Below are 144,179 nucleotides of genomic sequence, written 5' to 3' on the forward strand. Positions count from 1 at the left end.
ACACTTCTGCAAGATAGATACAATCTTCATCGTGAAGATGAGATAATTGAGGATCAGAGAATTGAAGCAAAGTACTCCAAGTCACAAATCTAATATGCTGGAGAAGAGATTCCAACCCAGATCTGTCTCACCTGTGAAGCCATAGTCTTTGATGCCACCCTGCTGCATTAACAAGGATGATACTCAGTGCCTTCCACCCTCTGTACTTCTGTTCCATGTCCTGAAACCTTGTCTGTAGCGTTTTCTTTGGACTCAGGATAAAAGCTCTCATTAGACTAAGTGGCATTTTTAGGGTTTTTTAATTATTCTGTGGGCTGTTTGTCTAAGGACACTAGTCTAATTGTACACTTTCCGATTCTAAATGTAACAATTATTTTGTATCTTTAATACTGAGATATCTTCAATGAATTGTTAAATTATTATTGTGCTCATAGTTCAGTTATAGAATAAATTAAGAATATATTTGTTTATGGTTAGTCTCAAATTTTCTATTTCAATTGATAGTTCTAAAGTGTAAGCTAATGACTAAAATAATCCAGTTCCAATTTTAGAGGCCAGATCTAGTACATACAATAAGTTATCTAGAACTTAACGCCTTTTTGCACACATTGTAAACTTAGATTATTTATTCTTCTAATAGCGAAAAACCTGATGTGTTATCCCAGGAGTTGGGGATGGAAGGGGAGAAATCAGCTGCTGAAGACCAGATGAGAATGAAATGGGAAAGCCTACATCAAGAATTTAGTACCAAGCAGAAGCTACTACAGAATGTTCTGGAACAGGAACAAGAGCAAGTGGTATCCAAACATTTTGATTTTATATATTAACTAATATAAAAGTTGTATGATTTATGCTAATGGAATATAACTGTGCAGTAATCTATAATTTCATTATCAATTCTAAAATAAGACATAAAAGAAGTTATTCGTCTTACATGTTTCTTAACAAGAACATTTCATGTCTCCCTTAATATTTATATATTTATATGTGCAAATTTATTTGATTTCTAGATACTCTTTTCCTCAGAGATGATTAATAACTGATGACTCATTAGCATAAACCATTAAATTAGTGGCCCCCTTTTTTTTCACAATCTCGAAAATTAAGGTTACAAGTAAAGAATATACACATCTAGGACAAGAGAAATGCAACAGATTTGGTTACTTTCTGGAAGTAAATTGTCAAGTTATCTTATTTTCCATTGCTATTTCCAGTATTTAATAGTTTCAGAAGATCTTAATGAGAAACATGTTGGGACCTCAGTGGATCTAAAAGAAGGAGAAGCCAATGGTCAGCTAGAATGGTTACTGGCCCATCTATAGGCTTGTTCCCTAGATGGGCAAGTACTGTGTGAGAATGGACCTGTTTCCACAAAGCAAGCCAAATCCAGTGGAATTGAATATAGCAACAGAAGGTTCCAGGTAGATAATAACTATGAGTTCACTGTAAGCAGAAGCCAGAGAACATTAGCGAGTCAGAGGAATTGACCCCGTAGAGTGCTAGTGCATGAGGTGGGAGCCCAAGCAGGCCTGCGATATTTACCACACCTGTGGCCCAGCTGGATTTTGAAGATAGAAGCCTAGTCCTGGGAACTGGGCCCACAGTGCTCATCTGGGCCATTCTGTGACAGTCATATTATCAGATTAAAGTCTAGGTCCTTTACTGTGGATCTGAGGAAGCTGCTGTTCTCACTGATCTGACTAGGACTAGTTTCAGGGCTGGGAGAGGCTGAACCCAGAAGTGAAAGACTATCAGTAACTGGAGTGCATATGAGGAGGGAAAGGTAGGAACTGACAAAGCAGGCACTATAAGCAGATACAGCTTGCCAGGACTACCTGAAAAGGAGACAGTCTGAAGGTCACAATGTGTCCCCTTATCTGTGGGGGAACCACGCATCAGTGCTCCGGAGTCATGCCTGTCTGTCTCTTTTTACAGACTCTTGTGTCACGCCACCCTATCTCACTCCTCTCCTGCTCTGACCAGAGCCTTCTTTGTCACTGTCCACATGAATAGTCACCAGCAGTGGCCCTGGGCAGCATAGAGCACTCCATTCTTGGAGGTCATTATCCCAGAATCCTCTTCCACCCTGGCAAGTGGTGCCTTAAAGCTTTCTCATGGACCTTCTGTCTGTTTGAATTAATCCTTCTTCACATCCCTGATCAAACATTTCTCAGACTCCTAGCCTGAATGCTTGATTTCTGATGCAGATCTCCTGGACTTGACCACTAGCTTACCTTCATGTTCTAATATTCCCCATTCCTTTGACTATAAGGGATATTTACAGTCCTAAAAAAGGGACTGCAGTCTTATCTATCTTAAGTCAGATAATCCAAAGCATTTCTAGTAATATTCATGTTTACTTACTATTCTTTATTCGTTAACTGCCCATCCCTGGATTCTACCTGTTGTCCATCCAGCCTAAAGCATCTGCATGGTTCATCCAGCATTGAGACTTCCTGGGTGTCTCATCCATGACCCACTCTTGTCTCAGAGAGCTATGTTTTCTGTCAGCGCTGTGCTATCATCCTGACATCCTCTATGTGAGCCTACCACAAGAGCCCTGCCTGCTGCCACTGACGTTCCCCCATGACCCCTGGACTGTTGTTAAAGTTTAGGTTCAGGTCCATATCTCATTGCCCTTTGGAACTGGAAATGGAAAGCATTGAATGTTCTTTATTTCATGGCCTTTTTTTGCATTTGAGTGCTTTCTTTCCATAATCACTGGTCATCTGTACAAAGTGCCTCCAAGGTGGTTTTCTTCTCTTTGGTGTGAAGAGGTGAGAGAAAAGGTGAGGAAGAAGCAATTTGGCCATGAGAGCTTCCGAGAAGAAAGGGGATGATCATTTAGTGAACATATTTTGTGTTCTAGGTGTTATTTCTAACAACACTGTGGTGAGAGTGACATTTCTCTACTTTGTAGATCTATAAACTAAGGCTTGGAGAGATCAGATGATTTCTCAGGGTCTTGTGACTAAGAAGAGGCAGAGCTGGGATTTGGACGCAGGTCTGTCCAACTCCAGAGTCCCTCCTTTTTCATACTACCTTACTGACAGTTTTATATACTGGATCCATTAACTATCTCAAGTATAAAAACAGGCACTTTTTTTGGCCTAAAGTTCACTAGGTCATCTAGCCTGAGGATGAGGAGCCATGTGAATGGCTCCTACTCCTAGGAACCTGTAACCCAACCAAGGAAATATTTTATACATTACTAAGAAATTAGGCAACCATGGTAGGCTCTATAAGCAGGAATTTAAAAAGCAGCAGAAATAAAAAAAAGTAGAAAGCCATTGTAGTAGGTGTGGAATTTAAGGAAGTGGATTTTAAAGGGGTGCTGTGTGGTGGGTGTTCTAGCTATGGTGGGAAATGAGTCGGGCATGTTTAGAGGATAATAAATAATCAGCCTGAAAGGCAAGGTGAGAATGAGACATTCTATAAATTATAGGAACTGAGTTTGATTGGAAACATCATTCAAAAGTTTAAGGGCTAAGCAATATCATGGGCCTTATCAGGCACTGTATGTGCCTACAAGAGTGTAGGGGAGGTTGAGTAAATGAAGAAAGCATAGGGATCAGTCTAGATCCGGTATCTAAGATGGATGATTTCATCATGGGTAGCCTAAAACCAAGAAGACAAGTTGAGAGGAAGGCTGTGATAGATTTCAGGCATTTTTCCCACCATTTTTTTTTTAAGTCCATCAGTGAAAACATTACCATTGCTGAATTTGGTCATCATGTTTAGCAGATATGGTATGTCAAAGAGGTCATATTTCTCCAAAAGAGGTTTTATAAGGATAGTTTTTCCAGCATCTGCTTCAGGGTGCAATTCTAAATGATGAAACCTGAACATAGTACATATGCTCTTAAATAAGTGCCCCTGTTTGCCTACAGCTCTACAGCAGGCCGAATCGTCTCCTGTCTGGTGTACCACTATACAAAGGGGATGGGCAGACCCAAGACAAATCTGCAGTGACATCTTTGCTAGATGGATTGAACCAGGCCTTTGAGGAGGTTTCATCCCAGGTAGGGCTGCACTTTTGGCTTGCTCATGGATCTTGGTCTGCATGCAGTTGTTCTACCTCTGGGCATGAAGGGTCGAGACCCAACACTAGTGATTAGTCCTGAAAGGCAGAGCCACTGGACCCTGACATCTCATCCTGGTATTTTTCTTTGATTCCTCAAAGTGCTATAATTAATTCTACGTCCCCCCCCTTTTTTCTTAGGGTGGTGGTACAAAGAGGCAGAACATTCACTTGGAACAGAAGTTATATGATGGGGTCTCAGCTACCTCTACATGGTTGGATGATGTTGAAGAACGTTTATTTGTTGCCACAGCACTTTTACCAGAAGAAACAGAAGCTTGCCTCTTCAACCAGGAGGTAAGTTTGGCAGATGGTGGCTGTGAGTATGTGATATTACAAAGCACTTGAAATTTTGGTGTTGGATAATTAATATATAAGGAAGGTCAAATATAAAACAGTTCTGATAAAGAACAAATTAGGTATATTTCTAAGCTGCATTAATACAAAAGAGAGTTGTCTAAAATAAAAAGCTCCCAGAGATACTCATGCTTTGCATTTTTATTCTCTATCTTGTGTATGTAGGAGGAAGAAAAAAATGGAGGAATCTTTGTAGAAGCTTGTGTGTTGCAAATTTTCTACCTATGAAACACAGGCTAAAAATTAGTGTATGAGTTTCTAGATAGCCCTTTACAAATCTTACCTTTCACCAGATACATATTATAATTAGCTAATGATGTAAAATGTCTGAGAAAAATCTCTCCAGCAGCAACTTGCCTAATATTTATAGAAGTGGAAGTGGGTCACCTTGCCTTAGATATAGTTAACACTGAATACGAAGAGAGATATGGTGGACTTTCTCTGAGGAAATGACTTGACGTGTATATAGATTCAAAGATCTAAGCATTGAAATGTGCTTTCCCTTTTATCAACCCTAGACTCTTGCCAAAGATATTAAGGAAATGTCTGAAGAAATGGATAAGAACAGGAACTTATTTTCCCAAGCATTTCCAGAGAATGGTGATAACCGAGATGTCATTGAAGACACTTTGGGTTGTCTTTTGGGCAGGTTGTCCTTGCTAGACTCAGTAGTAAATCAACGCTGTCATCAGATGAAGGAAAAACTTCAGCAAATACTAAATTTCCAGGTAAGACATCATCAAGAGATGGTTGACCATTCTCTAGCTATATTCAGTAATAAGCAGGATGTCTGATTGAGGTATGACATAGACCTATTTTTTTTTTCAAATGTACAATGAAGAGCAAGAACATTACAGAAAAAGAAGGGAATAGAACCCTAGGATGAGGAAACTAAGAGGTTTATGGTCTAGAAATGGAGGGTTGAGAAAACCAACCAAGCAAACAAAGGGCTGAATAGAACTTTAAATTCAACCAATAAATCATATGACTATAATTATAATTTTCAGTTGACAATTGGAATTTAAAACATATGACCAAAGAAATATGCAGGAAGTGCCACAGTACAGAACCCTAGACTCCAATGCCCAGGGGCCACTGAAAGTAACTATGGCCTACTTCTGCCTGCATTAAAAATGTACATGATTGGGGTGCCTGGGTGGCTCAATTGGTTAAGCGTCTGGCTCTTGATTTCAGCTCAGGTCATGATCTCAGGGTCATGAGATCAAGCCCCACTTCAGGCTCCATATTCAGCACAGAGTCTACTTGGGATTCTCTCTCTCCCCCTGCCCCCCCCATTCACTCTCTCTCTATAAATAAATAAAAAAATAAAATAAATAAATAAAATCTTTTAAAAAAATTTACGGCATTACTTCTCAATCTTAACTCCTCGGATTTATTGCATTTAAGCCCTAGACTAGAGTTCTGTTGCCAGCTGAATAATTGTCTGCTTATGAAACTTTTCCCTTGACTATAAACTTCATCAAATGCAAAAGCCACTGATAAACTTTGAGTTGATTTCCATTCCTAATAAAAAGCATCTTTTGGGAATACTTAAGTTTTAATTGAGATTTATTTATTTATTTATTTATTTATTTATTTATTTGATTTAGAGAGAGGAGAGAGAGAGAGATGGGGGGAGGGGTAGAGGGGGAGGGAGAGAGAGAATCTTAAGCAGGCTCCATGCCCAGCACAGAGCCTGATGGGGGTCTCAATCTCATGACCTGAGATCCTGACCTGAGCTGAAATCAAGAGTCAGACACTTAACCAACTGAGCCATCCAGAACTCCTAATTGAGTTTTATTTTTAACAAGCGTATAAGATTTATAAAATAGATGTAATTAGGGCCAAGAGTTTGATATAAAATTTTGATTTGTAAAAAATACTGTTAAAATGTCAAATGTAGCATCAGCCAAGAAACATGGAATTTTCTAGGTATTCATCTAGAGGGACAAATCATCATTGCCTTTCAGTAATTTGTACTCTTAAAACTACAAAGTAAAATTATGAGAACAATTTGTGTATCATTTTTTTATTCACAAAGGATTTTCACCTATATTATTGTCTTTAATCTTCACGACATACCTCTGATACTCATTTTGCAAAGTCGGAAGAGCAAAAATTAAGAGCAGTCTCTAAAACCAACCCTCCTGGGTTCAAATTCTGGCTTTGTCCCCTACTGCTATATACTCTTAGCTGCTTCTCTAAGGCTTAGTGTCCTCAACCATTAAGTGACACCCATCCTATGGTCTCCTGGGGTTTTGTGAGGATAAAATTAGTTAAAATGTGTAAAATAGTTTGAACAGTGTCTGAAACATAGTAAGTTTTGTTATTGTTGTTACTATTAATAGCAGTATTCATTATAACACATATAGAATCTGAAACCAATATAAAGGTTAAACTACTCTTCTAAGATTAGTCAACCATCAAGAACTAGAGCCAGGATTTGACTCAAAGAATATTTTTATATTTTATACCATTAGGGTGCTAACAGGGGAGATGGAGAATAGTAGACCTCTTCAAGATGTATTTTGAAAGCAGAATCAACAGGAGCACATTTGGGTGTGGTTTAGATATGGGGAATGAGAGAAAAGGGCACTGCTGAGGAAGTCCAGGGACTCAGGCTGACAGGACTGGCGCAGAGCGGTGCCATTGACCAATGGGCATGGCTGAGTCACTGGCTGGACAAAGATATGCTGTAGAATTAAGATACTCAGGTGAATAGTCACAGTAGACATTTGGGTATGCAAGACTATGGCTTCAAGGAATGACCTGGACCAGATATTTGCATTTGTGTAGGTTATGTTGTATAGTTCATAGAGAGGAAAGCACATTTCACTTGGAATCAGAAAAACTGGGGCTGCTTATTTGGGTATATTGTTTTGGATGCAAGATTTGATTGCATGTCCATAGATACAGTATCTGTCTAAAATCAGCAAAACTGTTGTGCAATTTATGGAAACTTCTTTCATTACTCTAAAATGCACCCTGCATAAAATAATGCACTGAGTTTTAACAGCATTCTGGTCGGTCTATCAGCCATGAATGAGGGGGGTTAAAAGTACAAATGTGTGTATCACTTGCAAGCCTGTTTCCCTTTACACGTTGCATTTACCATGCTAGTGTCTTGGTACTTCAAAATTTTTATTAGTAATTATAGCCAGTCAGAGTAAAATATGAACTAAGCATGAAGACTCTGGAACTGATTTTCTGTAGAGGCCAAGAGAAGAACATACAATCATGAAATTCTCTTTAAATCATCTTCTCTATTTTTCTTCTGCCAACAAGTTTCTACTTGTTGGCCAGCTCACGAACAACAACTGACATTTCAAAATGTTTGTGTTCCAATTTAATTGAAAGAAATAGTTCCAATGTTCATATAATTGAAGGTCAAGTCACAAACCATTTTATTTTACTTTGCACCAAGCACCTGGTATGCTCTCAGTGCTCAGTAGTTAATGGGATGGCATGCCTTTGTTTTCCATTTAACTTTTGAGTATTAGCTTTTGCCAGACTGTTAACATTACCCTATACCCAATGGACAATGTGGAAGAACGTGTTGATGTTATGTAAGTGTATATTATCTCCATGGAATCACAACAAGTTAACCATCGATTATTCTATTAAAAAGGCTTTTACCTATAGACTTAACCCCAAATACATTTACTGGACATTTTTATAATTGAGTATTTTAAGTTCTTTAAAAACTGGAAAAAATGAAAGAATTCTTTATTAAATGAGTGAGCCAGCACAGATGATTTGAAAACTTGAAACCTTTTATGTACCTGTTTCTCAGAAAGCAAGAATCCTGCCTCGTTATGTCCTATAAGCAATGCCAGTGACCCTACGATAAAACTTGCAATTTCTGATATGTGTGTAATATAGAGACGCCTTAATTATCCTGCTGTGTCACATGTGTAGTAACAAAAAACAGTTATAGCCTTTGGATTTTTGTTTTTAAGAAAATACCAATATTCATGGGGTGCCTGGGTGGCTCAGTCCGTTAAATGTCTGACTTCAGCTCGGGTCATTATCTCAGGATCCTGGAATCAAGACCCACTTCAGGCTCCCTGCTCAGTGGGGAATCTGCTTGTCCCTCTCCCTCTGCCCCTCCCCCATTCGTGCTTGCGCACATGAGTGTCCTCTCTCTTACTCTGTCTCTCAAATAAATATATAAAATCTTTTTTAAAAAGTTTTAAAAAAGTACCAACTTCCATATGGTTAATAACACCTCTTAAGGTCTCTTACTAATTTTTAAATCAATCGTATTCTTGGTTTTAGTGTCTTCTTGGCTGGATCCTTCCAATAATTAGTGAGGCCTCCAGAAATGTGAACTCTATTTTCTATTACCTTGAGTAAAAGATAATTAAGAAAGAAAATGTTATTAAAAATATAAAGATGATGAACAGGAAATATATCTGTAATCTTCATTTCTTTTTTCTTTCTTTCTTTTTTTAGTTTATTTAAGTAATCTCTATACCCAACGTGGGGCTCAAACTCATGACCCTGAGATCAGGACTCACATGCTTTTCCAACTGAGCCAGCCAGGTGTCCCCATAATCTTCATTTCTAACCCATGATGTATTATTTAGACTTATCTACTCATTTAGAATAACTGAATTAATGTTGTTCTAAATATATGTCCCTAATAGAGACTTTTTCTTTTGAATCTGTTCAAATGAATGGGAAACATCTTTTTCTAGGCATTCAAACAGATAAATATGTCATCGTTCTAATGGCCCACGTGGCCTCACTCTGAGCACAGTTGAATAATACAAACATTGCTATAATTCATAAGCAAAAACCTTGCTTCTGGCATCGTTTTTCCAGGACTGTTAGAACAATTTCCTAGTGAATCCACAACGAGGCTTGCAGACTGGTTTGGATTTTGGTTAGTGACAGTTATTGCCTCTTTGGATCGTATGCTTTTCTCTAATGTTCATGTGCGATTTTTTTTCTTTTTCCTATTTTTTATTTTACTGCATGATCCACTCACTGTTTTGTTTTCTAACCTTGCATTTTGTGTTATAAGGCTGGCACACATCCTGAAGATGTTTTTTTATTCCTTGGTGTGATTATTCTTCTCCTTGTAGACAGATTTTTGCATCTTGAAGAAGTGTCCTTGTATATATATCATCAGTCCCTAACAAAGAGGATGTGATGAGTCAAACTTCAGCCTCTGCTGAACAACCAGCCCATCATATATGTTTGCTGACATTTTAGAAGGAAAAACTAGGAATTATATCATTCAAATTTTGCTCCAGTTAATTATTTCCTGTAGAACTGAGGACCAAAATTCTGATAGTTGACTTCTTTTTGGATGAATATAACTTAATATAAATATATTTGGACTTTTAAGTGAGTAATCTTTCTGAACAAAGGTTTTGCTAAGGTCTTTTTGTGTTGTCTCTTCATATGTCTTTCGTCATGATGGATAAAATTTATTTTCTACACTTCTGCGTGGCTTTTTATAAGCTTGGGCAAATTCTCTGAAAATAGGAGAAGAAGAAGTGTGAGAGAGAGGGAATGAGGGGAGAGAGGAAAAAAGGAATTATATTCTTCTTATGAATCACATTTTTTCATTAAATTTAAGATGTAGTTTTAAATAAAGTTTGGACTTATCTGTAAAGTAAAAAATATAAAATAACTTGAAATAAAATAAACGAATCATATTTTTCCCCAAATAAGGGTAGCAGCTATAGGTTGTTTCACTAATTAGAAGTCATTAGTGTAATATTTCCACTGCAATGTTTAAATGTGCACATGTATTTCAAACATATCCAGAAGATTAGGGTGACTAGTATTTGCATGCTTCGTAACCATTTGTATTGTGTTGGAAATGCTTCGTGTAACAAATTCTTCAAAAGTCAATTTTAACACTTAAATTGTCACCACTTCCTTTCTCCTTCCCCCAGGACAGTATTGTTTCTTCTGGACATTAAATTCCTACACCAATGTATTATTTCTAAGAATGTGTGTTATATTTACAACCATTTTGAATTCCCTGTTACACGTATTAAGTCATCCTATTGCTTTCCTCTTTAGAATGATCTGAGGGTGCTGTGTACATCACTGGCTGACAACAAATACATCATTCTGCAGAAACTGGCAAATGCGTTTGAACAGCCTGTGGCAGAGCAAATGGAGGTATTTATGGCCACCTTTTTCCAGAAGAGCAAAGGCATACATAGAGTAGATCTGATTTGGTAGGAGATTTCAGATATTCTATAGAAGATTAATGGCTTACTGTGTAGCATTTTTGCTTGTCATACATTTTGTCTTTATGTGCCAGGTGTGAGTGATGGGCCAGGTGACACGGAATCTGTCACTTCCTACTGTACGGAACTAGGAAATAGGAGATAGGTAACGGTGTCAGTGGCAGATGATGACCTGAAAAAGTTTGCCACCTAACACTGAGGTTAGACAGGAGCCTCAGTGACATAGGACAGTCAGACTGTCCTGGGCAATACAGATAAAGCACTATGGACGTTCAGAAGAGGGGCCGACTGCCTCCAGCAGAGGTAGGATCCGGGGAAATTTTGTAAAGGAAAATTGGAACCGGACTGAGAAGTTTGGACACATAGAGACTGGGAAGAAAGATATCCAAGTCAAGAGGACTACATGAACAAAGGCATAAATGGTAGACAGTTCAGAGCACTTCCGGAGAAAAGCAAGTTATCCTTAGATAATACAGGAAATATATCTGCAAATATATCTTAGAAAAGCAAGTTATCCTAATTCAGCTAAATGCTGAATTTATGATGAATGAAAACAACGGAGGGGAAGTAAGTTTGGATGAGTACATTTGAGGCAACTTGTAGGCCCTTTTGAATGTCAGAAAAATTTGGACTTTATTTTACAAACCAGTGGTCTCTAAACTTTATTGATGGCATACCTCATTAGTTTAAAAATAAGCACACACCACAAGTATGTGAATCATAAACACGTGCTGTGTTATAAAGCATATACACAAATGAAAATTCAGAAGAATTTGGTTGAACATAAAGGAAAGATGTAGTGTTTCATCCTCACAAATCATCTCATATACTCGGGTCCTTGCACTCACCTTGGAGACCACTGGCCGTGCAGAGTCACTGGGGAGGTTTGAAGGTGAGAATGAGTATCAGTGCCAGGCCCTCTTTCCAGATAGTGGACATGACCGTGCCAGGTCAGGAAGTAGGAGGCTTCACGTAGCTGCACTGAGGAGAAGGAATGAGAATTCTAACTCAAGTGATGTCACTGAAAACAGGAGAGAAGAAATGAGAAGAATGTTACACATAATATCTCCTGTCGCCCAAGCTAAGTAATTATGAAAAGTATGTGTTTTAATAGGATTTCCTAACCTAATTTTAGTAGACCTCTAAGGGTTCTATGAGTAGACTATAGAAAATGACCTGTGATAGAAATCCCCTGAAATATTTCTCTAGATAGAAATCTAGATCTATCTGTCTATCCATCCATCTGTGAGATCACCTAAAATAATCTGCAAACTTATGTGTTTATTTTTCTTGACCATAATTTCATCTGCTTTTTAAAACCAATCCCTCATTTCCCCCAAATTAAAAAGCTGTCTTCTATTTCTTATCTTCTACTTGAAAGGAATTTTTCTTTATTTTTACTTTTTTATTTTTGGCTTTTAACATACCTGATTCCAAAAGAGATTTCAGCAGCTGTAGTGGTGGTTTGCCTTGAATTTCTAATGTGACATATAGGATGTGTATGATCACAAGTAACATTTTTACTAATTATTGACCAGTATCACTAAAGTGCATCCCCCAGATAAAAATAGACTATTTCTTTGTATAAATGGAAAGCACCAAAAAAAAAAAAAAAAAAAAAAAAAAAAAGTGCTAATTCCAACCTTACCCTCCTTGGGTTAAAAAGGTAATAATAGCAGGAGGCACGAGGATGATACCTCTCAATATATTCATCTTTTGAGCGATGTCATTCTGATCTAGAACAGACTTGTCCCCACAAGCCTGGTGCACAGCTGACTTCCAGGGATCTCCCTTTACCACTATTCTGAGAATTTTCATCACTTCTCTCTCTGTTGGGTCTTCTCTTTTCTGAGTCTCAAGTCTGTCTTTATTATATTGCTTCCTTGTTTTGTTAGTACATATCCTTACTAAGAAAGGATGCATGCTAGATGTATTTTTTAATATTTTGCCCATCTGAAAAAGTTCTTATACTGTGTTCACATTTTATTGATAACTTGGCTCACTATAAAATTCTTGGCTGAAAATCAGTTTTCTATAGAGTTTTGACGCACTTCGTTGTTTTCTGGCTTCTGGTGTTGGCTTGAGGAATCTAAAATCATTCTAATTCCCACAGATGTCCCAGTGGTCTGAAATTTCACAGTGACACACCTGGGGAAGGGTCAGTTTTATCCACTGGGCTGGAAGTTCAGTAGGCTGTTTTTTTGATTTGGCAGCTCTCCTCTTTCCATTTTGAAAAATTGTCTAATGATTTAAAATTTTTCATTCCTCCATTTTATCTCTCTCTCTTTTTGGAACTCTTTTTAGGCAGATGTTGGATATTCTGATCCAGTCTTCTAATTCTTTTATTAAGAGACAGTCTGCTTTATTTTTTGGAAGACTTCCTTGATTTCAACTCTCCACTTTCCTACTGAGTTTTGTATTTCTGCTCTCATGTGTTTCATTTTCTCTGAGCTCATTTTGGTTCTCTGAATGATCCTTTTTTTGTAGTATTCTGTTCTTTTTAATCTCTCTGGATGTGTTAATGATTTTTTGGCCAGTTTTATTTTTCTCATATAGTCTGTTTCTCTTCAGCCTGCTTTTAGTTGTTTGTTTCAGTCTCCATCTTTCGTGTTAGTGGCTTTTCTGACATTATGGAAATTCTTTTGTTGTCTGTTCACATTTAGGACGGAGAACTAAACAGCTGAGTGGGAACTTTGTGTATGGATGTGACTTGATGATTTTGAGATTTACTGAGTGATGGGCTGTGTGGGCTATTTGTTGGAGAATCCTTGTGTCCAGTTTTTAGATTTTTCTATTGGTCTTTCTACATTTTCTCTCCTCTCCTGTCTGGAGACTAGAGGTCAGGCTGCAATACCTTAGAAGATGTGGGGGCTCCCCATTTAGCATTCTGTGGGCATTCAGTCACATATCCCCTGTTTCTAGTCAAGTACTCAAACCTGCAACTATTTCTGGTGCCCGTCAGTCCAGAGACTATCTGTTTTACCTTCTCTAGAAAATAAACTCCCCATCTTTCCTAGAGAAGGAAAAGGGCAACGTGGAGTGGTAAAGAGGCTCTGGAAATTTCACTGCTCTTTAAGCCGCTTTTTACCAACTGTCCTTATTTGGAGCCCCATCCCACTCACCCAGAAAGCCAGAGACTCCTGTTGCTGTAAGTTTGGTGATACAGATCTCCTGTGAGCATAGGATTCAGCTTTCTCAGATTTCTTAAGTCAGTTATTCCGTATCCTTCTGAATTCCAGCTTTCAAAATCATGTTGGTATTGCCTTCTTTCCTGTTTCTTTGTCCTTATAGATTTATGGTGTGGGGGGGCACCAAAAAACAAGCAAACAGAATATTTCCTGTGGTTGTAGCGGTGATTCAGGAAGGAGAAAATAAGACACATGTGTTTCATCCGCCATCTGGAGCCCATGTTCTTTTCATCCTTCAAGGCAACTGAGGTTGTGTTTCTTCCAAAAGTCTACTTAGACTACTCCAGAATCCACTGCTGTCTCTCTTCTCCAGTCTTCTCTAATGGGGATGGATTGCATCAAGTTGAGAACCTGATTGGATTCACCCTTGTTTTGTTTTGCTCTGTTTACTCTGGCTTCCTAACCAGACTTCAGGTTCCTTGAAGGCCAGGGTGAGAGCTTGTTTTACTTCTACAGAACTCACACTGGGAAGATGAGACTTAGGGCCAGCAGCCCCTTTAATAGTTGTTGATCGCTTGCTTTTCTACTCAACAAAGTGTGAGCTTTCTCTGACCATGCTGTGACATATTTGCCTCTTGTCTCGCTGAATCTCTCTCCAAGGATGCTTGAAATGCAGCTCAGGAAACCAGAACATGTTCCCCTAGAAAATCTTAGGTCAGTACCTTTTCTAACCATGTCCTAAGTCATGCTTCTTTTTCAAGTGTTGCTATTTATGAATTCCCATATTTGGTTAAGGAAGCCATTGTTCTCCCAACCCTCCACGTGAAGTCCCTCCTACTTCCTTACCTGTGAGGTAGCTGACTGTGGTATAATAAAGGGCCTCCTTCTCTTTTCTATATACTAGATGGTCATGGTTTTTATGCTGTATTAAAATGACTCCTTTTGTAGGTATTGAAAATGTTTAATGTGGAGAGAAGACCAAATAGACACAATAATCACATTTTGGGTGGGAAATTGTTTATGGAAGTTTTAATAAAATACTGTAAATCTTACATAGGCAATACAAGAGGCTGAAGATGGGCTAAAGGAATTGGATGCAGGAATCATTGAATTAAAAAAGCGTGGAGACAAGTTGCAGATTGAGCAGCCTTCCATGCAGGAACTGTCCAAACTTCAGGTACGGTTTTCTACCAACAGCATTTAGCTTCAATGATACATCCTAACTAGAAGTCAAGAAAAAATTATTTTCTCTATTTTCTTGGTTTTTCTCTATACAGTTCACGCCATTTAGGTCCTAATCTTTAACCCAAGCAGCACCTAGAAAATTTTCTGAAACTTTTACCAGCTTTAATGTGATAAAATAAATTGTATTCTCAAACATCTAAGATTTTTTTTTCTGACATTTACTTTATTATTATTCCAGTGGTTAGGCATTGTGGTATATATGCCTTTAGTTGAGGCATGTTATTTTCTACTCTAGAAAATATAATAATTATCACTCCTCCCTAGAGAAGTTAAAAGATGGCTATCTACCCTGCATTGTAGTGTACCTCAAAAAACTATTTTAAAGAAAAAATGCTCAAGCTAATACTTTTTAGAAAGTATTTTTCTCCAGTGTTCAAAACTATAGTTAATCTTTCATACATGTCTGAATGGAAGAGAGACAGTTTCAATACCAGGTCAACAGAAAAAAATAAACTAAAAGGTAGGTGAAATCTAAACAGATTTCCCAGCATCCTTCAGGAGTAGGAAATAATTTGGGGTTAATTTGCTTTCTTAGATCAGGCTGCTGGGCAAAAATCCAATATGGGGGTGGTAGGAAGGAACTGGGATATTAGACCAGCAAAATTTAGCAGTTGATAAGCAACACAGTTAAGTTACATTAATAAAGAATTGTGTACATTGACACACACATTAAGTTTTCTCTGCATTACAGAGAACCATTGAGGGATTAATAGCATAACTCCAGCATGGGGTCACAAGTTCTTCCTTTTGAGAAAATAAAATAGCTCTTATTTTAAAAAGAACATTTTTATTTTAACTGTCTCATTCCATTATCTAACATTTCACAATGTCATGAGCCCAATGCCCCCAGTTTGCACTTAGACAGTTTTCCAACAGTGCTTAAATGTCAGGTGGAAGAGTCAAACATCATAGTTGTAAATGGGCATTAAAGTTGAACTTTTCCAGATTGAGCCATTTTGGCTCGCTCAACCTTAATATGATACATTAATCAGGTCCATATGGTTTAAATAAATTTTGTGTTTGGTGTATCATCATCTCCTAAAATGTCTTTCCAGTTTAAATAGTTATTTATTTACTCCACCACATTTGGCAAAAACATTGCCTTTTTAAGTCTTAAAGCATTCCACTCACATTAAACTCCTCTGTTTCTCTAGGTCTTTATTTAGGGAATAGTCCAAAATCTGATCATTATTTAGCAGATAAAATGTGAACGATACTTTATTCAATTACTCTAAAATTATATAAATGTTAAGAACATTATAAAAATTAGAATTACATTAGAAAATTAGAATTTATACTTACACTTCCCTCAGCCACACGAAAACTTTTCAACATTTTAACCCCACATCCTACCATAAACTGTTGCTACCCTGAGAAGAGAGGTGTCAAACCTACCTCACGTCATCTCTAGCCAATATTTTTGCATATCCTTTGGAATCTGTAAATATTTAGCTTATCTTTTTTTGAAGGAAGTTTTCAAAGCGACTCATGAGAAAGACAGGCAGTGCTCTGCATAGAGAGTATCACCACTGGTCAGATACCTGAAGGAGTGTTCTTGGTTGGGTCATGGACTTGGTAGGTAATTTGCTTTTCAGAGAAGAGTCAACACATGAATTGAGAGTGAGTATCACCATCTCTGTTTTGTAGGACATGTACGATGAACTGATGATGACCATTGGCTCCCGGCGGAGTGGGCTGAACCAGAATCTTGCACTCAAGGGTCAGTATGAAAGGGCCCTACACGATCTGGCTGACCTGCTAGAGACTGGACAGGACAAGATGGCAGGCGACCAGAAAATCATCGTGTCCTCCAAAGAGGACATTCAACAACTACTTGACAAACATAAGGTACAGAGAGTGAGAGAGAGAGAGAATGTAGTTGCGAAAGCATATTCTCACTCACTGATATTTATCTACCTAGTAAAACCTATTATTAATCTTTTATGAGTTCCTCCTTAAATAAATTACTCTTTAAAATGGTCAACAAATGTATATTCAAACCCATGGACATTAAATAGCACAGAAAAATTACAGAGGATACGTTCCTATAATTTTGTGAGTTAAAAAAGAATACAGAGGCACCTGGGTGGCTCAGTCAGTTAAGTGTCCGACTCTTGATCTTGGCTCAGTTCTTGATCTCAGAGTCATGAGTTCAAGCCCTGTGTTGGGCTCCATGCTGTGCGTGGAGCTTACTTAATTAAAAAAAAAAAATACCATCATTCCCAATAATTTTAATTATCACTTCCTCATTAGTATTAGCCAGGATTTTCCCCTTCTTTTACTGCAACCAATGGGAAACTTGACTTTTTTCAAAGTGCCCAGTTTCCTTCTTAACTCTCTTTCGATTTGTCCTTGTGTCTTTTATGCCCATTTATTCATGTATCCCTAAGTATTCTCTCTGCCTTCCCTTGTCCTGGCCAAATGCTCCTCACTGTGCCCTGGGAAAGCAGAGCTACCTACTCAGCTGTGGGATTGGGTATCTGTCTCTTACATGCACCTCTCAGCTCTTCTGGCCTACACTCCTCTGGTTGCTGTGGGCCTCAAGAGTTTGTTCCTGGGGACAGTGAGTCCTTTTACTACGTTATCAAACTTGGTAGGCCTGAGACTGCCCTATCAGCATGTGCCATAGCCAAGCTCAAGTTAGACACTACTCCTTAGTAAAGGAACACCTGTTTAATGTGTACACACAAATAACTCTTGCATTTTTGGAATGACTACAGAAAGAATAGTTTTGCCAGTCCAGAAATCCAAATTCTCAGACTGTAGGAATGTAATACATGGAAACTTTGAAAATCCCACTGGATTATAGATAGTTAACATTCTACCATTATGTAGTTCTGTGGTGGCTTATAAAGGCAAATTTTTTTTTTTTTTTTTGGAATTGTACTTCTTGCTATTTTTCCCAGAGATTTTTGTCCAAAACTTTGTGATTTATTAAAGCCTTATCATTTGGCTTTGAAAACATTGCTTTAGAGTTCACAGCTGGTTTTCTTCAAATCTTTGACAACAGCAATAAAATATCATCCTGAGTTATTCCAGAGAGGAAGGTAGGATCAATGAGTATAAATAACAGAGACGTAGGCCCAATAGGTAAAGAACTCTAAAAGGAATACTGCCATTGAGCAGACAACTCTCCTGGCCATGGGAAGACTGTCCAAGGCCATTAGGGGGAGATAGGGTTGTAAAAGGAGTATCAGTTTTTGGTGAGTGTTGGGCTAAATGACCTCCAAATCTCCAAATTCTCTTCCAACTTTAAGATTCTCTGATATAATAATTGTCAGTTAAAAATGAAGATTCTGGCTTCTATTGACCAGACTATTTTCTGAGGGAGACCTCTGCAGTGACCTTGAGCATTGCATGTTCTGTAGACTGGGCAGTTCAGTGTCCTCATCCACCAAATGGGAAATAAAACTACCCTATCTCATAGAGGTGTTATAAGGATTAACCAAGTTGGTCAGTAGAGTGTTGGTAGAGTTTCAGCATATAGTATGCACTAAATACTGTTATCAGTTTGCAGGTCTTCAGCTCTACCCACAGTGGAGGGAACAGGAAGTGGGATAAGCCCTGTCTCCCCTCTCTGGGTCCTTTTACACATAAAATGTAACATTTCAAAACACATTTGTAGGACTGCCCAAGGCCTATCATTCTGTTGTATGTAGGTATAATACAAGGGAAATTTAAAACTATATAATACCAATTGGTACATGTCAAGCTATGCTTGGCAATGAGTATTGGAGCACAACGAATGCTCTGGGAATTTGGAAAAGTAGAGCTCAAGCCCAAACATAGAGGAAGGAAAGTTGTTAATGTGTAGAGTGAGGACATCTTGGGAAGTATAGAGTAAAGGCAGAGACGGAAGACAGGGGCTGGGAGCTAATGTGTCCCGGGATGAGGAAGACCAGTCTGTGTGGTGGAGTTGGTGAGAGTCTCTCAGATTGTCAGGGATTTAATTTGCAGCTGGTCTCATCTGAAGGGCTCTGTTTGGGGGGACGGAGTATCTGCAGCACAGCATGTGTAGGTGCACTTGAGTGGAGGGTCAAGAGGAGCCCCCATCTCTACAGGAAGCTGTGAGTGTCTACATGAGGTGGGGGTCAGCAGGGACAGAAAGATGTTGCTCGTATACTGAGTTCCCTCAGCTTTCACGTCTGAAGCAGCTTTTGTTGTAAGGTGGTATATGTATGAATTGCTGACCTCTCTCTACCTGAAAACTTGCAGGAATACTTTCAGGGCCTGGAATCTCATATGATCTTGACTGAAACACTCTTCAGAAAGATAATCAGCTTTGCAGTCCTACAGGAAACGCAATTCCACACAGAACTGATGGCGCAGGCTTCCGCTGTACTAAAACGGGCTCACAAGAGGGGCGTGGAGTTGGAGTACATTCTAGAGGTGAGACTGTTGATGTAATCCCTTCCCTACAGCAAACTCAACTGCAGAACACAGCGTTAAGGCAAGACGTATTTACCCTTGCCATTCACCTCGTGGAACTTTGGAACTCCCTCCGACTCAGCATCGTGTTCTGCCTTGTCCCCCTTGTATTAAAGGCCCTGCCATACCTTGAGTCAGCTAGATTCCCTACATGCTGACTTTAGTTGGGGCAACAATATTTGGGATCTTAACAGTCAGACTAAAAAACTGCTGACCCTTGCTTTACATGATTGAAAAAGACTTCAAATGATTTTTAAAAAGATTTTCCAGTTTCAACTAAAGTAAAGATCAGAATTTAGGAGTGACTGGTGTGGGATTTCTCCTTAGTAGAATGTCTGCACTGTATATTTATATTTCTAAAATGTCTGTGGTAGCTTTTCTTTATTTGTGAATGTAATATATTCACTTCACTTTACTACACGAAGTAAACATGCTCTTCCCTTTTGCTTAAATCATACATGCATCATCACTGTGGTAACCAATGAAACCATGCATATCAGATGCCTACTGTGTTCCAGGTGCCCTGGGTACAATCATTCCATGATGGGCAAGAGAGTTATTATTATCCCTGTTTTTTTAATATTATAAATGAGGTTCAGAGAAGTTTAGTTAACTTGCCCATGTTCATACAGCGGGTTGGTTGAAGATGCCAAAGCCCATTCACAATGCTTTTCAGGGTGACCATCTGATTACTTTCTTCAAAGCCATCTTTTGCTTCCTAGAGCAAACCCCCAACACAAACATCTCCAACATAACTTTAAGAGAATCTGTTGAATGTATATTTTGCACACAAAAAAGGATCGCTATTCCTGAATGAGGATTCATTAGCTCACAGATTGATACTGTGTTTCTAGACGTGGTCTCATCTGGACGAAGACCACCAGGAGCTCAGCAGACAGCTGGAGGCGGTGGAAAGTAGCATCCCGAGTGTGGGGCTGGTGGAGGAGAGTGAGGATAGGCTCATCGACCGGATAACACTCTACCAGGTCAGTGTCCAATGGCATCTTGGTGTGAAAAGTTGCCACATTTTCTTTTGAAACTTTCCCATGGTTTTAACGGAATCTAAACAAACTTGCAATCAAATATTTTATTAAATATTTTTATTTTTATTTCAAGCTATTGATATTGTTGAAAGCAGATAGATTTTAAGTGTTTGCTTTATAATAGAACATAAGAAAGATCTTTTTTCTTTTTTTTTTTAACAAGAGAGCCCTTTGAAAATTCAACCTCTACCAAACATTTTCTGTGGTGTTATTATGCTGGTGTCATGCTATTCTTATAGCTTGGTAGTTTTAAATGTACCTGAAGTTATTACAAAAAAAAAAAAAGAAAGAAAAAAGAAGAAGAACATCTATACTCAGATATGGATGAGCCATCTCAAATTTTCACATCTTACTTGGGTGCAAATAGTTGAAGTCTGACTAACAGGGAGTGGGAACATTATGGGCACCAGAGAAACTATAATTCTTAAAGAGAAAAATTGCATCATCCAAACTTTTAACGCAGTATTTCCAATCAATTTTAGCACTTGAAATCCAGCCTTAATGAATACCAGCCCAAATTATATCAGGTATTAGATGATGGGAAACGACTGCTCATATCCATTAGCTGCTCAGATCTAGAAAGCCAGCTAAATCAACTTGGAGAACACTGGTTAAATAATACCAACAAAGTGTCTAAGGAGCTTCACAGATTGGAAACAGTACTGAAGCACTGGACCAGGTAATACAATGACTATTATACATCATTTTAGATTAGTGCTAAAGAGTCTTTATAAGGCTAGTGGGTATGGGACTTGAAAGAGATGATCCCTCTAGGCACTTAGTGCATATTTTGGAAAATAAAGGCAAAAACAAAACCCCCAATTGGATTCTTTTTTTTTTTTAAGATTTTATTTATTTATTTGACAGAGAGAGACACAGCGAGAGAGGGAACACAAGCAGGGGGAGTGGGAGAGGGAGAAGCAGGCTTCCCGCTGAGCAGGGAGCCTGATGCGATGCGGGGCTTGATCCCAGGACGCTGGGATCATGACCTGAGCCGAAGGCAGACGCTTAATGACTGAGCCACCCAGACGCCCCCCCCAATTGGATTCTTATATAATGGTATAAACATGTATTTAGAAGTGGGCAGGGTAGCAAGTGCCTAATGCACTTTATCTTGGACCTTTGATCCTCTCTTGCCTATTGACTGTAACTGGATGGTCAAAGTAAAACCTTAGAAGGAGAGATAGAACGAAAGTATGTCTGAGAAAGTAAAGTTTCTCAAGGGCAATAGGAAGTATTCAAGAAAAGTGGAAGTTGATTTTTACATGATGAAATACTCTATTTCTATGCCACCTTTATTTCTAAGAACTTTAATATTTTCTAAATAGCCTCAATGTGAAGGAGTAGGGGAAAGGTGTGTTTGTGTGTGTGTGTGTGTGTGTGTGTGTGTGTATATACATTCAGCTTATATATAATATATATATTTTATATATATATATACACAAATGTGTATATACATACATTTAATATATATATATATTTACATTCAGCTTAGAAATGGGAAAGCTGAAACCTGCTTACAGTATAAATTTGAAGGGAAATTGAGAGTGTGAATGCAAGACATTATTCTCCCAAACCTGTTGTGTCTCTTGTTTTAAAATTGGCATTGCTAAATAACATGGGTTAGCAGAAGAGACGTATTGGATGTTTACTTAATAGGCTCATTAATATGATTACAGATATCAAAGCGAATCTGCAGAACTTATTCACTGGTTACAGTCTGCAAAAGACAGGCTAGAATTTTGGACTCAACAATCTGTGACAGTCCCACAAGAACTGGAAATGGTCCGTGATCATCTAAATGCTTTCCTGGTGAGCCTAAGAATCTAAAGCATTTGATTTAATTTTCTATACTTAATAAGCCAAGCTATAGAGAATTTGTCAATGTTAACTATGTGTGGTCAATAATTATGCAAAATAATAGGCTTCAACATTGCCTCATTAAAGCAATTTTCAAGGAATGGCTACGTTGTTGGCTTTCATTCAAGGCAATGGTGTGCTTTTGTTTTCCTCTGGAGTGCTTACCATAACTCCCCTTCAAGATGTAAAGAAAATTTGTTTATGTAGTAAATGGTTCTCTTTCCTTAAATTAAAGGTTGAACTATTTAATCCCAGTTTGAACATTGCTACTTCTTTTAGGAGTTTTCCAAAGAAGTGGATGCAAAATCTTCCCTGAAATCATCTGTTCTGAGCACTGGAAATCAGCTTCTTCGATTAAAGAAAGTGGACACAGCTGCCCTACGTTCAGAGCTGTCACACATTGATAGCCAGTGGACTGACCTGCTGACAAATATTCCAACTGTACAGGAGAAGCTCCACCAGGTATAGAAATAATCAGAGGCTTAAATCATAATAGTTGATTTAAGCAGTATTAAATGGAAAGAGTGCTAATCTGCTTTTACTTACAAATTTAAATCAGTTTTGTCATGGACATCTTGCCTTTTCTCTCTTTCATACTGAAAGTGAACTGTCTACAAAGCCATACCTACAAATGTCATAGCTTCCAAGGACTTCTTTACTCTGTGTGTGTGTTGTGTGTGTGTGTAGTAGAACATTCATCTGGCCTTGTTTAAACTCTTTGTTTTCTCATGAGTAAAATGTGGGTCACTACACTTCCCTCATAAAGTGAGTAGTTCTGAGGATTCAATCACAATATGTATAAAAGACCTATAATCTCACCTACAATAGAACAGCTGGCATTCAATAAACGTAAGTACTTCCCTTATCTAGAAATATACCTCCCTTCCCTGGATCTCAGACAGTATATGTTTATCTCTCTTTGGTATTCATTACTCTACCAGGTATGATAGCTGTGTTGAATGTCTCTTACCCTCCTAATCAGCAGCTACACATTTCTAGGTGGCAGGAAACATCTCACATTCATCTCTGTATCTTCCTGCACCACATAGAAGTCCATAAATATTTTAAATGATTGCTTTTGTTTCTCCAAGTCATTGTAATAAATACCTACAAAAATGTATGCTAGATCAAGCAAGATTCAGAATTCTAAGTATATTTTAGTTAAAGAGTAAGGAAATTGGCCATGCTCTTAGGAATAAATATTAGAGTGCCAAAAATCTAGAAAATGATAGTTTGTAGTGTGGTATTTTTCTCTCTTCCTTTAACATTCTTCAGTCATAATACACAGAAATTTTTACAAGATAATTAATAAAATACATCTGTTGAATGTTTTGTAGTTAAGTTTTTTTAACTCATAAATCTAGCTATAAAATAAGAATAATATTTTATTCTTACTGGTATTTTGATTAATTAGTTAATGTTTATACAATGTTTATAGTATTGGATGTCAAGTGAACATAAGATGACTATTATTGTTCAGTGTTTGCCTGATGTTTAATTTCAAGCTTCTAATGAGGTTAAGATCCAAAGATGTCATTAAGAATTGTTATCTCTGTTTGTACACTAATAAGTATTAATGTAGGGTTTTTAGGTTTAGGTTGGCAGAATTTTAGTTTGAATTTTAACACTTGTGTCTTGCTCTTTCTCTTATTGGGCAGCTCCAAATGGATAAGCTGCCTTCCCGCCATGCCATTTCTGAAGTTATGACTTGGATTTCTCTCATGGAAAATGTTATTCAAAAGGATGAAGAGAATATAAAAAATTCAATAGGTTACAAGGCAATTCATGAATACCTTCAGAAATATAAGGTAATGGAACATTTTTTTTCTTCTAACTTTTCATATTTTAGGACTGTTTTATTCAAAAGAACTCAGAAACTCAAATTATGCACGTCAGATTTTAGAGTGTGTGTTTCATACATGGTGACCAGATAGGGGTACAAGGGTAAGAAGACTGCCTCCCTAGTTGTAGACATAGTAAAGTTGTCTGGTATTAGGAATAATTTTGAATATGATTTTGTGTCATTTAAAAAATCATAAAAACAAACCACGAGAGACTCTTAACTCTAGGAAACAAACTGAGGGTTGCTGAAGGGGAGGTGGGTGGGGAATGGGGTAACTGGGTGATGGGCATTAAGGAGGGCACATGATATGATGAGCACTGGGTGTTATACACAACTGATGAATTATTGAACACTACATCTGAAACTAAAAAAATATATATAATTCTAAAGAAAAAATGCTATAATTTATAAATATAGTGAGATTATATAATTTATCCGATTCTACATCCTCTACCTTAGATATATACCTATATTTCTGTTCAACATATTAATAAATTCAAAATTTTAAAATTCTTATAAATTCAAATTCAATATTTTTATAAATTCAAAATTTATAAATTCAGGATGGTCATATATATATTCCACTTCTGATAATAATGCATTATATAAATATGCACAGATTGTGCCATTTGGACTAAATCATAGAAATGATAAAATTAATCTTAAGCCTACTTGAGGCTTTCCAATTCCTGATAAAATATAAGATATTTATATGCATAACCTTGTTTTCTTATTTTCTCCCTTCACTTTTCAGGGTTTTAAGATAGATATTAACTGTAAACAGTTGACAGTTGATTTTGTGAATCAGTCTGTGCTACAAATCAGTAGTCAGGATGTGGAAAGTAAACGCAGTGATAAGACTGATTTTGCTGAGCAACTTGGAGCCATGAATAAAAGTTGGCAAATCCTGCAGGGTCTAGTGACTGAGAAGGTAAGCCAAGTGGCCTCTGCTGTCCATATTTACACGAAAATGCCAAGAACAGGCACACTCTATAAAGAAAACTCATTTCACAAGTAATATAGCTACACACAGCACGCAAATGTTTCTGCAGGGGACACCACTGAATTCCATTGCTCTAAACATTCTTTATTCTTGTTCATTATTTTCTCTTATACATCCTCTACTTTTCACCTATTATGTGTTGTTTTACTTTTTTAAAAGATGCCTCTTAACTTCTTTCGCCTTTCTTTTAAGTTGACTTCTTTACTTTCTTATCAATACTAGCCACTGATTCACACTTGGTAAGATTCATTTTTTAATCATATATATAATAAACTGTATTTGAAGAATTCTTAATTTAGAGGGAATAGTGGCTTGAGTAATTGGAGGAAATAGGGTCTTGAGTTTAAAATAAAATTGCACATTTCATTTCATTATGTTTTTTCAGATCCAGCTGTTGGAAGGCTTATTGGAATCTTGGTCAGAATATGAAAATAATGTACAAAGTCTGAAAACTTGGTATGAAACCCAGGAAAACAGACTAAAGCAACAACATCGCATTGGAGATCAGGCTTCAGTTCAGAACGCAATGAAAGACTGTCAGGTAACTTGTCCAGGTGGCTGGCAGGCATATGTCATAGTTTCGTGGCATAATTCTCAGGCCCTGGGAGTTGAGAGTTAAATACCGAAAACAGTTTTGTTCGGTAATGAATTTCTCAGATTATGTGAGCTTACAGAGATTTTTTTTTAACTATTATGTTCTTTCACCTATTTAAAATAATTTGAAATTATGAGAATTTTGAGACATACTTGTAAGTAGAGAGAATGCTGCTAACCCCTTTATACGGATCATCAGATTTAATAATTATTAAGATTTTGACGTATTTGCCTGAATTATTTCTTTTCTTAAATATTTTCTAGTGAACCCCAGACATCATGTCATTTTATTCCTGCCCACTACAATACACATCTCTAAGAAATTGACATTTTCTTATATAACCATAACATCATTATCACCACAAAAATTTTAACAATAATCCCTTAATATTATTCCATGCTAAACTCATAATACTGTTTCCTCAATTTTCTTTAAAATGTCTTTTTTTTTTTCAGTTAATCTGTTCACATAAGGGTACAACAATGTCCACATGCTACATTTGTTATCAGATCTCTTAAGCTTCTTTAATATTTTTTTTAATACAATTAACTTGTCACAGAACCTGTAGATTGGCCCCCAGGTTCAGGATTAGCCTGTGGACTTCCTTTAAGATGTGACTGACCTTGCTCTTCTCTCCTCTGTATCTCCTGCAAAGGGAAATTAGCACTAGAGACTTGATTGATTTCTGTTTTCAGCTCTAAGGAGCAGAGTGCTTCCCACGTCCCACGGGAAGCATTCAACAGCATCTGCTTGTTCTACTGTTAGTGATAAGAATCTCTGGTTCAAGTGGAGTGAGCACACTCTCCATGTCTTCCAGTGACTTCAGAACACTTAACATTTGCTCAGGTGTTCTTGTTCATACAAAAGAAATGTGAGTTATTACAGGTAGTGCTGTAATAAAATTTTAAAATAATTCAGTAATTTTTAATGTACAGATTAGCTGTGATGGTTCTCTGTAGTGTTTCCAAAGACCAGTTGAAGACTCAACTGTGAAATAGTTCTACAGAAACACTCCCTTCCCCAAATCTTGCTTTCATATTGTAGACACAATATGAAAAACAAAGGCCTTTCATAATGATCTTCCTTCCAACTAGCATTTTTTTCTGGGGACACATATAAAGAGAAATATATTTAAGCTCTCAGTTAAAGCTTTTCCATTCAGAAAAGGAAGAGCAGATGCCCTTGTGCTGGGCTGACAAGCTAATGGATTGTAATTTCCAGAGTGCATAGAAGTGGCAAAGAAAACCATCATATAGAGAGATACTTTGAAATTAAAAAAAAATGCTTCACATCAGAAGATGGGTGTATAAAAGACTAAAGACCAAAATTATGCATCAACTAGTCTCACTGCATTTCCAGTTTTCCAGGGGCCAGTAGTATTTCTAATTTTGGCCGTCAATTTTGTATATCAAAGTGTGCAAAAAAAATCCAGAATTTCACAATTTTACTTTGAAGGATGAGAAGTCAGACCTCTTAAACTCTTAAATTAAAATGTTTCCATTAAAGTTAAAAGATCATTTAAGTGTTAGGGTTAGTAAGATTAGTGCTTCTTTGTGATGTCCTTGTGATAAACTTTACTATTAAAACTGAAATAATACATTAACTTTTCCTTTTTTCTACTTTCTCTCCTATTTTTTATCACTATTTTTTTCTTCCCTTTCATGTACATTTTTTCTGCCATTTTCCATTTTGTTTCTTTTCATGACCATGTCTTCTATTTAACAGAGATTTACTATCAGAAAATGTAGTGGAAGGTTGGCCAAGTTTTACTCTCTTCCAGACCCAAATTTTAGTCTTGCAGAAGGTCACACCAGGCAGTGTCAGGAGGAAAAGCCTGAAATGTGGTTTAAAGAACTTCACACACAGTCCCAACTAGTGATTTCAAATGTAGTCATTTTTTTTTAACAAAGAACAGAATGAAAGTAACCCACACAGTTATTTTGGGGCATCACATAAAAAATCACAACAGCTTAATGGCAGGTTCTGTTTGGCAGTAACACAAACCTTGATAAAAATTTATTGTCATTTTTGAGAAATTGTTCCTCTGGACCAAAGTGTGAAATTCAAGCCAGCAGACTTAAATCGGTGACTGGATTTAAGCTTTATTTTGTTTAAAACATCTTGAATATTTTCCCACACTTTCAGAGGTGATTTATTAATTTAAACCAACATAAAAAATAATATTTATGAATTAATTCAAGTTAAGAATGATTTATTGTAGCAAAAAAAATGTTAGGTTTGGCTTTTTCCTTCATTGATCAGTAACAGAATCATCTTTTAATTATTATTGAAAGGAAAGGAAAACACACTTTCATTTTGTACAAAATACATAATTCAGTCTTGTTTCCTTCCTGGGTTTTGCTCTTATGCCAACATAAGCATGCAGGCCATTTTAGAGATGTGTTTTTAAGCAGTGGATCATTCATTTAATATTGTTCCTTAAAAAAGTTAACATCTGTGAATAAATAGGATAAATTTAATTCCAATGGCTGGATTTTAGAATCATATTAAAGGCATATGGGAAGGATTGTTTATGGTTGCCCTTTTAAAGAAGTAGAGAGAGAAACCCTTAAATAGTAAAATTAATGATGTTTTCCATACTGTATAAAGGACCTATAACCCTAGTAATCACTATATTCATTCTCTGGTTAATTATCAAAGCTGTCAAAATATTGACAGAATTATGAAATGGAAATGAAAGCACAATATTAAAAACAAAAATGATTTCCTCAGGCTACTAAGTGTATGAATTTCTAATTAATACATCAAGAAGAAAATAGCTTCATGATAATTGAGAGAAAAATAAATCAGTACTGACTCATGGCTGATTACTAAATAACTGAATAGACTAATACTATCCTACATTTGCCAGGTTTTTAACAGCTTAAAAGACATTTCATATATATTATTTTGGAATTTCCTTCACTTTAACCTCCAAGGCCTACATATCTACATCTCTAGTTCTGGAGATATACTTCTGAATATAAGCCTGTACCCATGCCTTAATATATGGCTTCTCACATCACCTGAACCTGGGATTTATGTCCTCTCCACAAGTCACATCTGGAGACTCGCCTCCCAACACTGTGCTGGGAGTCAGTAGGCTCAGAAGGCTTGGGCTCTAATCCCATCTCCCAGCCTCACCAGCTCTGTGATCCAAGACAGGTTGTATGACTTGATCCCCCACTTATCCATAAAATGTTGATAGCAGTCTCAGCCTGCCATACTGAGCTTTCTAAAGTTTTCAATGGCATTAAAATATAAACTAGGATTATAATGTATGGTTAAGAATGATCTCCAGAATGTTGCGTCATTGTGTTTTCTTTTTTGAAGATTTCATACTGACCGTTATAAATGCATATCCCAAAGAAAATAAGGATTTGATTCATGGGAAAAAAAAAAGCCTATAACCTTTCAGAATCACATAGAATCAGGGAGAAAGGCTAAAGGAGATTCTGATTTCTGTCTGAAGAAACAGACCCAGTAGAAGTTTCTAACTTAAAGTGGCATAGCTTAATAGTAGCAGAAATGTACCTAAACTCAGATACCGAGAATACCATCCTATTGCATTTCATCCTATGGCCTAGGACTATGTAACTTTTCCAACATAAGTATATAAATCATGTTACCATTTCCCACATATATTCCTTTTCTTCTAACTTCTTGAAAAAAATTACATGTTGCCATGTCTTTAACTTTTAGGTAATCAAATTTTACTTAAACTTGGGGAATATGAGGCTGTAATGGCTCAGTGACCACAGACTTCCATAATGGAACAATTTAAAATGACTGCTTTTAATCTTTTAGGATCTAGAAGATTTGATTAGAGCAAAAGAAAAAGAGGTAGAGAAAATTGAGCAGAATGGACTTGCTTTGATTCAGAACAAGAACGAAGAAGTCTCTGGTGTTGTCATGAGCACACTGCGGGAGCTCAACCAAACCTGGGCAAATTTAGACCACATGGTAAGATTGCTTGTGGAGACCTGACTCCAAACATGTCATAGCATTTTGGTTTTCCTAAAATAACTGAGTAAATAGTTACAGAATCTCTACGTTATCTCTTTGTATTAAGTCTACTTTGTTAACCTCTTTATTTTATTTTATTTAAGATTTTTATTTATTTGTGTGTGTGAGAGAGAGAGAGCACATGCGTGCACAGGGAGAGAAGCAAATGGGAAGCAGACTCCCCACTGAGTGTGGAGCCCAACACAGGTCTCCATCTCCCAACCTGGAAGATCATGACCTGAGCCAAAACCGAGTCAGATGCTTAACCAACTGAGCCACCGAGGCGCACCTATTAATCTCTTTTTTAATAAAATCTAGCTTTGGATATTTCCTATAATAAACGTTATTATGAACATTACTCTTTTAATAATCCCATCCATTCCCATGTCCGTAAATACTATCTAGGTACAGACAATTCTCAAATGTATATCCCTAGCCTGGATTTCTCTCCTAAACTGTAGACACAGACAGAGACAGAGAGAGAAATCCAATTTATAGACATCTCCTCTTGCATGACCAGTAGACATCTCAAACTTCCATGCCCAAACCAACCCCTGTTCTTCCCCCACGAACCCACACTTTCTGCCATCTGAGTTAATGACTGCTCTGCCCGGTTGCATAGGTAGAAGATGTGGAGTCCTTTCTTTTATCCCCCATGTCTGGTCCATCAGCAATCATGTCAGCCTTCTTTTCAGCACAAATCTAGCATGCAACCCTTCCCCCCATCTCCCTAGCCTACACCTAGGTCTAAGTCAATATCATTGCTGGCCTTGATTATTTCAGTGGCCTCCATACTAGACAGGTCCTGTTAAATGGAAGCCAGATCACACCAGTCATCTGCACAAAACCTCCCAATAGCTTCTTGTCAAATTCAAAATGAGGCCAAAACCTGGTGAGGGCCCCAAGACCCCCAGGACCTGGCCTCCCATGGTCTCTCTGACCTGTCTTCTGCTGCTGTCCCACAGGTTCATTTTGCTTCTGGTCTCTCCTTACTCTTGAACTCCACTGGCATGTTCCACACTCAGGGGCTTCGCATTGGCTCCTCCCTCCACCTGGAACACCCTCCTGGACGTATCCGCATGGGTTATTCCCTTTCCCCAAACTCGTTGTTCAAGTGCACCATCTCAGTGAGGGCTTTCCTGTTCACTTTGTTTTAAATGATAGCTTCCACCTCCCTACCCCCCATTCCCTGAATCTCTCCTCTGCTTTGCTTTTATCAAGATTATTTATCAACTTCTAGCAGAGGATACAGCCTACTTGTTTGTTTAAATTTCTCTCACTAAAATGTAAGGTCTATGAAGACATTTGATAAATCTGTGCCTAATGGAGTGCTGAATTCTCCAATAATAAATATGTGTAACAACAAATACTGCCCTGCACACACCTGTGCGAGTAGTTATCATCCACACTTTGCAGAGGTGGGAGCTAAAGCACAAACAGGTTAAGTGACTGGGACCCATGGTGTATAACAAACAGCTTCTTACAGTCTATGTACCTCTCCTGGCAGCCTTCTAGTCTGTCCCTACCTTATCTTTAACCCAGTTTTAAATGTCTTTTATTTAATTTTATGTGTTTTTATAAAATCATCACAAATCTTGGAAATAATTTACTATATAATTAAATTAAGTGGTTCATTCACAGAAACACCTTCTCATGAAAAGCAAGCAAAAATTATACAAGGAAGAAATAGGCTATTTATTGTTTTAAATGCATTAACTCCTTTAATCCTTATAACAACCTTATGAGGTGGTTATAATTATTATCCCCATCTTATAGATAAAAAAAAAAAAACTGAGGCACAAAGAGGTTATGAAAATCACCTGAGATCATACTCATGGAACACTACATCAAAAACTAATGATGTATGGTGATTAACATAATAAAATAAAATAAACATTTTTTTAAAAGTTGCGTTGCATAATGTAACTATATCCTTTCTTCTAAATTATTTATCAAACCTTACATTAACCATATTAGAGGGGAGGTAGGTGGAGGGATGGGTTAAATGGGTGATAGGTATTTAAGGAGGGCACTTGTAATGGGCACTGGGTGTTTGTATGTAAGTAATGAATCACTAAATACTACATCTAAAACTAATATTACACTATGTTAACTAGCTGGAATTTAAATAAAAATCTGAAAATTATGAAAAAAAAACACATACATTTCAATGTTGCTATGTCTTTCTTTTCAAATCTTTTATTTCTAGTTTATTTATAATGCCTGAAACCCTGATGAAGTTCTTAAATCTTAATGTTGTTTCCATCAATTCAATATGTATTCAATCATTTTAAATATTTAACATTTTAAATATTATGCAGTTATAAGAAGCATCTGTCTCTTTCAAAGGTTGGGCAATTAAAGATACTGTTGAAGTCCGTGTTTGACCAGTGGAACAATCACAAGGTGGCCTTTGATGAGATAAACAGCTACCTTATGGAGGCCAGATACTCTCTGTCCCGCTTCCGTCTGCTGACTGGCTCTTTAGAAGCTGTACAAGTTCAGGTAGACAATCTTCAGGTAAGGGATGCATATAACCCATCTTTAATATTTTAATTTGAGAAAATAAAAAAAAGCAAACATGAACAGCATCCTGGAATATTGCTGTATATTGTTTGCATTTAATTATTTTTAAATATTTGAAATCAATCCTACCTGCTTTATTTGTAACTTAAACTTGCCTGTGGATACCAAATGTCTGGATTAGTTGGTATATAACTTACTGATTTTAAAAATTCTATTATATAAATACCCATATGAATGCATTTTATAAAATGATTTTACATCCAAACCGACCTCCTTGATCCATTGTTGCTGCCTTTATGTCTTCCCTTTCTCTCTTTATTCTGCTTCTCCAAACATATTCTCAGGGAGTAAAAAGAAAACAAAGAGAAAGATAGACAAAATGGTAAACTTGTAAACTATCAAGTTGTTTTCTTTTCGTTCAGCATAGTATCAGTAGTCTGTCCGATGCATACACATAAGCCTCTTTTTCTAGCGCTTACTGCTTGGTGTCCTGAGTGCCCGTCATCACTGTAGTCATGTAGGATGACCTCACTGCTGTTTGAATCCGCAGAGCACCGTCTCCTACCTCAGGCCCCCACCTTCAAGTCAGCTGCTGCCCTCACTCCCCTGCGCATCACGCACCAATTGGCACTCTTACCTGTGGCCGCTGTTTCTCCCTGGCTGACTCATGCAAACTGGGATACGAGATGGGCAGGATAGGCCCTCAAGGGATGGGATGCCAGCAAGAGCCCAGCATGTACCCTCCTGACACAAGTCCATTTCCCTGGCTTGGCAATGAAAGTTTATATGTTGCTGACTTCAGACACAGACTCTCTGATCAGGGAATGCCTTTTCTTGGGGGTGGGGTGGGGGGGGGAGGAAGGATAAAATGTATATATACATAATTTCTTTAAACTTTAAATAGTTGTTGCAGATACTGAGAATCATTAAAACTTGCTTTGAGAATAGGAAGTTTGAAAACAGATTTTATACCTTTGAGGCAATTAGAAGTACTTTTTAACTTAGCCCATTCTGTGTTTAACACCAGCACATGCTGTCTTAAGATATGAAAGGATTTTGATTTGATGGCAATCAGATATTGGTGTTAAACAGAACTGGGTTTTTGTAGCCTGCATCCCCTATAGAGTTGTACTAAGAACTGAGTCTAGCACTCCAGCAGTATTTGCAGGGAAGTGTCTTTCTTCAGGATCCTTCGCTTATCTTTGGTAGAAGACTGTGCCCTGTCTGTAGCCTGTCTAATAAGTATTCTTTGCAAGGAAGAACATCCAGAGATAGAACTTATAAGTGGTACTCAGAAAAGCCACGACTTCTTAAGGTCTGATCATCCGGAGTTTCTGTTAGAACAACTCTAGATATGTAATAAAACGGAGACCTGGGTTTTGACTTTGAATAGCGAAGAGAACCAGTGTGACAGATTGCACGCAAATCACTGCCGTAGCTTCCTACTAGGTGACGGACAAGGACAGTCACGTGAGCTTTCCCAGCAGAATTCCAGATGCCACTGGAAGAACGTCTAGTTGTTAGGAATCCCTTTTCACACCCATAAGAACAAAATTATAAAAGAAGAAATGATTACCTAAAGAAAATCTGCAAAGCATCAGAACAAAGTCATGGTTTACATATTTTTATGTACATATTTGTGGAAACAGCTATAAATTACTTTTAAACTTGATTATTAGAATTTACATCCCATCATGTCATCTGTGGTGCTGTTTTGTTTTGTTTTGTTTTAATTTGGGGGCAGAATCTTCAAGATGATCTGGAAAAACAGGAAAAGAACTTACAGAGGTTTGGCTCTGTCACCAACCAACTGTTAAAAGAGTGTCACCCACCTGTGACAGAAACTCTTACCAACACGTTAAAAGATGTCAATATGAGGTATGTTGCATGCTAATTTTACACTGTTACTCATTATTTATATCACAGCCTTATTACAAATAATAATGCAATTAAAACTTGCTGGCATTTTGAATTTGAGCTCTACAGGTTCTATTCTACTAATGTTTCAATTTTCACAAATGAATTTAAGGTAACTAAATGTAGTGAAGAGACTTAGAGATTAAAATTGCTATATACCCCAAAATTGACCTCATTTCTACTCTGTGCCCTTGAACTCCAAGTGGGGAATATTACCTGGTAAAATTAGGTCAAATAGAAATGAGGCATCTCTGAATTATTCCCATATTCACATGAAGCAGGATCCTGAAAACTAAAAGAGCAAATAACAGCATTTGCTAAGAGGTGTTAATCTGCCCATGAGTGTTTGCTATTGTTTCCAGATGGAATAACTTGTTGGAAGAGATTGCTGAGCAGCTGTACTCCAGCAAAGCCCTGCTTCAACTTTGGCAGAGATACAAGGACTACTCCAAACAGTGTGCTTCTACAGTGCAGCAGCAGGGGGATCGAACCAACGAGCTCCTGAAGGCAGCCACTAACAAGGACATTGCTGATGACGAAGTTGCTACATGGATTCAAGATTGCAGTGTATGTTTGGGAACGCTGGTGTTTTCCCACCGTGCCAGTCTTAGCCATCTCAAGTTTAGCAAGGCTAGTGCTGATATGTGTAAGCTTTTGGTAGGTCTCGGTATGTGGGACAGCTATCCAAAAACTGTTTTAAGTATCAAAGAGCCTGTTAGGTTTTCAGAACACAGTTGCACATGTATTAGATTTAAGAGGTCCCTCCCACTGTTTCTTTTTTATAAATGAGTTGTTTTCCCATTTTTTCCTAATGGAGTACCATCCTTGTGAAGATTTAGGTTGTTTTTACACATTTGTCACTATTAAGAAATAAGAGGGTATGGAGAATAATGTTTTATCTTTTAAAAATCCACCGTGAAAGGTATTATCTAGTTAGGTCCATTATTTCTTATGTAAGCATCAACATAATTATTTCTTCTAAGAATTTAATAGTAGAAAGAAGTCTTTCTCTCCTGATTTACTGGTATACCTCTTTTTTAATAGCTTTTTAATATTTCTTTTTTTCACTGAAGTTGCCAGTAACCTACTTTAGGTTTTCAGAAACAGTTCTCTTGTTTCACCCATTACATGCTTCTTACTATTTGTCCTTATTTGTCTTTATTTTAATGAACTTGTTTCAAAGATCTTCTTGTAAACTTTCCCAAATCAGTTTATTAGAATTAGGCAAGTTATAAAAAAGCACATAAATTTCAACCTATTCTAATGCCTTCACATGAATATTGAATAATCACTTTGGAGCTAAAGTTTAATACTTGGGATAAAGATAACATAATGCTTTTCTCTCCTCCTTCCACATAGTTTATCCTTACAGAATTTGTCATTTTTAATTTTCAATCCTCCTGAGTTAATACATACACACCTATTTTAGGGGGTAATGCTCCAAATTATTTCTCTGAATTTGTCTAAGGTCTATGTCAAGGTCAAAGCTGCCTTTTGTTTTTCTCCCTCTCCTAGGAGTCACTGTCTAGGTATAGCGGGCTCTGTTCTTTTTTTTTTTTTTTTTTTGAAAGACAGCAAAACCAAATTAGTTAAGTTTATTAAATGGTGAATTTATACATATGTCAAGATGAATATCTTGGCTGATCCCAACACAGAAGAATAAGTAACAAATTTTCACAGCTATCTCCCATTTTTGTATTATTGTAAACTTTTTAATCCTACATATAATGATTAAAATATCATACACTCTTCATTTATATTGGGATGAAACCTTTACTAAACATAATTAGGCCTTGAAAATGGAAGTGTAAACAGAAATGAAGAAAAGGAATAGAATTGCTAATTTTTGCTAGCAGGCTCTATGCTTTCCACCATCTCTGGTGGAGCACCAGCAACAAGTAGAAGAACCAGTCATTTATCATCTCTTAGTGGTAGATGGAAACCAGAAACAGGGAATTTCCATTGGCTTAATTTGGAGCATTTAAGAGTGTCCCACAAAATGTGAAGGGCAGAGAAGCCATGGAAAAGAATGGAGATACAGTCTGCTTCAGTCCCTGCTCACCAGGGCCATTGCTGGAGTTCTAGGCTCCACTGAGATAGGAGGATCTGCTGTAATCACTCTAATGCAACCATGTGAATGAAAGATGCTGTTGACAAACTCATCCCTTGTGTATAATATTAAGCAAGAAAAGGTAAAATGTAGCATTATGTTTTTGATTTGATATGAACTACATGAAAGGATAGGAAAAACCTGCCCAAATATTTCCGGTTATTGGCTCTGCTTGTAGATAATGTTTCTTCTTATGTATGTTTCTCTGCATTTCCCCCAATGTCCTACAATGAACCTATGTGGCTTTTATTATAAGAATAGTACATGTATCTCTAAAAATGTTAACACACATCCATTTTTGAAAATCAGATTTAATTCATGATTTTTCTGCAGGTGAAGGTTATTTAGCATAATAATTTGATAAGTAAGAATTGAGTGTTCCCAGATGTGTGGTCCTTTGCTGATTATCAGTTTAAGGAGTACACTTACCATGGTGTTTCATAATAGGCATATTTTCATCATCTATAGGATCTCCTCAAAGGACTGGGGACAGTGAAGGATTCCCTTTTTGTTCTCCATGAGCTGGGAGAGCAGCTCAAGCAACAAGTGGATGCTTCGGCAGCATCAGCCATTCAATCTGATCAGCTGTCTTTGAGTCAGCACCTATGTGCCCTAGAGCAGGCTCTCTGCAAGCAGCAGACTATGTTACAGGTATGTTACAGAGCTCATATTTGGTAGGTGTTATAAATTGGCTTTCTATAACATCTGAGCCTAAACACAGGAAAAGAAAATTTTTTCATCATTGAGACAACACCTCTTTCAAGACCAAGGAATTAAAAAGTAAATGAACTTGGAAGTTCCAATGAGGACAAGGGAAGGTGGGAGTCTTACACTATTCTTTGCAATGTGATTTTGCCCCTAAAGCAATGCTTCCTTCTGTGGTACTGAGTAAAATACATTCGACTAATAAGTACCAAATGGCTTTAGTATTGACATTCATGTTTATAGAACAAGTTTTTGCCAAGAATCAGAATCTTTTTCTGTTTGGTAGTATATTTTAAAAATGACTTTAATTGGTCAATTAATACATGGTATCTAGGAGTAATTCTAAGTTTTCAAAAAATTACATGAATAAAGAGAAGAAAGGTTAAATCATGTAGCCTTGTTTCTTTAGTTATGGCATCTTGAGGATGGCAATTTGACACAAGAATATGAAAAATAATTTCAATATCCAATTGCCCTTTCATTAGATATCTAAATACCTATTTTCTTTTGTGGGGGGAAAAAAAAAAGGCTGGAGTTCTTGACTATGAAACCTTTACCAAGACCTTGGAAGCGTTGGAAGCCTGGGTAGTAGAAGCTGAAGAAATATTACAAGGGCAGGACCCTAGCCACTCGTCTGACCTTTCAATCATCCAGGAAAGGATGGAAGAACTTAAGGTAAGTACATTCCAGTCCTAGGCCTAAATCTGGTAGCATTTGTCCTCAGAATCTTAAGGAATACTCACAACTCCTGACACAAGCCTGCTTTTTTTTTTGAGCTTCCAAAGAAACCCTTGCCAGCTCTGTTTTGCTGCAATGTGCACACACTGATTTCATACCCCGGATGGGAGCCGTCCAGGGGCAGTCCTAGGATTCCAGCTCGCTCCTTCTTCCCACCTCTTGTCCCTTCCCCTGCCCAGTGGGTCACCTCCTCCTTCGGAGCCCTTGAGCCTCCCGTCTCCCTCTCTACCCTCATCCACTCCTAGGCAAGCCGCCTATGTCTGACCCCAGCAACAGCCTCCATGGCCCTCTGTGCATCCACCCCAACCCCTCCAACCCACAGCTGCCAGAATGATCTTTTGCTTTTAAAGGGTTTTACTTATGGGGTGCCTGGCTCAGTCAGTTAAGCGGCTGCCTTCGGCTCAGGTCATGATCCTGGAGTCCTGGGATCAAGCCCTGCGTCGGGCTCCCTGCTCAGTGGGGAGTCTGCTTCTCCCTCTCCCTCTGCCTGCCTCTCTGCCTACTTGTGCTCTCTGTCTGTCAAATAAATAAATAAATAAATCTTTAAAAAAAAAAAAGGGTTTTACTTATTAACTATTTTAAACATTCAGTAAATAAAATGATAGCAATAGACATGCCAGTTTCATCATATTATTCCTGTGCTTCAGACCCTTCACAGGTTCCTCAGGGTGCTGTCAGGGTGAAGCCCAGTGTGGATTCTCATGCCCAGTGGACCTGGCTTCCATCTTCCTAAGGGTCTTGTCTTCACCACTGTTCATCTCAGTGTCCATCACAGTGCTTTCCTAGCATCTGTTCGTATAATGTCACCTCTTTCTGGAATTCATTTTTTGTCCCCACCAACTCCCTTGCTACCAAAAGGAATGAACTTTTGTTCATTTTATTCAGTGTCACTCTCTTTTTTTTTTTTTAATTTTTTATTTATTTGCGAGAGAGAGAATGAGAGACAGAGAGCATGAGAGGGAGGAGAGTCAGAGGGAGAAGCAGACTCCCCGCTGAGCAGGGAGCCCGATGCAGGACTCGATCCCGGGACTCCAGGATCATGACCCGAGCCGAAGGCAGTCGCTTAACCAACTGAGCCACCCAGGCGCCCTTCAGTGTCACTCTCTTAAGAAAGCTTCCCCTTTTGTTCATGGTCAGGCTGCCCATGGCACACTTTCATAGCATGCTATTTTTTTTTCTTCAGAATTTTTTACATACCATTTAATTACGTTCATGTGATTAGGTAACTGCTATTGTGGATTGGTACTGCTGGAATGGTATCTCACTGTCCGGAAGCCCCATGAGAAAGACCACTGCCTGTCAGTTTTGCTCACGGCTGGTATCTATCCATGAAAATTCTGCCATCCGCCAAGGCTGTTGTTATGCTTTTGACTTCAACAGTTGGAAAGATTTATTCTGTCTTTATGGTAATGAGCCTATTTCAGAGCATGCAGAGAGGAAACACACACAGCCAAAGGTGTCCTGCCATTTTTCTCTTCCTATAGCCAGTTTCCCAGATGGAGTTACAATACCCACAGGAAAACCAGAAGAGACAGCTTTGTCCTGTGTTTAAAGGGAAGGAGGAACTCTGAAAGCTTTGTCAGCTGAGTCTCACCACTTTGGGATTGGGGCCAAGGACCTAAAACTGAAGCTGCTAGGATAATATGTGGTGACATCAAAGCTCAAAAGGGATCACATTCATCTAGCAAGCACTCAATGGCCCTTGTTTACCCAGCTCTACCACTTACTAGCTGGGTGGCCATAAACAATTCACTTACCATTTCTGAGCCTCTTTTTTCTCTTCATAAAGTCGGAATAGTCATGGTACTTACCTTAGGGGATTGTTTTGCAAATAAAATGAGTTATTACCTGTAAAGCTCTTATACTACTATTTGGTTCATTATAAGTGCTCAAGAAACGTTAGCTATTACTATTACAATGGTTACCATTATAAATATTCTTACTGGTATTAGATAATAAAGGAGCAGATTAGCATAGACAAATGGAATATAAAGGGTAGGAAATAAGCCTTTTCAGTCATCAGCATAATTTTCATCCATCAGCAAGTAAGTAATTCACGGAAACTGCTAAACATTCAGTGGAAGCCAGTGAGGAGCTGTGGCAGTGGGAGTAACAGCAGGGGAATGGGTTAGGAGACACAGCTCTTCTTTATTTGCAGCTCTGGAGATGACAAGTCAGTGGCCTAGAAATGCAGGGGAGACCAAAGACCTACTTCTTCCTGAAATCAGAAGGTCCCTGTGCAGTTTGAAAGAACTCTGCCTTTTCTGACCATAGTGCTAACTGGCTTTTAAATCTTGCTTCCAGGGGCAGATGCTAAAATTCAGCAGCATGGCGCCTGACCTAGACCGTCTGAATGAGCTTGGATATAGGCTACCGCTGAATGATAAAGAAATCAAAAGGATGCAGAACCTGAACCGACACTGGTCTCTGATCTCCTCTCAGACCACAGAAAGATTCAGGTAGAGTAACCAAGAGATGTTTGGGTGATATAAGTGCATGGTTTGTGCATATTTATAAATTCCAAGTCTTTCCAGTGATACTCAAAAAATTTGAACTAGAAGTGGCGAACTCAGATTGTGAAATGGTTTCCCATGCTTGATGTACGAAATACTGTTTTAACAAAAAAGAAAAAAAAAACTCTTTTTCATAAGAATATATTAAAGGTACATACATAATTTTATCATTTTGAAAACCTACCATTTTAAACTTTTATTCTTTTTTTAAAAGTACTACCTAACATTGAAAGCTTTGTGGTGGTCAAATTAGAACTGGAGGGAGAAAATATTTATTTAATCTGGTTTTATATGCTGACAATATAAGAACTAACAAACAACAACATAATCATTATTCTTTTTCCTTTGTTTTGTCAGTAAGTTGCAGTCATTTTTGCTGCAACACCAGACTTTCTTGGAAAAATGTGAAACATGGATGGAATTCCTGGTTCAAACGGAACAAAAGTTAGCAGTCGAGATTTCAGGCAACTATCAGCATCTTTTGGAGCAGCAGAGAGCCCATGAGGTAAGTTATGCTGGTAGGTTTTTGGGTAGTAAAACAGTTTTCAGTCTTTGGAAAAGGCTGTACAATGCCATGTGGAGGAGTTCAGGCACTGTATCTTGGGCTGAGTCTGCTCACATGGAGGCATTGTTCTGCCTTCTTTCTTAAGCTTGAATGTGGTCCAGTTCTTTGCTTCCATAGTTGGTTTTAAAAATGTGGCAGGCTTCAATATCCTGCAATGTATACTGCCAGAACTGTGCTAAAAGTCTCCTTATGGAGGGTGTGGGGGGGGAATCAGGGGTGTGTGTGGAAGGCATGCAGAAAGTTAGACAATTTTCAAATTGAGTTACATACTACGTTAATATTGCCAAGGCTAGTTGCTTGAGAGATTATGCTTTGATCACAAGTCTTTGATAATGAAAATTGAGTGTTCTATAAAAAAATACCCATATTTTATACTTGGAAATCAAGTTATCAAATATCTCCAAGAGTACCTCTTGATCAAATGGCATTATAATTATTTCTTAAGAAACAGCAAAGAGAGAACTAGATACAAAAAGCAAATTATTTAATTTGCTGTTTGTCTCAATTTTGCTGTTCGTTGTTATAACCACATTGGCCCACATGTTTCTGAAATATACACAAATGGAGAAATAGGATTTACCTAAAAGCAGAGAAAAGCTTAAAGGAACGTAGAATGAAACTAATTTTAAAGCATTTTGCTTAAATTTTAAAAATGGAGGCTTTATGTATAAGGTATTTTTAAGTCCAGTTTTATCAAGGTGACTGAAGATGGAATTAAAGACAGTGAATCAAAACTACATTGAGATACCACTTTATACCTACTATGATGGCTATAGTGAAAAAGACAGCAAGTATTGATGAGGGTATATAGGAATTGAAATCCTCATACATTGCTGGTGGAAATGTAAAATGGTGAAGCTGCTTTGGAAAACAGCTGGGCAGTTCTCAAAATACTAAACAGAGTTACCATATGACCTGGTAGTTCCACTCTTAGCTTTATACACAAGAGAAATTAAAATATTTGTCCACAGAAACTTGTGCAAGAATATTGTTCATAGCAGTGTTATTTATAATAGCCCAAAATGGGAACAACCCTAAATATCCATCAGCTGATGAACGAATAAATAAAATTGGTGTATCTGTACAGTGGAATACTACTCAGCAGTAAAAAGGAATGTGGAGATGATGCATCCTGCACATGGATCAACGCTGGAAACATTATGCTAAGTGGAAAGAAACCAGTCACAAAAGACAGTACATTGCATGATTCCATTTACATGAAATGTCCAGAGTAGGCAAATCTGTAGAGACAGAAAATAGGTTAGTGGTTATCTGGTGCTCATGGATTGGGAAGAAATGGAGAGGGATTGCTGAGTGTGGAGTTCTTTTTGGTCTAAAATCGATTGTGGTGATGGTTGCACATGTCTATAACTATACTAAAAGTCAATAAATTATACACCCTATATAGGTGAATTGTAAGGTATCTGAATTATATCTCAATAAAACTGTTTAAAACGTAGCAGAAATAATTTGAAAAACTTTTTGTTGAATTTGTTTGTAATGAAATAATTTTATCAACCAAATTAGATTAAAAAACAGTAAGTTCGGATAAAAAAAGAAAAGAAAAATGTGGGGTTTCTTAAATCTTTTTCAACTTTCTGAAAGGTCTTAAGCTATTCTCTACCTGAAAATAAACAAGAATACAAATTATATGTTAACCAGTGTTATTAGGTGATTTTGAAAGAAGAGAAACATAATTCTACTTTTAGTCACTTAGTTTTTGTAAGCAAAAACTAAACGTTATCTTTAAGTATATCTTAATTGATTGTTGAAAAATACATTCTGGATATACTTCAGGATTTCACACATATCCTGATACGACTGGAAATATTTTTCAAAGCCTTGCTAAAACCAGAATTTGGGGGAAGTTACTAGAAAACTGGTCACTAAAATTGGGAACTCTGAAAGTATGTTTTTATGTTTTTTCAAATAATAGTTGTTTCAAGCAGAGATGTTCAGTCGCCAGCAGATTTTGCACTCGATCATTATTGATGGGCAGCGTCTTCTAGAACAAGGTCAAGTTGATGACAGGTAGGATCTTTGATATATTATTATGAAGAAAGGTTTCAGTAAATTAATCATTTTCTTTTTAATGAGCAGATTAGAGGGCATATGTCTAATCTTCCTCAGGCAATTGTACTGCAATGGAGCCTCAGTAATTGGAGGAAAGGCTTGTCTGAATCTCTGAAACTGCTGAGTATTGAATCTTTTTAAAGAACTGTTATTATATTACATGAAGGACATAGAGTAATTGGAAATCACCTAGCCAACCTTCTCCAGACCTCTGCAGGAGACTGGAATTAATGAATAGATCAGAACAACCTGTATTAATGATGTATCAATGGTTTGTAAACAGATGCTTCTACTCCTCTCATACAGTTACAGAAATGCTATTCCTCAAAGGAGCACAGAGATCACTAGATCATCTCTCTTACTTATAGATGAAAACTTGAGGCCCAGAAATGCCAACTGATGTGACCAAGGTCACTCAACTAGCCACAGAATTGTGTATCTGGTTTTTAGTGAGGACCAGCCAGCCAGCTTTCCCACACCATGGTAATTCCAGGCTTGAAAATGGTTTGCCACCTTAAGTCAGATGACACTCTGACACATTGAAATCCTGCTTCCTCTTCATTTACTTAGCAGATTACCTCTTTATTAAAAACGAAGAGGTAAAATCTAGCTCCTCTTTTGACTTCCTGTATGTGAATTGCCGATTTCGTGCTATATTTACATTTCCTAGAAACAATATCTAGTCTATCCCATCTACCTTATGTAGCGATATTTGGAGTATAAACCTCATTGATACTTACACATTTACATAAGAACATCTTTCCCATATTAAGGATCAGTAATTGTGATTATAACTAACTTAGTATTTTTTTTCCAAAAAAAAAAAAAGAACATAAATCACTGTTTTCGTTAAGAGGTTTTTTTTAACGTTTTGAAGCAATTTCAGTTTTAAGAGGATATTTCTTTGGAGGTAACATGAAAGATTTTCATGGTTAAGCTTGGAACGACAAAATGTGATACCGTATTTATTCTATTCCAAAGTAAGCCAAACTTAAACGTGAGCTTTACTGAGAATTTAAGGCCCTCAAAATAAAACAAATTCAAATGCAATTAACTTTTTCTTTGCTTTATCCTCCCCCAGTCAACTCTATAAAAGTATTATAAAAGTTTAAGCCAGTATGTAAAACAAAATTTAAAATTCCCGTACAAGCTAACATCTATTAAATTGTAAATGTTAACAGTTAAGGAGAAACACTGAAGAGAGGAAAATGGGAGGTTTGGACTGAGGATGCTTCTGAAAATTGCAAGAGAAGAAAAATATTCAGATTAGAGCATGAAGGCCCCAGATTACAAATGCATTGTGTTTTAAAAGTTTGTTTATAAGTTTTGTGTTTTAGGGTTCAAGTTCAGCCATGAGAACCGTGTCATGTGTTAAGTACTTCCGCGAGCTGGCAGGTGGCTCAGGACAGTTGGGCTCTACAGAAAGTGAGGGCGAGGGCTCCAAAGAGACCTTGGATAGTGGCCTGATGGAAAAGCAGTGTGCGGGGCACTTTCCCTGTTGTAGGACATTCCCAAGTCCTGGAGTGAAATGTCTTCAGAGGTGATAGATGCTTGTAACTTCTAGGGGAGCTTCATGAGCCTAATTCATCACATTTAATTCTACTGCAATTAGATTATTAACATCAGAATTTCCTTTCAAAAACAGAAGCACCAGTAACACATTTGGTTACAAAACCAAGGTTTAGAGTAGGCCTAGATGATAGGACATGTCAACAATATAGGAGTCCACAAGAATAAGTTCAGCTCAGATTTGAAGCCACCCTCAAGAGGAGAGAATAGTGTATCTAAGGAAGAAAAGCAAAACTAACACAATAGAGAAAAAACAATTAATGTTACACTTTAATATTAAAATGTGAATAACACCCTAATTTACAAAGAAACTCATTCTGTTTGATACTGGACAAACCAGTTCTAGAGCTACAGATTGAATGTTAAGGAAAACTTCCTAAAAAACTACCAACATTTTTTTTTTAAAGTAGAAAACACAGATGTAGAAAGGACAAACTAAAAGACCTGAGATTATTTAGCCTGAAACTGAGAACACTTAAGTAAAATTTACTATCTCTAAGTATGTGGACAACCTTCAAACAGACAGTGATGACTACATAGTTTTCATTTTTCTAAGAACAAAATGAAGTGGGTTTAAAATGTAAAAGGAACGATTTAGATTAATATGTGGAATAATTCACTAAAGATTAGGGCTGTTTATTGTGAGGGAATATGGAGCTTCTCCGTCTCCCTCTGCTCCTCCATGCCACCCCCCCACACACACTCGTGATCTCTCTCTCTCAAATAAGTAAATAAAAATCTTAAAAAAAATTTTTTTAAATAAATTTTTAAAATAAATAAATAAATAAATAAATAAATAAATAAATAAATAAATAACATGGTTTTATTTAAGTGGCTTATGATTCTAGCTGAAATAACCCAGTGTTGTTCATCCAAAGTGGCTTATAATTCTGGCTGAAGACGGAGGTTTATAAAAAAGTTTGGTTCTCGGGTGCCTGGGTGGGTCAGTTGGTTAAGCGACTGCCTTCGGCTCAGGTCATGATCCTGGAGTCCCAGGATCGAGTCCCGCACCGGGCTCCCTGCTCGGCAGGGAGTCTGCTTCTCTCTCTGAACCTCCCTCCTCTCATGCTCTCTATCTCTTTCTCTCTCTCAAATAAATAAATAAAAAAAAAATCTTTAAAAAAAAAAAAAGTTTGGTTCTCATTTTCTTTTTTTAAAAATATTTTATTTATTTTTTTAAATTTTATTTATTTATTTGACACAGAGAGAGCACAGGCAGGGGGAGAGGGCAGAGGGAGAAGCAGACTCCCCACTGAGCAGGGAACCCAACACAGGGCTTAATCCCAGAACCCTGGGATCCTGACTTGAGCTGAAGGCAGACACTTAACTGACTGAGCCATCCAGGCTCCCTGGTCCTCATTTTCTCCCTCTCACTGTAGCACTCACAAGATGCTGTCACCTGCTGCATACACTGTTTGGGCCCCTTCCCACTGCATCTGCTACCCTATGCTCTCTCCCCACTTGTGCATTCAGGTAGGGAATAATTAGTGACCTTACAGATTGGCCTTTAACCTGTGCTGAGACGTGAAAATACTCACTGTTGGCAGAAACCAATAGGTATTAATTTTAAAAATTACTTGAAATAGACCTGATAAAAGATCATGGCATGATATTTGAGAACCTCTGCCCTAAATCACTTCTCAGGGCTCTTGAGGGTCATCGAGTGTATATACATTGTGTGTATACATGACTTACATGTAAATGCATCCAGGGTAACAGTGTTTCCTCCCTGTGTAATTATTTCTGCACCAGAGATGAATTCAACCTGAAATTGACACTTCTCAGCAATCAGTGGCAGGGAGTAATTCGCAGGGCCCAGCAGAGGAGGGGCATCATCGACAGCCAGATTCGCCAGTGGCAGCGATACAGGGAGATGGCAGAGAAGCTTCGTAAATGGTTGGTTGAAGTGTCCTATCTTCCCGTGAGTGCTCTCGGAAGCGTCCCAATACCACTGCAACAGGCAAGGACCCTCTTTGATGAAGTGCAGGTAAGGTGCAAAACATGGGCTTTTTAAACCTCTTCTACATTTCCGCTATACACCTTACCCTCGCCTCAGTTCTTCACCAGGTTCCTGAGTGACACTGGAATGAGGACAAATACTGTTCCAAAGTATCAACAGGAACTTACAATCTGATTGCATTACAAAGTCCGTATTCAATGATAGTCTGGTCGGGCCCAGCCGCTCACAGACCCCGTCCACAGCCCACACCAGTGCCTCCCAGCAGCTCACTAACCTTCAGCATGGAGGGAAAGGCAATGGCCAGGAATGGAGCACTTTGCATTGATTATAACCATGAGCAATTTAAACGTGTAACTTGAGTATTCCAGAAAAGATAAATGTCTTAGTCCTGTCTGAGCTCTTGGTCCATTCCTGGTTTGGCCCCTTCCTTCCATCTGCCTGGGAACCTGGGCCTCCAGCCCCTTAGGTGGCTCCCTCCTAGTACTCTGATCAGTCGTCCCCAGTATTTCATGTCTCCTCTTGCTTTAGAGGTCATTGTTTGCTGCTTCCTTTCTCCTGGGAGACCTCATCCCCCCATGGCTTCGTCTGCCTCCTCCTAGTACAGAAGGGCCAACGTGTTATCTTCCAGTTACATCTACCTCCTGAGCTTTCAACTTATGTATTCAACTGCCTTTATATTTATTTATATATATATATATACATATATATATATATATATATATGCATCATAGACATAGTATACTCCATGGGTTCCCACGGAGCCTGTAATATCTGGATGAGCCATTCTCTGGCAGTCCCTTGTCCCATGTCCCCTATTCAACGAAATGTCATTACCAGCTATCTGGTCTGTCAGTTAGGAATTTTAGAGTAACTCTAGAGCTATATTCTTGTTCTCTCCACCCCCCCATTTCTAACACACTCCCAGTTTCCATCCCCACTGCCACTACCTTAGATGAGGAGCTCTTGATTTCTTACCTACAGAGACACTAGCTTTCTAACCTATTTCAGTGTATCCAATATATGCCCTTTTCCATTCCATTTTCTACCCTGCTGCAGAGTGTTTTAATCCAAACACATCACTTCCCTGCTTAATATTCTCCTGTGAATCTCAGTCACTTTCACTATTAAAAAAATACCTGTGCAAGGTGTGATCTTGTATCATCTTCTGCCACTCTTTCACCTGTCTACTGTATTTCAGTCCCTGAAAACTACACCGAGGTCCTGAATTCATCCTACTGATCTCGTATAGTAAATTTGCCCATCTTCATTTGTCTGCGTGGAAGGATTCTTCTCCCTGACTCCTGGCCTTCATCACACTAGGTCGTTCTTCATCTGACTGTATTCGTATGTCTTCCAAGACTCATGAAGCCTTTTCCCTTTGAGGAAGCCTGTCTTGCATCCATGTGGGTTAGATATCTGAGCACGGGTCTTTCTTGGAAGTGGGTTATCTGTATGAACCGAGCATCACAAACCTTTTTTTGTGGAAGAAATTAAAAGATCCTAATAAAACTTAAGACAAATGAGACATGTAACAGTGTGTTCCCTGTGCATCAATCTCCTCGAGCAGTTTCTGTATTGCACTGTGATTGTATTTAACTTGGGGACAGAAATTAAGCCTCCCCTGTTGAACTCTCATTCATTTTTACAGTGCTTCATTCACGCCCAAGTACTAGCTCCATAAATGTTGGATAAAGAGGGCATGCAATGTATGAAAGACTGTAGGGTCGCTTAAACACACTTGCAATAGGGACCTGGTGAAGAAAAGAATGAGAAAGTAAAAAGCTATGGTTCCTTTCAGTTCAAAGAAAAAGTGTGCCTGCGTCAACAAGGCAGCTACATCCTCACGGTGGAGGCGGGCAAACAGCTCCTCCTCTCAGCCGACAGTGGGGCTGAGGCCGCCCTGCAGGCCGAGCTCGCGGAAATCCAGGACAAGTGGAAATCAGCCAGCGTGCGTCTGGAGGAGCAGAAGACAAAGCTGGCCTTCTTGCTGAAAGTAAGTTCAGCTCTTTGCTCCTGTAGATGTAATGCAATTTCAGAAGCCACGTAAGTGGTCCTGCTGCGCCCTCCTGTTGTTAGCTTTCCAGACAAAGCAAAGATCGTTAAGTCATACCCTGCAGTATTTTGATCCCCTGCCCTGTGTCTCATTTAAGACTTTGTCCTGTCTTGCATGACCTGGAGAAGTTTCCCAATTTTCAGCAGTTTGTCTTTCAGAAAAATCCCCCAGCTGAGTAGTTTTAAGTCTAATAAGACTGTCCAAGTGACGAATTCTGATTAATGGTCGGTGCTGAGCCAAGAGCCCTGTGATGATTTTATAAATCCAAACAGGAATGCAAAGAGTAGATTCCACTCCCTGATCTAAGACTCTAAAGTGGTTTTTAAGATTGATATCTCTTATTTTACAGCAGGGAAAAACCTATCCAAGAGGACACTCTTGATTTCATCTTAGTTTATCCAAGCACATTGCTATGAGATAAAATTCAGGAGGTATATTAAGCCTTTTGTTGGATACAGAGAGCATACTAATCATACCGCAAGTTTAGGGAGAGGTAGATTTATCCAGACCCCCCACAAGATACTTTCTCCCTCACTTTCTGTAACCATACGCAATACATAATCGGAAGGCATTGGGTACAGGGCATGGTTTCTGGAGCCAGATATAGCCAAGTTAAAACCATAATAAACCAATTTAACCTGATTAACTCAACCTGTCTGAGGCTCAGTTTCCTCCTCTCTGGAGTAGGCATGATTACCCCTCCTTCAGACGGTATTGTGAGGATTTAATGAAATAATGAAAGTAAACATGTGGCACACATTGAGCATGCAATAAGTGATGGTCATTATCACTGTTGATATTATTTTCATATTCAAGAGTGAACAGAGCTAAATAGGAAAGTTTTATATATGTTGATAATCACCAACACTTCAACAAAGTTATCTATTAAACTTGGCTTGCCACGTTTGTGGATCACAGATAGTAACTAAAGGTAATGGAACACGTTTTGCTTTTATAATGCTTCAAGTATGCACACCCTTTGGGTTTATTCTGTTGAATTTTATTTAATAATATATTACCTTCTGTGTGGGAAACAATCAATCAAAAATGCCACTGAACATTTGTTAAAGAACTATTATTTGCACACAGCACAATTCATCAGTAATACAATATGTCTGATTCTTTTTTTCTTCTTTTTTTGCTTTCAGGAAAGGATTAAAAATGTTGTAACTCATTCTGTAGAGATCATTTTAATCATATATTTTTCTTTATTTGTGATGTGATTTTTGGACTCATTCCCAAGACTTTAATTAGGCGAAATGGCTGAGTCACTGCATTTGCTTTTCTTGCCAGTCTGTTTGTTGGTGTGTAAAACATCCACTTTGATAGATGTTTGCAGACCATGACATTTTGTTATTTCCTTGTAATTCATGTAATAAAAAGACTGGATTATAGCTTTGGAATCTAAGCCACCCTTGGAAAGGGGAATCCTTATTCTTCTCTTGTTAAAGTTTATTTTATTTTAAATCATACACTAGGACCCATTTGCCTAAGAAGGAATTCATGAAGCTAAATTCTAATGTTAATGTCATTTTTCTTTATTTTAGTGTATCTTCACATCACTGCTATAATGCTTATCTAATTTTAGCCCTTGATTTAATGCTCTGAGTAAATATGTCAAAATACAGTGATTCTAATTCTGTGGCCTTCATGTTCACCTGCTTCACTATGGCCTCTTAATTTTGTTATGGAAAATAAGAAACCGGCCTTTTCTCTTTTAGATCAATGAACATTCACTGATGGCTTGTTGATAGGTTTCAGAGTGTGTGATGATTTCATTGAGAATGCTGTTCAGTTTAGTAAGAGGATCTCACTTTGCTTAGCACTGATGAACTACTTGTAGCCTGGGAACACAGAGATACTTTAACAAAGGGGAATGGGTACAAATCTGACCAAGACAGACAGTTTGTGTTTTTTCTGGTAAATGGAAAGAGGGAATGTGGTTATGCACCCTAGGAAGTTCCCTGAAGGAATTTAAAAGAGAAATGACAATCTTGGGCCAAATTCTCAGTTCAGTTAGAAACCAAAAGACCTTTTGAGTAGGGAGGCACTTTAGTCAGCACTTCTAACAGAAGACAGTTTTGGTCATAGCACCTGTGGGTTGCTGTGCTAAAAATAAAGCATCAGGAAAGAACACAGAAAGAGCCCAGACAAGAAAAAACTGGTGACAATGGAAGAGATAATGTGAAGGGAAAGGCGGCATGATTTGGCACCAGGTTTATTACTAAAAGCAATTCTAGTTGTCTTTCTTTGGAACCCAGTAATTTTAGTTGTGGGGAGTGGCCACTGAGAAGGGTCACCAGGAAGGTGGGGCGGGGGGGGGGAAGGAATGGGAGGTCATAGGCAAAATTAAGGAGATTTGTTTAGGTGAATTTAATTTGAATTGTCTCTGAGACACTAGACAGGAATTAATTTGTAGCTCTAATGCTATAAAGAATCAAGTCTCCATTATGGATCCTATCATTTTTTTTCTTTTAATTAAAAAAAAATACATGCATCTGATAAAAAAAATTCAGGTAATAATTAAAGTATGTAGAGTGAAAAATGAAATTTCCCCTATACCACCACCAAATCCTGTAATCTTCCCCAGGGGTAACCACTGCTACGAGTTTGGTGTATAATCGTCCAAAACAACCACATAATGTATGTTTTCTCTGTCACTCTGTAGAGATCTGCTGGTCTCTACCACCACACTCTCTACCACTTAACTTGCTGTATTCTTCTCCAGAGCACTCATTGTATGTGACATACTGGATGTATATTTTTAAAATTTTGCCTCATCTCTCTGCTTCCATTTATTGATTGTTTCAGCTTTTATGTGTTATATACTCAACCCTTTGTGATACACATTTCAGCACTTTCAAGATGAAGCCCACCCAGTGCCAACCTTTGGTATTTGTGGTTCTACTTCTGTAACAAATCAAATGTATGTACCACATACTGTTCATATAATGAATTGAATCAGAGTCAGGGTTATATTATTTTTACGCTTCAGCCTGAAAGAGATTCCATATCCTCTTTTTTATCTCTTATAAAGCATTTGGGGTCATGTAGACACCTTATGGGTGGAGTTAGGAAAGAGGCAGAATAGTGCGATTACCTCTTACCTCTGCAGATTGATCCAGATGCAGATAACATTTTTGAGTACCCATAATATTCTGGGCCTTGTATTTGATGTGTTCACACCATTGCTTCCTCCAGCCCTCCAACAGTTATAGAGTTTGTGTTATGCCCATTTTCATAGGGAAAACTGAGGCATAGCATATTACCTGCTTAATGTCACATACGTAAGTGTAGAACTCAATCAACTCTTCTGATGCTGCCTACAAATGGATGTGGACTCCCCAGTGAATCTTTAATTGTTTCTCTTGGATTAAGAAGAGTGTTTTTCTTTTGTTCCAGTTTCCTACAAAAAAAAAAAAAAAGCCATGAAATTTCTTTCTTCTCCCATTATAGGACTGGGAAAAATGTGAGAATGGAATAGCTGATTCTCTGGAGAAACTACGAACGTTCAAAAAGAAGCTTTCTCAACCTCTCCCAGATCACCACGAAGAGCTGCATGCAGAACAAATGCGTTGCAAGGTAAATGACTGGATTGAGCTTTTAGCCATCACTTACCTCTGTGCTTCTGCTGTCATATTGCCTCTGAAAGCATAATTCAGTCAATCTGCTCCATCTGTGAACATGTAGATGCAAGTTCCTGGATATTGCATTAGGGCAGACAACTTTGGTGAGACTTGGTTGTTGATTTACTGCAGTTGATGAAATTATAGACTAGTTTATGGATTATCTTGAGAAATACAAACACAGCATTAAAAGATATTTAAAAGCTGGGTCAAAAGCAATAAACACAATCTTTTTAAAGCATCTACACTGGAGAGTTGTTCTAGCAGAATAGTCTAGTTCACAGAAAGGAGAGCGAGCCTCGGCAGCCTGGAAATTCTGCAGACAGTGGCCCTTAGGGGAACACCCTGTCCTCCACACTCTTCTGTAAGGAAAACAGGAACTGTAAATGGCTGATCTCAGTTACTGCATGGAGACACACAGTCATTCAGGTACTCAGGGCCCTGACTGCTTAAAGATCACGATCAACACCTCAAGTTGCAGTTGGAAGCAAATCAGGAGCTAATACAGACCGCTCCCTGCATTATGAGCTTGCTGAGACCAGTGTGATTTGGTGGCTGTAGGGTATGTTCCATTCATACCTATGTAGTCAAGTGAAGTATTTGGATAACAATTCTCTGCTGAGCAAGATGCAGATCTAGTCAAAACTACCTTTACAAATGCTTTTCCTCCCCCAAATAATACATGCCCTTGTGTTTCCCAGCCATTTGCAAATCACTGCCCTGGAGTAATGCTGTAAAACTTCACAGATACTGGGGCGCCTGGGTGGCTTAGTCAGTGAAGCCTCTGACTCTTGGCTTTCTGCCCACGTCATGATCTCGTAAGTTGCGAGGTCAGGCGCCACGCTCGATGCTCAGCCGAGAGTCTGCTTGAAGATTCTCTCCCTCTGCCCCTCCTCCACTCTCTCTCTTTCTTTCTAAAATAAATAAATAAATCTTTTTAAAAAAAAACTTCACACATACTTAAAATGATTTGGATTTTAATCAGAAGTTCTCTGCTTCACACTGGCTAAGAAGTCATAAGCATTAAAGAAAAAATCATTTTTTAAAGAGGTCTTGAAATCACAAAAAGCCTGGATTTAAGAGTTTTTCTTCAGAATCAAAATTTAAGGATATCCTTTGAAACTCGAAAGAGACAGATTTATGGGGCACCTGGGTGGCTCAGTCAAGTTAAGCGTCTGCCTTCAGCTCAGGTCATGATCCCAGGGTCCTGGGGTTGAGTCCCGCATCAGGCTTCCTGCTCAGTGGGGAGTCTGCTTCTCCCCCTCCACTCCCCCTGCTTGTGCTCGCGCTCTCTCTCTGTCAAATAAATAAATAAAATCTTTAAAAAAAAAGAGGCAGATTTAGGAAAAATAAAAGGTAATATACATTACATCATGGATGGCAAATGAGGAAAATATTATCTTGAGATGTAAATTCAGAAGCATGCAAAGATTAAAAAGTTTGTTTTAAATCTGTGATGTTAAATTTCTAACAAGTGATTAAAGAAAACTGTGATAAACAGAAATGGGCATTTATTGGGCCACTCTTATGTGGCAGTGACTACACAGCGTTATCTCGGTTGACATAAACACAAGCTCACGAGGACAGTCTATTATTTCCCTTTTACAGATGTGAAAACTGAGGCTTCTAGAAGTTTAATAACATTTCCGAGTTTGTAAATATCAAGGCTGCCTGAATCCAGAGGCTGTATTTTTACAACAGGGACTCATCTAATGGAGCCTGTGAGTCTGAAACAGTTAGTTTTTGTGGTGGTGGTGTTTCTTTTATAATCCTTACACCATGGATTATATCTGATATTTGAGTTAGGGGCTAGAAATGGGCATTAAAAGGGGGAAATATTTACATTGATATGACAGCTTAATATGTCTACGAATATAAGCAGAAATACTGCGTATTTACTCCACCTGGATGGTTTGGTCTTTCAGCCAAATGCTGTTACCATGGGACCTCATCTCCCAAAATACAACAGTTACAAACATACCCAGCTATTAAGTTTGGAGATTAAAAGGATGCATTTTGGTCCAGCTCTCTGCTCTTCTAACCCAAACCACCCTTAGCAGCAAAACAAAGCAATTACCTGGAAAATTCAGACTAAAACCTTGTTTGCCTAAATTGCCTGAGAAGTTAGCCTCAGACAGTACCGTTAATTGCCTTTGCCTTCAGAAACTTGTCTCCTGTGTGAAGAGACAAAAAGAGAGGAAAAAAGCCATGTGAAATACTCTATTTATACACAAAATTAGCTGGAATCTAAAAGCATCAACAGCTGGCAAAAAGCAAGACTCATACAAATTGCAAAACTGGTCATCGGTTCAAAGCATTGCAAAAACCAATGTCAACCCATCCAAATATTGTTTTATGGGTTTTTTTCTTAAATCATTTCCCAAAAGGACAGAGTACATAATATTTTCTTCAGTAACCTGAAGAAATCTGTGTTCCTACAGGAAATGAATTCAATCCATTATTTTCAACTGAGTAATAACAGCAATGGATCTTTTCAGTGATTACATTATTAAGTCTATATCATAGAATGTAAACTCATAGTGTTTGAGGATGAACGTGACCCCAGGAGTTTGGTTTTTTGAAAATGTTTTATTAACGTGATCATTAACTCAGGACAAAAGTAAAGGCTGGATTAGCAGTTTATGAAATCAGTTTAAAAGTAAAGAAGATCAGGCAGTGATGAAATTTCAACTTAGAAAAGATGAGCCAAGAGGCGCCTGGGTGGTTCAGTCAGATAAGCATCTGCCTTCGGCTCAGGTCATGATCCCAGGGTCCTGGGATTGCCCAGCATCCGGCTGCCTGCTCAGCGGGGGACCTGCTTCTCCCTCTGTCCCTCTCCCTGCTTTGTGCATGCTCTCTCTATCTCAAATAAATAAATAAAATCTTAAAAAAAAAAAAAGAAAGATAAGGTGAGCCAAAATGATCAGTTAAATGGTAAATAGATCATAGGAAGATACGTCAAGCAACCTGGGTTGTTTTATTTTTTTTAATTTATTTATTTGAGAGAGAGAGCACACATGCAAGGAGAGCGAGCACAGTGGGTCAGGGGGAGTGGCAGAGGGAGAGGGAGAAGCAGGCTCCCCGCTGAGCAGGGAGCCTGATGCGGGTCTTCATCTCAGGACCCTGAGATCATGACCTGAGCCCAAGACAGACCCTTAACCGACTGAGCCACCCAGGTGCCCCACAACCTGGGGTTTTATCAGAAGAACTTGGCAAATGACCAGACAACACCAGAGCAAATAAAGTAGACCAAGTGAGATGTTCAAATAGAATGGATGGAAAAATAATTGTATCAAGAGGGGATTCCTAGCACACTTCAGAAATTGTTGATGGTAGATATTCATGGGGGTATTCACGTTTTTGTTTTTTTAATCTAGGAACTGGAAAATGCAGCTGGGAGCTGGACAGATGACTTGGCTCAGCTGACACTCTTGAAGGACACCCTCTGTGCCTACATTAGTGCTGATGATATTTCCATCCTGAATGAACGCATGGAGCTTCTGCAGAGGCAGTGGGAAGAACTGTGCCACCAGGTAAGACAAACTCTGCATGGAGCATTAGCTCAGAAAGGTGGAAAACTGGAAGATGACTTGGAATGTCAAATGGCTTGACCCATGTTTGGACCTAGCCTGTAACTCAGAGTATACACAGAGGAAGAACTCTGGGTTTTGTGAGACTATTTCAGATTAAGAAAATTATATCTTAACATTATATTTGAGATGCATCTCAGCTGGATTCTCTTGCTGTCCCTTTCACTGACTGGCATAATATTGTAAGAGGAAAAACAGTTTTTTGGTTCATGGATGTGATCTTCGTAGGTACAGGTGGTCTTTTTCTTACTTTAAACATGTGAAAAACCTTTGTTTTATTTGCATTTTTAGCTAATACTGTGGAAATGGCTTTGTATTTGGAAATGTTGTGGCTGTTGATTTACCATCGTAGTTTCCTAGTAATTCATGGTTTGGCATTTTTAGTCATATGTGATTCATTTATTAAGTACCTTCTTTGTGCATTATACTATAAAATTGAGATCCCAGATTGGATTTTGATTTTGAAATGAAAGGAAGAGATTGGTAGAAAACAATGAGAAGGCATCAAAGGCAAAGAAGAACAACATAGATTAAAGGCCCACAAGAGAAGAACAGGTTCTGACTGAGGGCCTGGAGACCATCCCCTCCAGGAAGCTGGGAGTGCGTCAGCAGTGCCCCATGCTGAAACCTGTGGTCCATATTTGTTCAATGAATCAGTCAATTAATTGTGAATTTCACAAGCTATAGTAGAAGTTCCTACCATCGAGTTTACAACAGAGCTGAGACTAAAATCAGTCCAGAAGAACCTGTACAGTGAAGAAGGCAACTGGTATAAACAAGTTAAAACAATGTATAGCAGTGTGCATTGCAGGAAATAAAGGACACACTTGTTGCAGTGGATAAATCTTGAGCTGAGCGCTGAGAAGGGGAGCTGAAGAGACAGATTGGTGTGGAGGGAGTAAGCGGGCGGGTTGGACGAGGTTGCAGCTTGAGTAAAGGCACAGGAGTGGAGTAGACAGAGGACCGACCCAGGTGGGGAGAAGCAAGTGTTACAAGAACGAGGAAGGGGCTTCTGAGAAGGGGTCTCTTCGTGCCTCCCCAGTTTCAGGCCAGCTGTGCCATCCTAGAGATCTCTTTTCTTCCATCCTCCCCACTTTCTCTGACTTTAGAGATGCTTATTTTCATGCTTCAGGAAACATTAACCAGAGTTTAAGAGGCTCATAGCCTCCTGATTCATTTGACATCAACAAGAAGTTTGTCGTTAGGTGAATTTCTCTCTATGTTTAGATTAAAACCAAGATATTTCTCAGACCATGAGCCAAAGGGAAACTCTGGAGCACACTTCCTAAATGTGTGAACAATTTTCTATGAATCTATACTTTTAAAAGGGAGGGTTGTAAGAGATGATTTTTATAAACAGTTTATGCTAGTGATTTGAGTTCAAAATTAATTTAGCCATTTTTCACGGAGCTTCATATTCTTAGTGAACACAATGAGAAACTCACATTGAGCGTGATAGTGCTAAGCACAATACTTTATTCTTCTCTGAAGTATTCAACCCCAAATCAATACATAACTATCCAGTAAATTATCATATAATTTTCTAATGCAAGGACTTTATCATGGCATATCATATAAGTGCAAGATAACTTGGTGTGTACAAATAATGGAAAATGATCACAGCAATCTTCAGTTACTTTTATGAGCCTTATTCATTTGTCTTTCTTAAAATTGAGAAAAATCTGGCACTACTTGCTGACTCAATACTTTTCAGCATATTCTGTGAAATTAATTATACTATACCTATTTCTCTGGCTAATTGATGTCTTCAAAGCTCTCAGAGAGATAACACTTTAGATAATGGCTTCCATTCCCTTCCCAAACCTGCCAGGAACTGCCCTACCCCAAAACCTTGCTCAGACCACCCTTCCTGCCTAGACTGACTATTCCGTCTGATTTTAACCCATCTTTTTCAAATGCCACAACCCCTGTGATGCCATTGTTTGAGATGCTCAGACCTCAGTATTTTCCTATTCCTTTGAACACCCATTTCCCTTTTGGCTTGTGCCATCATTTGACAGTACATTTTTTTCTCTCTTCTTCTTCTTCTTCTTTTTTTTTTTTTTTTTAATATTTTGACTTTATTTCAAGACTGTGAGGCCCTTGAGAATGAAGACCATTTCTTTTTATCTCCAGTGCCTGTTAATAATTAAAAGAAGACTTTAAGGCATTTGTTTTATGTCATTATACTTATGTTCCTTTAAATGTAAAATAATGATAAGGTCTTTGAATATTTTGGAAGTTAAGAAGATTATGATTATACGGTATTTTTTGATTTAGGAAAACTGGTACTGTGTAAAAATGCCATGAAGTAGAAAGGACACAAACTTCTAGTTATAAAATGAATTAGTTCTGGGGATCTAATGTATAGCATGGTGACTATAGTTAACAAGACTGTATTATATATCTGAAAGTCACTAAGAGAGTCGGTATTTGATTTTTTTAATTAATTTATTTAAAGTTTTATTTATTTTTTAAATTCCAATATCATGAACATACAGTGTTATGTTAGTTTCAGATATACAATAGAGTGATTTAGTACATTACTCAGTGGTCATCAATATAAGTATACCCTTAATACCCTTCACCAATTCATTCTTCTCCCCACCTCCCTCCCCTCTGGCAACCACCAGTTTGTTCTCTATATTTAAGAGTCTTTTTTTTTTTTTTTTTTTTTTTGCTTATCTCTTTTTTTTGCTCATTTGTTTTGTTTCTTAAATTCCACATATGAGTGAAATTATATGGTATTTGTCTTTCTCTGACTGACTTATTTCACTTAGCATCATACCCTCTAGATCCATCCATGTTGTTACACATGGCAAGATTTCATTCTTTTCTTATGGCTAATATCTTAATTGCTCTCATGTTACACATAGAAATAGTAATTATGTGATATGATGGATGTGTTAACTAATCTTGTGGTTATCATTTCATAGTAGATATGTGTATCAAATCACCACACTGTACACCTTAAACTTACACCATGTTCTATGTCAGTTATATCTCAATAAAGCTGGAAAAAGAAAAAAGGGGACAGAAGTGTCTGTGTTTAAAATTGCTCACCAGACTTAGATATATCTAGGCAACAGTGTGTTTGGAAATACATTTTGAAGGCTGCTGTTGATCATATGATATGTCGTGAAGAGATTAGTACCTTGCACCTGTGAGTGGACTAAGACTTAAGTAAAAAAAAGAGGAAGTACAGTGAATACAGAGTGTTTCTAGAAACTTTCTAACTTGAATGTCTTAAGGCATGAAGCTAAAGCATACTGATCTCACATTACTTCAGTCTAAAAAAACTATTGAATCCAGTGAGATTTTAGTCATGGGTAGTCATACCAAAGGTGCTAAGATATAACTGCAAGTAGGAATATAAATTAGTTACTAGTCCTTGAGCTAGTGTTTCCGGAGTACCTCTGTCAAGTATGAAACCACAAAAGGAAATGAGCTTGGGCCTATGGTCTCATTTTAAAAGCTAAAAACTTTAGTTAAACCTGGAGTTATCCCACGGTTAGAGAGCAAGTTGTCTCTTCATAGTCGGATCGAATCAGCGGATGAGAAGGCAGGAGTCATTGGGACTACCAAGGAGAATGAGGAAGACATGCTGTAAGTAAATGTTTCAGAGGAGAGTTAACATAGGAGAGTATACCATTCACAAATAGACTCCCCAAATGGTTTGTTGTGTCTGCCCACGGCCAGAGCTTTTATCCGTTTTTATCCCCATTTGGGTTTGTAGATCTGTGTGTAATTCTAGTTGAGATATAAATATATCATCATTGTAATTGCTTGGTGTTTTTCAAATTGTCATGGTAAAAATATTTGAAGTCGAAAAGGATGTATTTCCTGTTCAGCTGCCTCACACTCGAGGTTTCAGCCGGTACTTGCCAGCTATTGGCAAGGCAGAGTGTTTGTGACCTTGAGAAAAACCTAAATATGTGCTAAGCTGATAAATAATTCAAGGGTTTCAGCTAACCCCAAAGAAAGAGAGGGTAATGTTCGCTTATCATATAGCCTAAATGTCAGTTTTACAAACCAAAAGGAAAACGCCGTCTCCATTATGAATTGACATCTCTCGAGAAGCTTTTGGTGCTGCTTTGTAACCAGCGCTTGTGGTCTACCTGTTTCTTCTTTCAGCTGTTGCTTTACAGTGAGCAAATGAAAGCAACACTTTCGTGCTGTGTGATAAGCACCAGAGACACATATTCAAGCTACTCAGTGGAGGTGTTGACTACCTGAGTGTCAAGGGGGAAAAAATATTAAAAACTCAAATGATGCCCTGTAGTAGTCGTCGTCGTCTGTTAATGGCCAGCTTTTGTTAAACCTTTAGTATGTACTCGTTACTTCCTTAAATTTTTTTCTTGTTTGTATTCTATTACGAGCCTACTCTTCCAGGACATATGTCAGGGCTTGGCACATAGTAGACACTTGTTTACTGCAAACCGTAAACATCTGCTTAATGAGATTTGGAACAGATGAAAAATTCATTTACAAATGAAGGAAGTAAGGCATAGAGAAGATGAGTAACCCTGCCCTGGTCATATCATTAGTAAGTGATAGACTATTTTCGAATCTCAGCTGCCTCTGGATATTTGATCATAATGTTATATCACAGCCTGTATCAAAGACTCATGCTTTGCTGGTTCTGTCTCGTACTGACTACAAACAAATGCCTCGAATTTGTCTAACTTCTCTTCGTCTCTCTGGAATGGGTATAATAAAACCTACCTCTCAAAGAAATAGGTAGTATTTTTCTATTATGTGGTCATCTTCCCTGCAGATGTTGTAGGGGAAAGCCCTAGAATTCATCCTTGCTCATGGCCAAGATTTGGAGGAAGAGGAAAGGAGGAGCTATACATAGCAAGACCTGTTAATCTTAAATCTGAAGGGTGGGGGCTTTTACTCTTGTCTTAAAAAACAGTTGCTTTGGGAGGTCCCAATTATGAAAATATAGTTTCAGTTTGGACATCAATTGAACCAGAATTTTAATGACCAGCCACACTCTTGACTCGGATGCTGTGTGAATGAGAGGGAAAAAGTCATATCCACCAGAAAATTCCAAATCTTAGCATTCTGCAGAAGATCTGAATACACTGGGCTATCGGAGTTCGAGAGGAAAGGGGGTGCTGGAAGGATCTGCTCTTAGCTGCAGCACGGTCTTGGTATAGCTTATTGTAGTTGAACTTTGTCTCTAAAACTTTTTAACCTGTGTTTTCTTAGCCTTGCCCATTCCTACCAGTATCGACCCCGAGTAAATTCACTGCTTTTGGGCTCTTCTGTATTTTTCTGCCTCAAAGAAAACTTAATGATAAGCTGACTTGTACTAATGGGGAAATAGTTAATGGATTCATCAGTGTCACCCTACCCAGAGAAATTTTTATTTTAAAAGATCATAATTAATTCAAAAGAATGCATTTGTAATGGTGACATTTCAGAAACTGTGTTAGGTTATAGGGCCCACTATCTAAGCAGCTCAGTATGACTAGGGCTAGCCCCAGCATAGGGAACCTGGTCTCAAAGCCTAATTACCAGGTGTATTCTTAGATGTAGAATCATAGACATTTTGGGTTGTGTGGGACCTTGACTAATATTTACCCAATCATTAACAGAGCCAACCCTAGGCAGAATTGCTAACTAGGAAGTGTATAGTACCTTTGAAATATTTTCATTTTGATTTTTAAAAGGAAATTGGTTTGAAGTGCATCACAGTAAAATGGATTGATGGATAAAGGAATATATGTATTAAAGCAAAATGGAGCAAAACGTTCACAATTTTAGAGTCTAGTGAGTATATTATGGGTGCTTACCATTACAATTCTTTCAATTTTTCTGTATGTCTAATGTTTTTCATAATAAAATGTTAGTGGGAAAAAAGAAAATTGAGAGGTAGGTGCTTAATGCGATGAGATGACTGGTGGAATGTCTAGCATTATCAACAAGAGTGTGTAAAACATCTATAAAAAAGGATCATCTTCTTGCCACTCAAATCACATTATATTTTGCTAACATGTAGCTTAGCTCAACTAAAAATATCCCTTAGTATCTCAACCAGCACTGCAAAAACAAGAGTATTATGAAGTCATACAATTTTAAAATACTGGAAGGGATCGCTCTAGACTAAGAGATAAGAACCAGGCCCCTTGTGTCTCTAATGCATAAAGACCTATTACAACTCAGTGCTAAAAAAAAGAAAATACCTGGATAAATAATAAGCCCAATTCAAAAATGGGCAAAGGATTTGACCAGGTAGTTCCCCAAAGAAGATATACAGATGGCCAAGAAACATGAAAAGATTCTCAGCGTCATTAGCCATCGGAAAAATGCGAATCAAAACCACAGTGAGATACTACTTCACATCCACTAGGATGACCAAAATCAAAAATACAGGTAATAGCAAATGTTGGTGAGGATGTGGAGAAAGGAGAATCCTACTGCTGGTGGGAATGTATATTGGTGCAGACGCTCTGTAGCGCCACCATGTAACCTGGCAATTCTACTCGTAGGTATATACCCCAAAGGCAACTAAACATGTGTCTCCACACACAATAGCAGCATTATTCATAATAGCCACATGTGGAAACAACCAAAACATCCATCCACAGATGAGTTGGTAAATAAAAATTGTCTATCCCTATGATAGAATATATTCAACAGTTAAAAGGAATCAAGTACGGACACATGCTACAACATAAATAACTTTGAAAACTTTATGCTAAGCGAAATTGTATGGTATGTGAATTATGTCTCAATAAAGCCATTATGCACAAGGAAGAAGGAAATGAAAAAGACACAAAGGTAAATAAATTAAAAAGAAAGCAGGCAGGCAAGTAAGAGAACTTGCCCAAAATAAAAGAATTGGTATAGAGCTGAGTCACAGGGATCTGTCTTCTGACCTCTTAGCATTGTGTCCCTCTGCTTCACTCTCTGCAGATGCCTGCGATTCAGTTCATTCTCCCTTTTCACTTTTCTTCCTTATTTTTCTTTCTTTCCTTTTTCCCTTTTTCCTTCTTTCCTTCCTTCTTTCTCTATCCCTTCCTCTTTCCTATTTCTCCCTTCTCTTTTAGGAAAAGTACATCCAATGATGCTGTAGAAATCTACGCAGGACCAATTGCAGTGTGAGGCTGGATTGTTCAGAACCTTGAATAAATGAATGTGCATACAGCTCTTCAGGAGGGAAGTAGAGGGTTGGATGCCTCCCACTGGCATTTCATAGCAGGTCCTTGTTGTGAAACCTTCCTAGATCCCACCTGGGACTGTACCTCAAGGAACAGTGACCTAAAGAGTTGCACAACTATTACTTATTCCAGTCCACCCAACTCAGTTTATTGGCTTTTTTCCTCAGGGTGCAAGTTCTGCTCTGATTATCCTTTTATGTGTTCTCCCATTTAAACTTCTCAGCTCTCCTTAAGGCGGCAGCAAGTAAGTGAGAGATTGAATGAATGGGCAGTCTTCAGTGAAAAGAACAAGGAGCTTTGTGAATGGTTGACCCAGATGGAAAGCAAAGTTTCTCAAAATGGAGACATCCTCATTGAAGAAATGATAGAGAAGCTCAAGAAGGTACAGGATGCATGGCTATATATGTTTTTACTCTTCATAACACTTAGGCATACTTTTAACAGGTATAAAAGATGGCTTTACTTATTATTAAATTACTTTCCTGTAAAAGGAGCACTATATCTTAAATGTTTTATCTTTTTAATATGAAATAAACTTGTATGGAAAGGCCCTCTTTACATACAATATATATGGATATGCTGAAGTAAATTATCTGCTGATAGATAAATGTTCAATATTTTTCAGTTTTAGCTACCTGTTCAGAAGGAATCATTTATGTGTATTAGTTTTCTTTTGTGTTTTGTTTTTGTTTTTGTTTTTAAAGAGGTAAAATCACTAGAGAGGGACTAAAAGAAAAAATTCTTAGGATTAATTAAACTGACATTATCTCTGTAAAACAGAATGCATAGACAGTTACAAGAATGAAAACGTGGCTCAGTCGGTTAAGCATCTGCCTTCGGCTCAGGTCATGATCCTGGGGTCCTCAGATGGAGTTCGGCATCAGGCTCCTTGCTCCGCAGGGAACCTGCCTTTCCCTCTGCCTGCCACTCCCCTTGCTTGGGTTCTCTCTCTCTCTCTTTTTCACTGACAAATAAATAAAATCTTTACAAAAACTAATGATGTAATGTATGGTGGTTAACATAACATAATAAAAAAATAAAATAAAAAATAAATATTTTTGATGGTATCAGTGGTGCTTCCACATGGTTTTTGAACAATTAATCATTTTGATTTTATTTTAGTTTATGTTTCTTGTTAACACATATCACTGTCTGGTTCACAGCATACTTTCCCTATTTACTTGTTTGTTATCTGTCTACAGTGGGAGCACCACTGGATTGTCAGCTTTGCCCGAAGTGTCTTTGCCTATTTTGTTCATTGCTGTATCTCCTGCACCCAGAGCAATGCCTGTCTTCTCATAAGTACTCAGTTATTACCGAATACTGAATAAATGAATTATAGCCTCATTCATTCTAAAATAAATACAAATAATTATTAGGAAAAACTATCTTTATCCATGCATGCACATAAAGGGAAAAAACTCCAGTGTAAGCATGCGATATTAATAGCTTTAAGGCTTCCACTTAAAATGTCAAATTCTAGCAATAAGCATTTGTATATTTGATATTGTAAATCTTTAAAATGTGAACTAAGGTAATACAGATTTCATTTTAACATCTGCCAATAGCTTTGGACTTTGATAGTTTCTATATATCAGAGAATGCTCTACTGGACATGATTAAGGGACTATAGGTATTATAGTAAGCTTGCTATAGAATAAATTTTGATTAAGAAATTATTGATTTTCTTCATGAAATTTAAGATGCATATTTTGGGGGGTGTGGAAAAAGCTGTCTCTTGGACAATATACAATCACAATTTAAAATGTAGAAAAACTTTAGTTTTTCACATAATTTTATTACACTATTTGGCACAATGTCAGACAGTCTTTAAAATATTAGCTATACTATTCTGTATATAAAATGAGATTTCAAAAGAAGTCTTTATGAGCTTGCCTGTTTGGGGTCAGTGCATCTGGTATATTGGTCATTGAATCCCACTGTGTTGAAGTAACATAAAATGGAGAGTAGATAGGGTGGGGTTCCTGGACCTAAAGAGAGCACTGAGCACTGAGAACGAATAGACCTGCACTGGCTTCTCTCATTTTTGAGGGGCCTTCTTGCTTTGATAACTGACTTGAGAGGATAGCCCTGTTGCCACACTAACTTTAGAGCGGGAGAGGGTTAAAATATCCATGACCCTCTAACCTGTCTTTGTGTATTATTTTGTTGAGACAATATTTGCTGCATGACAGGCGTTTAGCCCAAAAATGAAGAAAAGGGGATTCTAAAGATTGGCTTTTGTCACTGTGGCAGGAGTAAGAGGATCATTGGTCAGGTGGTGAGGGTTGGGGAAAATAGGAGATGTCCATTCATCCACTTAAACCATGCCATTCAGTGGCCTTTCTCATGCGTATGCAGCCAGTACTTCCTTATCCAAAACAATCTTTAAGAGGAGTGAGTATGGAAACTGGGTAAATGAAAAACGTTTGAGACCCATTAATCCCCTAAGACTAATGGATATTATTCTTGCGAGTTAATTTGCCATTGATTTATGTGTTGTAAAATATTGACATTGTATAGAGGGTAGCTCATTAAAATGAAGGTATTCATTTTTAAAGCATTCTGCACAAATAATTGACAAAAACACCTATATACATTTACATATAAATATACATATATGTCAGTTGCACATATATAATTGTGCACACACACACATACACACAACTTCTAAGCCTCTTAGCAACTATTTGTATGAGGATTGATTCTAAATATAACACCCAGGTTGGTGATTATAACAATAAGGTATAATTTTCCAGCATTAAAATCCTTCAGGTTTTGTCTTTATATCTATGTATACACTGTTAATGATTTTTTAATGCCCATTTTAAGTAAATAAAAATATCTCAGTTCTCTTTAAGAAAATCTTTATGAAAATTCAATCTAGAGTCTATGCACATCCTGAAAATAGTAGGTACCCCTAATTCTTGTGTACATGGACTGATAAGCACACAGCATTCCTCATGCCGAAACTATTCCAAGCAATAGAAAATGGTAATTATCATGTTTCTAGTGGAGCCAGTCTGAATGCATTAAAAATATGATTTCTGATCTCTGTGATTGCTATTTATTATGCAGGATTATCAAGAGGAGATTGCTGTTGCCCAAGAGAACAAAATACAGCTCCAGCAAATGGGAGAACGACTTGCTCGAGCCAGCCATGAAAGCAAAGCCTCTGAGATTGAGTACAAGCTCGGGAAGGTCAACGACCGGTGGCAGCATCTTCTGGATCTCACTGCAGCCAGGTAAAAAGGATCCTGTCCAATAGGACACATGTGTGCAGAATTTTAAAGCTTTGGCTCCACCTTCCATTGCAGCTAAAGACAATCCAATGAATCTTTCTCTATGTTCTTTATCCCATCATTTTAGTTTATGCTTTTCTCATAAATGTCACTTTCATTAACTTTGAAAGCTCCTTCTTATTTAATAAATCCAGTGGTGTTTGCATTTAGCTGAAAGAGAGAAAGTCATATTCAAACAAAACCCATTCCCAAAAGAGAATTCTTTGTTTCAGGGCTTCATGGGTATTCAGCCTTCTATGAGGAAGGAAGTAAAACTGCTGACTAGTATCCATGTAGGGCATTTTCGTCTGCAGTAGCAAAAAAAAAAAAAAAGTATATATATAAAATCACATTCCTACTATATTTCTGGCTAGCAGAGTGTGGGAATAAAGCTAATTATTGCCACTCAGCATAGTTGTAAAAATAATCTGCTGCATTATTGCAATTTTGTTTTTAGCTTTAATAACTATAAGTATCTGCCTTGTATTTGAGAGGGATATTATATTCAGTTTCTGTTGCAGAAGGGCAGGTTGAAGAAAAGAGACAAAAGTAAAGAGAGAAAAAAGTATATAAAAATATATAAGGGTCTTTATTAGTAATATAAAAGTCTGATATAATGAATGAGACACTATGTTATTTTATATAAAGGGAATGACGAAGTAAATGCTTTATTTTAGGTAAACTTGGCTTCATGTTGGAATGTAGGCTCCACAAGGGCAGGCGTCATTGTGTGTTCCATCCACCATATATCATGAGCACCAAGAACAGTGCCTGAATGCAGTTTGGGGCTCAATAAATATTTGAGTGAGTGAATGAATGAATACTTGAATAACTGAATGGACATTCTTTTGTATGGCAGTTAGGAGGGTTAGAATGTTACAAATGCTTCTGATTCACAGCCATTTGGAGCTAACTGACAATATACTTTTTAAAATCTGAGTTCTTTTCCTTAGCTGTGCTGCACAAACGTGGACGTGAAATAGTGCCCTTTGAATAGCATGTGCCCACAAAAATTGCATATGCTCATGGCAGTTCCATGTGTTGATTTTGAAAATATCTAGCATATTCTGTTTTCTCTAAGGGAGTTTCAAAGAGGAGCTGATTTAGGAAGAAGATGAGATTATAATTTATTTAGCAATAATGAAACAAAAAATGGAATAAATGTTTACCAATTTTTAAAATGTTTAGCAAAGGCACTGTGATAGCTGACATTTATTGAACCCTTGGTTTGTGCCAGTGACCATGCTACAGGCTTCATATGCATCTTCACCTGTGTTGTTCACAACACCCTTTGAGGTGGGCATTATTATTATACCCATTTTCCAGATGCAGAGGCTGAAGCTCAGGCTTGCCCATGGTTACACACATGCTGAGTGGCAGAGCCTGCACTCTGTGACTCTAAAACCCAGGCTCTGGAGCACTACATTCTCCTGTCTGCCAAGTTTATGACTTCCTCATCCCTATTCTAAAGAATGCAGTTAAAAGAAAATTAGGTTCTGTAATTATTTCAACAATCTAATTTCCCAGTCCTTTGTAAAGTGCTCACAGCAGCTCTGAGATATTTTGTGGCTACAAAGAGGCCCCTTTCCTTGAGGAGTTCATGGTGGGCATCTAGACAGGCAAAGAAATCAAGTAAAGTGTGAAGCTAAATGCCCAGGTTAAATGTACTACAAAGCGATGGTAACGTATGGTTCAGCTCAACTACTCCAAGTATTCCAGCATATGTAGGTTTTAGAACCCCACTGCTATGTTTAGCCTCACTTCTCAGTCTGTGATAACCAAATCTTATTTCAGAAGGATAAATAGAAGCTCTTTGTGCTATAAATACCCTTCTTAGGGAAGCCGCCCAATTGGTAAACATCCTTGGATTTTTTTTTTTTTTTGGTTAAATTATGACTCATGGTTTGGCTTGCATTGCCAGGTAATCCAACTAAACTAGTTAATGTTTTTTTTCTAATCTTTAGTGGCTCAGTGGTATGGAATATGGGGGATACACTGTGTCAAAGATGTTTTAAATTGAGTTTAATATAGTTTATTCATAAGAAGCTAGCTTAAGTGTATGCCCAGCCATTAGCCAACGTTACATCAAATGAGTTAGGTGCTTTCTCCTTGAAGTCATGTTTATTTATAACTTTTCTGTTGTTCAAGTCAGGATTTTCTAGATGTTGTTTAATTTTCCAAAGACACATTCGTAAAGTTTGAATCAATTAAATATTTTTGGATATGCATACTTTGCACTACAGTCACTAAAACACTCATATGTTTCTACTTTAGTAGAGTCTCATCATACACAGATGTAGATTTTTATAGATGTGTTGTCTATCTCTCATTGCCTCATTCCAAAGTATACTAGATGACATGTTGACCATTTATTTGTTCTAGAGCTTAATGCCATACTGGATTCATAGTCTCTTTGAAGCCCCTCCTAAATGACACTCAGCCATCACATTTATTTTCCATTCCCTTGTTTATCAAAACTTTGAGAGTACACACACTAGATGACAGTCCCCCACACCCATATTCAACTCTGAGCTGCCAGCTCAAATATCAAGTTTCTATGGGTCAGTCCCATTCACCACTCTTCCCTCTTCCAACTTTTTATCACACTGATTTATTAAGGCAGAACACAACTTAGTTGTGCCTTTTGATATTTCTGTGTTGTTTTGGTGCTCTTGTGGGAATGGAGAGGTTATTTTTGAAGATCATATTTTCGGGTGAACAGTTTCCCAGCTAACAGAAACAGGAAAAAGAAAAGAAAGAAAGAAGACTTACTGATAATAAACCTATTGCATACAAATAGAATGCATAACTTTGAGCCAACTTCCTATCACTAGTGGATTAGCTTAGACCATTCTGAGTACAAAATAAATGTGTTTTGCATTGACTTTTTAAATTGTCACTAAGAATTGTCAGCTTTTTAGGGCAACAAAATTTGCTTAGTTATTTTTAGGTCTCATTGGATAATGCTCTAGTATCCTGTCCATACTTCCTAGACCTGCTCAGTTTAATATAGTAGTCATTAGCTACCTGTGGCTATTTAAATTAACTGAAATGGAATGCAATTAAATTACAGTTTAATTTTAATTACAGTCAGTTTTGCTAGTCACATTTCCAGGCTTAATAACCATATGAGGATAATAGCTACTTTATTGAGCACTGCGGATACAGAACATTTTCTTCATCCCAGAAAGTTCTGTTGGTCAATACTGGCCAAGACAATTGGCCAAAGCATGTCTGAGCCCTTGGCTTTTCCTTAAGAGTCAACATAAGAAACAGTCATTGGTGTACTTTAATTTCTATAGAACTGTCTGCTAGGATTCTGGCTCTCATTTTGTCTGTGAACCCTATGAAAAAACCCCACATAGTAGTTTTTTTAGAACTCAGGGTAACAGGAACTCTGTCATTTAGCATTAGTTGTTCAATGCTTTTTTTTTTTTTTTAAGATTTTATTTATTTGACAGAGAGAGAGAGCACAAGCAGGGGGAGCTGCAGGCAGAGGAAGAGGGGGAAGCCCAGCAGAAAGCCCAATGTGGCACTCGATCCCAGGACCCCAGGATCATGACCTGAGCCAAAGGCAGATGCTTAACCAACTGAGCCACGCAGGAGCCCCATTCAGTGCTTTTTATAACAGACAGTGTTTTATTGAACATTTCCCACTTGGGTATCTAGGAAGGTCACACTCAAGTTGTGTGCTCTGTTGTAATGATGTGTTTTGTTTTGTTTTGTTTTAATTAACTGTACTCTCTAACATAAGAATATTCCTCTTCCGTCTACCAAACCTAAATCCCCATCACCAAAACAAAAGTACATTTTAGTTATTTGGGACCTTTTTTTCAGTAACAGCTTTATTTAGGTATAATTCACATACCATGCAACTCATCTATCACAAGTATACAATTTAGTAATTTTTAGCATATTTACAGACCTGTGTATCCATCACCACAATCAATTTTAAAACATTGTCATCACCCCCAAATAAAAGCCTTAATCATCTTTTTCCCCTCCACCCTCTCTCCTTCCACTGGCCCCAGGCCAGCCCAGATTTACCTATTCTGGACATATACATGGAATCATACAATATGTGGTCCTTTGTGGCTGCTTGCTTTTCAACTGTGTATTTATTATAATTCCCTTAAACACCATATAGAAGTAGAGTAAAAACATATAATTTAAAAAAAAATTACTGAATGTCTCCTGTGTATGAAGTACTATGGATGTTGCTACAGGGCAGAGATTGGCAAACTTTTTGCACAAGACTCTCTAGTTAATATTTTCAGCTTTGTGGGCCACATGGTCCCTGCTGAAACCCCTCTGCCATATTGCAAAAGCAGCCATAGATCTATCAGTAAGGAAACAGAAAACTGCAGCTGGGTTCCAATAACATTTTATTATCAAAACAGGTGGCCAGCCATAGTTTGCTGACCCCAGACTTAGAGAATGTAAAAGATGAAAGAGAAAATGGTGCCTAACTGAGTAAGGTACAGAGCAAGTATACACACGACTCACCTCAGCTCTTCCTCCTTCCATCACACCTGCCTGCTCACTTTCCTGCCCCTATCCAGCCTGGCCCGCTCCTAATTGCTCTTCATGTTCTTCCTTTTCTTTGGATTAGGTGAGATTCTTCTTACCTTCTCAGCAGGCTTTCTGTCCTCTCCTTCATAGAATTTCTCTCTGCCGTAATAAGTATCTTGTGTGATTAGTTGTTTACAATTTCATCTCTCTGCTACACTGTAAGCATATCCATAGTGAAGCCGGAACCCAGCATAGCTCTTTGCACATAATGGTCACTCCAGTGTTCGTTGCACCCAGCATAGCTCTTTGCACATAATGGTCACTCCAGTATTCGTTGCATTTCTCCAATCTAAGACATAGGATGCAAAGTGCCGCACGTACAGACAAGAATAAAGCCGAGCATGCGCTTAAGGCCTCACCTGCCTGAATCATCATGTTGCGCTGCTTCACCCACACTGTGATGTTAGGCAAGTTCCTTACCTTCTCAATACCTCAGTTACCACAGGTGTAAAAAGTTGTTAGGAGGACTAAGTGAGATAGTACCCGTGAACCACTTAGCAGAGCACTCGGCACATGACAGTTCTCAGCCCAGAGGGAGCTTCGAGGCTGTATAGATAAACTGCATGTGCAGCGCAAGGGAGGCTTTGTGAAGTTGGGGCAGCTGCCCTTAGACGGCATTTCAGTCTAACAGGGGTTCCACCCATGCTAGAGCAAGAAGAAAACTTGATTCTTGGAGTTTATGGCTGGCATTACCTCATGGGGGTCAATTTGGAAAACTCTGGCCAGGATCAGGAATGTACTGATGCAGCAAGCACAGAAACAGCACAGAACAAATCAAGAGTCCTGAGTTTAGTCCATCGTGTTCAGGCTGTGTGACCTAGGGCTGACTGCATAACCTTTCTGAGCCCTAGCTTCCTCATTTTCAAAATAGTCATTAAAATAACTGCCATAGCTCCGAAGAGACAATGCAGGAGGAAGGACCATGTATAACCATAAAATGCCACATATGGAAGTCTTGTTCTTTTAGGGAGCTACAGAGTATTCCATAGTTTTAATTTACATGATTTATCCAGTATCTTCCCTAGTGATAGACATTGATATTGTTACCATTTTTTGACCTTACAGTAACTTGCTTTATGTTTAATTTGCTGCAGTAAATATATTGTCCAAATGATAATGAGCATGCGAAAAAAATTTGAACCCATGAGGAAAACTAAATAAAGTAAAAAGGAATTGAACTAGGAAAATAATGGCAGTACAAGGTTTCAAAGATCTCGGGTTTTCAGAAGTGTTAGTCATAATCAAGAAAAAATAAATTTACCTACTGTTATGGAATCATGACCAATATATTCCTTTAACTAAAGCTTATATGTATATCTTCCTGATTGTTAAAAGTAATACATTAGAGAAGTGATTATTTTATAAAGAATTCACAATAGGGTATCTTTAAAATAGCAGGATTTGAAAAATAATTTTATTTATAACTAAGTTTTCTGGAGTATATTTCTTACATAAAATAAAATTGTTGCTTTTAAAAAGAAAATATGTTTCTGTTTTAAAAGCAATTATCTCACACAACCAGACCCAAATGCTTTGTTTTATTTTGCAGCTCATCATATAGGGCTTTTAAAAAGAATTTAGCAAACGTTCATTATTTGTTTGTTTGTTTGTTTGTAACCTATTTGTGTGTATGAATACCTTGATCCAAAAAGGATTTAAAGCAGCCAGCATTCGTCACATTTTATTAAATTACCAGTAATTAATAATTTGAGAGCTTATTTTCTTTAAAAGCTTGAATTGTGAAATTAACATAGATTCAGTACAGAAAATTTGAAACTCTTGAAATTCACAAAAGAAAGTTATCTGAATCCCACCAAGCAAATGAACAGATACTTTATTATATTATCTTAAAATGAACATGTTACTTTTGTCACTTTGCATCATTATTTTTAAAAGGACAAAAGGTTTTGAATATGGAAGGGAAGAATAATATTTCTTCAATTACTTTTCTTGTTTAAATAGTCTTTTCAAAAGTGAAGACCAACCACTTTTCTACAGAATATCTTTTCCATCCCATCTTCCCAAACAACCCCTAAAACTCCTACTTACACCATTCAGCTGGCATTTCAACCAGAAGGAAAAAAAAGTTGCTCTTTTTTGCTACCACAACTTGCTGTACTTGTGGAGGTTTTGTTTGCACTTGGGTGATTTATCTTTTTTCAAAAATCCTTTTCAACTCAACAAACAGCCCACAAGAAGAGTTGCCTGTCCTTCCAGAGTGTCAGTGTCTGCAGCCAGCCTTATTTTTTATACCCTTCTTTCTTTAGAAAGCCTCCCCCTCCTTGCAGATTACACTGAGCCTTTCCCCCTTCTTACACTCGTGGCCTACATTCCAGGAGATCAGGCTTGGCACATGTTAATGAATGTAGGTTTTATTTAGAAACATGACCACTTGTCACTGCTGAGTGTCATATTATCAGGCAGAGACCTACCAACATTTGTTTAGAGTGAGCATTTTCATACTTCCATACGCAGACAAGGGGAAACTTTCATCTCCACGCAGGATTTAGACTTTTGCTCTGCAGACCTAACTTGCAAGTTGGAAGCTTCATGCTGGTGGCAGAAGATCTGTGTGCCCTGAGGATGGCAGAGGACGGCTGTGTGGATGCAGATCTCCCAGAATGTAACTGCGATGTCACAAGGCAGGCATCTCCTTGAGTTTCTTCCATTGTGCATAGCTTTCATGTTACATGGGCTTCATAGGATAGATGCTGGATCTTTAATCTGTGATTGTTTTTGCCAGTGTTAGTAGAGATGATTTGGTGTTAGGAGCTCGTTGGCCATGGACTCCCAAGAGTTCTTTGTCGGTTGGTTTTCTTGTCCCCCTACTGGGCATGCGGAGCTGGAGGGAAAGGTTGATGGACTTGGTTATGGCTTGGTATTCCAGTTGTCCCTGGACTGTATGTGTCATACAAGGGGAATGCTACAGTAGAGAGCCTGAGACACAGGAAAGAGACCCAGTAAGAAGATCCGGTTTGTCCATCATCGGCTATTTAAAGGATGGGCTCCTGATGAAACTGAAATTCAGCCTTAGCCAGTTCGCAGCTTTGTAGCGGAAAGCTTTCCCTTTATTAAATAAAAATCTGCCCATAGAGCGGGGGCCTGGAGGGTTTTGTGTATGAGAAAAAGTTGTTTCTGTTTAGGTTTGTCAGTACATTTTGGTTACTGACTAGCATAAAGGTTTTAAAACATGTGCAAAATGTAAAAATTTATGCCTAAAATAGTAATTTTGTGGATTATGCAAATGTTTATTTCATGGTTTTTTTTTTAGTGAGAACAACATTATATTAGGAATTTTAACTTCATTTTTAAAAATATTATTCTTGTACCATAACATTCCCCCAAATAAATTCCTACTGGTGAATAGGATTTACTAATGGTACTTTTGGTTCTGTTATATTTAGAATGTGATTTTTTTTGTTTTGGTTTATGGATTTACTAAATTAGTTTGAAGGAAAGTAGCGATAAATATATACATGCAATGTTTATGTGTATATATAGCTATTCATGCAACTGGATTTAGTAGTAGACTCCTTCTCAGGAAGGTGAAGTCCCATGAGGCACACTGAACTGTGAGAAGACCCATCAGCTACAGGAACTTACAGATGCACAAGATTTGCTAAACTTACCCAGACTTGTGACATCTGCAAACATCCATTTTGAATTATAATCCTGGATGCTACCAAAGAGAATGTTGCTCGAACTTCTTAAAATGATAGATAAATAAAAACATTGTGACACTTTACCCGAGGATTTCCTTTAAAGAAATAATGGAAAAAATATGGGACATTTCTCTTAAAAAAAGAAAAAAAAAAAAAGGAATGCTCTCTGTCCTGCAAATAACAACTTTCATAAGTTCAAGGAAGATGTTTGGGGCTTTACTACCCATTTCCCCTCAGCTCACATCTGCTCCCTCCCAACACACGCACACACAATGCATTTTGCTATTTGTACTCAAATACATGTTTTAAAAAATGAGAAAGGAAAACCACTTTAAATGTTCACCCCCATTGACTTTACTGAGGTTTACACATTCATTTGAAAGAGGAACTTGTCCCTAATGGACTATATGAACAAGCATTTCCATGTCACGATGCCCTTGACATACTACACACTCACTGCTGGCTATTGAAACCCATTCAATATTATACAAGATTACTAATCTTGTAAATTATTTGACTAGTGTAGACAATATCTAGTGGAACAGTGTTTACTCACATTCTTTTGTGCCTTAGCTCTTTTGATCATTTTTTTATTTTTTATTGTTATGTTAATCACCATACATTACATCATTAGTTTTTGATGCAGTGTTCCATGATTCCTTGTTTGTGCATAACACCCAGTGCTCCATGCAGAACGTGCCCTCTTTATTACCCATCACCAGGCTAACCCATCCTCCCACCCCCCCTCCCCTCTAGAACCCTCAGTTTGTTTTTCAGAGTCCATCGTCTCTCATGGTTCGTCTCCCCCTCCGGTTGATCATTTTTGTAACTGAATTTTGGACCAAGAAAATGAATAAATTTTAGTACTTGACAGACTATTTGCAAATGTTGGACTTAGGGGAAAAATTTAAGTATACATTTAATATCAACTAAATTAAATAAAATATCCTTACTAAATAAAAGTATTTTATTTAGAATACTAATTATTTATGTTTATCAGGCATTTAAGTCATGCCCAACTTTGTGCCAAGTGCTGAGGGTCACACTGCAGGGGAAAGGGAAAACCAAAAGTAGAAATTCACAGTTCCAGTTTCCCAAGGAATTTAACATGGGCAGAGGAACTTGTGCATAAATAATACTAGGGAGTTAAAATAAGGGAAAGCAGGAAGAAAGCAAGCACTGAATGAAGTATTCTGCCAATCTCTCACTCCACACCAAACCCTGATGATATTATGAGGTTGCTATAAAACCCCATCCCAAAGCGTCGGCAGCATTCAGATCCTACCAGATCTGAAGATAGGAAGCTGGTCAAGTGGGAGAGGTTCCCAAAAGGACTTTTTTACAGAGGTAAAACCAGGATAGACATCTCAGTGCAATGAGCTATTCTGTAGTCCTATTCCCGTGTGCTTATTGGTGGTAGACTGTCCTTTCAGCCTGGGCCACTAAAGCAGGAGGGCCAGGGCCACATCAAATTCCAAGCCCATGCCGTGGTCATTGATAAAATGTGCACCCACAGCTTTGCACCCCGTAGCCGTTCTAAAACTATTCACTGACTGATCCTCAAGTGAGTTTTGTCTTACATATGAGGAAAATGCGAGTAGGTTGTATTTAAGTGTTCTTGGAATTATTGTTCAAGGCCAACACCTTGAACTGCCCTGGGGGCAGGGTACGATATGTACTTACAAAGCTAATTAGAGAAGTCTCACCTTGAATGGAATTATGAGTCATGATAAACAAAGAGCAACACATGTTTTTGGTTTCCTATTAATAGAATATATTCTGGAGTATGAACGTAATTTTTTAAACACACATTTTTTTTTCAAAACAATATAAGGTAAATGCACCTAAGAGTGTCTTTATGAACAGAAAATGTTATTCAAATATAGGCATTCTTATACCTGAATGGATTTCCACATGAACCTCACTTCAGACTTACTCAAAATCAGACCTGATCCTATCATTCCTTGGCTGACACATCTTGGCAAAGTTCCTATTTATCTTTAAACTGCACACAACGCCATCGTCATGTCACTGCAGAACCTATATAATCTTACTCCAGCCTGTCCATCCGTCTTGCCTCAGCACAACCGCAACTCTTTTCTGATTCTCTTCCCCACCCTCCCCACCCCTAGGCCCCCTGACATTATGACACGGTGCCTTCAAAAATCTCTGCTTTTCTTCTCTGTTTTCTAGGCCAGAGATGTTCAGCTTGGCTTGTATCCACCTTTCAAGATGCAGCTCTAATGTTACTTCTTCATTTCCCCTCTTTCAGCAAAGTCTAAGCTCCTCAGTGACAGGGATGAAACTTCACTCCTCACTGTATTTCTGTCTCCTAGTGCTATGTCTACCTAACATCATAGATGTTTGTAGGAGGAACATAGACATGAGCAAATGGGGAATGAATGAGTGAATAATTACTAAAAGTGGCCAGACAGAATTGTTCACTCCTTATTTATTAGACAGGGACTTGGTTCATTTCTTTAGTTTAGTTCTTAACCACACTGTATTATATTTTATTGTATACATGTCCAGATTTCCAGTCAGACTGTACATTTCGTTAGGAAAGTAATCAAGTTTTATTTATTTTTGTCTTCCCAGCATCTGACACATAGGATGTCCACACATGATTGTTAGATAAGTGGCAATCTTAAGCAATTTGGTTTTTACTCCTTCCTGAAAAGAATGGGAAAACATTTTTTCTAAAAAAACATGCTGTGTAACAAAAAATACTGCACTGAACTAGGCTTTGCAGGTGAAGACTGGCTGGTGGTCAGCCTTGTACCTGCCCTCTGCCATTGGCAATCCAACGGATCCTTAGTTACCTTTAATGTAGTCTGGCATGAAATGCATATGATCACTCACTGATAGTTCATCTTAAGTATGCTTTCTTCTTTTAACTGAGTTTCTGCCACAAGGATGCTGAAATACATCCCATCGGGGCTGGAGTAATCAGAACTGTGAATTCATAATCTGTTTGGTGACAATCCATTGGAAATGTACATTTTTTTTCTTCCCAGGTATTCTTCATATGAGTCTAAATTACATAATGTGTGGAAATAATTTTTATGACACCATGAGGTTTCTGTCTCTGTTATATCATTATCACTATGTTGAGCATCATCATAGCTGATATTTATTGAATGTTTCCCATGGACCCTGCATTATTCAACTCATTCAAATCTCAGATACTCTTCCTTTACTTTTATGTTATAGATGAGGAAACAGAGACACAGGAAGGGTGTACAATTGCCCCAAATCACACAGCCACGAAGTGGCTGAGCTAGGCAGGACTTTGGCTCTAGGCAACTTGGCTTTAGACCCAGTGCTCACTTTTGCCCACAAGGGAAACTTGAGTGAAGTCTCTCCTCTGCCCACAGGGTAAAGAAGCTGAAGGAGACCCTGGTTGCCGTACAGCAGCTGGATAAGAACATGAGCAGCCTGAGGACTTGGCTGGCTCACATTGAGTCAGAGCTCGCCAAGCCCATAGTCTATGATTCCTGTGACTCAGATGAAATACAGAAGAAGCTCACGGAGCAGCAGGTAAAACTTAAAACAACTAAAGGAAGTAAGTAGGCTCTTGAACATCCTGGTCAGGATACAGAAGCAGATGTGAGATGGTGAATTGAGATGGAAAATCAGGAGGAAGCTAGACATAAGATTGCTGAGAAAGGGGAGGCTTGGGCAGGGCAGGTCTGTGGGGCAAACAGGTCCCATGTCACTAAGGAGTTGAGTCTAGAAGATATGCTGTCATGGGGTTAATGTCGTTGGTCCACCAAGAAGACATCCTAAGCTGCTTGAGCCTCAGTAATGTGTCTATAACAGAGCTGACATTTTATTTATTTCTTTGTGGGTCATGAGCCCACTACTACATACATAGAAAAGAGACTTTTTTTCCCCCTGCATGTAGTGTTTGAAGAAAGATTACGGTGTATTCTTAGAGTTTTTAGAGTCTAAAACATTTTGTTTTGGGAGAAGTGTTGCATGATCTTCAGACCACACACTGTAATTTTACCTTCATTTGTGTAGCAAAGACAGCACATCACACCGGCATACAATACACTACCCAAAAAAAGCAAAAGAAGAGTGACCATGAAAAACACATACAGAAAGGATTTTTTTTTTTTTACCTCCTATTCCCCTTCCTTATTTTTACTAACCTTAGCAGACTCCAATGGTTAGTAGTAAATGCCATAAAACCCCCATAAAAAGTATTGCTACTCCATGCCCTTAGATTATCCTTGAAGATTCTGTCCACACTTTTGTTACTTCCCTTGCATTTAGGCCATGATAGCCAAGTTGCTTAACTTAAAAATACTACAAAATATAAACAGACCTATTTATGAAATCTTATGAAATAGTTTATATACTTACTTTATTTTATGAACTATTTAAACCAATGCAAATAGATATTAAAATACAGTTTTTAGATATTGGGATTATTTCAAAAACATTTCTTCTTTAAAAAAAAATTGTTAGCAGGACATTTTTCCATTTTTGTAAGGTTAAAGCCCTGTGATGGGTTCTCTCATGTTTGAAATTCTGATAATTGAGCTCTTGGGGTTATAGTTGGCCTCCAGTTCCCTGAATACTCCTGGAGAACATGGTAATGATGTCTACCAGTGAGAAGTGTTTAAAAACAGTTAAAATCCTAATAGTACTGTAATTTGGCAAATGTAAGACAATCAAAACAGTATCTAATTAAGTATGGCAAATTTATCATTTGCCTGACCTACTTCTAAACCCCAATAAAATTATAGGAAAGGGGAAAAAAGGTCAAAACCCACAATGGCAAAGAGACCAGGAAAGAAGATGATAGAGATGACAGACAGCCATCAGAATTTTGGAAGGCAGAAGTGGATAGATGAATAGTTACTGGTGTTTGCAGAATGGAGGATAGAAATCTGACTCATGCCACAGAATTCCAAGAAGGCTCCAGGAGTGGAAAGAGTAGGTCTGCAGGGCATTAAAATGGAAGATTTCTTGAAAGTCTGAAGAAGGAGTGGTTTGACTGGCAGATTCCCTCTAATCCAAGCTAGCCAGACCACTCTGCCTCATTCACTCCAGCAGAATACCCAAGGCTTACTCTCTGGAGGAGGCAAACCCGGAGGGACTTTGGGTTTGGGACTACAGGGTACCATTGAGACTGAAGCCACTATATGAAAAATAGATTAAATGAAATGCTCTGGGAGGGAAAAATGAAACAAGACACTGAGGGTTGCTGGAGTGGAGGGGAGTGGGAGGGATGGAGTGGCTGGGTGATGGACATTGGGGAGCGCTGTGAATTGTGTAAGACTGGTGAATCACAGACCTGTACCCCTGAAACAAATAATACATTATATGTTAAAAAAAAGAATTAAAAAAAAGGAAATGCTCTGTACCAGATAATATGACTCCCACCCCATTGCCCCAGCTCCCACCATGTCACTAGCCAGCCTTATATCACAGCCAGAATTCATGGAAGAGTTTTAAAATCCAATTCAGTTATTCCATTAAAGTCCCCCACAAAAAATAAAGAAAATAGAGAGTAAGAAATTATCAATGTCGTAATGTAAAAAGAAGCTGAAAAATGTGTAGAGTTGACCCTTGAACAATATAGGTTTGAACTGTGTGGGTCCACTTATTTGTGGACTTTTTATGCAACAAAATATGCAGTACTGTAGATTATTTTCCCTTCCTTATTATTTTCTTTTCTCTAGCTTGCTTTATTGTAAGAATACAGTACATAATACATATACCCTACAAATTATTTGTTATTGGATTATTTATGTTTTTGGTAAGGCTTCTTCTGGTCAGCACTTGGCTATTAGTAGTTAAGTTTTGGGGGAGTCAAATGTTATATGTAGATTTTCAACTGTGTGCAGGGTTGGCGATCCTAAACCCCACTTTGTTCATGGGTCAATTGTACTTCTAGAGCACAAGTCCTACAAATGCCCAGGAAAATTAAAAACAAAGCAAAGCCATTATAAAATTACAGAACACGGGAGACAAAGAGAAGATCTTGAAGGTTTCCAAGATGGAAAAGTCTGGTTTCTCCAAAATAAGGATGAAAGCTAAAAGATAATGACACAATGCCATCAAAAAGCTGGGAAGATTATTTATAATTTATGACACTATACCTGTCATTTAATATATAAAATACTTACTTCCTAATGCATACATTCTCAGGAAGCTTATGAAAGATAGATTGCATATATTAAAATGAGAAGAAAAATAATATTCAACACAAGAGAGAGAAGCCAATGCCCAGGATGGATGGTGAGGGACTATCCCAGATACCAGCTGCCCCGCAGCCTGGAGCATCACTGTTCAGATTGGAGTAGGGAGTTGGGTGCTCTGGGAGGGATGTCTCCAAGGAATAAGACAGTCGAACTTGATTACCAGATTACCTGATTACTTGATTACCTTGATTACCTTAACCATACTGGAAGGAGTTTATTAACTCCATAGAGAAAGGATAGAAGCTAGGAATAGTCATTTTTAAAGAGAGGGAGAGAGCTACTGATTCCATATAACACAAAAAGTTATATAAGAAAAGAAATATAACCATAGATATTTTGTTGCTTAGATACAAAAAATATTAAGTAACCATATTAAATGACCAAAATCATGCAAACAATCATTATCTCTTCAGCTATAAGATGTGCTGAAACAGTAACTGGAGCCACGTTGAGTCAGGTAGAAGTTTATTCCGTCTCTACTGTAGAAGCATAGATAATGTCTAAAATTTAAAAATCAAGAACTAGCAACATAAACATGCCACTTAGAAATACAGAAGTTAAAACCAAAGACAGAGCTACAAGAGATGGAAATGGTTACTTCTGGAAAATGAGAATCAGGAGTGAAAAGGGAAGCTTAGCAGTAATTTTTGACTTGTTAATGTATTAATATTTGTTCATACTGCCTTTTAATTCAATTTTAAGTTAAAGTTGAAAAAAACAACAACTGTATACCAGTGGTTAAAAGTAAGGACTCCCTGGGTTCAAATCTGAGCTTCGCCACTTTTCTGCATGACCTGAATAATGAACTATTTTAACCCTTGTGTATATAGAATGCTGATAATCAGAGTACATGGCTCACAGTGTTATTATAAAAATTAATGTGAAAAACACTTAGCACAGCACCTAGCACAAAGTGGGTGCTTAGTAAATTTTATTTCAATCCTATCATATTCACCACAGTTTCCTTTGTGGCAAATGTTTAACCATGATGCTGTAAAAATTATAGCATCTGGGATCCATGTTGTAAAAGACAGATAAATAGTAATCTATCTCCAAAGGGGAAAATTCTCTTAAATATTTAAAAAAAGATTAAACTCATAAGAAATACATTTTCTTCTATTCCCCTCCCTGGAGTTTCTGTATGTTTCTCTTGCCAATGTACATACTTAATTGGGCAGAAATATACATAGACTTGAGATGGCTTCAGAGGACATCTTGTCAAATTTCTCTGTGTTATAAATGAAGAAGTATTAATTCAGAGACCCTATGTGTCAATTCAGGACCATTACTGATGGAGGTTAAAGCTGAGACTAAACTCTTTATCTGTAATAGAGTACTTACTCATAATTATAACCCCCCCTCAGGCTTATTTAACAAAACTTTTGAGCAGATGTACAAGGGGTCTTTTCTCTGATATTTACTGTGGGAACCTGGCCGAGCTCCTGGAGGTAAATTTCACAAAATTGTGCAGCCCCCTCCAATGACTGGATCCTCTGGAATTTTTAACTCAATTGTCTGTACTGAGCCTCCAGCAATCCATCAGTTACAGTTCTGGTTTTTATACCCTGGCCGTGAATATCTGCTCTGGGGTAGATCCAAAAGTATGTGGAGGAATCACATCATCAAGATGGCCATATAGGTTATTTCTGACTTAAGTCCCCCTCCCAAAAAGACCAACAAGCAACCATCTATAGACAAGGCACCATTGTAAAACTCCCCAAACCCAAGGGTAAGGATGAAGCACCAGCCTGGACCCCAGAGACCAGGAAGGACCACATTAAAAGGGTAAGAGGTATAGTCACACTCTGACTGCATTATCCTTCCTGGCTGCACGGAGCTGCACCAAGAGGGCACCACTTGGCCAGTATAGGTATCTGGCTCCCCCGGCTTCCCCATCCTTCCCAGGAGGCCCACTTGGGTCTCAACTCATGAGAACCACTAAGGGAACTTCTGATGCTTGATTACTGGGGAGCATTTAGTGAGGGAGAAGGGGGCTGAGGCTTACTGCTACCAGCAAATCGTATTCCTGTTTGCCGCTGCACCCAAGCAGAGATCCCAGCCTGCATCTCTGCCCATCAGCAGAGCCCAGCCACTGGCCCTATCTGACCTGGGAGTTCACTTGGCAGTTCTGCCTGATTTTGGTCCCCATACAATGGGCCATACTGACCTTGGAGCCCTTTCTACCATCTGACCTGGGCAGGGAAGACAATTCCTAGCCCCACCCAACAGCTGAGCATAGCCTTCATCCTTTCCCACCAGGAGGCCTGGCTAGAGAACCGAAGCAACCACAGAACCATCCAACAGCCCTGCTCGAGCAAGGGGCCAAGCCAGCAGCCCTACCCAACTGCTGAGCATAGCCTCTGGCCCTACATAATCAGAGAGTCTGGATAGTGACTCTGGACAAGCTCAGAGCTCAACCTACAGCCTCGCCCAGCCACAGAACCCAGCCTAAAACCTTAGCTAGCCATGGAGCCCAGATGACAAACCCACTTAGCAATAGAATCCAGCCTATGGCCTTGTCTGATTGCAGAACACAGCCTTCAACCTTATTCAGACAGTGACCCCAACCAATCACCAAGCATAGCCTGTGATTCCACATGACAAGAAAGCCTGGACAGTGACCCAGCTCAACCATGGATCATAGTCTCTAGTTCTACACCCTTTGGGATACAGCTGGAGGTCCCTCCTTATCAGAGAGCCTAGCCAGTGACCTTGCCCAGTAGGGTAGCACAGCCAGCAGCCCACCTGATGGCAAAGCCCAGACTCTCACCTCACCCAGTTCCAGAGCACAGCCCGCAGCCCTGCACAATCAAAGAGCCAGCCTGAGACCCAGTCCGACTGCAAAGCCCCACGCGTGGCACTACCTGAACACGGAGTTCAGCCAGTAGCGCCGTCTAGTCTAAGATCACAGCCTGCTCTCCAACCTAACCAGAAGTGGTTGCAGAGCTCAGCCTTAGCCCTACCCAATCACAGAGTCCAGCCAGTGGCACTGCCCTGTCAGGGAGCATAGCCTGGGACCTCACCCAACCAGAGCTGATTGCAGAACCTGGTCAGTGGCACTCCACCCCCTACCTCAGATCATGGAGCATTTTCCAGGATAGGTTATATGTTAGGCCACAAAACAAGTCTCAACAAATTCAAAAAAATATAAATTATATTAAGGATCTTTTCTGATCATAATGATGTGAAACTAGAAATCAATTAACAGGAAGAAAGCTAGAAAATTCACAAATACATGGAAATTAAACAACACTCCTGAGCAAAGAAGAAAACAAACAGAAAATAAAAAATATTTTGAGACAAACAAAAAAAAAGAAACACAACATACCAAAACTTAAGGGGTGCAGCAAAAGCAGTTCTAAGAGGGAAACTTAGAGTGATAAATGCATACATGAAGAAAAAGAATCTCAAATAAACAACATAATTTTTCACCTCTCAAGAAACTAGGAAAGAAGAACAAACTAAACCCAAAACTGACAGAAGAAAGGAAATAATAAAGATTAGAGCAGAAATAAATGAAATAGAGAATAGGAAAACAATATAAAAGATTAACAACACTGAGCTGGTTCTTTGAAATGATAAACCAAATTGACAAACCTTTAGCTAGACTAACCAAGAAAAACAAAGAAGGGCACCTGGACGGCTCAGCCAGTTAGGCATCTGACTCTTGATTTCGGCTCAGGTCATGATCTCAGGTTTATGAGATCAAGCCCTGTGTCAAGCTCTGTGCTCAGCAAGGAGTCTGCTTGAGATTTTCTCTCCCTCTCCCTCTGCCCCTCCCACTCATGTATGTGCTCACTCTCTCTCTCTCTCTCAAATAAATAAATCTTTAAAAAAAGAGAGAACCCAAATAAATAAAAATTATAAATGAAAGTGGAGACATTATAAGAAATACAAAGGATCGTAATAACATACTATGAAGAAATGGATAAACGTCTAGAAACATGCAACCTACCAAGACTGAATTTGGAAGAAGTAGAAAATATGAACAGACCAATAATGAGTAAAGAGGCCAAATCAGTAATCGAAACCCTCCCAACAAAGAAAAGTCCAGCACCAGATGGTTTCACAGGTGAAATCTACCAAACATTTAAAGCCAGTTCTCACTCCTCTAAAAAATTGAGGAGAAGGAAACACTCTCAAACTCATTTTATAAGGCGAGAAATACTAAAGCCAGGTAAGGACACCACAAGAGGAGAAAACTATAGGCCAATACTCATGATCAATATAGATGCAAAAATTCTCAATAGAGTACTAGCAAACCAAATTCAACAGCCCATTAAAAGGATCATACACCATGATTTAGTTGGATTCATCCCTGGCATGCAAGAATGATTCAACATATGCATATAAAAATAAATGTGATATATTACATTACTAGAATGAAATATAAAAATAATATCTCAATAGATACAGAAAAAAACATTTCACAAAATTCAAAGGATAAAAACTCTCAACCAAGTGGGTATATAAAAGAAATGTACCTCAACATAATAAAGGCTATATGACATCATACTCAATGGTGAAAGGCTGAAAGCTTCTCCTCTAAGATTTAAAACAAGACAGGGATGCCCACTCTCACCAGGCCTATTCAGCATAATATTCAAAATCCTACTAGAGAGTAATCAGGCAAGAAAAAAAATAAAGGGCATCTAAATCAGAAAGGATGATATAAAATTCTTTGTTTGTAGATGACATAATCTTACATATAGAAAATCCTAAAGATTCCACCAAAAAACTGTTAGAACTTACAAATTCAGTGAAGTTGCAGGATAAAAATATTAACATACAAAAACCAGTTGCATTTCTATACACTAACAGTGAACTATCTGAAAAAAAAAAAACCAAACAATTCCTTTAGAATAACATCAAAAACAACAAAATACTTAGGAATAAATTTAACCAAGGAGCTAAAAGATCTCTACACTGAAAACTATAAGACTCAGATGAAAGACATTGAAGAAGACACAAATGGAATGATAGCCCACATTTATAGATTAGAAGAATTAATATTGTTAAAATGAGCATACAACCAAAGCTATCCATAGATTGAATACAATCCCTATCAAGATTCCAATTGCACTTTTTACAGATATAGAAAAACAATTCTAAAATTTGTATGGAACCACAAAAGACCCCAAAGAGCTGAAGCAATCCTGAGAAAGAACAAAGCTGGAGTTATCACACTTCTTGATTTCAAACTATGATACAAAGCTGTAGTAATCAAAACTGTATGATGCTGGCATAAAAACAGACACATAGACCAGTGGAACAGAATGAGAGCCCAGAAATACACCCATGCATATATGGTCAACTAATATTTGACAGGGGAGCCAAGAATACCCACTGGGAAGAGGATAGTCTCTTCAAAAAATGATGTTGGAAAAACTGGACATTCACATGCAAAAGAGTGAAACTGGTCCCCTATTTTACAACACTTACAAAAATGAACTCAAAATAATGTATTAAAGGCTTAAATATAAGACCTGAAACCATAAAACTCCTAGAAGAAAACGTAGGGAAAAAGCTTGTTGACATTGATCTTGGTGATGATTTTTTAGACATAACACCAAAAGTACAACCACCAAAACCAAAAATAAACAAGTTGGATTAAATGAAACTAAAAAGCTTCTGCAAAGCAAAAGTAATGATTAACCAAATGAAAAGGCAAACTCTGGAATGGGAGAAAATATTTGCAAACCACATATCTGATAGGGTTAATATCCAAAATATATAAGTAACTCCTACCACTCGATAGCAAAAAAAACCCAAATAATCCAATTTAAAGAATGGGAAAGAGACCTGAGTAGACATTTTTTCCAAAGGAGATATTAAAATTGCCAATAGGTACATGAAAAGATGCTCAACATTACTAATCATGATGGAAATGCAAATCAAAACCACAATGAGATATGACCTCACACGTGTTAGAATGGCTATTACCAAAAAAGACAAAAGATAACAAGTACTGGCAAGGATGTAGAGAAAGCAGAACCCTCATGCACTATTGGTGAGAATGTAAATTTGTATCATCACTATGGAAAACATTATGGATGTTTCTCAAAAAATTAAAAATAGAAATACCATATTATCTAGGAATTCCACTTCTGGGTAGGTTTCAGAAAGAAATGAAATTACTATCTTGAAGAGGTATCTCCACCCCCCACGTTCACTGAAGCATTATTTACAACAGTGAATACATGGAAACAACCTAAGTATCCATCAATAGATAAAAGGATAAGGAAAATGTGGTATATATACACAATGGAATATTATTCAGCCATAAGAAAGGAAATACTGCCATTTCCAACAAAATGGATGAATCTTAAAGTCATTATGCTAAGTGAAATAAGTCAGACAGACAAAGACAAATGTTGTACGATCTCACTTATATGTGGGCTCTAAAAAAAAAAACTGAACTCATAGAAACAGTAGATGAGTAGTTGCCAGAGATGGGGGTGATGGTGAGGGAAATGGATGAAGGTGGTGAAAGGGTACAAACTTCCGGTTATAAGGTGAACATGTTCTAGAAATGTAATGTTCAGCATGGTGACTATAGTTAACGATCCTGTGTTGCATATTTGAAAGTTGCTAAGAGAGTAGATCTCAACACACACACACACACACACACACACATGCATATTGTAACTATGTGAGGTGATGTTAAACTTATTGTGGTAATCATTTCACAATATATTCAGACATCAGATCATCACATTGTTCATCTTAAATTTATGCAGTGTTGTTATATGTCAATTATATCTCAATAAAGCTGGAAGAAAACCTTTTGAGTACTTGGGGAAAATTAAATCAAAATGCTCTAACTTTTTAAAATGCATTGATTATGTTCATGTACCTAACACTACTTCCAAATGTATATCCTTGTACAAAAGGCACTTTAAGACCTAGAATTTACCTAATGATCTCATTCACAGATGTCTCTGTCTTCATCTTTGAGCAAATATTGAGTTCAATTTTATATTTTTTAGACCAGCAGTTCTTGTGATAAGTTCCACATAACTGAAAGAGGTTACACAAGAGATATGAAAGGACTGTTTAGTGAAATAGAAATATTTTTTATAGAATCTATCTTCTTTTGTCTATTTCATAAAATCTCCAAATATTAATCAAAGATACTTATTGCATTTGACAATAAGCTGATGTTTGCATGAAGACATTGAAACACGGTGTTAAAGAGAAAAATAGGAGGAAGAACACACACACAAAAATATAAATTTCAGCTATTTGAGTAAGTTGAGGAATTATCTTTAGAACAAGAGAAAAGCTAGGCACATCCAAGAATTGTTTTAAAGACAAGGAAAATACATTAAGGACCTTGATGAATAGGGCAAAAAAAATACCAGTAGCCTCTCTTAATAATGAAATTCCTTGAACAAATTGAGTTAAAAGCTCAATAGAAAAAATAACGTACATTTTGCATTTCCATTTTATGCAGTTAATATGAAGACTCTACATGGTGTGATACTGGGGAAATCCAGTGCCTTATTTATCATCATCATCTCTCTATTTCTGTCATACCTTTAAAATTGGTCACTGGGGAAGCTGTTGATGTTATGATGTCATATATGATAGAGAACCTAGGTCTTTTAAACCCTGGTACTTTTTAATGATGGCAGAATTAACTGTTTAAACAGTTTGCAGAACTTTGGAAATGAAATCCCAGTTCTTAAGTGCCAGCTATTAACAAGAGCACATGTATTCCTTTGACTGACTGATTGATCAGTGGATCGAAATGGAAGTGATGTATCTATAGAGTAGAGTCTGGGGCAAGATTTATTCTTCAACCACTACAAAAGCTAATTTTACTCTTAATGTAATTAATGTAGTGTATTTCATTTGTTCCATTTATATTTTGGCATAGCTCACATAGCCAAAATATCTCTAGCTTCATCTTCTCCCGTTTTTGAGCTTGCCATATTTCATAGCGACGCTGAAGAAACCTCATGCATTCAAGGAAAGGAGATACTTGTCAAGGGTTTGCCTCACCATTTCTTAGTCAGTGAAGCCTGTTGCAGGTTCTCTCATCTGCATCCAAGTATTTGAATAAAGCAGGTCTCATTCCCCACAGGAGCTTCAGAGAGACATCGAGAAACACAGCACGGGCGTGGCCTCCGTCCTCAACCTGTGTGAGGTCCTGCTGCACGACTGCGACGCCTGCGCCACAGACGCGGAGTGTGACTCCATCCAGCAGGCGACGCGGAACCTGGACCGGCGGTGGAGAAACATTTGCGCCATGTCCATGGAAAGGAGGCTCAAGTAAGCAGCGAGGTTCAAAGAGCTGGGAAAGAGGAAGGACCCAAAAGAGAGAGAGAAAAAACAAAACACAACAGCAACAACTACTACCCAGGGCATCCACTGTTTACTGTTTCCTTTTGGTTGCAGTGTGCAAAAGGAGCTCTGGTGTCCCAAACTTGCCATCTACATTTAGTTGGGAAAATAAGTAAGCATAAAGGTCATACGGTAGCTCCCCGCCGCCCCCACCATAGTGGCCCAACACTAGTCACACACCTACATCATTCATGTAGTATCATCCATCACATAGGCATTTGATCATCTCACATCATCACAAGAAAGGTGAATGCAGGGACGCCGGGGGGGGGGCTCAGTCAGGTAAGCGTCAGCCTTGGGCTCAGGTCACGATCGCAGGGTCCTGGGATGGAGTTCCACGGCCTGTCGTCGGGCTCCCTGCTCCGTGGGGAGTCTGCTTCTCCCTCTCCCTCTGCCTGCCACTCCCCCTGCTTGTGCTCTCTCTCTGTCTCTCTCTCAAATAAATAAAATCTTTAAAAAAATTTTTTAAAATAAAAACATTTTAAAAAGAATGGTGAATGCAGTACAGTAAGATATTTTGAGAGAGACCACATTCATATAAGTTTTATTACAGTATACTATTATAATTCTATTTTATTATTGGTTATTGTTGTTAATCTCTTACTGTGCTTAATTTATAAATTAAACTTTATCATACCTATGTCTAGGATAAAACATAGTATATATACGGGTTCAATATTGTCCACAGTTTCAGGCATCTACTGGGAATCTTGGAACAGATCCCTCACAGATGGGGGGGGGTCTACTATATATAAATATACTGTATACAAATATACTGTAATGTATAAAAGAATTATACCTGACCTAACAGTTTAAATATAATTCAGAAAAATAAAAATATGCCCTTGCTGAATAAGTATATTATTATAGAACTAGCAGAGTGAAAAGTAATATTATTTTATTTAAAATGAAATAATAAAACAAAGACCTTATCCTTGTTTAGAAAAACCCTTTGAAATTCAAGACATAAAAAATAGTGATGGGTTAGAAAATAATCATAACTGTTTACAGCATACAATCCTTTGTAGTGTTTGGAGAACTCTTGAAAGGTTAATATTTGTCTTCCTGTGATAGGTTAATTTTGATGAGGGTGAATTTGACGTTGGACTTCCATGCATCTTGAGACCTTCGTTTTATTTCAGTGGAACATGAGTGTGGCATGAGTGTGCCCCCCAAACCCGGCGTTGCGCTTCTGAGCTCCCTCCCACATGTACAGAACAGTTCACGTTACAGAACAGTTGTGCTTGTAATACACAATTTGACTTATTCCAAAAACCAAAAGCAAACAAACAAACAAAAAAAACCCCAGAACTCACAGCTGTTTCATTTTAGCCCAGAAAGTTGTCTCTTTATCGCTGTGCTCACACTTGGCTGACGGCACACTGTTTGGCACAACAGCAGTTGCTTGTTTGGGCACTCTTAATCCCGTTGCAGGCATCAGGGTTCTGGAGCATAAACAGTCTCAAACAATCGGATCCTGCTTTTTTTTTTTTTTTTTTTTCTTTTCATTTTCTGTCTCAGAATTGAAGAGACGTGGCGGTTGTGGCAGAAGTTTCTGGATGATTATTCTCGTTTTGAAGATTGGCTCAAGATTTCAGAAAGGACAGCTGCCTTCCCAAGCTCTTCCGGGGTGCTCTATACAGTTGCCAAGGAAGAACTAAAGAAATTTGAGGTGACTTATAATTCCAAATATTTGATCCTTAATGTGCCATATATGAGCATAGCCAGTTAATATGTCTCAAGACATAAAGTGACTGTTCACTTGCATAGTATTTGTTGAAACAGTTGGGTGGTGACTTTGTGGTCATCTTTATTACTGCCCCACAGGTAGGCAAAGAAACGGGGGGAAAGAGGTTTTTACGTTAAGATTCTCAAGAATTACAAATAAAGTCTTATTGGCAAGAAATTCTCTTACAAAGCATAAATCATGATTCCCCAAAAAATGTTGGCATTTTTTTAACTTCATAATTCTTTATCATCAACTATCTAAGATGAAAATATGATGTTTCATACTATCAAAATCTCTCTTCCAAATATATTTTCTTGATCTTTATCTAATTAGAAAATAGGCATATGTATTTTTACATCATTGATAAAGTAGAGTTGGCTCCAGAATTAAATAACACTTTAATCATAAGCCACTTCTAATTAATAACGAAAAGCAGTGCCATTCTTGAGTCGCCAAGACTTTTCAGTTACAGAGACAAAAAATAGCTGCACCGACTCCAATGTCTGGCCTGCTTGTGCGATCCTGAGTCCGCTCTGTCCCCGCAGGATGATACAACCCTAACAGCCACTCATTTTCACGGAGGACCTGACATAGCCTAAAGTTCACCATGTTTTCATTTGAAGTTTCTTTTTCCATCAGTTCCCCCTGACAGGCAGATATGTGCCCATAGATATTGACAGCAAAGTCCCGATGCATGCATCTTACAAAAATCATTCTTGGTTGCTGAGATGCTTAAAGATAAGATTAAATTTATTAATCATTCCTGAGATGCTTAAAGATAAGATTAAATTTCCAACCAAATCCAACTGAATTTATTTTTACCTTGTAATGTCAGTTTACGTGGCATTTACTGAAGCCCTATTAGAGTAAATACAAAGGTTGGTTTTTGTGCTTGTGGGATTTAAAATCAAGGAGTCCTAGATGAGCAACTACAGCAATTTATAAAAATGCTCAAATGCTATGTAAAGTAAATAAGAGTTATTCTGATGTCCGAATATGGATTTATGCATAACTCTACCACCAAATTCCAGGAAAATAATTTCGTATCTAAAATGTTTTCCCATAGAAAATTTCTCGTGAAAAGCCACAGTGGGCTGTACAGTAGAGTTCAGGTCCTCCCGGCATGAACCAGTGCCAGGGAGGTATTCATGTACTCCATCTCACTACGCTCTGCTTCATAAAGATTAAACCTTCTATAATTGGCTTATACTACAAAGCAGATTATGCACGGTCCTTTTTGATGCTATTTTAGACTCTCAGATTTTATGGCAAAAGTTAGCCATGTGGTTAGCTTCTATAATAATTAATGTTCTTTCTTAAGAAACAAATAAATTAAAAAAAAAAAAACACCAAATGTTGTTTGAGGACAGTCTTTTCCTGTTCAAATGCATGAAAATTTGGGATGGATCTGGGTACCTGCCCCGGGGTACCTACCATCATTCCAGTGGGAGAACGTATTCTGTGACTCCCAGTAATGGCAAAGCTGAACTTTTCTTATTGCTTCATTTTCTGGGGAGTAATTTAAATTGTCTTATAGAATAGGAGATTAGACTTACTAAGACAAAGTCTCTGAAAGCAACTCTCAGAAGGAAAGCCGTATCAGAGGCATAGATGTGGTAGCAAGTAAACAGTGGATTGGACCAAAGGAAGCGGAATTTTGTGATTTAGATGAGTACAGATCACTTGATAGTACAGTTTTCTGTCCAATGTCAGGATCAATGTCAGTCATAAATCATATACATGAGTTTGAAAAAAACTTCATTTTATTTTGGCTAATTGATTCTTACGGCAGAACTATGCTATCTTGCAGAGAGAAAGAAGAGTATTTTACTTCAGAAACTCTAAAGTGTACATAGGGTAACCTTAAAAATAAATAGATACAAGTGAATTGGACTATGTTTTAATCATTTAAAAACTATTCATCATTAAAAGTGATGGTATAGTTATGAAATTTGCCCAAAGTATGTGACCTGGGCCAAGAATGGAATACGATTGATAGAACATGGTAGAAATAAAAGATTGCAAAGGAAAAAAAATAAATAAATAGACACTACCATGTAAGCTGGTGCATCAGCTCTAAAATGTTTTGTAAAAACTGAGTAATTCATGGGAACAACAAAAAAGAAACAGAGTGTGTTCCAAACTTTCCTCTATTTAAGGTTACTTGTATTTTACTAAACTGCTTTTCTTAAAAGTTAATAATAGCTGGCATTTAGACAACTTCTGCAAAAAGGGGGTTTAATTATTTTAATGGACATCAGAATTAAAGAAGTTTCTGGATTTTTAGGAGGTTACATCTTTCACAGATCGTTCTTTTCTCAGTACTGACATCAGAAATTTCTGAACCTTTCAGACTCACATTTCAGCACACATAAATATTTGTGTAATCAGTTTGTTTCATGGGAAATTTTTTTTGGACTGTTCAGTATTTTGAAAACTATAACATAGGAACATGTGTATATTATACATGTATATGTATTTGTGTGTATATATATATATATATAGTTATTCCTATTTACCAATTTCTCTCATATTTTTGTTTGATCTATGCCCTGTCCTTTAGCCCCACTGATCCCATTACTCTGGTTTAATAAGGGGAAATAAACCCTCCTTAGAAATTGTCCTTTCCCTCTCACTGTAGGATGAGGCCAGTGCCCTTGCTGAGAGCCCTTCACTGATCCCCTCACTGACATGCTTCTCTGCGGTCTTAGGCTTTCCAGCGACAGGTGCACGAGAGCCTCACCCAGCTGGAACTGATCAACAAGCAGTACCGTCGCCTGGCCAGAGAGAACCGCACTGATTCCGCCTGTAGCCTAAAGCAGATGGTTCACGACGGCAACCAGAGATGGGACAACCTGCAAAAGCGTGTCACCTCCATCTTGCGCAGACTCAAGGTCTTTATTATGCCTCCTCTGTCACTTAGAGACCCAGAGGACAGGATTGGGCCATGCGAACATATTCAGACATAATCTCAGTGATTTTTATAAGATTGGGATGGCAAGAGTGGTTTATAGGGTAATTTATATGGTAAAGGATTACAGAGTTCTCATTGTTTGTTGAGAAAGTGACTTTCCAGAAGAACGTTGGAATTGGCAGTGTCATCTCCATATGTGCATGTGGATTTTAGTTTTTTATCATTTTCTTTTCACATCCAGCATTTCATTGGCCAGCGTGAGGAATTTGAGACTGCTCGGGACAGCATTCTGGTATGGCTGACAGAGATGGATCTACAGCTCACTAATATTGAGCATTTTTCTGAGTGCGATGTTCAAGCTAAAATAAAGCAACTCAAGGTAAGATAGTAGTGATTTTTCAAATTGCGAAGAAGAGGCGAAGAGGAAGGGATTTGTAGATCCTTTTGTAAAGAACAAAGTAAAGAACTCATTTGAAAAAGTTAGTTCTCGATTAAAAAAAATTCAGAAAATACAAAATGTATTAAAAATGAAATAAAGAACATTACCCAGAGATAACTACCATTAGTCTATATACTTTTAATTATTAACTTCATTGCCAGGGTGTTAGGAATCTTGTTTTTTGGCTGGTTGTTTTTTTTTTTTCTGCTTTGTTTCTAGCACCTTCAAATAGTTCATTTGACTTCCATGTTCCAACTTGCTCATGTTGGGATTTCATTCCACATATTCCACATCCTTAGATGCCAAGTTAATTTTTAAGCATATTTGATATGTTTCACCGTGCAGTTCCAACGCAGTGGCTAATTAAAAATTTAAATAGTGATACGCATTAGATATAAGGAGTCCCTAAAAGGAAGAGTGTTTTAACAACTTGAGTATTATGCAAGAATAAATTCTCAGGATGACAAAAATCATAGATTCTCATAGATTCTCAGGATGAAAAAATCGGAAAGTAGCGAGCCCTGATAGCCCCACCCCTTCCCCACTGACTCCTCCGAGTCATTTCACAGACAAACCAATATTTAAAACCTTCAACAGGAAATTTCTACCAAGTGGTAGTTGACTCTTTTTAGACTCTGGCAGGGTCGCAGAGCTCACCACCATGCTCCCTTCTCCCAGCAGCCTTTTCCTTAGTGGGTAATTTCAACTTTTACAGAGTTTATTCTTATATTGAATTAAAATTTGTCCCTGAAATCTGTCCCCACTAGCTTAACTCTTTTCAACTTTGTAGAATGAGTCTAAATAATCCCCCCAAATTCCTTGTTGTTCAGATAATTATAATCTTTTCTGATTATGTCCTGAACCAATAAAAGAATCATCTGAGAAGAATTTGTGACATTATCATTTGGATGGTTTCTCTTAGTCATGTTTGACATATGATCAGAAGATCTAAAATTAAAATATTTAATTAACTCTCTAAAATGTTAAATTTATTTCAGTGGCACTGTATTGCTTACCATTGGTTTTCATTAGGGATAACCAGTGCTATCAACTTTGTGATGGGTTTAAATGTTTTTTCCTGTGATTCTCTACCCACACCATCTGTGGCAGTAAATTTCATTAGCCAAAGGTGCCTTTCTGGTCATGGAATTCTGACGATTCCATTTCTGACTCCTGTTCTGATTTAAAATTTTTATATTTGACTTTAGAAAGTAATAGCTTCTTGGCTTGTCACTGTGTATGGTAAATTCAATATCCCCTGCCTGGTTTTTCTAAATATATATCTTGTAATTATTTCATGTCACCGTGAACAATAAAAAACTTACACAAGATTTGTGTTCCCCAGGCCTTCCAGCAGGAAATTTCACTAAACCACAATAAGATTGAGCAGATAATTGCCCAAGGAGAACAGCTTATAGAAAAGAGTGAGCCTTTGGATGCGGCCGTCATCGAGGAAGAGCTGGATGAACTCCGGCGTTACTGTCAGGAGGTCTTCGGGCGCGTGGAAAGATACCATAAGAAACTGATTCGCCTGCCTGTATGTGATCTGTTGGTTTTTTTTTTTTTTTTCATTGTTACTAAGTCTAAAGAGAATTAGTTACACGGGGTTAGGTAGCATTGGACAGTGGGTTCCAATCTGAGCTCTGACATGTGTTGGCTACATAACCTTGGGCATGTTACTTCACGTCTCTTGCCTTGGTGTCCTCAACTGGTTTAATACTACTACCTCCCTTGTAGACAGGATTGCTTCGGGTATGAAACAAGTTTAATATATATGTAAAAACCTCAGAGAATACTGGCACATATCTTCTATGGAAGATAAAGACGCTTCTAGAAGAAATAAGGAGACGAAAGTGAGCAATGCAAATAGTTGCTCAATTGATGAATTTGTTTAGTTGAATTTTTTTTTTCTCTTCCACTTTCCTAATTGCTACCATAATCACATCACAAAATGTTATTAGGATGTTTGGAATATTCTTTGATAAAATATATTTTGCATCTGGGATATAAGGTAAAAGAGGACCAGGTAAAGTTTCATTCGTAACCCCCTTTTGTTCCTGAAATGTGCCATTGTGTAACTATTGTATTGCAGGCACGCTACTAGGCTGTCTTTATTTATATTACCTTATTTTATCTTAATTATTTGAAGTATGTTTTAATATTCTTTCCATTCACCAGTGATAAAAAATGGAGCTTTGGTAGATTATAAGACATTTTTAAAAGTGATCAGAGGATTCCTACTTATTTGATGATAGGAAGTTATAAATTACCCCCACTGAGGTAGGAATATGGCCCAGATAAGCTCGAACACTGAGATTTGGTGAGAGGCAGAACAAGAAGTGGTAAGGGCATCATCTGACCACTGCGGTGATGGAGTTGGCTTGACTACATTTCTAGCTCCCAGATGATGAGCATGACCTCTCTGACCGGGAGCTGGAGCTGGATGACTCTGCAGCTCTCTCGGACCTCCACTGGCGTGACACCTCTGTGGACGGCGTGCTTTCTCCCCAGCCTTCCTCCAACCCCTCCCTCTCACTCGCCCAGCCCCTGCGGAGTGAGCGGTCCGGACGAGACACCCCTGCCAGTGTGGACTCCATCCCCCTGGAGTGGGACCATGACTATGACCTCAGTCGTGACCTGGAGTCTGCTGTGTCCAGAGCGCTGCCCTCTGAGGATGAAGAGGGTCAGGATGATAAAGATTTCTACCTCAGGGGAGCTGTTGGCTTATCAGGTAGGAAAGAGCTCTTCCAATAGGCCAAATTGAAAGAAAATAAAAAGGACTGAATATTGTATTTGAAATGTGTAAACTAAGCAGAATCCTCTTCTTCCTTTCTCCATTAGAATAAATTGCACATAATAGAATAATTGGGTATTAATGTGATTATCAAATCCAAAAATTGGCATGACCATTGGTTTATCCCACATACACTTACATTCTTACTATGTGACAAGCACTGTATAAGTATTAGGAACACATGGTTCCTTTTGTTCTCAAAGAGCTTACACTCTAGTGTGGAACACAGACAGATAAGCAACAGCTGTGTGAAACGTTGGTGCTACAATGTAATGTACACAGGGTGGTACAGAAACACAGCCAAGGGTTGACTAACCAGAGCTTTGAGGAAAGGCTTTAGGGAAAAGACTCTTGAGCTGAGACCCAAAGGATAAATGGGAGTCAGTTAGATAGACACAGTGAAGTTCAGAGGAAGAGAGGAGAAGGGTGCCCACCCAGCTTTATGATCAGCCACAGAGCTTTTGGTCACCCGAAGTTCATCCAGAATGACAAGGCTGTAGACTGAGAGACACAGAGTGGACAAAGAGGAGGTGGAAAGGCAAACCAGGACCTGGTCAAATAGCAGCCTACTTGCCGTGGAAGGGTATTCTCTCCTGAAGGGCACCACAGCAGATCTCTAAGCAGGAGTTGACATGATCAGATACATACTTTCAACAGAACCTGTCTCAATACTATATGGAAGGGATCCATTGGAGAAAAGCTCAGATGGAAACATTTTATGATCAAGGATGGAGAGATGATGGTGGCCTGAACTAAGGAACAACACTGGGGATGGAGAGAATGGAAGAGAAGTGACAAATCATGACAAGTCTCCTCCTTAAGTGATGGTTGATTGAACTGGGATTGAGCTGACTTTCAGACTTGGGTATCTTGGTGAAAGGTACAGGTAGACTGAGGCCCTGAGGACCACAAGAGCGAGAGAATGTTGTGGGTGTCTGTGGGCCAGGGGGCAGGGCAGCAAGAAGGGGGCAGGTAATGATTCAGTTGTGTACACCCTGAATTCGAGATACTGTAGAATATACAAATGGAATACCCAGCAGTAGTTGCATGGGTCTGAAGTTCTAGAACTAGAAATGCAGATTAGGTGGCTATCCACATATACATGGTAATTGTCCCTGAGGGAAGAGAGGAAATCACCCGGGAAAAATGTATAAAGCAAAACAGGAAAGACAAAACCGTAAGAAACACATATAGTGAAGGGGTGGACAGAGAAAGAGGAACATTGTAGGAAGGTGAGTAAAAATGGAAGAAAGAATCAGAGGCCAACTCACAGCACTTATAAATGTGTCTCACACATTCTCCAAAAGGCCGTCTCTGCTTGTCTCTGATGGTTCCCATTTGGATTCCCAAGGGTATGACACTATCTAAAAAGAAAATGATTTCCCTCATTTCTATTTTGTTTTTACAGTAGGCCTAATAGGCATTTCTTATCTATAGCAGTGCTCTCCGGTATGTAGCCATCAGCCACATGTGACTGAACATATTGAGCCCTGAAATGTGACCTTGCAAAATTGAGCTTTGCTGTGTCAAATGTACTTATGTGAATTCACAAGTTTTGAAGACTTAGCACAAAGAAAGGATGTAAAATAGTAATAATATTTATGGTGATTACACATCATAATTCAGATATATTGGTTTAGCAAAGTAAAGCACTAAAATTATTTTCATCTGTTTCTTGTTACTTTTCTTAATGTGGCTCTTAGAACCATTAAAATGACATGTGTAGCTCCCTTCATTTCTACTGGACAGAAATCTGCTGCTCTAGAATCTGTCTGGATTGAAATCTCAGTTCTGCCAATTACTACCTGTTGAAACTTGGATAGGTCATTTAATTCCTCTGGATCTCAGCTTTCTTATCAATAAAATGGGAATAAGACTTCCATGCACCCTGTAGGGTTTCTTCAAAGATAAATGAGTGCTTAGAACGGTGCTTGGCTCATAAAACATTCTCAGTGTGAGCTCTGATGGTTTATTTCAGGAAACCTTTGGTGAGCACGCTCACACTCCTCTGTATATTCCTCTGCCTGTCTAGAGCGACTAACCTTTTTTCCCCAGGAAAGTTAATTCCCGCCACAAGGAATCTAGCTGTCAACTTAGACTGTGCTCTTTTTGCAGATGTAATGATCCCCGAAAGTCCTGAGGCCTATGTAAAACTCACAGAAAGTGCAATCAGAAATACCTCTGGTAGGCACAAAAAGCCAAAGCAATCCTCCTCCGCCTGACCTGTAACAAGCTTCCTCTCTGGGCACATCTGCTGTCCCTCTCACAGCTCTGTGGCACCCAGCATGTTAAGGAACCACCTCCTTCTCTTACTGCTGCAGTAGAAACAAACAAAACCCCATTCTGTTGATCAACACCAAGAATAAGATTTTAGTAATCAAGTTCAGTGAAACGACTTCTCAGCTTGTTAAATGGGAATGAGTCTCATTAGGTATAGACCTATGATGAAAATGGGAGATGGAAGTGCTCGTCTTCAGCATCTGTGCCCTGCTTGAGGGTGGCCATACTGATTTCGTGACTTCCAGGACTCGTAGACTTACCTGTGCCTCAGCGGTCGGGGCTCAGGGCTCCCGGCCTGCATACGTGACCTCAGGCCCATCATTCATCCTCCTGATCTCAAGGGCCACATATAAGATCAGGGGTGAGACCAGATGTCTGGCTCTAAAAAAAATCGTAATTGACCTTAATAAGTCTTACCCCATAAAATAAAGAAAGGAAAATGGAACCAGTTTTGTTTAATGTTGCACTAGATAAACTATAGGTCAGCATAGCTGAGCATTTTGGGGGAAGGTGGAGAGAATAGGGTTTGAACACAACGATGCAATAGTGAATTGCAAAGGTGTAAGTTTACACTTAGTTTTTGAAGCAAAGTAGCATTGCTGAAATGGTGACTTCCTCAGTGATACCCAGTGAGAGACCTCTTTCCAGGTGTATTTAGAAGGCCTTTTTTCAAAAAAAATTAATAAAGCTTACTAATATATGTTCTGCTTTCACCCTGCGTTAGCTTCACTCTGACAATCAATGTTCTTGTTCAGTTCAAAAATCATAACACACACACGCACACACACATTTTGCACACACACACATCACACTTTGAAAGGCGATGGGCCAGAAGTTCCAGGCTCTAAGAGAACGCATAGATGCAAATGCTAAAATCTTAGCTTTCTCCTGGTTTTGGTTTGGGTTTTAAACAAAAGCAAGCCTCTGGTAGTTTGGTGTCTCTACCCATATGTAACCTGAACTAGTCTCTTGGTTAACTTGAAGTCATACCTTAAGCAAATGATGCAGCCCCGGGGGGACTGTCTTCTATGAGCACTAGCTTCTATTGAGATGCAGAAGGAAAACAGAGGGTTATATCTTTTTCTGCTTAATAAGTGCCTGCAGAGGGAATATGAGAAATAGCTGCATCTTGGTTTGGAGGGAGCAAAAGGCACCACCCTAGGCTTTTGGAGAGGCCTCCCACAGCTTACAACATGTAGTTTTTCAGGGAATCAGCTGGAAGCAGAGCAGACACACAGTCTGTTAGAGCCCCCTGAAGAGCCCTTTTGCAGTATCTGGCCTTCTAGGACTCTGAGCCAACCACATTCATTGATTGGTCTGGTCTTTGAACTTCTAACTCACCAGCACATTAGTGCTAAATTTGCTTTGTAATGACGCACACATATGCCCTTTCTGTACCACCTTAGCCGAAGTAATTTCTCAAACTTCTCCTTGAATGTCAAGCGTGTTAAAGATTCTTGTGGTTGACACTGTAGGAGCTCCCAGTGCCTTCGAGTCGCAGATCCGACAACTGGACAGAGCCTTGGATGAGAGCCGTTTTCAGATGCAGCAAACTGAAAATATTATCCGCAGCAAAACTCCCACGGGACCGGAGCTAGACTCCAGCTACAGAGGCTATGTGAGTATCCTGACCCTTGTGAAGCCAGCAGGCACCTGGGAATCATAACTGTGTGACAAAGAACAGTCTGTCTGCAGCCCAGGGCTCTCTGAGCTATCGAAGCACCACGCTGTCCTTGAGCTCACGGGCTCGGGTGTACCAAACGAAGCCGCGCTAGCAGGCTACCTTTTGAGTAAAACGGGCCCATGCTCAGATGCACTGACCTACTGCAGTGACCAACCTGTTCCTTTACATGGAGAACTCCGTGAGATCCATTTAATTGAAAGCAACAAAGTGCTTTGGCTCTCAAAAGTGATTAGGCATTTTCCAAACTCAGCTAATAATTTTGGGGCCACGGTTATCCTTGGAGCAGCAGATTTAGCTGATAGATTACTAACATGGAATATACTAAGCATGCAACAACCCCTTTTCTGGGGTTTATTGATTCACTTACTGGCTTTAGGAATATTTTTATCCTCTGTTATCAGTATCCTCATTCTGGAGAAAACAAATCTGACTAACAAGAGGGATTTGAAGAAAAGATGGCAAAAGATTGTATATATTACTAACTTCTGTTTTCAAAGTTCCTACCTAATAAAGTATATACTGAGTTTATTTGCTCTGCTCAAGTTACTGACCAAATAATTTTTCCTGGAGAACTGCCCATTTTCCTACACATACTTAAGAAAGAGAATTTAAAAGTAAATCTCTTCCATGGCTCATACTTTCTTTTCACACCCAAAAGACTGCCTAGTAAAAGGAAAGAAAAATTAATTTCCCTAAGTCTAATGACAACTCCAATGTACTGATTTTTGAAACCAGAAAAGAGAATTGTTGTAGTTTATATATGCTGATATTAATGTCCTCACAATTACAGAAGAGTAATCAATCAATCATGAGTTTATTTCCTGTTTAGTTTGGCCTGTTATACCAACTTCTGTTATAGTGAAACTTATTTTTTTTTAAATATAATAAGGTTTCATGGTGACCATGCTGACATCATTGAGATTGTACTCTGTCTCAGTCAAAAACAGTCAAACGTCATAGCAGTGTGATTTGTTAAAGGCTTTGAGACGTAACTTTATGGTTAGTAGAGCAAGAGTTCTTTGAATGCTGTGCATGACATTAAACTTGGAGTTGGAATGTTTTCCTTTGATGTTAGAATTTATTCCCTTAACACCTATTAAACATTGCTTAAATTTTCTTATGAAACAGCTGGCTTTAATAGTACTTTCTGCTTTTAAGTATTTTAATTATTTAATGCAAAAAAAAATGTTCCTTTGAGATTTGTGGTAATATTATTGTTCCCACATTTCAGTTTAAGAAAGAAGAAGCAAGTTGCCAAAAATTATATATTGTATTGCCAGCTGAGGGCTCTGAGTTTTAAATCCCAGATTGGTTTTTAGTCTAAAACAGACAGAGATGTAAAAGAAATTCTGAGGGATTCTCATGAAAAACCCAGTATGCGAAGCATATCTTCAAGGTGCTGTTCTGCATGTCTATGAATGTGTCCTGTGTTGCAGGAACGTGTTTTTGAACTTGATTTTTTTGTTTTTAGCAGATTTTTTTTCTTCCACAGAGCAGTAAAACACAGCCACTGTCCTTTTTAAGGAACTAGAAAGATCTTCTCCCCCAGAAACTCTTGCACTTGTGAGAATCTGAGAATTCTGTGACAGGGCCTGTTTTCTGTGTCTCAACAGATGAAATTGCTGAGTGAGTGCAGCGGAAGTATAGACTCGGTGAAGAGACTAGAACACAAACTGAAGGAGGAAGAAGAGAATTTCCCCGGCTTTGTTAACCTGAATACAACGGAAACCCAAACAGCTGGTGAGTGAGTGGTGCTCAGGTCAGGAAAGAGGGAAATAGAAGATCCTGAAGCCCCTTGTTGCCCCTCTGTTACCCTGTGCTGCTCATCTCACTCTACACGATTCTCCCCTGAGAGCTTTTCTCCATGTTACGATGATCTCCTGACAGAGGAGGGTAGGGAACACATCCCGTTTATTTTAATGCACTCTCTCTAACATTTTTTTTTAAAGATTTTATTTATTTATTTGACAGAGAGATAGAGAGAGAGCACAAGTAGGCAGAATGGAAGGCAGTGGGAGAGGGAGAAGCAGGCTTCCCGCCGAGCAGGGAGCCTGATGCGGAGCTTGATCCCAGGACCCCGGGATCGTGACCTGAGCCGAAGGCAGATGCTTAACCGACTGAGCCGCCCAGGTGCCCCTCTCTCTAACATCTCTTGTCTGACATTTTATTTTATTTTATTTTATTATATTTTATTTTGTTTTATTTTTAAAGCTTTATTTATTTGAGAGAGAGAGAAAGAGTGTGATTAGGGGGGAAGGGGCGGAGGAAGAGGGAGAGAGAATCTCAAGCAGACTCCACACTGAGCGTGGAGCCCAACGCGGGGCTCGATCTCACAACGCTGAGATCATGACCTGAGCTGAAACCAAGAGTCAGCGCTTAACCGACAGAGCCACCCAGGTGCCCCTCATCTGGCATTTTCTATATGTGCTCTCCAAGTTCTGTTGCAAAAAGAAACCAATTGAATATCATCTTCATGCACTTTACTGCTTATTACTTCATAAAGCTCTTTATGGTATTAAATCCTATGTAGTTTTTGTGGGATTTTTTGCCCCATTATCATTAAAAATGCGGATAGGATAAACACAGCCATTATACTGTTTTGTTTTGGTTTTTGTTTTGTTTTTACAGCTGACAACAACAGAAGCGCCTGCTAGAATTACTTTTCTTTCTGTTGTTATTTATACATAGCCACCGATGTATCTTTGAAGCATTTCCCAAACACCCTGCGTGGAGAAACGCAGCTCGCTCATCTGTGTGTGTTGGGTCCTGCAGGTGTGATTGACCGGTGGGAACTCATCCAGGCCCAGGCCCTGAGCAAGGAGCTGAGAATGAAACAGAACCTCCAGAAGTGGCAGCAGTTCCGCGCGGACCTGAACAACATCTGGACGTGGCTGGGGGAGACGGAACAGGGGCTGGAGCAGCTGCGGCACCTGGAGCTCAGCACTGACATCCAGGCTATCGAGCTCCAAATAAAAAAGCTCAAGGTAGCTGCCCTCAGCCTTTCCCATGGGGGCCAGACAGAGAACTGCCCCGTGGACTGCCTGGCCCGACGAAACCACTAGCTCTAGCTGGTCCATTTTCACCCAGCTGCAGGGAAGTTGTCAACAGAAATGAACACGAATGCCCAACCGTCCCAAATCAGTATTTATAGAACAGGTTTGGAAGGGCAGAAAGATGGACCACGTCATAGAACCAGCCCCCGTGTAAATAATCATGTATGATTTAATGACTTAGTTCTTAAGGAATGACTAATATTAAAAGTTCATGAAACATCCAGGGACCTCCAGGACCTGTTTACCCTCTTTTAAGGGAAATGCAGAAATGACCAAGCTCCTGCAAGTCTGTATCTAGAGCTAGAGAGGTTTCCTCTCCAAGATTGTGTCTCTCTGACTTTGTAGAGACGCAGTGGAATTGTTTGACATTCTGGAAAGAGCAGAACATCTGAAATAGATTATAGTAGTAAAAGAAGCAATATGCAGTGTAATAAATACAACAAAATAAAACTGTGGAGTAATTATGGTAAAACACCTGGCATGTGCACTTGATTTTGGCCTGGATGGGTGTCCGTCTGCACAGGATAATGTCCTCTAACTCCATCTCCAGGTCTTAACACTCCTCCTTAGCACAGTTCTTGAAATGCATTACTCTGTGGAGGCTTTTGTAAGCATACTCTGGATTGAGAGCCCAGTTTGTTTTTAATAGCTCCTTCAGTCCTTTCTTTTTGTTTGGAGAACATCAAGATGTGCTCTTCCTCAGAACGGAGCTACCTAGGCTCTCCGGGCTCAAGGGTTAAGTGTGCTGCATTTGTGTCTCAGGTTTTGTGTATGTTATTTATTTTGGGGTGATGTTTTGGTGGCTTGTTTTGTTTGTTGCTTGTTTTAAATTTGCAGAGAAATGGGTCTTCCCCACTGTTGCTCAGATTTCTTCTTATAGAATAACCTCTGCAACTAGCCCCATCAATTTCTGGATGAGGCATCAGATGGGAGATGCAATTTATATTATCTGGATTATAAAGTGCTTTTTTCTCTAACGTACTTAAATTATTTTATTTCCTCTCTGGGAAAATGTAAGGCAGTGTGTATGATGACCAAACTCCTTAAAAAGTTGATAAAGCAAATGTTGGCCGGAGTCTGAGACCTAAGTGAGATTAGGGTGGGAAAAGGAGACCTTGAAATTCAGCCTGTGTGATAAGAAAAAGCCACCCTCTTGTGTGCCTTCCCCAGTCCTTCCTGTCTGTTTCCTGAATATAAGTCTGTATCTTTCCACAGTATCTCTTGATCTTATAATATCTCTGTGGTCAAATCTATATTACTGCATTTTAAGAATCTGTTGGAAAGTGAAAAATTAAGACAAGCTGGAAACATAACAGAAATGTTGAGAACTTAGAAGAAAATGTAGCGTGGGTAGATGTGATTTGCAGGATCACTGACCCTAAACTAATCTGGGGATGTTTAAACAGTACCCAAATATTGAATCATTAGTGCATAATCATGTGCTGCGCAAGTTGTTGGAATAGTCCTAGATTTGTGGGAAATGCATAAAGCAAAAATCAAGTTGCCTAGTTTTTTGTGAAATCAGTGTGAATTGGTTAGCTGTTGAAATACCCAATCCATTCTCTTCACCATCACAAGAATGTGGCCTATGACATTGGCAGGGTTCTCCCCTTGTGGGCCACTAACTCTCTGTGCCTCCCGAGTCCAAACAGCTAGAGGCTGAGGCCTGGGAATCTGCCTTCTTAGCAAGTTTCCCATTTCATTCTTCTGCACACAACTTTAAGTCCCATTGGTCTAGTGATGAGATTCTTACACTAGAACATCTCCTGCTGCCCATCTGGGTTTGTTTTGTTTTATTGTTGTTGAACTCCTGTGCTTGGGTTGAGTTCATCAGACTCCTCAGTTGGGTGTACAGGGTCATCAGCGCTTCCTGCAAAGTTCCTCTTAATTTTATTTATCCTATTCCACCACTGTTTTCTAATTTCCATTCCTGAAACCTGTGGCAACCATTCTTAAATACTGAATGAGTATTCATTCATATATGCATAAAAAATGTGGATTTGTATGTGTGCACGTGCCTTTTAAATCACATAAATGCTCTCATGTTATACACATTGTTCTGTTTCTGACTCTTTCACTCTACACCATATTTTAAAACCTATTCGAGTTGTCAAGTGTACATCAAATCCATTTCCTTTAACTGCAGTGTGGACCTCAGTGGTGTGCATCACTGTCTTTTATCTAGCCATTAGGTTAAGGCCAGTTTTACTGAATAGATCTTTTAATTTGGGTGAAGCATTTCCTAAGATCTTAAACGATGCTCTAAATGTTTTTATTATTATTTTCTTTCTTTGGTTGTTCTCCTTTCTCTTTATAGGAGCTCCAGAAAGCTGTGGACCACCGGAAAGCCATCATCCTTTCCATCAACCTGTGCAGCTCCGAGTTCACCCAGCCTGGCAGTGAGAAAAGCCAAGATCTGCAAGATCGCTTGTCCCAGATGAACGGGCGCTGGGACCGTGTGTGCTCACTGCTGGAAGAGTGGCGGGGCCTGCTCCAGGATGCACTGATGCAGTGTCAGGTTTGTGGGAGTCAGACATTTCCAGTGTAGCTGAGTCTGGGACTTGATTTATTAAGGTCACTTCGAGGGATGCAATCGCTCCCCAAAGCCAGGATTTGAATGAGATAACATTGTGCCCAAACTATTCATTATGCTGGAGAATCTGTACATCTGGACCCCGTCTTTTATCCAGCTAACTGGACTATTCCCACAAGTTTATCTCAGCCCCAACTCATTCATTCATTCAACAGATATTTACTGAGCATGTTGGCAGACATTTCCTGAACATGAAAGTGAGCATTACAAATATTTACTCATCCATTTGACCACAATTATTTGATGAGTGCCCACTCTCTGACAGATATTATGTAGAGCAGTCAGGATACAACAAAGCCTCTATTTTTGTTGGGGAAGACAAACAGTAAAAATGCAAGTAATTGCTGGGACACCTGGGTGGCTCAGTCAGTTGGGCGTCTGCCTTCAGCTCAGGTCATGATCCTGGGGTCCTGGGATCGAGCCCCGCATTGGGCTCCTTGCTCAGAGGGGAGCCTGCTCCTCCCTCTGCCTGCCGTTCCTCCTGCTTGTGCTCTCTCTCTCTCTCACACAAATAAATACATTAAAAAATGCAAGTAATTGCTTAACCAAGATGCTTACAAGTGTGGATGATAAGAGTAACTGAGAAAAGCCACTTTGGGATAGAGGTCAGGGAATTTCTATGAATCTTTGAGCTGACACTGGAGGAATATTGCCAGACAGAGCCAATGGGATGTCCCAGAAACAGGAAAGGGCTTAGTGTCTTTAAGGTCAGAAAAGAGGCCAGTGGGATCAGAATGTAGTCAGAGAGGCAGGGATAAGAAAGATCAGGGAGATGCTTAGCAACCAGATCATGCAGGGTCTTGTAGGTCCTGATGAGGAGCAGATTGTATTCTGAGCACAGTGTAAACCTGCTTCCCAGGTTTGCATGTGCCCCAAGAATACCTTGAAAGCAGGTATGCAAGCTGTTGTCTCACCCCTGCACCCCCTCCTAGCCCTGTGCGTAAGAGATTTTCAGTAACTATGTGTTGAATAAATGAATGAACAAATGGATGAATGAAGGATATAGGGATCGGATTAAGGCCTTACAAGATGGGAAGGTTTGAATAGAAGGAAAAGAGGGGAGAAGAGTTGCTTTCTTCCAAACTGTATAGTAACCCTAGAAATTAAGTATTTGATGCCAGTTTTTCCTTATGTCTAAATTCTCCCTCAAATAACAAACTAGATGCTTTTGGAGAGAACGTGAGCTCAGAAAATTGCCACAGCACCAGTGCCTTTCTCAGAAAGGAGTTGTGCATAAGACCTTAAATCCAACGTACCTTTGCCAGTGGTAACAATTGTGAAGAGTGGAAATTTAAGCTGTGAGGGAAAGAAGAATATATTATTCACGATGATTTTATACTCCATTTTTTTTCTTCATAGGATTTCCATGAAATGAGTCATGGTTTGCTTCTTATGCTGGAGAACATCGACAGAAGGAAAAATGAAATTGTCCCTATTGATTCTAACCAGGATGCAGAGACACTTCAGGACCATCACAAACAGCTTATGGTAAGATGCGTGAGCTCTGACGGCCTGCCTATTCATAGCAGTCATCAATTTCATTTACAGAAAAAGAATGGAGGTGATTTTTTTTTTTTTTTTTTTTACCTTTTGCATGCTGGTCTCTAATTTTCTTTTTTATTTGTTATAGTTTCTGATTTTTGTGAGGCAAACATGCATATAGAAGATGACGTCTACTAGCTTTAGAATCTGGTTCTAAAGTCATTGCTCAGTTGTAGAGATCTTAATTAGTTCTTCGTCTTAATTAGGTTGTTTTTACTAAAGCAGATCTTTGGCAATTGCACTTATTTTTAATTTAAACTGTATTTGTTTCATCTATGTATAAAGTAAGAGTATATTGAGTTGCTTAAATTTTATTTTTATGGACATTGAAACTATTAAAATAGAGGGACCATTAAGACTTCTTAGAAGAAATTAAGTGGGGGGGTGCCTGAGTGGCTTAGTCAGTTCAGCAACTGCCTTTGGCTCAGGTCATGATCCCAGGGTCCTGGGATCAAGCCTCATGTCAGGCTCCCTGCTCAACAGGGGAGTCTGCTTCTCCCCTTTGTCCTGCTCATGCTCTCTCTCACTCACTCTCTCTCTTTCAAATAAATAAATAAAACCTTAAAAACAAAAGAAGAAATTAAGTGTATCAGATTTAACAGTAACCTTGTAACCAAGTTTTGTGAAAACGAAGACAAAAGGGAAATGTGAAAAGTTATTTTCATTATATGAGAAAAAGAAAACATGCCAGTTCTCAAGGAGAAAGAAACTTTTTCTAGCACTGAATTCAAATGGAAATTTGCAGAATCTCTGCGTAGATTCTTATGCAAAGGACTTTGGACAATATAATGTACAGTGTACTTAAGGGATTTTATAGAAGATAAAGCAGTATATTTGAGTTCCATTAGGAGAAAATGATTTGCATTTTGTAGCTTTCTGTATTTTTAAAATGTCATTTCTCAACATTTAATGCTTATTAACCTAACCAACAGAATTGGTAGCTTTTAATTCAGTACCATGAATGTCTTAGAAACCAGGAAGGAATAACTATGCAATGACATTTTTACTGACTTTTGACCTCAGACATTAGTTGTAAATAATGAATCACTACTATATCCTTCAAAAAAATCTTGGACAAAGATCAGAGTATATCCTTAGACATATGTGAGTTTTGCTATATTTATATGTTAATGTTTCACTTTCTGTATAAAAGAATATCTTACGTCTCTTTTGCATAATACTTGATATTTTAAGCACATTCACGTATATTCACCAATTTGAACCTTCCAATATACGTACTGTGGACCAGGCAAGAAAAGGTATTATCATTTTCTGAAATGAGAAAACTTGAGATCAGAAAGGTTCAGGGGCCTTATAAACTGTTTTTGGCAGAGGCAGGGTTAAAACCCAGACCCCCTGATTCCTGAATGCCAGGGGCTGCTTCATTCTTCCCTTTGTGAGCACAGCATTCAGATACTCAGGTTTAATTGTCCACTAAGTTAAACTGATGTCATTCTGCCTTTTTGGAATTTTCCCCAATTATCAAAAATTCTTAGTAAAGCATTTCTTATCACACACATAGCAAATAAGGCATGAGCTATTGGAATCCCAACTCAGAGTGGCCTCACTGCAAGACATGTCTTGCCAACTCCTGGTGAATGCTGAAGGCACAGACTGTTTAGAAGCCAAAGAAAAAGTCCATGTGATTGGAAATCGGCTCAGACTTCTCTTGAAGGAGGTCAGTCATCACATCAAGGAGCTGGAGAAGCTATTAGACATGTCAAGCAGTCAGCAGGTAAGCTCTAAGCAGACATCACTGTTAGCATTTCTTACAGGAAACCAAAGAAGCATCATCTTTATCCATTTTTAGAAGGACTTTGAACATAGTACTTGTCAGGATAAAGTGCCCACTCTCAATCACTGCTCTTATGAGTCCTGTCTCAAAATAAAAAAAGGGACTCATAAACTTTTATAATAGGACACTGCTTTTGATTCTATTACATCAAAAAAAACCTCTTTCAATCGTTACTGCTGACCCTTTAATAACAAAACTATACCTGTATTTTCCAGCAGGACCAAACATACAACCAGAAAATGCCTAATACACTAGAAGGATTAGGTTCTGTTCTTAGAGTTGTCTGATGCTATTTTTCCCAAGGAATGGTTCGGTTTTTTATGGAGGATGGGTGGGGATGGGCTGGTAAATGCATTGTGGATTACCAAGTCATCACAGCTTTGGGACATGTAGTCATTAAAAGAATCCATTTCCTATGTAGGATTTGTCTTCCTGGTCTTCTGCTGATGAACTGGACACCTCGGGATCTGTGAGTCCTACGTCCGGAAGAAGCACCCCCAACAGACAAAGAACGGTAACTTTCCACTGGTCCTTTTCAGTTGGCCCATGGGAGGGGATGCTGGGGAGCAACAGTATCTATACCTACCTCAGGGTCCACAGGCTCCCCCTGGGGAAAGCAGGAGTCCCCCTACAGAGGACGGTGGTCACACAGTAACACAGTGAAGTGTTGTTTCCTCAGCCCTGCGGCATGCCCTCCCCACATGCACTCAGGAATGGAAAAGAACATTCTGTTTTTCAAAAGAAGGAGGGCTCAATGTGTGGTTGGTACAGGGAGACAAGTTATTTCTCTTGCTCCAAGGGCCATCGCTAGAATGGTGTTCCCTTGTTTCTTGGGTGGCTCCTCCCTTCAAACCACTACCATCATAGTTCACCTAAAAAAGTAGGTTCTGTGTAAAGGGGCGCCTCAGCCAGAGCAGACAAAACTGTGAGTGTCTTATGAGACCATTGAATGTATGAGACAAGTGGGGGTTCTGTTGAACTCTCAAGCGAAGAAACTCCTGAAGGTGGTTCTGAAGGTTTCTGATGACTGTGCTGCCCGCAAAGAGGCAACAGCTCAAGAGGACTCAGCCACGGAGCCTTTGGGAGGCTGCCTCACTGGTATTCTGTGAGACCAGAAGGACGAATCTGGCCCCTGCTACCCTCTATACTTTGATTTCTCTGTGTAATTAGAAGCTTGTTTGTTTTGTTTGTCCGGCTTTATGATTATATTCATTTTTATTACACCCCATTTTCCTTAGTTTTTAGAAGTATTGATTTTGTTTGCACTTTTTTTGTTATGAACATTTAAGTTCTATGCTGATAAATGTTATTATCTTATTTAGGATTGTTTTTTACTACATTCACTAGTTTCCTATAGATCCTAGTTTAAGAATGTGAAGGAATACTGGCTTTTCGAGTCAAAGTCTAACCCTGACTTAACCTGTTGGGTCCTCATCATTCTACAAAGAAAAAATCTCATATTGCCATTGTTATCTATTTATCTACCAAGAATTTCAATACTGTTTCAGTGTTCTAGAAGACAAAAATATAAGGCATGCTGACCTTCATATTTATTGTAAGTAAATCCTCAGCTGCTGTAGTCACTTGTGTTTCCACCATGAAAAATGGGGTAAAATATACCCACTGTGGTGGGGACTCCTGAACCAGTTTCTGTTTCCTCGGTGACCAATGATAGAGATGTGAATTTATTTCACTTCTTCAACAGAAGAAAAGCCAGTTTCCTGAATTCATGGGTACTGATCATTTCATTTTATGTATTTTTCCTTTGCCGCACTTTTAGTTTAATTTTTTTCAGTAGCTTGTCTTTATTTGCCGGGACTGAACATTCTTCTTTCTTTACCCCTGTTCATTGCAAACAGCCACGAGGCAAATGTAGTCTCTCACAGCCTGGACCCTCTGTCAACAGTCCACATAGCAGGTACCTTATTCTCCTGGTTTCCACACTGTTCTAGAACTCCAAGAGGATGATGAAAATTGTCCATGATTTAGGTAGGCCTCTATCTGGTCTGCCTCAGGGTAGTTGAGAAATTACTTGTTTCATCCGCACACCCTTTTCCTAATAAATTGGAAGAGACTTTTCTAAGGGCAAAGTATAAGTAAAGCTCAGAGCACAAAATATTTGGATCCCACCAGAATTATATCTAACTAGACATAGGCCATCTGGTACTTTTCATCACATCATATTCTGTGTGCACTTAAGGATTCAGTGCAGTAGATGGCTCAGCCTCCATTTGATTCATGGCAGACTTTCATCATCCTCTTTATTTCTAGATTTTACAATAAGACAGGTAATAGATCAATGAATTATTTTACCACTCACAGAACCCACAAATCTGAATAAAATATACTAACATCCCCAGCTTTTTATTTTATTTTCATGTTTTATCCAGATTGTGGGTTTTGAATTCTCAAAATGGCAAGTCCTAATTTGGTATTATTTAAAATTTATAAGCACCTTCTCTCTTTTGCTTATCCTAAAACTTCTCTTCTGCCAGCACACTCAGTCACTCACCTTCCTGACACTTGGCAAACTCTCTCATGCTAGAAACAAGGGCAGTCAGTGCCCCTGCCCGGGGACATCCAGAGAGCCCACTCACAGCTGCCACTCCGTGCTTTACGCCTGGCTTCCCACAATCCCTTGTTTCTGCAGTTAGCGGTGCTTTGCCTTCTTCGTTGTTGGTGTGATGTCTGTGCTTCCCTGCCTTTTCACTAATCAGTTCATGTTCCCCCAGACAACTTTTTAAAAAATGAAAATACTGTCCCTAGAGCTGATTTTTTCATTCCAATCCCAAGCAGTTCACTGTTAAAGTAGTTTGCCCCTCTGGAAACTTATCACCACTGAGCTGGAATCTAAATTCCTGAAAGGGGTAAGGAAGTGAGGGGTAAGGAAGTGTAGAGCTGTAAACAACCCCTGAGTAATAGTTTTCACTTTCCAGCTGTGTGCTGAAGGGACTGGATATTTGATTTGGTCATTCCTACTCAGCTGAAGCAATGCAGAACGTACTTTGATGTGCTTTTGGTTTTAAGCCTCCCTTTACTGTGCTTTTTTTTTTTTTTTTCCTTTCCCTTTGGTTTGGTTTGACAATTTTGTGGGGGCTTTTTGTCCATAATAAACCAATAATGAAATATGAATGGAGAAAAACTCACAAGGATTTTTGAAGAGAATGATGGACTTCCACAGGTGCTCTGAGGTTCTCTTAGTCCCCTACAAGAAAAGCCAGTCATCTACTGTAGACAGATCATTGTTTTGTCCATCTTCTCCCCACAGATTGCCAATATGCCATGAACAGAGATGGGGACTGTCCCCATAGCAGCCCTTTTAGGATACCAGAGATCAATTCTTTGGTTGACATAACTGACGGTGATGAGAAGGGGAAAGGCTCTTACATTATTATGCAACACCAATAGCAACCACTCTTTGGTTCCCAAATACCACATCAATCTGCAACCCCAACTCTTTCAGTCGCACGGGGTCTTCTGAAAATGCCCAAGGCATCATTTCTTAGGGCAACAAGTGCTTCAACATGTCTCCTACGGGGGCTTTGCTGCTGGGACAGCCACATTCACAGGCGCCTTTCAGCTCTGCTCTGTCCAGCGCTGTTCATTAACATCTTTCTGAGCATACAGCACGGTGTTTACTTTGTTACGTACAGGGTCTGGAATACAAATGAGCGACACCTGAATGGCAAACTTCATCAAACACCTTGGCAGACAGGTTGTGGTTGAACATTCTTGGACTTCTTAACTTCTTGGCACCTCTGTTTGGGGTGGACCCAACCCCGACAATGGAATGCAGAGTCTGCTGGGAAAGAATTAACTTCACTCATAATCCAGGCTGTCACGGTGTTCCTTTACATTGAGACTTGAGTGTACCTTGTGTTTGATCTTGCACTGGTCCAGCAAATTTGAAAGCACAAACGGTTTAGAATGTTGACCCCAGCGATCTACAATGGAAAATTTTAGACACATATTCTTTCTAAGAGAGGAAAGAGGCTGAGTTGGAAGAAACAGGGTATCCGTTTGAAGGAAGGGGGTTCTTATATTATTTTGTTGTTTAAGGTCTGATGTTAATAATATAGTTGCTTATCTGCTATATATGATTTCAGGTTGGTTTTATAGCCACAGTTCTGTGTCCTCTTATGTAATGTAATATGTAGGCATATTCTATGCCTACATACCGATTGATGCCAATATTTACTGTATACCTACTATGTGTAGGCACTGGGCTTGCAAAATTACTACCGTATGGTTCCTGCCATGTGTCAGAATGTACAGATGCCCTAAATCAATTACAAGGAGCTCCTCAAGACTCCTTAAAAATTATAAACATTTAAAAAATACCTGTGCATACATTCTTAATGATTATTCATCAGTTTTTAGATTAAAGAGGTTTAAGAAGCCCTGTTTATGATGGTCCAGCTGGACTTTTTTTCTATTTTTGACTTAAAATCGTCTGACTCAATCACCAACAAGTCTTTTCAACTCTACTGTGGATTATTTGAAGTTGACAGATGAGATTTTACTCCAGTTTCCAGCAAGGCAAAGGAATAATTGCTCTGTAATCTGGATACAGTGAGGCGATGACTTCATTCTAAAACTTAACCAAAAATTCTAAAAGAAATTTTAAAAATTCTACCATGCAAAATTTCCTTGGACACCTTTGGTCTCTGGTACCTTCTACAGAGAGAACTAAAGTGGAACAATAAATGGAAGGGAGGGGGAAAAGTGTGAACACTTCACTCTAAACACTGTTCAGTTTCTTATGGAATTTTTTTTCAAGTCTTTTCTGTTAGGCTCCTCCCTGGGGAATCTCCTTATCCATAGCATTTAGAGAGCTTCAGCCTATGGGGTATACTTCTAGGACAGGCTGGCCACCAAAACTGAGAGCAGCTATAGGGTAAGGCACCAGTATGTTTCTTTTATAATGTTTTGAAGTATGCATTCCCAGTGTTCCCCAGGAACAAGTCAGCCACTTTGGCAAATGTATCACATCTTTGAAAGCACTACTAATAAATCAGAACTATTCTCCTGGGAGACAAGGCTGCATACAACCAGTCCCTAATGGTATGAATTAGCACACCTTTGCATTAACAATGATGATAAGACAATAATGATAAATTGTGACATTTATTTAGCACTTAATGTGCCTTAAGCGCTATGCTAAGCATTGTATATCTGCCACCTCATTTAACTCTTACCACATCCCCATGGCATGGCTGTATTCCCAAGTTCACAGACAAGGACACTGAAGATTAGAGGCACGAAGATTAAAGATTTGAACCAGGTTTACCTGACTCTGGATCCTAGTTTGTAAATCACTTCCCTCTGCCGGAGCGGTGGGGGGGGCTGCTCCTTTGCACAACAGTTTTAGGGCTTGGGCTCCCACAGCCTGCCTGACACTGCTTAGGACCAGCCAGTTCATTTTTTGAAAAAGGAGACTGAAATCCTAAATTGATTCTGGAAATTTGTCTTCTGAACCACACATGCAGGGAACAAAGACCATCCGCACCAGAGCAGGCAACAAGATGGTACGCAACCTAGATATTTTCTCACAATAAATTCCTGTTACCACACTGCCGGTGTTAGCTAACAAGTAACAAAACGAATTGAAAGTTTCTTTTCATGTGCCTTTAAATAATTTGTGCCCAGAAGTAATGCGTTTTATTCTCCTAGATTATGTAAAATTTTTGAGATGAGTCATACTTTGTGCATGCTATTCAGGCTTTTTACAACCCTGGGTCAGACTTTCTTTTGTGTGGTGTGTTGTTATGTACTACTGCTTCCTCCCCTACCATGTTCCTTCTCCCACAACTATATGTATTTTGGGAAAGAGATGAAACAACTCCTGGGCAGTTATTTACCCAGAAATTTGAATGAGTGAGGGGAGTGAGAAAAATGATAAACTAAATATTTACTTGGAGAGAATAAAGCACATTTTTGCTGGACAGAATGATCTGAAATAGCTCCATCAATTAAGTTCCTTGGATAAGTTCACACATTTCGTTTTTCCTCTAGAAAGACAATCTCAGCTCATGTCTATTTATGTAATAAGGCCATTGAAGAGTGATGAGTGACTAGTTAATGAGTAGTCTTTGTTCTTTCCCTTGTCAACTTTCCCAAGACTCTTGAAACAGGTGCTCTTAGGTCAACAGATAAATATTAAAAGTACCCTTTTCCCCCCTGCACCATTATCCTGTTGGTACTAGAAGCTCAAGTACAGGTTCATCCTAAGAAGAGGCAATTTTTGGCATGCTGAAACCCTGATAATTGCCCCAAGGGGGTGGCATTTTTCTCAGTAGATACAGTGGACATTTCCAAGAGCAGTCAACTGCATGGAAGCCCACTAAGCACTATGTGTTCTCTTTGTCCGTATCTCAGCCCATTACATCTCCCTAGGTTAGCATTCTTCAACATTAGAAGGCACATGCTAATTAAATTTTAATAAGAAATGCTCTGATGCTGTTCACTGTGCCATGTCCTTCAACAGACTCTATAACACATGAGCCCATATTCCAAAGATGGTGACCTTTCTAGTTTTTCTCAGGAGTGGGCTTGTCAAAGTGCAGCCCCTGTTTTGATCTTGATCTTTGGCTTACTCGCTCAAAGAAGATAATAATTGACAAACAAGGGCTATTCATCTCTGTCAGTCAAATTGTATTATTAAGTAAATGCATAAACTTGCCCATAGTGTCCTTAAATGTCTTCTAAAGAAGAAGACTTTTAGAAATTGCCTTCATTTTATTTAAATATTGAATAATGAGGAAATGTGGAGCTGTCTTTGGTGCTCCTGTTATAGCTCATCCAGAGACAGGTAGTGAGTGTTGTTTCCCACGGCATATTTTCAGGTCAAAGGAAAGATATATTGAAGGAAAATTCAATCCAGAGTTCATGGGTAACTATCCCATTCTTCTCAAGACACTTTAAGGCAAACCATTGAATTCATAAACTGTTAGAGCCAAATCGATTTGAGGGTATTAATGCACCCCTTGTCTTTGCAAATGAGAAAACTGAAGACAAGAGAGACTAAATTACTTGCCCATGATTGTACAATTGCCTCAAAACAAAATGCCCTCATGTCCGTAATACTGACTTGATCTGTATAATACTGTAAGGCTTTACAATTAGAGGCATTTATTTCAGACACAAGGAAACCACTCACCTCCAAATATTTTAGGATACGAGTATTGTTTTCTTTGCTTCTACATGTGAGGTACATAAGTATGGCCTGGACAACCTCCATTCGTGTCATCAAACAACAGAATGTTGCAGAGAGTGTGGTAGGGCGGGACTTGGGAACCCTGACTCCCTGCTAGAGCTCTTCATTTAATTGTACGATTTGGGGCAAGTGACCCTATCCATAGGGTCCAAGTTCTGGGACCTAAAAATCTCAGGGTTGAAATCTTAATTCTGCCACTTGCTAACTGTATAACCTTGAGCTAGCTACTTTATCTCTCAGAGTCTCCTTTTTCATCATCTATAAAGTGAAGATAATGAACACACAGAGACTATCATGGGGATTAAGTGAGAGAATAAGATAAATGCTTAGGGTGTTGCCCAGCAATTAGAAGAGTAAAAGTTAACTCTCCTTAGCCACTTATGTATAAAGTTAGAAGATGGATTATATATTCTCTAAGGCTTTATTTCAACATGAATATTTTATAATTTGGTAGCTTGAGGAGTTTCTGTTTTCTCCTTCCACTAATAGTTATGTGGCATACTTCATTTATGCTCTTTTCACAAAATATACAGCCTTTCCTATTCAGTTCATGAGGAATAACTCACTGGCCTTAGCGTTAGGGCAGTTAATCAGTTTGACCACTAGATGGTGATTAAACTCTTATGGCCTCTCAGTTGGTTGACTGTACTGACCAACTAGTAGAAGACTTAAAATATCTAAAATACGGAACTTTCAAGTTGGAAGACCATCTAATCTAATTTGGAGGGTTTGAAGCAGTTGGCACTCAGAGGTGAAGTGCATTGTTCAAGGTTACACAGATGTTAGTCGTAGGCTTCGGACAAGAATACAGTCCCAGTTTGGGCCAATGATTTGTTTTTTTTTTTTATGACACTGCAAGAAATGTACTAGAACCACAGTGGTACGTGGCTGTTTGGAGCTTCTGCAGGACTAGTCTGTTTGTCTCACATTTGTCTTTGACAGTGTAATAAGAAAGCTTTGAGTACTCCCTCTGTTCCTTTTTAAGGGGTTTACGTCTGTTTTTTATCTTAACATTTATTTTCTTTGGTGCTACCCCTTATCCCTAACTGATATGGATGTAATCTGTTTTCAGAAATTAATGGCTAGTAGGATAGCTGGAAACAATATTTTTTACGAGAAAAATGTACAGAGTAACCAATATAGTTCTTACACCTTCCTGTTTCTCCAGTGGCCTCACATTCAGTGTCCTTACCCTTAGTGATATTATAACCATTAGGGAATTCATTGTAGGTATGGGGAAATGCGTCTCTTTGGTACATACATTCTTTTTGTTCCTGCACTGTTTTGTGTGTGTGTGTGTGTGTGTGTGTGTGTGTGCGTGTGTACAAAATGCCTCTTGTAAATAACATTTCCTTCTACAACTTTCCTACTAGTAACCAAATAAGACATTAATGGATGCCCACAAAGAGAAAATAGTGCACCTCACCCAGGACTTACTTCCATTTTCAGAATTTTACAGTCTTTCTTATGAGTGCTGAAATTCATACTTAATCTCTAATGCACTATTTATAAGTAGATGGGAAAATGGAAGCAGATAGGAAAACTTGGAACTTTGAGTCTAGAAGGAACCTTCAAGAAGATAATCTGCTCTCAGGAAAGGTGTGTTTCCCAAAGTCACAGAGCTAGCGATAGATAGGATCGGCCTAGAATCTACGCCGTCCCACACAAGTGTTCTGTAGGCTAACTCTGCCACCACCCTTGTACATACAGCTTTAGAACCCCCTTGGGTCTGGGTCAGATGCTGATTCAGTGCAAGATGAAACCAGGGTATACTCTAAGATTATTTAAACTTCGTGAGTCTCTGCAAGATGGCTGCCGCTGTTCTTAACCTTGCTGCATAGATTTTGGCACATCCAGGATGGCAAGAGGGGATACTTTGCATAATTCTGACAGCAACTAATTTTGCCTAATGGTGCTACTGATACTCTTAAACTAAAAATGTCCTGCATCAAACATCCACATTTTAATTATCCTGGATCTACTTAATCTATGCTGGTAGGATGTGTGGAGAGCGGTTATCTTTGTTGATGGAAAATGTTTTACCAAATTAAGGGATGGGATTTGAACCCAATTCGTTGCCGTTAGTTGACTGACTAAATGTTTATTTTTCATCAGTGAAGTGTCCAAAAAAATTCTTCATGTGGTGGTGGGGAGATCACCTTGGCATACTGCAGAAGGCTGCCAGCTAATTGCTGGGTTGGGTTGGGTTTGGCATGGTCCTTTAGCTTCCTGGAAGGTGAGAAAGCAAAAAGCAGCATCCATCCGGCATTTGAGATATTTGAGTTATTTATGTTGATTCTCCTCTCAGGTCCATAAAAGGTGGCTCCGATTCCTCCCTTTCTGAGCCTCGGCCAGCTCGGTCCGGCCGAGCCTTCTTATTCAGAGTCCTCCGAGCGGCTCTTCCACTCCAGCTTCTCCTGCTGCTCCTCATCGGGCTCGCCTGCCTTGTGCCGATGTCAGAGGAAGACTATAGCTGTGCCCTCTCCAACAACTTTGCCCGATCATTCCACCCCATGCTCAGATACACAAATGGTCCTCCTCCGCTCTGAACCAAGCAGATGCCATCTGCAGCGTGCTGGTAGAACAAGGAGGAGCTGGCCAAAAGCGATCCCAAACTAGCGAAAACAGGACCTGGATCTTGGCGAATGCCCCCAGCATGGCAGCTTTCGCTCTCCTCCGTATCCCGTGTGTGCAAATCATGGCTTCGGAGGTGGATGGTAAACAATGACAGGAGGAGAGCAGGCAGACAATAGGTTGGGAAGAAATTTTGTTTGAAACTCTGAGCCTCAGCACTAATGAGCTTAAGGACCTGCAACGTTCTCTGGACGCATGAATTCTGGGCCATTGGCTCATTCTGTGCATACCAAGGACTTCAGCAGACTGTCTGAGCGGCTCTCCCACAGTGCTGCTCCATCCATTCAGTAAAGGACTCTCCCTGAGTGCCGTGTTGGCATCGAACAATCTACCAACCAACCAGTGCTGAGGAGATTTTAGAACCTTGTAACATACAGTTTTTAAGAGCTTATATGGCACCTTTCTTTTTACCTTGCTTTCCTTTGGGGCATGATGTTCTAACCTTTGCTTTAGAAGCACAAGCTGTAAATCTAAAAGGCACTTTTTTTAAAGGTATAAAGTAAAACTGGATGTAATAAATACAATCATGGAAGGCTTTATGTGAAAAAAAAGTTGAATGTTACAGTAAAAAAAAGATATTTATGTATGTACAGTTTGCTAAAGCCAAGTTTTGTTTGTATTGATTTCTTTGCATTTATTATAGATACTATAAAATATTTTGTCTGTGCTTTTTTTTCTTTCCCCTAAAGAAATGACTCTAAATTTATGTACTAAGCAGACACTTATCAGAGCACAACCTAAATGATCTTTTTTGCAGAATGAGAGAAGCTGAAACATAAGTATATATTAAAGAGAAAGGATGGTTACAGGTAGCACACATTTAGACGTAAAGGACTCTGGATGATTCCTTTCCCCCTCCTCTTCCCATAGCTAATCATATCTCCTGACCTCTTACTCCCCAGCATCTTTCACAGCCCCCTTTCTTCTCTATTCCCTTTGCCCAGTTGGAAGAAACCCCACAGTACTCTCCTCACTGAGGCCACATCTCCGCTCCATCCCAAGGATACTCAACAGCCATGTGGATTTTCTTAAAGCACTCTTGTTCACATCCCTACTCTACTCCAAAACCTTTGATTGCTTTTCATTGTCTACTAGAATAAATACAGTTGTCATCCATCATTCAAGTCCAAATACGATAAGATTTTATTCTGCCCCTCTGATCTTGCCAACCAGCAGCCATCGTGGAATTGCTGGGTGCTCATGGCGTTTTAATCCATCCTTTAATAATTGGAAGAGGATTTATATAAAGCCCAGGTTTCAGGCTTCTCTTGAAAATGGAAATCTCTGGTGCCTTGGGTGCATATTCCTGCAGGCCAGTCATTGCTGGGGTGATATGGTTGCTGTCACTTGAAGAACAGTAAGAGAGAGTTTTTACATTTGGCTTTATATCCTATTAACTCCTCTCACTGCCTGTCCCAGTCTAACTCCTGTGGGTATTTGGTGTACAAATCCTGCTCTACATGGAAAATTTAAACCAAACTGAGGTACTCGACCTGAAACTGCCTGCCATGGTTTCCATGATGTTTGTAGCCTGAGTGCCATCTCAACTAGGGCTCCTGAGGATTATTAGGTTTCCCAGTTCCTGAGATCACGGCAGAACTTCTAATCCCATCTCTGGGGGTACGACCTGGGGGCTTGCATTATAAACAGACACCTGAGGTGATTTTAGCCCGACGGACTGTTGAAAAGCACTGCCCCATCCCTTCTTACCTCCACAGTTTTGTTCTTACCACTCCTTCTCTCTTCTCACAAGACTTAACTCACAAAGCCCCCAACTCCCTGAAGACTTCCCTGACCACTGTTGGACTGTATTTTAACACTTCCCTCTACTGAATTTTCCTCACATGGGCATTCTGCTCTCTACTGTCAGGTTATTCCTGTCCCATTTCCCCGGAACCTCGCTCAGGGAACAGATCAGAGTTGAGCTGTTCTTTTTTTAAAGAAGAGAAGCATGTGCTAAGGTTTCCCATCTTCCTGTTTCTGGAAAGGCTGTGAGCTGTGGCAGAGAGCGGAGCTTCAGGCGCCCTCCCCTGAGATCGGGCCACGCTCTTACCTCACTTCCCCACCACTCCTGCTCCCAAGCAGTGCGCTCAGAGCAGTCCAGCCCTACAAGAGACACACATTGCCACTGTTAAGAAAATCACCACCCAATGAGACATTAGTCATGGAAGAGACCAGCACCAAGAGACTGCAGAGCCCTTGCTTCTCCACATTACAATTACTGGACTAACGAGGCATTTCCCATCACTGAGGAATCAAGTGTTAAATGTGGCTGAGAAAAAAGTTCGGTTTTGACTAAGAAAAATCTAATTAGAGTATAGTCTTTTTGTGCCTTTCTAAAAACCCCTGTGAAACACCCATAAGGATGGGTAATGTGCATTTCTATTAAATTTTTGAAGACTTAAACAATCCAACATTGGAACAGAAGTGGAAAGTCCTGGTGAGTGGAAACATTGAAGCCGTGAAGTCATGGCTTTCCCCAGGGGGTGATATGACCAGTCTCGTGAGGACCAAGCCAGCCACCGATGAGTCTGGTACCTCTGCCCGGAGCCCTCACACTCTTACCTGCCTCTCAAGAAAGGGGACACAGGACAGCATCAGGAGCACCCTCACCTGCACCCTAGGCAGCCCTGGCAAGAGAGAGAGAGAGAAAGAGAGGATGTTCAACAAAGGCTTCGGGGACAAGGTGAAGGGTTTGAAAGAATATTCAGGGGATGAAAGGGCTCTCCTTTCTGGAGTGAAGACTGCCGGGGCCCTGCTGTGGCCTGGAGGTAGCCGGTTATCCCGAGAGTGGGGGGTGAAGAGGGGCAAGGCACAGAGGCCATCGACTGACCAGGAACGTAATGAGATTTGCACAGGCAGCCAGGAAATGTTAGAAGTGGTGAGGAAAGAGAAAAATCCATAGAGCTAGCATGGAGAAATGAAGGCTTGGAAACCAAAAGCAGTGACTTCACAAGAAATCCAGGGAAGAATGAAAGACTTTTGGGCAAACCGCCCCTGGGGAGCAGGAATGTTGCCTCCTGGAAAATGGGGCGTCAGCAGCTTCCCTTGCATTTGTATGAAAAGAGGGGAGAGATACCTTCAAACGCTTGGATGAGAAATTCAGCAAGCTGAGGTCTGAGATTTCCTGTTCAAAAAGCAGGTTGTGGTAGACAGATTTACAGCCTGTGCTTTGGGGCCGATTATTAAGAACGTAAAGCTACAGAACTTTATTGACAAGCCACGGAAGAGATCGTAAAGCAAAGAGGTGGAGTGAGTTGATTTATGAAAGCTGATCACCAGGCCAAAAGCACAGAGTCTCCAAGAGCTGGTGTGGATGGGCCTGAGACCAGCCCTAATAGTTGGGATTCCTTCCCTGCTGCCCACCAGTTTGGCATCACCAGATGTATCCTCCGGGAACTGTGGAGAAGAAAGTCTCAGAGTCTGCACTGAATAGGTTCAGACATGCCAGGCAGAGCACATTCCCTCCTATCACCGTGTTTATCAAATGCCCACTGTGGTGTGTGACCTGCCCCAGACCTCGGGAGGCCAGTCTCAGCCAGGAAGGACCCCATCACTTCTTGTGTGATGATCCATCAAGGCAACCTTCACAGGGCCTTTGACATACGGAAGAATCTGTACTTTCCTGTACCAGTTATGTCCTGAAACTGGGGATCAGGGTAAATGACATTAGAAGGGAACCAAATAGAAACAGTATCTGAGTTAGGGGGGAAAAGAGATTAAATCAATTGCATCTGTCTTCTTAATTTTCTGGCAGCAAATTTCTTCTTTTCACTTCTTTGTCACCTGATTTATGTGACGGTGGGGTGCGTTTCTGAGGAGCATGAGTCTGTGGAAGCAAAGACAGGTGAGGTGATGGACAAGCATGGAGGCCATTCCCAGCTTTGTCGTGAGCAGCACCAAGTTCGGGTGACATGAAGGGGCATTTTACCAAGAGTGGTCATTTCCATTTTAGATTTAATAATATACTGTGATAAGAGGCTGATTGTCAGACCTCAAATAATCCAGAGACAATGAAGCTTAAAAGGAATGGCTTTGATTTTTCAGTTCCTGGCTTCTCACTAACCTCTCCCTCAGAGTTTAAAATCTCTACCAGGAATCCATTTGGGAATGCCACAGAAGAACCTGGATTTTGGGAAGAATCCTCATTCAGATGAGTAAGTGAAAGAACTGGGTGAATTGGGGGCATTTCCTGCCGCTGAGCAGGACGTTGGGCAAAGACAGGCACTGGAGGAATTCACTGAAACTGTGCTGAGGAAGGAGCATCTTGGAAGGCTAGAGAAGTCGGACAGTTGAGAATTGCTAATAAAAAACAAGGCGACATGTTGTAACACCATACCACACGCTGAACAATGAGGAACATTTAATCTGGGGAGCCGAGGAAGCCAGTTGGGACGTGGACGTGATCCTTCTAAAATATAAACCTCACAGGAAAATAAATCAGCCTTGCCATTTTTTTTACAGGAGCAGGAACATAACTGAGTTTGAAAACCCAGTTATCAGAAGAAAGTCCTTGGTAGGCTGTGGTGCCCCTGACGGACTGCATTGGTCCCACAGGTGGTGGAGAAGAAATCCAGGTCTTCCGGCCCCATAGTAGGATCGGTGCCTCACAGATGTGCATTCCAAGCCCGGGCCCGAATCCTGCTGCACACATTCTTGAGGCAGTTGCTGAGCTCTTTTAGAAAAACAACAACAACAACAAGATAGTAGGAAGGGAAGAATGAAGGGGGGAAATCGGAGGGGGAGACGAACCATGAGAGACGATGGACTCTGAGAAACAAACAGAGGGTTCTAGAGGGGAGGGGGCGGGGGGATGGGCTAGCCTGGTGGTGGGTATTGAGGAGGGCACGTTGTGCATGGAGCACTGGGTGTTACGCACAAACAGTGAATCATGGAACACCACATCAAAAACTAATGATGTAATGTATGATGATTAACATTACATAATAAAATAAAATTTTTTAAAAAAGTGAAGCTGCCAAGGAACTGCCAACACTGTGGAGAGCTCCCAGCAGTCACCCCAACCCCAAACCACCCAGCACAGCTCACCTTCCTCCCCCCGCACCTCTCTATGGAATTTACAGGTTGACCGGGAACTATAGGGGTGCAGTCTGTCCAGGCCAGTGTGCTCCAGCTGTGGTTCGGATCCACAGCATCTGTGTTACCTGGAAACTCGTTAGCAAAGTACCACTTTGGGCTCTAGGCCACCACCTGCCCCAGATTTCTCCATCTTGGGACTGGTTCACTCTCCCTAGCTCACCACATAGCAAATGTAATAAGTGATTTCCCCATCTTCCCCCCACAGACTTGTAATGTCCACTTCATCAAATAGGTATCCATATAAATCTGGATTTTTGTTCTGGATTCTATCATGTGCTGTTGATCTGTCTTTCCATTGCTGTCTTAATTATAGCAGTATATGGAATAACTGATTATAAAGATAATGTATATATCTATATTATATACTGATATAAAATAGATATATAGTAAATAAATAGTATAAATATGACCATTAATGTACTAGCACAGTGTATCAGTTACTTTATTACAAGTTTTAATACATCTTAGGACAAACCCCATTTCTTTCTTTTTTTATATGTGTCTATTTTAAAGGCTAATTGTTAAAATCAACCATCTGAATTACAAAAGATTTTCTTGGTTTCTTTAGAAAACTGAACAGTTTCTTTTTTTTTTTTTAAGATTTTATTTATTTGACAGAGAGAGACACAGCGAGAGGGAACACAAGCAGGGGGAGTGGGAGAGGAAGAAGCAGGCTTCCCGCTGAGCAGGGAACCCGATGTAGGGCTCGATGTAGAGCTCGATCCCAGGACCCTGGGACCATGACCTGAGTCGAAGGCAGAGGCTTAACGACTGAGCCACCCAGGTGCCCCAAATGAACAGTTTCTGATCTCCTTCTCATTCATCTCTCAATTCGATGCTGTTACCTTTCTATGCTTTTTGATTTCTTTATTCAAACAGCATACACATACTGCTTTTAAAGATTAGCTCTGTTTTTATTATTCTGTGACTTGCATTTTTAACTTAACAATATTCCATAGACCTCAGGTCATACGTGTTCATTCCACTGGATAGCTCGGTATCTTCCTTCAACAGTTGTTTCCTTCCAGATTTTTGCTGTCGAACAATGCTGCAGTAAACAGACTTGCATGTGTTTGCATGCATATCTTTGTGTACTGCTGCTTTTATTTTCCTAAGAGCATTGTTCTAGGTGGAATTACTGAATCAGAAAGGTATGTACATTGTAAATTTTAATAAATTTGCCAGATTATTTACTGAAAAGTTGTAGTGATTTACATTCCCCACCCACCCCACCCCCCCACAGTGGGGAAAAGAACCATTTCCTCAGACCCCACTCCCCCCAATCTAGAGCAATGATTTCCAAATTATGGGAATTATTCCCAAGTTATTAATGTCTAAATTCTGCACATTAGAGTCTTTCAGGGAGCTTACAAAAATGTAGAACCCCACGCCTCCCCTTAAACCAATTAAATCATGATCTCTGAGGATCAGTATTTGTCTGTAGCTCTATGGTGATTCCCACACGTAAGACAAGTTTGGAAGGGCTGGACCAAATGTTATCACTTTTCTAAAATATTGCCCAACTGAGGGCAACAGTGGCTCATTGTTTTTAAAATTTTCATTTCTATGACCCGTTTATATGATGATTCCATTTGTGTTACCTCTGTGTTTTATTTATCTGTCTTCTGTAGTCTCTATTTTTCTATTGTTTTTCTTTCACTTTTTTACAATTTCCAAAGGATGCTTTGTATATTAGAAAAATTAATAACCCTGTATATCATTTGTCCTGGCTTTATACAGTTCCTTAATTCCACAGAAAGTGTTAATTTTTATGTCATCAGATATGACCGGTTCTTTTTCCTTTATAGATTCTAGAGAGTCTATAGTAAGAAGGTCTTTTCCTCTCCAAGATTATGAAAATGGTTGCTTGCATTTTCTTCCAGGAGGTTTATAATCTATCTGGAGTCATTTTTGTAGTTGACGTGAAGTACGAAGCTACTTTGTCAACTTCCAAACAAACAGACAATTGTGCCAATGCCAGTAGGGAACAAGACAGCTTTTAGCTATCTATCTATCTAAGCTAGTGTCTATCACTAGCTTTTAGCAGCCAAAAAGCCAGCATGGGGCTTGTTGAATAAATTAGAGTGCACACATACTATTTACTATAATGCAACGATTTTTTTAAAAATGAGATTAAGCTATATTTATTTATTGAGGAAGATGTTAATTATTTTTTTAAAAAGGTATGGAATAGTTTCTATAATATGCTCCCATTTTTGTAGGAAGAAAACCCATGTTAACTGCATAAGGCAAGGAAAATTTTAGAAAGATATATATGAAATTCGAGGCTTCACATTGTGACCAGAATCATCAGGGGGAGAAACAATTTTAAACACATTATTTAAATTGTGACAAAGAGCATGATTTGTTTTTGAGATCCTAACTGCTGTAATACTGATAATTTTAAAATCAAGCAAAAAGGAAAGGTACTTCTGTTCTTGCATGAGAGGCATTTGATTTGCTTTTTAATTAAAAAAACAATTTGGGTGTGCTCAAAATAAATGATTGGGAGTCATTTATTAAAAGTACCATCTTAATGGCTGACTCCGCTCTGGACGGTCATCCTGAACTTATTGCTGGCTCCAGTTCCAGGGCGGAAGGGCAAAGGTGGGCAAGTCCCCAGTTTCAGAAGAGGAGACTCCCTGACCAGGGTATTCAGTGAATCCCAGAAAAGAGCTTTCCTGGGAGAGGTGTCCTCCCAATGAGATTGATTTGTTCAAGAAACACCTCAGCTTCCTAAACTACGCTCTCCACCGGAAGTTACTGGTTGCAGGTGAGATCGGTCCATCAGGGACAGCCTGGTCACAGGAAGTGGTGGGGGCGACCGGAAGTGGTGGGGGCGACCGGAAGTGGTGGGGCGACCGGAAGTGGTGGGGGCGGGGACTGCAGCCGCCGCTCAGAAGGCCCAGACAGCTTTTAATCTGCGTTTCCTCCCTGGTAGAGGTGCTGCAGATTCACCTGCTAGACTTTTTCCTTGAAATATGCTCCTAATCAACAGTCTCCTTTAACATTCTGCCTACTTAAGCTGGGCTTTGGGTGGGGCTCAGCCCCTTCTCTCCTCCACCACCCTCACGGAGTCCGCTGATCGGAATGGAAAACTGAGAGGGGCACAAAGGTCCTGGACGTTTATAAAGTCCTTTGTGTCCAAGTCTTATGAAGGAGGATCCACCTGCAGCAGAGACTCAAGAGCCACAGTACCTGCGTTTTTAACCCGGTAGCTGGAACACCTCCTAGCTGTGTAATCTCAGCAAGTTACCTAATCTCTCTGTTCCTCATTCTCCTCCTGAGGAATAATACTAGTACCCACAGCAGGAGGATTGAAGACATCAGTGTGTGTGCTGTGTGGTGCATGGCAAGTACGAAGGGACAGATACGCGGGCCTTTTGGTTATTGTTTCCTCTAATATCAAACTGATTTCAGAAATAGCTATGGGGAAGAGCTTTCCAGGGCACACAGTGATTTTTAAATTTTTCTAGGAGGAGGAAAGTTTGCCCACCCAGGAGACAGAGTTGCCCAAGAGTAACACCATTGGTTGCAGGGCTGCACTCGGTGTGACCCTAGGGCCAGTCAGACTCCCTTATCCTGATAGGACGTCTCAGAATGACATCCCCACTGGGGCAGCCCTCCAATACCTCAATCTGGCTGCCTTTTGGGGTTCCTCCCTCTATGGCTTCCATGGAAAATTCTTTCTTTTTTCCCCAGTTGTTTTTGTTGGATTTTGTTTGGGGGACGGGGGAGGCGGGGAGGGCCCGGGCTGTGATGTTCATCTTTGGAATGGAAATGGCATCTTCCCTCCTGGGTAGTAGGCACAGAAAGTTCTGCAAATCCTTTGGCTTGTCAGTAATCATGTTGTTTGTGTCCTAGCTGGAGGACCTGCCAGGTCCGTGGTCCTCGTTGTTCCCTCTGCTATGAGTGCTAGCATCGGGAGGGCGAGGGTTCTGGCCCCTGTGTCGAGCTCCTTTCTCAGGGCTGGGTACTTCCCACTGGCGAGGACAGTGAGCCTGGAGCTCTGCAGCAGTGGGAAGTCGAGGACCCGGATGGTGACGTAGTTGGGCAGGTGATAAACCTTGTTTGTTCAGGATTTTGGATTCTTTTGATTCTGTGAAGTCCTGGCACCCCTTGCCTGGGGCTTCATCAAGCAGTTTCTTCTCCTGGTGGTACCCCGAGGCCTAGCAGCCCTGCCAGCATCAGAGAGCTCGAGTCTCCAATATCAGAGGGGTAGGGGGCTGGAGAATAGAAGGACCCACTTGTCAGGATATTTTACTGGAAATGGAACTCAGGAAATTTGAGAGGGAACCTATTTTATCTTTCTGCCTCTGTGTAGCCATAGAGAATAAATGAAAAAATCTCCGTATTGCTCTAAGCTCTCTGATGTTGACTTCCCATTACTTTTTTTTAATTTTTTTTATTTTATTTTTTTTAAAGATTTTATTTATTTATTAGAGAGCGAGCGAGAGAGAAACAGCATGAGAGAGGAGAGGGTCAGAGGGAGAAGCAGGCTCCCTGCTGAGCCAGGAGCCGAAGTCGAGTCGACTGCCTTCGACCTGAGCCGAAGGCAGTCGCTTAACCAACTGAGCCACCCAGGCGCCCAGCCCATTACTTTTTTTTTTTTTTTAACATAATCCAAAGTTTAGCAGTTTTTTTCCCATAGTATGAAACCTGGAGCCGCCTTGGATTTTGTTCTTTTGGGGTCTAGGTCTTTCTACTTCCTGGACCCAGGGTCTCATGATCCTAGGCTGGAAGAGCTTGGTACCAACATTGCCAAGTAATGAAAACAAGCTTCTCTATCCAAACCTCCTGGTTTGTTTTTTTTTTTCATATTCCTTATACACATTTTATTTTTTGCATTTAAGAATAGATTCAATTGTAAGGGTTGTTTTGTGTGTTTGTTTCTTTTAAGTAGGCTCCATGCCTAGTGCAGAACCCAACATGGGGCTTGAACTCATGGCCCTGAGACCAAGACCTGAGCTGAGATCAGGAGTTGGACACTGAACCGACTGAGCCACCCAGGCATCCCCGATTGTAAGGACTGTTAAGGGGAGTTTTTAAACATTTAATAATACATTCAAAAATAAGTGAATGGGTCACTTGCTCTGGTTTGTAATCCATTCTTAGTGAAGCAGATTGCAGCTCCAGTTGGGCACCTTCAGCCCTTCCCTTCATTTTGAAGGACATGCTTACCTGGTGTGGTTGAACCCCAGGAAGCCAACTGCACCTGGTGTCCTTGAGGCACTAGCATGACACACAAGGCAGCTCCCACTGGTCGTGACAGGATCCCCTCCTGTGACTTCACCCTCTTCTTATTCTTTCCTCCTCCCCTCCAGCCTGTGTTTGGGGGTCCTCGGTATTCCCACATGTGCTTTCTGGTTGTAAATGTGGACATACTCAAGAATCTTTACAGCTGAAACTCTGTTGAGCCTGGGGTGAACTCAAGAAGTCAATCAGCCCATAAAAAATGTTTATCAGCTCACAAACCTTTCATTGGCTTTTCTCACAGTTATTGATTTCTTGATGAAAAGACATCTGATGACAGTCGAGTGCTGTAGAAAGGCCTAGCAGTGTACCGAGTTTGGAAAGTCACCCAGAGAGCTATCTCGTGGCCTTCTGAGTAACTGGCTCTTGGCAAAGGGTCCAGAACTGGCCACTTTGGACTCCTTTCCTCTGCTCCTAGCTGGTGTGAGGTTTTCCCACCCAGTTTCAAAATCACTTGAGAAAATGTTGCCCAAATGCTTCCTTGATTCAGTTTTTTTTTTTTCCTTGACTTTCATCTATTTGGGATGAAAGCCACTATTTTGTCCGTTCTACCCAGACACCGGGTGCCTTGGCCGAGGGCCATGGTCTTATTCCTGGGCCATGAGATCGGTGCTGGTCTTGTGGCAAAGAAAGGGAGTGAGCCTCGCCTACTGTCACCTCTGAAGGCCCCACTGCTGGTGGGATGCCACTGCCTCAGGCCTCAAGGTCTCAGGTCATCAGCTAGAAATAGAGTTCCTCCCGGTGCCAAGGTACAGAGGAAAATCACTCCTCAGCTCACCCACCACTCTTGGCACAAACCAGGGGCAGGAAGGGCGCCTGGTACAACCTCAGAAACTAGAAAGCTCTGGCACTAAGTGTCAGGGACGATAGCAAAAGAAGTGCTTCTCAAGCTTTTCCGTCCAAGGGCCACCCACCAGAAAGAGGGGGACACATTTTTTTTTTCGGAACTTGAGGGACATAGCATTAAGCTTCCTGTCCAAAATGCCATATTTTCTTTAAAGAGTCACATTTTGCCTTCGAAGTTCATATGAATTTCTCTGCTCATAAAATGTCAAACTTGTTTAAATACAAAATTAGCACATTCTCTGGTCTTGATTAAAATTCCTTATATATTGGGGTGCCTGGTGGTTCAGTGGGTTGAGCCTCCAACTCTTGAATTTGGTTCAGGTCATGACTCAGGGTCTTGAGATGGAGCATTGGGCTCCACACTCAGTGGGGATTCTGCCTGGGACCCTCTCTCCCTCTCCCTCTGCCCTTGACCCCGCTCACATGCACACCTGTGTGTGCTCTCTCTCTTTCTAATAAATAAATAAATCTTTAAAAATTTTTCATATGTACTATGTGGCTTTAACTCCCAAGAAGCTCAAACCCGAGTTTATGAAGTGGGAATCATGTTTACGCTCAAGAGAACTGATCGGATGTCTGCCATTCATGAGATTACTGATCCTGGGAACCTTGCTTAACTGTGTTGATCGTTAGTTTCCTCACCGGTCAAGTAAAGACAGTAATAGATCTACCCTCATATCATAGCTGTAAAAATTACCTAGAAAAATTTGTATAAAGCTAGTACCTGGCATTGTGAAACACCCAGTAAATGGTACTTCTCCGTGTATGAATGTGGATGTGTTGTAATGGGGTAGAAAGGAAAATCAAAGATAATTCCTTATGCTGAGAGAACCTCAACATTTTGGCTTAGAGGTTATCTCATTCACGCAGAGGAAACTCCTGTTGCAGGGAGTTCACCTCACCTGTACTTCCAACCAGGTGTCCCAGATTGTCTGCAGGCAGTTCCATTAGAAAGCGTATCTCTATCTGGAATGAACATCTCTCACCTGGACTTAGCACTACCTTTTTGGTGGTAGCTATATATATTGCAATTTCAAGCAACCATGAATGTTGAACATAAAACTAGCTTTTTAATGCACATAGTCCATAGTGTAAATAATAAAAGTTGTAAAAATTTGCTTCCCTGAGACATATAATCTGTATTTTGGGAGAAGCAAATCTAAATATGGCAGTTCTGAATTTAAATGTCCCTAAGGGCTTAAGAATATGTCATGTTGGAGAACATGATGTGGAGCCAGTTCCTTGAGTAGAATCTACCTTCAGTCAGCATTCCAGCTTTGACCAGCTGCACTGGACAAATTTAAAAGTTCCACGGATTGCTAAACATTCTCCCCAAAGCTGGTGAGCCCTGGAAATAACACATGGCACATGAAGACAACTCCATTCCTTGGTATTCTGAGAAGGATAATAAGGGACAAACAGACTGTGGAGTATATATGTGTATATAATGGAAGTCACAGAGGAGAAGGGGAGAAGAATTATTTGAGGAAATAATGGTTGAAAACTGCACAAACCTGATGAAAACCATCAGAGTACACATCTAGGAAGCTGAGTGAATCCCAAGTAGGGATTTACATCTACACACATCATAGCCGTGCTGCTCAACAAAAAAAAAATCTTGAAGGCAGCAAGGAGAAGATGACTCATCCAATACCGGTGAGAATCAAAAGGATTGATGCAGGAGAAGCCAGGGCTGTGATGATACCTTCAACGTGCTCAAAACCAAACAAAACTGTCGACTGAGAATTCTAGATTCAGAACAATCGCCCTTCAGAAATGAAAGTGAAATAAACACATAACCGGACCAACAAAGAGAAGTCATTCCTAGTAGACTTGCCCTACAAGAAACACTGCAAGCTGAAGGAAAATGACACCAGACAGGAACTCAGATCCACAGGAAGAAATGAAGAACACCGAAAATGGTAAATATGTAGGTTCATAGAAAAAAGTGTCTGTAAGTATATTGTTTTCTCACTTCTTGTCTTCTTTAAAAGATACAAAGTTAGGAGCACTTGGGTGGCTCAGTCGGTTAAGTGTCTGCCTTTGGCTCATGTCATGATCTCAGGGTCTTGGGATCCAGTCCCGTATGGGGCTCTGCTCAGTGGGGAGTCTGCTTCTCCCGCTCCCTCTGCCCCTCCCCCTGCTGGTGCTCTCTCTGTCTCTCAAATAAATAAATAAAATCTTTAAAAAACGAACTAATTAAGAAATTATTTTAAAAATCAAAAGATACAAAATGTATAAGCCAATAAGTATAACATTTTATTGTTGGGTTTATGCATATAAATAGAATATATATGACAATAATAACATAAAGGAGAGGGGAAAGACTGGAGCTCTCAGAGCAAAGATATTTATTTTATCAGATTTAAGTGAGTATTAATCTGAGAAAGACCATGATAGGTTAAGATGCACACTGTAAGAGCAATCCCCAAGAAAATAGTAAAAAAGAAAAATTAAGAGAAAAATTAAACTGGTACCCTAAAGATATTTATTTAAATAAAAAAGGAGGGGCTGGTAAGGAGGAACACAGGAAAGAAAAAGACAGGAGACATGTAAAAACAATAAAAAATGGCAAATGTAAATCCAAACCCATCAATGATTCCATCAAATGTAAATGCTCACAGAGGGTAGTGATGAGTGTAATAATGGTAGCTAATCTCTCCCGACAGCTTCCTACCTGCAGGTCCTAGACCAGCATTTTAGATAGTTTTCTCTTATAATCCTCATAATAGCCCTGTAGGGTGGATGTTCTCATTTCCACTTTAGGCATGAGGAAACAAGGAAAATTGCGATTGAAGAACTTGCCCAGGGATGATAGAACAAGAAAAGAGAAGAGCCCCTTGGAATCAAAATGACTCAGTGTGAAAAACCTAACCTCACGCTAACGACAAAGTGAATGCAGACAGGCAGTGGGAGCGGACTAGGGGAGAACCAAGCAGTGTCAGCCACTGTCCTTAAACGCTTCCCGTGTTAACCCCTGTGGTCTTCACAGCAACACTTCAAGGTGGGCGGCGCTGTTATTTTCTCTCTTTACAGGTGAAGAAACCGAGGCGCGTTAAAATTACCTTGCCGAGGTCACAGGAGAAATGGTAGAATGAGGCTTCAAACGGAGAATCTGGCTGTAGAGCCTGTGTGCCCTATTATGTTGCCTCTCAAGTATTCCCATTTTTTCCCCCCAACTCATCCATTAAATTACAGAGAAAATGGGGGAAAGGGAGCCTGCAGGTAGCTCTGAAAAGGGAGCAGGGTCCTACAACGGAAACCTAGGGTGGGATGGGGAGGGATGGGGAGGGATGGGGAGGCAATGTACTGGTAATTCCTGCTTTATCATCATGATGGGGATTGGTTTTTGAGCAAATCATGCAAGTTTCAGATTGTTCATTCCAATGATCACTCCTTCATTCATAAGTAATTACTCTCGAGCTTCCTTCTTCTCCCTCACAGAGAATGGGAGAGGGTTAGCCATTAGAAAACTACTATTTTAAAGAGCACCTCATATAATCCTCCTAACCACCCTGTGAATTAGGTGTTACTGTCACCATTTTGTTGATGAGGAAGTGGAGGCTCTGAAAAATTCATTGCCAACGATCATAAACCTTGTATGTGGTGGAGCCAGGATGTGAGGCCAGGTTCGCCTACCCCCAGTGTCCACACACTTCTTCCTGTGCCTGGGGGGAGGGAGCCTGGCATCAGAGTGATCTTCAGGATTCACTGCATTCCATTGCCTTGATTTGAGGCAGTCAGTGATGAGCCATTAGCAAGAAGGTTTACAGAAACCAAGCCAGTTGTCATTCGTTTAATTTTTTATTTGAACATCAAATAGATTGAGAAAATTGTTTACAGGTGCTTGAGCATCCCACTGGACTCCTTACTTTTTAAAGGTGCAAAAGAGGTTTACAAGTGTGTTTCATTAAACAATGCGAAGCTGCAACAAAACAGAATCACATCAATAATAGTATGCATCAGCGAAAAGGCATATTAAACCATCAGACACAATTTGGCATATAAGCCTTTTCCCATAAAACAAGAGCTCTACATTGAAGAATATGCTGTGCACAAAAAGCATTGTATATAAGCTGTGAGAGAACATAAACTGGCATAATGTCACTTATTAATTCAAGTCTCTATGACCAATGACCTCTCTGTGAATGCAAAGGGGTCCACATCTCAGGCACCTGCTCATGGGGCTGTATGTTGTTTCCAGGGTACACAGCTCTGTACAAACACACTGAAGATGGGTTTGGAACATGGCAGCATTTACATATTTAAAAAGTTCAGGCACATTTGGATGCAAAAAAAAAAAAAGAATAGAAATTTTTCTTGAACCTCTGAAAGACAGTGCAAAATTGAAGTGCCATAATCAAGGCAGCGGTTACTGAGAAAACAATTATAAATGACATAGAAAGAGGTCACACTCACTTTAACCCAAATGAAAAGGAGATGCAGTTAGAAACAGAGGAATCACACTGGTGAGAAGATGAGTATTTGGGACCACAGTTTAATTCATTTGCTCCAGTTGAGAGTAAGTTTTCAGGGAGTTCACCTAGGAAGTATGCAGTGTAATCTGGATCATCCTCCCCAGACTTGCACCGAAGGGAAGCAGGACAGCCTCAGAAACTACTATACGACTCTATCTGCCTTCCAAATAACTAGTTTCTCAAAGCAGATTTGCCTGTGAATATTAGCTATGACTACGGCCCTAGTGATCATTCCCAGCATCCACAGTCCATCTCAGAGTGGGAAAGTATGAAGAGGAAAGGATTTGGAATTGGTTTCATGTAGGGGTTCTCTAAACCAACAGCCTAACTCAATGGCCATTTCAGTGTCTAAGGTTTTAATGCAAGAACACTTTAATGTGATCGAGAGTAAATTATCAGGAAGTCCCTTATTTGTTCAGCCCCCAAAAGGCATGGGCTATGGCATGGTTAGACGGCCTTGCAAGTTTCAGAGGAAACTCTAACCAACGACTCCACTTCCTTTGGGGCTGGATTTTGCAACCTCTGTAGGGTCTTCTCTTTGGATGAACTAGCCTCTCTGATGGTTGCATGACAGCATTCCAGAATCTTTACGGCAAGCCCGGAGCCAGGCAGCGGCCAAAAGAAACACAGACCACTAGCTAGCTATTTCTTAGATGGTACGGCAGACGATGCTTGCTCTTCCGTAGAACTCTGGCTGCCATTTTAGAAATGGTCATCATTCGCAGTTCACAGGGCACTAGAGGAATACAGAAGCCTGGTTCATACCCCAGGTGCCAGTATCCATCTGCCTCAAAATACTTGCAAGGCTCTTATTACTGTATTTCCCACTCTTGAAATTCCTGAACCTACTTCCCCACCCTACCCTAACCCCCAGGTTGATTATATCTTTCAAAACTTAAATTGCCTTGGGGAGGGCGGGTGGAGGGGGAGATACAACATGTTCCCTACCCCCAACAGCAGTATCAGCTGCAAAGTGTCAGCTGTCCGTTAGTGGCACTTCAAATAAGAATAAAAAGAGATTTCTAAAATTATTTGAATTTCCCTGGGCTAACATTCCAACCATCTGGTGTTCTCTGCCCATTTCAAAGGTAGTAGTATCTTTAACATGAATACAAACACATTAGATGAACAATGTAAAACCCTCCACTTTATTATTGTTTGGATTTAGCTGCTATTACATCATCTATAGTACTAGAAATTTTTTGTCTGTTTTTATTTTTTTAAAAGAAAATCTAAGTATAAACATTAAAAAGAACCCACTGACCCATTAGGTACTGTCCAAAAATATTACTACTGATATTTTGGTAAAGCAAAATTAGCTGCCCTGAATAATTTTCCTTTGCAGGCATAATCTCTGCTACATAAGATTGTCTATCATTCGATATCCAACAATAGGCATCTGGATTAGTGCTATTTTGTCTACTGTGGATATAAAAGTTGATATGAAATGTGATCTTCATTGAAATGAATAATCACCAGGCCCTACGCATCAATGACTGCATACATGACAAGGTAGCTATACAAAAAAACTAAATATTTTTCGTTGGTTTTGCACGTTTAACCCAGTCAAATGAAATCCAGGACGGAATTACTACATTCAATTGTCTGATAAACAAGCATTGTAATTTCAAAAAAAATATATATTATGCTATATAAGGTGCTTCTTAAACAAAACAACAAAAGAATTATGTTCTAAACATATCCTTACTGCAGATACACAAAACTGCCCCTAAATTCAGATGCACATATATGAAAAAAACTTTTCTATTTTTTTATTTTTTGGCCCTCCCAGGTTCCTAGTCCTTTGGTGCTCGCTTACTAAGTAATCAAAAATGAATGAAATCCACTTTTTGAAACAGGCATCCCAAGAGAAGCCCTAGAAGATCGGCTGGGTTGTTGGTAACACATCACCTCTCAATGGGGTTTGAATCATACACAGTGAGGTCGCCGGAGGAAACCAAACTTACTTTTTGGCTGAGAAGAAGAGATAAACCCTAGTTGCTCTGGAGAATCAAAGGCCTAGGAAAGGCTGCCCTGAGGCTGGACTGAGCCCTTCTTGTTTAGCCTATAGGGCAAAGGATTCCTATGGCCCAATTCTAGTCTCGCTCTCTTGGCTTATGAAGTTTAATGAAATGAGCTTTGGGGTACTTTTTTTCCCCAAGGCCAAACCCTGGTTTTTGGATGAGCTCTAAACAACCAAGAGCACGTGGAGTCTGACCCGGTCCCCGGCAGCCTGAGTAGGGAGCCTCTAAGCATCGCCCTCCAGCCCCACCCAACAGTGTGCTGGGCCAACTGGAGGAACACAGCTGTCTACTGCTGCTCCTTCCAGTCAGGGTGGCGAGAAGAGAAGGGGTGCCCACGGGTCCCAGGGCAGCCCCACAGTGCACACAGGGCCTGCCAGGGGCACTCCTGGACGGAGCTACCGCCTGTGGCAGGGTCACCATGAGCCTCTCAGTTTTATCCGGGTTCTACCCTACTTTCCTCCTGTTCTCTAGTATTTACAATAATCATGCACATTTACTATTGACCCAAGTGCCCCAGGGCTAAAAGTGTCACCAGGGTGCCTATTGATTTAAACTGTCCTTGGTCATATGCTGGGCACTGCTACCGTGTGATGAATTCACCCTCTGTGTAAGTTACACACCAGGAAGAGCCTAGCAGAGCGCCCTCTGCTGGTAGGTGTGAGACCACACAAGACTAGATCCTGAAGCTGATACTCAGCGAGTCCTGGGGGGGGAGAAGGCTTTCTTTCATAAATTGAAAACAAAAAACAAAACCCCAATAATTTATCCCTTAAAAGGAAACTGGTCTATGTGGAGGTGACTTAACTGGGAAAAACTTGCTGTTTTCCATAGGTCCATGGGAAGCAAGAATTAACTGGAACCCATGACCTGTACAGTGTTCTCAAAAACCAGTGGAAGAACATTCAGCAAATCTGAAGGTCAGTGTATTAACTTGACAACGTTTTGACAATTAGGGGACCCTCCTTCTCTGTGGGCATCTTGTATTCCTATAGGGCAAATGAATGGACAATCACTGAATATTCAGCTCCAGCCATGCAACAGAGCAAAAGCTTCAAGGTATTACTTTAATAAAATGATATGTTACTATAGGAATACAAGACGATGCCATAATGAACCCTTGACCTAGCTTTCTCCCAGTCAGCAATTAAAGGAGCCACTTTCAAGTCTTTCCTGGGGCTTTTTCTTAGATCCATTAAAAAGCACTTCACAGAGATGAAATGTCCACTCTGCAGGTCTGGGTCTCAACAAGTAGCTTAAATGCACAGTCACCTGAGTCCCAGCTCATAGACTGAGTTCAGTCATGAAAAGCTACAGAATCCTCACGCTTAGTAATGTAGCAAAGGGAGAGAGAGAGAGAGAGTCAAAGAATTTAGCCCTGGAATCCCTTTGGCTGTTCCCAAAAGAAGGAGTGCCACTAAGAACTGAGCAAGCAAATGGCCACTCGTATTAGAAAGCCACGGTGGTGGATGCATGCTGGAGTGTGCGCAGGAGCGGAACTCTGCTATCGTGATGCATGACGTGGGTAAAATGCCGCAGGGATTCTCAGGACCTTGGGGGAGCCTGGGAGCTCTCAGACCGTGGTGGGGAAACTCCCTGCCTCCTCGGTGATGTAATATGCTTGCAAGGAATGTGATGAAGTTGAGCCCGTGGTGGCCAGCTGGCTCTGGTTCATCTCCTCCACAGGCGCACCCCCACGGCTGGCTGGGGCATGCAGGCGGTGGGCATCCAACATCTCCAGCAGCAGGTCGTAGAGAGGCACCACGTTCTTGCACTTCATGCTGTACAGATGCTCCATGCCTTTGTTACTGCGGGTGGGAAGACACAAAGAGGACCACTTTAGAGCATCCCAAGCTCCAGGGCTGCTGCGACGCCTAAGGAGGGGAAGTAAGGGAAACTCCAAAGACACCTGCCTGTCAATTTTTCTCCCTGTTTAAAGAGCCATTTCAGGGTTTGCTATCCAGGTGACTTCCTTCCCCTGACTCAGGTGAGGTTCTCTTCCCCTCTATTAGCATTACATCTAAAAAGAGAACAGAGACGAGACAGCCGTGTAGGAGGGAGTTTTTTAAAATGCGGAAAACAGGTCAAGAAGCTGACTTGCTTCACACTTTCCAGGTGTTTGCCATTTAATCAGAATAAAATCTAAATTTCTTTCCAGGCTCCACAAGGTCTAAGTGATGTGGCTTCTGCCGACCTCTCAGAGCTCCCCCTGCCTTTCTCCCCTAGCTCATGCTCTTTCGCCACGCTGGTTTTTGTGCTAGAAAGAAAAACAAAACTGAGCTTGAAGAAACTGAGCGCTTTACTTCCCGACGCAGGTTGTTTGCACTTGCTGCCCCCTCTGCCTGGGAGCTCTTTCCCCAAACCTTCAAGTGCCACCTGCCTGGGAGCTCTTTCCCCAAACCTTCAAGTGCCACCTCCTCTGAAAGGCCTTTTGCTGCCACAGTCAGTGACCTCGAGGCACTACGGCTTTCGCTGTCCTCTTGCGTTTGCTCCGTTTTCCTCCCAGCGCTAAGACAACCTGAAATTCCTCTCTGGACACACGCAGGCTTATTCTTGCCACATTCGCACACACCAGCACACATGGGGCAAGCTCCCTGAGGGGCAGCGATGTGCCCATCCTGCAGCAGCCTACAGCAGTGCCAAGAATGTGCTAGATGCTCAGACAACATGGGGCAAATGGACACCGGGAAATGTAGGCAAATGGCATTTCTTCTTTTAACCTCTGTCCTCCCCTGTCTTCCCCCAGCCACAACTCTGCTCTGTCCCCACCACACCACCAATGGAAAAAATATAGAACACCTCTTAGCGATCTTGAGATTTTTTTAGAAAGAATTATGTATCCTGAGGAGATAGGACCAAGAGAGTGTCCTGGAAAATACTCGCAATTTTTAGTAGGGGAAGAGTCTGCCCAAGTTGGAGACATGCCATGAAAACACGGCATCAGACTATTCAGGTCTTACGACACTACAACCTAATTACATATCTAAGTGGGGGTTTTTGTTTGTTTGTTTGTTTTTCATTTAAAATGCTGTTAATGTTAAATGCCGGCTGGACCTCACACTGTCTTGCTCGTGCAACCTAATGAATCACATTTATAGTCACATGAAATCTGGTGTTAAGTTCTCTGAGTAACAACATATGGCTGGGGCCAAGCTTAATAAAACAGAGTTCTGTGATTTAGACTGGCTGTAATAAGGCACCAAAACGTGTGTGTGTGTGTGTGAGCGCGTGCGCGCACGTGTGCCCCAGTGAGAGAGAAAATGCTCACAGCTTTCAATAGAAAAGCAGCTTCTCTCCAGCCTTTCACACAATTCCAACAAACTCTAGAGAGCTCTCTCACTGCGGCTGCCCTCCACCATACGTTGCCAATAAAACTACCAGACGTCTGTAAATTTAGTGCAGATATGTCGAGGTATTAACTAATTAGGCTTGCTACTGCTGAAAAGCAGTTGACAGATTTGAAAATTCAGCAATTCCTACCAACAAATAAAAACCTTCATCTGCAACATGGTTTCTACAACATCTTTGAAATTCCTAGCCCAGAGTAAAAGCTAATACATTTCTTCAAGGGGAAGTTTACTCTCTCAGCCAGGAAATCTGGTTAGAGGATTGTTATTCTGACACATTCCCTGCTTCCCTCTTTGTAATATTCATAAATATAAACAGATGGGAAATGTGTACTCTGAATGCAGTCCCCCACTCTACCTGGCCAAGGTGAGTCCTCCGTTTATGACACCAGATACGTAGGGAATCCCTGAGAACAGAGACTACAATCACTCTCTCTCAAACTTTGCCAAGTGGAAGTCATCAAATGGGAATTTTGAATTCATAGGGTAGGGAAAATACTCAAGTAATTCTCGTTCATCCATTTACTCACATATTCATTCACTCAGCAATAATGTTGTGAGCCTACACAATATATATGACACCATATATGGGACTGTGGGGGAAGACAAAGAAAGAAAGATACATTTATTTTCTCAAGAAGCTATCCATTTTCAAGATCCTCTCCAGAGAGGGTGATTCTTGGGACTCTGATGGGACAAGCTTCTTGCCACTTGATGCATAATCTCAAGGTTTGAAAGCCCCTTAAAAACTGAGCCAACCCTCCAGACACCTTGGCCCTTCCCTCACAGCCACTAAGAAAAGAAATTTCGTTTTCATTCCTACGGTCTGGGTGTAAGCCCAAGGTCATATAGACTTCATCACACATGGGTACCTGATCCCTAGTATCATCACTTCACCTCATTTTTATGGCCTTTCTGGAGTAAAGAATTTTTTCTTTCTCTCTCTCTCTCTCTCTCTCTCTCTCTCTCTTTTTTTCCTCTATTTTCTTTATCTCTCCCCCGCAGGCTGAGCTCTGTTCATGGGAATAGTATCCACTAAGCCTCTGGCCAGCCACTTTACATGACTATTTGAAATGGAAATGAGACCACTTTCTCCTTTTGGCACAGAAAGGCTCCATTTCCTTTGCTAATATCCTTCCTTAACTCCTATACAAAATATTTATTGAGTGGTTCCTGTGCTAAGCCCTATGCTAGGTGGTATTGGGTACCCAGAGTATCCAAGGTGGGTTGTGGTAACTGCCTCACAGAGTTTAAGGTCTAATTGGGGCAGAGAGAAAAATAAAATGGGCAGCAGCAATCAGGAAGGATAGGGTGCAAATCCCAACTGGGTGAAGGGTCAGGAGACCCTTTCTGAAAAGAATATCTAAGCCATGATGGATTAGCTTACTGTTCACAAAAATCCATTCCCCGTGCCACGTGCCCCTGATCCTGACTTTAAGCCTCATTATGTGATTTGTTGGCCAGTGGAACATTAGTCGATGTGACTCAGCTAAAACATGACAATGCACTTGCCCTTACAGGCTTGCTTTCTTGTACCTCTGCCATCATGATGAGAGGAATATGTCCCAGCTAACCTGCAGGTACAAGGAGACTAAAAGACACATGGAAGCAGAGTCACCTGGCCAACCTGGAGTCTCCCAGCTGTGCCCAGCCTCCATCAGCTGTCCCACAGATGTGGGAGTGAACCCAGTGGGGATGGATAGAGCTGCCAGCCAATCTGCAGCTCCCCCATGACTAGGAGAACAGTTGTTTATGGCCAGAGCTCAGACTCTCAGGAAGCCCTAGAAAGTTAAGTAAGGGCTAGAGCACAGAAGTTATATAAGCAAAATAAAGGGACTAAAGCAATGAGAAGTTTTTCAGGGTTTTAAATAAAGGCATGACGTGAGGAGATGTGGTATGAGATGGCCGCTCTGGCTCTGGCGTGGAGAATGGGTTAGGAAGGGTCAAGACTGAAGGCAAGGAGGTGCGTGAGGTGGCCACTACAGAAATCCAGAGGGAATGATGGCTTGAATGCGGGTAGCAGCAATGAGGGGTGGCAAGGAGGGATCTGAGAGGAATGGAGGAATCAGTGTTGACTCTCCGTGAGGCATGAGGCATAGGGACAGAGGTTCTCTCAGAATTTCTAAGTGTACTAGGGGGAATGTGGTGCAGGAACCATAAGGGATGCACCTAGGGCCTTCAGAGGATAGGTGTGCTCATAGACTGCCCTTGCCTGGTAGGACAGAGTGAACCACCAAACATTGCCTTCCTCCCTCAACCCGCACCCTGCGCACCCCTCCCCCCATGAGACCTTGTGTGGGCTTCCAACTGAGTGCAAATGTCATGCCCTCTAGGAAAGCTCTCGAAGGCCTGCCCCGTGCCCTAGACAGATTTCTGTCTCACCTCCCTTGCCCTCTCACGTGCCAGGAACTGCGCCAAGTGGGCTATCTGCATTCAGGCATCAGCACTTTCCAGCCCAGCGGTACACGCGTGGGGGCTGGTGTTCCTTATGGGGCTCCTGTGGGGAACCCGAGGGTGCCTCACCTCATGTGCCTGATGTGGGAGAGGATGAGGAGGAGCTGGGCCAGACGCCGGTGCTGCTGCTGGAGTGTGAGGCCCGCCTTGGCCATCAGATGGATCAAGGTGTCTGTGATCTTGTCCAGGACACGGTGGATATGGTCCTTCTCTTCCAGAGACTTCAGGGTGCTGGACAGAAATGTGTACACTCCTGAATGTGCAGAGAGAGAGTGAGACAGAGAAACTCAAAGACGATGAGGTCTAGGAGACGGGCAGTGTGCGTGGGATAGGACACCCAGCCAGCGCCTTCCCCCCACCCACAGCAATGGGGAATTTTGGGACCCATTTGATCTAAGCAACTCTACAAAATTCCTAATCAACATACATGTCTGAGAGCACTGAGAAACCCATCCGGCTTCCTGTACGTGAGCCAATTTCCAGGCTTTGACATCAAGATTCCCAGGAAAGGCACTGCTTGCCTTGGGGCAAACACTAGCCCCCCACTCTCTGTCAGGTCTGACCCCAACACAAACTCTCCCATTAACGCCCACAACAACCCTGTGAGAGAGGCGTTATTATTCCTTTCCTCAGGAAGAAACCGAAGGGCAGAAAAATGCATCAACCTGCTAAGAGAACTCCCCAGGACAAAGCAGAGCTGGGAATGAAACCCCACGTGCTGATTCCACACCACATCTGGTCATTGTTACGGAGACTCTCAGAAGACATGTGCCACTCTGGTAAGATGCACAGAGAGCAAGAATGATTTGTGCAGTGATTGACGGCTCATTTTTCCAGGTAGGATCTAATTCGCTGTTACGTTTCAGGTCAGGCTTAGGGCCTTTTCATCCTCAGCTCAAAGGTTTATGATGAGGGTGGGGAGGTGTAGAAGACCCTGGGAACTGCTGTTTTTCACTGCCAGGCTGTTTGGTTTTGGGTTTCTTTCCCCAACCCCCTCCCCGCCCC

The 144,179-nt window shown here is 39.6% G+C and overlaps 2 protein-coding genes across 5 annotated transcripts in view; one reads left to right on the forward strand and one right to left on the reverse strand.

The window, feature by feature from the left end:
- Window positions 1-34,185: 34,185 nt before the first annotated feature.
- On the forward strand, window positions 34,186-120,330 carry LOC110583170 (nesprin-1). Of its 2 annotated transcripts, XM_044917406.1 has the most exons (28): window positions 34,186-34,207; window positions 34,609-34,813; window positions 36,825-37,007; window positions 37,590-37,736; window positions 40,104-40,258; window positions 40,670-40,817; window positions 42,814-42,908; window positions 46,272-46,506; window positions 48,278-48,472; window positions 51,989-52,114; window positions 55,536-55,691; window positions 63,144-63,302; window positions 65,999-66,165; window positions 77,813-77,975; window positions 88,743-88,930; window positions 90,524-90,674; window positions 93,443-93,625; window positions 93,887-94,024; window positions 95,430-95,621; window positions 96,482-96,815; window positions 100,634-100,776; window positions 102,456-102,582; window positions 103,615-103,826; window positions 106,213-106,413; window positions 107,848-107,976; window positions 109,553-109,765; window positions 110,247-110,339; window positions 119,350-119,456. In XM_044917406.1, the coding sequence occupies exons 1-28, from the start codon at window positions 34,203-34,205 to the stop codon at window positions 119,383-119,385; spliced, it is 4,479 nt and encodes a 1,492-aa protein (XP_044773341.1). In that variant the 5' UTR covers window positions 34,186-34,202; the 3' UTR covers window positions 119,386-119,456. The 2 variants fall into 2 exon arrangements, with proteins under 2 accessions (XP_044773341.1, XP_021548895.1); XM_021693220.1 differs by lacking the exons at window positions 34,186-34,207; window positions 34,609-34,813; window positions 36,825-37,007; ... (8 more) ...; window positions 63,144-63,302; window positions 65,999-66,165 and adding exons at window positions 73,324-73,415; window positions 98,994-99,062; window positions 111,685-111,743 and having other exon boundaries at window positions 119,350-120,330.
- A 14,335-nt stretch (window positions 120,331-134,665) lies between these two features.
- ESR1 (estrogen receptor 1) overlaps window positions 134,666-144,179 on the reverse strand; it is a 275,553-nt gene continuing 266,039 nt past the window's right edge. For 2 of the 3 annotated variants that reach the window (XM_021693345.1, XM_021693343.1), the window contains exons 7-8: window positions 143,244-143,427; window positions 138,947-139,181 (exon numbers count right to left, since the gene is read on the reverse strand). In XM_021693345.1, coding sequence (XP_021549020.1) covers window positions 138,947-139,181; window positions 143,244-143,427 — 419 coding nt within the window. Of the gene's footprint in view, window positions 139,182-143,243; window positions 143,428-144,179 lie in introns of all 3 variants that reach the window. The other variant, XM_021693344.1, reaches the window with a different exon arrangement.

This window comes from Neomonachus schauinslandi, chromosome 8 (genome assembly GCF_002201575.2).
Source record: "Neomonachus schauinslandi chromosome 8, ASM220157v2, whole genome shotgun sequence".
Lineage (NCBI taxonomy): Eukaryota > Metazoa > Chordata > Mammalia > Carnivora > Phocidae > Neomonachus > Neomonachus schauinslandi.

Coding starts and splice junctions, on each gene's coding strand:
- LOC110583170 (XM_044917406.1), top strand. Junction 63,303..65,998: donor TGATAGAGAAGCTCAAGAAG/GTACAGGATGCA, acceptor TTTATTATGCAG/GATTATCAAGAGGAGATTGC. Junction 103,827..106,212: donor TCCAAATAAAAAAGCTCAAG/GTAGCTGCCCTC, acceptor TTCTCTTTATAG/GAGCTCCAGAAAGCTGTGGA.